Source organism: Mustela putorius, unplaced genomic scaffold, assembly GCF_011764305.1.
Source record: "Mustela putorius furo isolate JIRA1106 unplaced genomic scaffold, ASM1176430v1.1 tig00003875_pilon_pilon_pilon, whole genome shotgun sequence".
Taxonomy (NCBI): Eukaryota; Metazoa; Chordata; class Mammalia; order Carnivora; family Mustelidae; genus Mustela; species Mustela putorius.
In genome coordinates, this window is record NW_025422026.1 from 978,423 (window position 1) to 1,116,723 (window position 138,301).

Genomic DNA, 138,301 nt, shown 5'->3' on the forward strand with positions numbered 1-138,301 from the left:
GGCCTGGTGTCTGGGAGTGAGCCAGCAGCTGCGCAGGAGCCCAGGATTTATGGGGGCCGCACAAGGCAGGTGAGTGGTCAGAGCGAGGTCCGCGAGGCCAAGTGGCGGCCCCGGGAGAGCGGGATGAAGGAGACAGGGTCACGGACGGACCGAAGGAGCAGGTGTGGGTCTCTGAGGGCTGACGGGCAGAACTCAAGGGAGGGTCTGGACCACCCCAGACTGTGGCCAGCAGGTTCTGTGGGGGCCGGTGGGGCTCATTAGCAAGGGGAAATGCTGGTGGAACCGTGGATTTGCGGGGGAGAGACAGGGCCGTGGACAGGCCTGGGACAGAGAGGGTGCAGGTGCTGGAAGGCGCGGTCAGCATGAGAGTGACCGCACGGGCAGTGCTGACGGATGGGGAGGGCGGTGGACGCTGGTCGCTCGGTGCACCGGCAGGAGGGCACCCAGAGAACGGGAGCCACAGGCGGACGGGAGGCCGCGGGGCTGGTGTGGGGGTGGGCTCCGGCGAGCCGAGGAGACGAAGAGCGAACTAGGGGACGGTCCTGGTGGGAGGGGCCGCGCTGCCGCTCCCGGGGACGAGGAGGAAGGTGCCGGGCAGCCCCGCAGGCGGCGGCCGTGAAGCCGCAGCTGTCCCGGATTACCTGGCCCTCGTAGGGGTAGCTGTCTTCCCCCATGATGCCCTTGTTGTAGCGGATGTACTCGAAGGCCTGGCTGGGGAGGCCCCTGCAACACAGACACGCCCCCTGTGCTGGCCCGGGTCGTGGCGGCTGCAGGGGCTGGAGGTCTTGACCGGGGCCGCACCCCACAGACCCGGGAGAGACACTGGAGTTTCCGGATGGCCGCACGGACCCGCCCAGCAACGGGGATTCTCCACCACTGGGCCCCGCCCAGCAGGCCCTCCACAGACCTGCCTGCCGACCCTCACGTCCACCCTGCGGGGCCGATGCCGTCATTTCTTGGGGCTCAAAAAGGCTGAACGACTTGCCCAGGGCCACTCAGCAGACCCCAGGCATGTGAGGGGACCGCTCTAGGGCAGCAGGACGGGGCAGCGGTGGGGCAGGTCTGTGGCTAGACAGGACGGGGGCGATCTGTGGGCAGGAGAGGGGCTCCGGCCACCCCCCTCTCAGGGACGTACCCTTGGCAGCCATGATTGTTGAAGTCCTGGGCACAGTCCACCAGCTGCTGCTCGGCCTGCAGGGGCGCACGGAGGCCGTGAACGGGGGCTCGGGCACCGGGCGCTGAGCCGTCCCTGCCGGCACGTACCCGGCCCTGACAGCACCGCGTCAAGACGCCCAGAGGTCAGGGCCCCGAGGACGCCGCCGCGGCCGTCGTGTGGCGGGAGGGGCTTGGTGGTGGGTGAGGGCGCGGCCGGACTCTGTGTCAAGTGCTGCCAGTCACGGGGCACAGGTGGGGGCTCTCGTGCCCGGGGAGGCCGGCGGGGGCGGCAGCAGACAGGCGGAGCAAGGTCTCCTGCTCCCCCCCCCCAGCGGCCCTCGCCCACCACCTTCCCTTGCTCTGGGGTCAGCAGCTGGACACACAGGCCCCGGCCCCTCTCTCAGGGCAGCGGGGGCAGGGCACAGCTCCTAGAGGCCTGACTGCCGGGCTCTGCTCTGTCAAGGCCCCAGGGGCCCAACGCAGACCGGCTGGACCCCCCGGGAGTGAGCCCTGGGCTGCCCCCTCAACGGCCTTGTCTCTTTGCAGGAAAGCGTGCGTTCGGTTTCACAGCCACGAGGCAGGGGTGCCTGATTCTGCCGAAACAGCCTCCCTGCCTGAAGTCCTGAAGGAGCCCGAGGGCCCACCTGGCCCTGTCAGGCGGGGGCCAGAGCAGCCACCGCAGCAGGTGACCCCGGTGCCAGACTGCTTACCAGAGACAGCAGCTTCCCAGTCTGGATGGCGATGGCGGACTCCAGGGCCCCCGTGGTGGAGAAGGTCCAGCAGCTGCCGCAGCCGCCCTAGAGAGGCCAGGGTCAGGGTTGGGTTGGTCGCGGGGACACCTGGGCGCAGGCCCGGGAGAGCCCCAGGCTCCCGTCCACACGTGGGCCTGTGCGGCCAGGGCCCTCCGTGTTATGGCGGAGGTGACCTGCTTCACCAGCGCCCACCCCGTCCCGGCCCCCCGCGGACCAAGCCCAGCGCCCATCCCGGGGGCTGCCCGCTTTCCCTCTGTGTTTGAACGTGACGTCGGCTCCTCTTCTCCCCAAGGTTTCTCGGAAGGACTCACTCATCGAGTCCCGTTTCCAGAGCCGTCTCTGCCACCGCCCCTATACCAACCTCACTCCACCCGCACCTCCTCGAGCCCGACACCTGCCTCCGCCGGGCCCGCCCTCCTCCCGCCGCCGTCCAGGGCCAGGCTCTGGAGCCCACCTGCCCGGTTCCGGTCACTGCTCTGCCACGTGCCAGCTGTGCAAGCCAGGGGGTCCCCTCCGGCCTCCACCCTCTGCAACAGCATCTGGAGGGCGGGGCCGCGTGCCTGCCTCCCAGGGCCATTCGAGCCCCAGATGCGGTCCCGCCCACTCATCTGTCCCTTCTCCCGCTCGTTCTGCCTCCCGAATCCCCGTCACCACCACCCTTCCCTGCCCTCAGGAGGTCCGTGTTCTCAGCCTACTGGCCTCCTCCTGGTCTCTTCGTCAGTACGGGGACAGCCCTGTGCCACGGTCTCGAGAGGTCAAGCCGTGGGCCTGGCCCGGCCGAAGGAGGCAGAGCAGGCCGAGTGCCTGGCACTGGACCGGGAGCAGAGTCCCCGCTGGAGTCCCCTGTGTCCTGTCTGCTGGACGCTGGGCCATGCCTCACCCTCCTTTGCTCCGTGACATGAGAAGTCCCCGAGGGCCCGCCAGGCTGACAGAGGGTCCTGCTGCTCTGTGTGCCCCTGACGGTGGCCACGGCGAGATGCCCCACGGGCCTCTGTGCAGCCCCTGCCCCTGGGTGGCCCCTGGGAACATTCCTGACGGACATCCCCGCCTCCCTGCCCAGCAGTGAGCAGGTTCAGGCATCCTCACTGAAAACCCACTGCTTTAAAGTGTCGCAGGATCCCTGGGGCGCTGGGGAACTTGGTCGGTTAAATGGCTGACTCCTGACTTCAGCTCACGTCATGATCTCAGGGTCGTGAGATCGAGCCCCGGTCAGGCTCCCCACTCAGCAGGAGTCTGCTTGGGATTCTCCCTCTCTCCCAAATAAATAATATCTTAAACAACCCCCCCCCAAAAACTGTCCTGAGATTCTTAAATGGTCTAAAAACTATGGCTGGGGAACAGGGGGAGAGGGTGGCTCTGTCCCGCCCCGACGTTGGCAGGGGACATTCACGGTGGCTCCGGCGCTGGTGTAAGCGTCCAGCTCTCTCGCGGGCTCCGGGAAACCCCGAGCCTGGGTGGACAGGACACTGTGCCCCGGCTTGAAGGTCAAGGTCAAGGAGAACACGCTTCTCGGGGAGACTCTCAGTGGGAAGGAGGGTTAACCCTCACCTCGCATTTTCTGGGGGTGAGAGCATGGAGGTGTTCTGGAGAAGGCCGCTGCCCTCTGCCTTCTAGGGGAGGGACTCAGTGGGCAGGGGGCAGCTGGGGGCGCTCAGACCGAGAGCAGAGCCAGCCGCCTGGTCTGCAGTTTGTGGGTGCCGAACACGGGACACACGCTGTTCCCGGCGGCCATAGCGCATCTCAACGGCGGGCGTCTCTGCTCACTGAACACCGGCCACCCTCCGGGGGGAAGCCACCGGGAGGGGCCTGGGGCCCCATCTCTGACGGGCACAGGGAGGAAGACGTTTCGGGTGACCCTGAGACCGGGGGCCAGTGGGAACGGCGAGCACGGGGGTGCGGGTGAGCTGTAGTCCAATATGGGGGTCTCTTCCCCCAGAGCATGGGGGGGAAACCTCCCACCTTGCCGAGGCAGCGGCAGCCGGAGGGAAGGCAGTCGGGGGTCTTCCGGGCCTCGCCTCCCGCCGCTATTTTACGGGGAAGGACTAGGGTGGCCGCCCTTACCTGGTTTTTCACTGGCGACACGAACTTTCCTTTCTTTCTCCAGTCCACGGAGGACGGGTAGGGACCCCTCCCCCGAAGGTAGTTACCTCTGGTGGCAGAGCAGTTCTGGAAGGACCGAATACAATTTCAGGGGAACGAAAACTGTTTTGACAGAAAAGTGTGCAACTACAACAGAGCCATCATGAGAGCTTCGGAGAGCCCGTGGCTCTAAGAACCACTGAGCCCCCACCTGCCGGGTCAGAAGCTCTGGGAGCCCCGCTCGGGGCTGAGGGCCGGGGGCCAGACTTGACAAGTCAGAACACATTCACCCGCTCGATTTTAACGTCACACAAACAGCGGGTGACTGCAGGACTACTCCCCGCACGGTATTTACGGTGGATCTACCCGAAAAGGCTACCTGTCGTTCACCTGAAATCCACTTCTGTTTTGGAAATTGTTTTAATTGTGCATCTGTATTTTCTTGGCCACCCTAAGTTCGGGGCACCCGTGGCTGAGGCCAGGGGCATGGACTGAGGACTCTGGCCCCCCAAGAACCCGGGCCCCCCTGAAGCCGGGCGGACTCTGCACTTGTCCCAAAGGTCCGGGTGGAAAGAGCCAGATTTGCTCACAGGAAATGATACCTACCTGAGGCTCCGACCAAAGGTACTTGCTTTTTATTTCCGCAAAGCTCAGGTCCGAAAACTGGTTCAGCCCCACTGAAAAAGAGAAGGAAAAACAAAAAAACCAAAAGAGGAAAAGAGGCGCTCAGTGAGTCCGCCCTGAAGAAACAGGGAAAACCCAGAACCCCCAGGCTGACCTGTGTCCTACTCCTGGCTGCGGCCCCGGCCCCTCACAGTCTTACGCGGAATTTAACGAGTGCGCCAAGGCCAGCGCTCTCTGGGCTTCAGAAGGACACACGGCGGGGCTGGTCCGGGGTGTCCTGTGAACTCCGCCACCTCCCAGAGCCCTACCAGCTACACTGAGCCTCAGAGGAGAGCAGCGGGGCCAGAGGCGAGGTCAGCTCGGGCCGGCCTCGGGCCGGGGCTCCGACCGCCCCTCCACCCTAAGTCCCTGGCGCGCCCGCAGTCACGGCTGGTGTCCTTCCAGCTCTGAGACGCGGCCTCGAGGAGCCCGGAGGAAGGGCAAGCCCACGGTACTTTTGAACGTGTGGTTCCCAGCGTTGTGGGCCCTTATCCTCCTCCAGTTGCCGACAAAGGTCTGCAGCCTGTGCTGGTACTCCTCTGAGCTGTATTTCTTTTGGTGCTAAAACAGAACACAGCGGCGGTAAGTCGCGGAAGCAAGGTCCAGCTCACCGGGAGACAGGGTGTTCTCTAAGAGCAGGGACGGAGGTGCTCCTTCTGGGCCCGGTTCTGGAGCCCAAGCCGCGTCAGGACGTAGGACACGGTGGCGGGTCTCGGCTGCGGAAGTCAGGCGGTTACAAAGCCCACGCCCGCCTCCGGGGACCCGCGGGCAGCCGACACCACGACAGCACGACACCACGCACGCAGGTGCCCGCGGTCGCCCGGCGGTCCCACAGCCCCTGGTGGAGAGACATATGCCAAGGGCAGGCCGCGTCGGGGCGTGGCTCCCCTCTTGGGCGAAACCCCCTTTCGCGAAAGCACCCGTGTCCTCCAGCTAATTCCGCGCCAGCATGCGGTGTCCCTGAATACAAAGTATGGACGCGGATCCCAGGCCGGGAAGGCTGCCAGCTGGCTCCATCACCAGGGACAACGGTGCGGAGGGCGCCGACCCAACCAGACCCTGCCCGCTCAGGCCAATTCCCGGTCCCCAAAGCCCCAGAGCCATGTGGTGGGAAAAGCCTCCCCGCCCCCCACCCCATCTCCAATCCGGCCCAGTCGGGTCCGACGTGCGCAACGGGGCATGAAAAGCGTCAGGAGGAAGCAGAGCACTGACCTGCGCCATCCACGACTTAAAGTGGACTTTCTCTGTGGAAAAGAGAGAAAAGAAGAACGAAATGAGGCCAGGGCGCCTGGCCACGAAATGGGACCTTCCGCCAAGCAGGCACCTTGGAGCCGATTTGCATCTCAGGAAACGGGGCGACGCAGAAGGCACTGAAAACGGTGTCGTCTAGTGTAGAATGCAGGGGGGCCCGGCCGTCCCGCGGGGGCGGCGGGAGCGAAGATGACTACGGACAGCAGGCCGGGGGCCCCCAGCGCCCCGCATCTTTGTCTACCGCTGCCCTGTCTACCACGACGGCGCCAGGACAGCTCAAATTCACTGGCGTGTGTATTCAACCACCGGGTAGCTTTCTGTACGATCTATTTCAGTGCAAAGTCAGTTTAAAAACCTAAACCCCGAGGGACAGATAAGAAGTTCTTAGACTTCCCGGTGTCCGGTGTCGGGGCCCTCTGTCCCAGCAGAGAGACGGGTCGCAGCAGCGGGCTGGCCGGCCGCTTGTGGATGGGCCCCTGGTTACCTGCCCTTGTGTAGTTCTGACTTATCTAAAACTTCACGCTCAATTTCCATGGCCACAAAGAATGTACTCCAGTTTACGGGAATACTGTCATTTTAATTAAAAATTCAAAAAAATTTTTAAAGTAGGCTCCACACCCACTGTGGGGCTTGATCTCACGATCCTAAGATTAAGCGTCGCACGTTGACTGAGCCTGGCACATGCCCCCTAAACACTGTCACTTTAAAATAAGACAGCCACATCCTCCTCTTGAAGCCAGCCTGGGGGAGCCCGGGCCCCTGGTCCGACACCCACCGTCAGGAACAGGGACGTTAGGGAGCGTGCGTTCACACCTGCCGCCCTACTACCCTTTCACACAAACACAGAGGCAAAAAGTAGACACAGAAATTATTCTTACTTCCTGCGAGTCACGCATCTCTGAACATTGTATGAATTCGTCCTGAACTGAATACCCACCGTGAACCAACCCGGCTGATTAAAGTATTTCAATATATTCTACGTTATGAAAACTAATGGTCTAACATAAAAAGGAAACTTGTACTGGGAACACATCCCTGGGGCCTGGGGGCTCTGTCTGACACCTTTCCGGCTCAGGTCCCGATGTCAAGGTCACGGAGTTGAGGTCAGCCTCGTGCTCAGGGTGGAGTCTGCTTGGGAGTTTCTCTCTCCCTTTGCCTCTGGCTCTCCCCTATCCCCCCCATACTCACTTTCTAAAATAAAGAAATAAATCTTTAAAAGAAGAAAACAATGCATCTTTTAATAAGGTCAACATGCTTTATGACTAAACCTTCACAGACATACAGATTCATGGATGAATATTTCCTATTTTTTTAATGGGTCGCATTAATTCTGGTCTTTGCTTTTTTTTTTTTTTTTTTTTAAGATTTGAGAGAGAGACAGCACACACGAGCGTGCGCGCATAAGTGAGGGGGAGGGGAGGGTCAGCGGGAGAAGCAGGCTCCCCGCTGAGCAGGGAGCCCCGTCCCAGGACCTGAGCCGAGGGCAGATGCTTCACCGAGCCACTAGGCGCCTCAGTCTTTGTTTTTTGGCAGATCAAAGGACTCAGAAATCCTGCTAAATAAGCAGATCCCTAATTACTTATTGCTTCCGGGAACAGGAGGTGATTTTTAGAGCAAGGTTTCTCAATTCCTACGCCTCGAGCACATTACGCCCTGAAACCCCATCAGCTGATCCCTCGGGGAGGTCCTCTCCCTCATTCTCAGTTTCCTTGAAGAACTGATCACAGTTTCAAAGACTATCACTGTCTGTCTTTCTTGCCACCTCTGATGTGCTCAGAACCACGCTCAGATTTAGGAGGAAAGAGAGGCACAGAGCGGGTTTAGCAGAGGATGTTTGTGAAGGGGCTGGACACGAATCCCCTCTCTGTGTCCACAGTCACTTGGAGTCTCTCTGTGTTTCCCCAGGGGCTCCCCCTGCTCCCCAGGCTGGAGTTCATGCACTCAACACCCTGATTTCCCTTTGCGGGTCACACATCCATCCCGGGAACCAAGCTGCATCCGTTCACCCCGGGAAAGAAAGGCCCTACCCAGACTATGATCCTCCGGAGATCCTCGGGTCCCCAACCCGGGTTACCGGGCCCTGCCGCGGCCGGTGGCTGCAGAGGAGAACAGACCTCAACCCAGCGGGATTTCAGGCAACCGGCCAGCCTTCACCTCTGGGATATTTCAAAAGCCACAAGCAGATGACAAGTCTGGACTATTTCCCATTCCCAGGAGGTCAGTGGAAGGAAGAGCCGGAGATGCTCCTGGGGACCAGAAGGATCTGCTGGTGGCCCAGGGCCCCGGCCTCAGACAGACCCACTAAATCCACAGGAACTTCTGGAAGGAGGATATTTGTGGATGCCTGGTCTGGGGGCTGGGTCGGCAGCGCGGAGAACGGGGTCGGCAAACGTCAGGAAGCTGAAAAATGGTTTTCTTTATACTTTCCAAAGATGGAGGAAAACATGGAACAGTTGGTAAAACCGGAGAACAACCTGCATTGAAATATCAGGGTCCACAAATACAGGTTTTGCGGAAACGGCCTCGCTCCCTGGTTTGCACTCTTTGTGGCTGCTCTCAGTGTGCAGGTGGGGAGCTGCTATGCACCCCGTCGGGCCCAGAAGGTGGACAATGCTGACCATGGCCCAGCCAGAGAAGGTTCGGGAGCCCTGCTCTGGAGTCAGGATGCCTTTGGCGCCGACACACCCGGGGTGAAGCCGGGGCACTGGGCTTCCCTTAGGTTGGGGCCGGCCTGGAGTTGCCCGCCTCCTGCCCCTCAGGTCTGCAAGACTGGGCAGCTTTCTTGTACCAGTGAGTAGGGGGGAGGGGATTCTGAACATCAGTGACCTCCGTCCTGTCCACAGGCTGTTCTCTGACAAGCCTTGTCGGTGCCCAGGGTGAGTAGGGCGGTGGTCTTGTGAGCTCAGAGCCTGCGGGTGGGGGCCAAAGGTGGGTAGCAGCTGGGAAAGAGGAAGACCCACAGGAAGAGCCTCCAGGCTGGGGGGGGGGTGCCTAAAGCCCAGCAGGGGAAGGGGTGCAGGGACAGCTGGACCAGGGTGCACGTGGCCCGAGGGGACTCCTGGTGTCTGAACTCACCCAGGGGCACTTGGGAAAACGCCCTCAGAACAGATGTGGCTCCTGCAACAGTCCAGACAACCCATTTCACAGAAAAACTCTGACGGCGCCCATGGGGATCCCCAGGGACCTGCCCCAAAGCCCGGAAAGCCCCTGCTCACCCTGGCAGGGGTCATCAAAGCCCTCTATGTCCCCAGGCTGCGCGAGGACTCCGCGGGGGCTGCGGGCTTCTCTGGCATTCCAGGCCCTGCAGCCGCAGGCCGGTGGGACCCCGGACCCCTTCACCTCCCCCGCTCCCAACCCCCCCTTCCTCGGGTCATGCAAGACGCCGACGGACACCTCCCCCTCCTCCCGACCCCTCCTGTGAGGCGGCTCACCCTCCCGGGTCCCCACGTGCGGAGGCCCCTGTCGTGGGGCCGCGGAAAGGCCCTGCCCCGCTGCGCGCAGCCGGGTGACCCCCACCCCGCAGTCCTCCAAGGACCGAGCCGCCCGGCGAGGCTCTTTTCCCGCGGCGCCCCCTCCCCGTACCTAAGGAGCTCGCGTAGACGTCGGTGGCGTAGCTGACCGGGGGTCCCTGGAGCCCCTCGGCCAACCACAGCAGCAGCAACAAGAACCACATCCTGGCGGCTCCGCCCGCGGACTGGCTGCGAGCGCGGGGAGCCAGGCCAAGGCGGTGGCGGGGGCGGGCCGGGGCGCCGGGGGGCGGGGCTCCGCGGCTGCGGGGGCGGGGACGGAACTCCGGGGGCGGGGCTCCGCGGCGGGGCGGGGCGGGGCTCCGGGGCGGGGCGGGGCTCCCGGACACACCTGCGCGCGGGGCCCCACCTGCGCTCCGCCGCCTGCTCCTGCTGCGGTGCCAGAAAAGCGCGCCGCGGGCGGGCCCGGGTGCTGCGGGGGCGGTCACGGCCTGACCTCGCTCTCCCTGCCCACCCTGGCCCCCGTCCCCGGTGTCGCCCTCTCCCTTCCCGCTCCAACCCCCGGAGCCCCCCCTCTCCCTGCCTGCTTCCGCCCACGCCCCCAGCCCCCATCTCTGGTCCTCCTTAAGCACGTTCCTGTTGTCCCTTGTGCCTTGGAATGAACTTAGAGGTAGAGGAAGGAGACGGCCGGTTTTTTGGTGAAGCGCCCCCTGAGCCCCCTGAGCCGCAACAGGCATCTTCGTCTTTCTGATGAGAAAGTCCTATGATCGGCTTCGGGGCTGTTGGGCAAATCTGCAGAAAGGAGGAAGACCGTGTACGAGTTTGCGTGTGACAGAAGCAGAGAAGGAGGAACCAACCCTTCTGGCTAAGGGTTGGGGGGTGGAGGGGGTGGGCAGTTCAGATCAACACCCAGGGCCGGGATGTTCACCGACATCCTCACCCAGCAGAGCGCAGGTGGCTGACCCCTCACCCCCACTCCCATTTTGCAGATGAGGAAACTGAGGCTCCAGAGGCCATGGTAACTGATGCTGGAAACAAGCAGGGGGCTCCCTCTGGGAGCCGGCGGCCTCACATAGACACTCTGCTAAGGGCAAAAGGCAATCTTAGCTTAACATTATCACGACCCCACAGGGGCCTGTGAGTCTACTTTAAACAGAGAGATTCTATTCGAAACTTCCTCTATCTCAACCCTCCAAGATATATGTTACCAATCATCCCCTAAGCATATGGCCCTGATACACATCTGCAGGGTCCCATGACTGGGCTTTCACTAGACAGTAATAAATGACCTTTTCTGACAATAGCTGGCCTCCTGAAGGTCCTGGAAACCTTGCTTCCAAAATCCTTAGTGACATACATGGTCCCTAACCCCTCCCAAATTGAAAGTGTATAATAGGCCATTCCTCAAGACCCCACGCAGCTCTTTCTGCCCACAGGTCCTGCCCCTGCACTTTCACAAAACCTGCTTTTCGTACCAAAGACATCTCAAGAATTCTTTCTTGGCCATGGGCTCTGAACCCCAATATCTTCCAATAAGCTTAACTTCCCTAGTAAGTGTGCAGACGGGCTGAGCCAGGTGTGATCTTTCTGCTTTTCTGCAGCCAGAGGCATTTTGGTGAGGTGGTTGGAGCCCTTGGGGCCACTTGTCCTGTCTCCATTCTCCGCCCCTCCCCCCACCCTCCAACAGAGGTTTTCTTTCCCGCCCTGCCTCTGAGGCCCCTGGGGAGCAGGTTCTTCAGGCTCTCTCCTGGGATCTGACTGGAGGATAGGGCCCAGGAATGCTCACTTAAAGGGCCTCTGGGTGATCTCTCCATGCAGCCCTTGGGCACTGACCCCTCTGGAGAACCAGCAGTCCGTGCTCAGAGACTGTCTTTGCAGAGAGAGCATAGTCTCTGACCCCAGGCTTGCCCCTGTGCTGGGTCCCCCATGACCCTCTTGTGTGGGTCACTCCAGAGGGTCTAAGCTGCGGTGTGGTGGGCACTGGCTTGGTCAGCTGGAGACTCGCATTCGGCTCTCGTCCTACTGCAGATTTGCTGTGGGACCTAAGCTGTGGTTCGCACCACAACAGTGACGTACTCGAAACCTGGGCTCAGTCTTGTGCCCACGCGTGTGAGGGCTTCTCCGTAGTTCTGGGGCTCTGTGCTCCCACAGAGGTGAGGCTGAAGCCTGGCGCTGGAGACACAGCCCTGCTGGGCCGGGGTGGTGGGCGGAAGCCGGAAGGTTCTGTCCTGGGCTATCAATTCAGCACAGTCCGGGCACTGCCGGGAAGGGACTTTGCAAGGGAAATTGGGTTTTGAGTCAGCTGGCTTTAACTGGTGGTCTTGGGTGGTCGGAGGCCTCCAGTTCCGTCACGTGGGTCCTTCAAAGCCAAAGAGGAAGGCGGGAGAGTCAGCGAGATGAGCCAGAGGAGGGCCAGGAGCCTGAATCCCGAGAAGGGCTTTGCCTGCCATCGCTGGCTTCGAAGGGGTCAAGGGCCAAGGCACATGGGCGGCCCTCGGGAAATAGAACGGCCCCATCCGGCGGCCCGCGGGGAAGCCGGGACCTCAGTCCCACCTGCCGACTCCTCTGCCACCAACCTGAGTCAGCTGGGGAGCCGACTCATTCCCACAACCCCCCCGAAGCGGACAGTGTGGCTGACCCCGTGAACCTGGCTGTGTGAGGCGGGAGTGGAGGAGCCCGCCGAAGCCTCGAGGACTTCTGACCGTCCGAGCTGTGAGGTCGTGTATTCGTGTCGTGTTAAGCCCCTAAGGTTGAGGTAATTGGTGCGCAGCAGGGCGACACCAACGCCGCGGGGGACGGGCAAGGAGGCTGGGACGTGTTCGCACTTCTGGGGCCTGGGAGGCTAGGAGAAGGGGAGCAGCTTGCACCCTCCGCACTCAGGAGTCATTACTGCCTTCGTGGACGTGGCAGACCCAGTGCCAGCTGCTTGAGGTGAGCAGACTTTTCTCGGTGCTCACTATGTGTCCCCATTCTACAGATGAAATGACTGAGGCACATAGGCAACTTGCCTAAGGCCACACAACTAAGGACGGAGCTGGGGTTTGAACTGCTGGCCAGCTGAATCCAGAGTCCTGCTCCTCAGAGGTAGGCATTGGGCCCCGCGGGGGCAGGTGGGCGACAGAGAACCCCAGGCCTGCTTTCCTGACCGTCCAGGTCTGCACTCCCCGCAGGCGCCAGCAGGGCCAGGTGTCCAACCAAACCACAACTTCCCCATTCTGGGGTGACCACCTGCCGCCTCAAGCCTCCTACCTCCTGTTCCTGGGATTGCTGCCTGCGGGCCCCACCTCTGTTTATCCCTTTTCTTTAGCTCGAATCTGCTGCTCAGCCCCAGCTGTTAGCTACAGGTTTAACCGGTTTTCCAGATCACCTGTCCAAGTCAACCTCTTAGCAGATATGCGGGGCCCTCCCCAGATAAATCTCTGTGCCCCGCCTCTGGCATCTTGTAAGAGTAGAAACTGTGTTAACAATATGATCCCACAGCTGCCGCTGACACGGGTCCTGTTGTCCCACGCTCACGGCAACCCCGTGACGTTTGTCGGATGTACATGTACCCACTTCCCAGATAAAGAAGGTGAGGCGTGGAGTTCAGGAGGTGCGCTGGCAGTGCTGGAGCTCCCCCCACAGCCATGTGCTGATTTTGTGCAGTAGAAAGACAGAGGGCTGGTTGGCTGAGTGCTTGGGTGGGTGACTGTAGAGGTGCGTGTATGACAGCTGAGTGCGTAGAAGGGGCCACTGCTGGCTGGATGGAAGGATTCATGGATGCCTGGATGGAAGGAAGGAAGATGGACGGATGGACAGATGGACGGACAGATGGACGGATGCACGGCTGGCTGGCTGGATGGGCGGAAAGATGCATGGATGGATGGACATTTGGATGGACGGATGGATGGAAGGATGCATGGCTGGATGGTAAGGAAGGGGTGGGTGGTTGGATGGTTGGATGGTGGATGGTGGATGGATGGTGGTTGGATGGATGGATGGTGGATGGTGGATGGATGGTGGTTGGATGGATGGATGGTGGATGGTAGATGGATGGTGGTTGGATGGATGGATGGGCAGATCCACAGGTGAGTGACCCAAAGGCCTGCTGAGTGCGAAAGGAAAAGGATATAGGAGGAGTGTTCGTCCACATCAGGAGATTCACCAGGAGCGCAGACCTCTTGCGCCTTCCATTCTCCATCAGGAGACACTCTGCTTAGTCCTCTTGGTTATTTCCTGTGCTATGGGTCCAGGAAATGTCCTCTGACTGTAAGAGAAGTCACTGTTTCTGTGCTGAGACGTCAGCGCGCACTCTTGGCTAGGCCCCGGAGATGCCGCAGCCACAGCCAGGAGAAGTGTGCAGGCTTGCAGAAAACTCCAGAAGCCGCGTCTCATCAAGGCCAGGACAGGGGTGAAGCAGTGGGTTACGCTGTGGAAGGAAGGGTTAGATCTCATCGTTGTTTTAGTTATTAGTGATACTTCATTTTTCATAGATTTTCTGCATTCATTTTTTATTTTTAAAAATATTGCACTCAAGTATAATTTATCTTGACTACTCTGTTTTTTTGGCACTCCCTTCCATTTTGCACCCAAGGGGTATGTCTCACTTTGTTCACCCTAGTTCTGCCCTGGGAGGGAGCAGCAGTTTCTGGACTTTTCTACAATCTCCCACACTTATGTGGAGTGAGAGCTTACCTCTGCTCGGTTGGCTTTCCTCTTGCATCTGGGGGAGGCAGGAGCTCAGCAGCTGGAGCCCGGAGTGTGTCTGCCTCCAGCCGTTTCTCCTACAGAGCCTCCTTCAGTCTCTTGTCCACATACTCTCACTGTGTACACTCCTTTGCCTATCACTTAAGACCTCTTGTGATACGTCCCTATTCTGTTTGTAATGTCTCCACCACTGCACACCATAGGTGAGCTCCTTGTCAGGCACAACCCCCAGCTCCCTCTCTGTGCTTCTGTGTTGTCCTTCCTCCTGTACCGAAGTGTTCTTTTCCAGGACCCCTGAATTAATAGTCTGCACCACACACGGTTCTGCTTTCTCCCTTACTGTTCTGGGGAGCATCTTGCAGAGCTGGTTGATTTTCGGGCAGCTTGTCCCCGAGGCTGTTGGTCCGAGGGGTCAGTGCCCATGCTGTACTGGTGGTTAAAGATTTTGAAAGTCAGGTTTCCTGTATCTTGCCCTCTGTGGTAAAAATGCCAGGTCCTAGAGCCTGAGCTCAGGGCCCGGCATACAGCAAGCACAATGTAAATGCAGCCACAGCAGCTAGACCTGACATCATATCCTGAGTCTGGCGGTGACAGGCTGGGGCATTAAAGGTGACACTAAAAGGGCCGTTGGTCCCAGATGAGGGAGGCTGGAGGTGCTGGGCTCACCCCCTGGGGGCTTGCAGTCCCCACAGGAGGAATGAGAATGGGCGTATGGGTTTGTGGTTGGGCTTGAGGCTCAGTGGACAGAGGGAGAGGGAGCGGCAGGTGGGGCTGGCAGAGGCCGCAGGCCCAGGAGAGGACCCACGGGTCGGCCGGGCCCCGGCCGGGTGAGCAGAACATTCCTGCCCTCCCTTCCCGGCAGCGAGAGGCGGCCTTGCCTGCTTCTGGCATGAGTCACTGGGCCCGAGTGTGGGCCACGACTGCACAGGAAGCGCGGGCTTGCAGGTGCGCGAGGGCACACGCGAGGCTGCCGAGGGAGGGGACCCGCGGGGCGAGACGGCGGCCCTGCTTGTTGCGTCCGGGTGACCCCCGGCACCCACCCCCCCAGCACCTGCCCGGTCCCCGGGGCCCTCCAGCCATCACTCGGACCCTTCCTCCTCTGACACCACCCCCCAAGCCAGACCCCTTGAGTTCCCTCCCCTGGAAGGCCCCGTTGGAGATATTCCCGCGAGAAGCTCTCTGACTAGACCCCCTCTCTAGTGTCTTCCCTCCTCCACCCAGGGAGCCCACGACCCCCGGCTCCGTGTCCCCTCGGCGGCCCGCCGCTAACCGGCCTGAAGCGTTCCGATCGCAGCGGGGGGGGCTTCCCGACGGACTTGGGCGTTCGGTCTCGCTCTCTCTATTTGTTAATAGGCTGCACGCCCAGCGTGGGGCTTGAACTGGTGACCCCGAGAGCCGGCTGCTCTCTGGACCGAGCCGGGCAGGTGCCCTGTCTCACTCTCATTTTTTTTGAGCCGAAATTCAAAGAAAATGAAACGAAGCATTTGAGGTGTGTAGTTCAGGGGCACTTGGCCCGTTCACGGCGTTGCGCAACCCCAGCTCCGTCTGGCTTCAGAACGTCCTCGTCCCGGTGAGGGAACCACTGCTCGTTCCTCCCCCGTGGCCACTGAGCTGCTCCCCGTCTCTGGGGATTTGCCTGTTCTGGACACTTTGCATAAAGGGAATCGTATACCAGGGGACGTTTTGTGTCTTCTTAGTTTCATATTTTTGAAGTTCATCCAAATTATAGCATGTATCCCTATGTTTAATTTGATTCTTCCGAGAGAGAGCGAGCGAGCGCGTTCGCAAGTGGTGCAGGGGATGGGGTGCAGAGGGAGAAGGAGAAGCAGGCTCCCCACTGAGCCGGGAGCCCGACGTGGGCCTCGACCTCGCCACCCTGAGATCCTGCCCTGAGCTGAAACCCAGAGCCCCACACTCTGCCACCTGAGCCCGCAGGGCGCCCTAATTCCTGTTTGAGGCTGAGTAACAGTCGCAGTATGGGTGGACCCCTTCTTGTGTGCTCATTCCTCTGCTGGTGGACACTCGGGCTGTTTCTGCCTTCTGGTGGTTATGGACGCAGCTGCTGTGAACGTCGGGGGGAGACCCCTGGCTGGGGCACCCCCAGATCCCACGGGAACCCCGTGTTAACTCCCTGAGTGTCTGCTGGACTGTTTCCCAGGGAGGCTGCGTCCCCTCTCAGTGCCTGGCAGAGGGCGCGGGACCCCCTTTCTCTTGCGGGGCCCCCGGGATTTCTGGACCGTCTCCGTGGTGTGAAGCGCAGTCTCGTTGGGTCTGTGATGTTTGCATTTTCTTTGTGACTAATGTTGTCAAACGTGTTCTCACGTGCCTGTTGGCTGCTGTCCGTCTTCTTTGGAGCAGGATCCGTGTTCCCGATGCGGGAACTGTGACTGATGCCAGCCGGCTGTGCGGTCCTGGGGGGGCGCGTGTGGGATCGGGGGTGACGAGGTCGTAGCTGGGGCAGGAACGACATTTGCTTGGCGAGGCTTCGGTGTTACTCTCTGGTCCGGTGTCCTGAGATAGATCAGCTGGAGGTACACACACATCCCGGGGTGTTATTAAAATGCAGATTCTGAGCCGGGAGGCCTGGGGGAGGGCCTGGGATCCTGCGTTTGTGACCGAGTCCCTGGCAGTACCGAAGCTGCCGGCTTGGGGGCCCCATTCTGAGTGGCACACGTCTAGTTCACTCCTCCAGCTGCTCCACTGGGCCGGGTGCTGGCGGGTGGCGATGACTGTGTTCAGCCTTGTGCAGTTCGCAGGTCAGTGGGGAGGACAGGGACGTACCAACAACTGGGTGATGGGAGCAGAAACAGTCTTCGTAGTGATGCTGTAGGAAAGAACGTTAGGGTTCCAAGCCCACGGCCGAGAAAGAATTCTTGAGATGTCTTTGGTGCAAAAAGGTGGTTTTATGAAAGCACAGGGGCAAAAAATTAAAAAAAAAAAAAAAATAAAGCACAGGGGCAGGACCCGGGGGCAGAAAGCACTGGGCTGTTACGTACTTTCAAGTTGGGGTTAGAGAGAGCGTAGGTCTCTAAGGGATTTTGGAAGCAAGGTTTCCAGGGCCTTGAGGGGCTAGCTGTTGTTGGGAAAAGGTCGTATATTACTGTTCAGTAAAAACTCAGTCATGGGGCGCCTGGGGGGGCTCGGTGGGTTAAAGCCTCTGCTTTCCGCTCGGGTCATGATCTCAGGGTCCTGGAATCGAGCCCGGCATCGGGCTCTCTGCTCAGCGGGGAGCCTGCTCCCCCCCGCACCCCCTCTGCCTCCTCTCTGCCCGCTTGTGATCTCTTGTGATCAAATAAGTAAATAAAATCTTAAAAAACAAAACAAAAAAACCCCCAAAAAGTCATGAGACCTCTCAGATGCGTATCGGGGGTCATATGCTTGGGGGATGATTGCCAACATGTATCGGGGAGGGGTAGACATAAAGGAAGTTTCCAAATGAATCTTCTATGTTCACAGAGACTTATGGGATCCCAGGGGTGGAGCTAGGCTTGCCTGTGGCCCTCAGCCAAGTGTCAACATCGAGGCAGCTGAGTCCCTAGAGGAATGTCACTCTGCTCGTTTCAAGGACTTGTCGATGGGCTGTAGGTAGGCAGCAGATTTCATCATTTTCCTTCTGCCTCTGTTCCCACATCGGTAGCACTAACATCCCGTGTGCCTTTCCACTGTGACGTCTCACGCGTGCACTGCAGGGTGCCCCCGGCGTCCACATCACATGCGGCAGATTGAATGCAGAGGCAGATTCGGAAAAGCGATGTTTCTGTTTCAGCCAGACATGAAAGAGAATTGCAAACACGTAAAGGGATGCCATTTTTCCTCTCACTGAATTTTTATTTTAAATCCAGTGATTTTTTTTCATTAAAACACAGGGTTTTTACATCTGTTGAAACACAGAAGTCAACTGAGCAAATGTGAACATTTAGGGTTTCTTCGGAGACTCCTGCGTGGGGCACATGTCCCCACTCTCCAGCAGGATGGGGGCTGTGGCAGGAGGGAGGGCCAGGAAGTCAGCGGCAGGGAAGGACGTGCGGTTTAGGGCTGGCACCCGTTTCTCTGGACAAGGGACCAGCGGCGTGTTCATCCCACAGACGCCCCCTGTCCTGCTGGTCTGGAACTTTCAGCCTGTTCACGGGTGACGTTCTTGTCTAGGGACTAGATGGCGAGCCCACGGGAGAGAGTGGTGAGGAAGCCGTGTCCCCAGACCCTCACCCCACAGGTGGTCTGTTCCCCTTGAGGGAAGCCTGGTCGTCCACGTGCAGTCTGTTCCCGGTGCAGTTCGAGGACACCTTCCCCTATCCCCCGGCCAGCCTGCACGCCCTGAACACGGCACAGAGCTCTGCTGACCAGCAGGTGCCCGACGGAGGGCCTGGTCTCTGCCAAGGTTTCCATCACAGTCCGGCTGGTGTCTCTTCCCTGACCCCGAGGGGCCTCAGGCGTCAAATCCCAGGACTCAGTTGGGGTGATTTTCAGGACACAGAGTCAGGGACAGAAGGAAGCGGGGCTCACACCCCTCGGGTTGGTGCTTCGTGCCGGGCTACGTGTGTACGTGTTGCATGTGTGGGCTTGTGGAGTCGTCAGATTGAAAACCCACTGCCCACTCACAGGCGCCCATTCCGCGCTGGTTCACCCTCACCCTGGCCCTCTCGGGAACTCCAGGGTGGGGTGGGCTGTGGGTCCCAGAGCCTCCGAATCTGTCCTCCACGGGGACGCAGCCAGCCAGTGGCAAAGCGGGGGTCAGAACCGGCTCTGTCTGTCGCTTGTGGTCTGTTGAGCTGGTTGAAAATGTGAGCTTCTGTTAAACCTTCCTGAGTGTCCTGTCGTCTGACAGAAACGGTGATGGGGATGCGAAGATCAGGCTCGTGTCTCAGCGATGTCGCAGCTTCAACTCCAAGTTACACGCAGTGGAATCGTGTGATTTAGGCTATCATGACACCCCTGGGTTAGCAAAACAGACATGCTCGGTGACGCGAACCCCTGAGCACCAAGAACCATCTACTTTACACAACGTAGTTGAGACCTTTGCTCGGCCTGGAGCTCATAAAATGTGATCCCGCTGAATCGTGTCTCCATTTACTAAGAGGACTGTCCCATCAAAGCCACTTGATTGTTCCGGAAGTTAGAGACAGAAATGGAGGGGTGCGGGATGAGAGTCCCCAAAAGATATCAGGCCCTGGTCCCTAGAGCCTGTCAGTGTCACTTGCAGGGAAATTCCTTTGTGTTTGTTTTTCTTTAAGTCTTTATTTAGGATGCCTGGGGGCTCTGCGGAGCAAGTGTCCGCCTTCGGCTCAGGTCCCGATCCCGGGGATCCGGGGATCGAGCCCCGGGTTGGGCTCCCCGCTCAGCAGAGAACCTGTCTCGCCCCCTCCCCTACTCACGCTCTCTCTCTCTCAAACGACCAAATGCAAATCTTTTCAAGTAAATAAATAAATGAGGGGCGTCTGGGTGGCTCAGTGGGTTAAAGCCGCTGCCTTCGGCTCAGGTCATGATCTCAGGGTCCTGGGATCGAGTCCCACATCGGGCTCTCTGCTCAGCGGGGAGCCTGCTTCCTCCTCTCTCTCTCTCTGCCTCTCTGCCTACTTGTGATCTCTGTCAAATAAATAAATAAAATCTTTAAAAAAAAATAAATGAAGTTTGGTTTGCATCTTCCTTGGTGGACGTACCGTGCAGTACTGGTTTCTGGAGCGGAACTCAGTGGTTCGTCACCTGCCTGCAAAGCCCAGGGCCCGTGACAGCAGGTGCCCTCGTGGATGCCCATCCCCCCAGCCCATCCCCCGCCGCCTCCCTCCACCATCCCTCAGCAGTTCTCTGCAGTTCGCCGTCTCTTGGTTTGCCTCCCTCTCTCCTCTCCCCCCCTGCCCGTATTGGTGGTGTGTCTCTTGTCTTCAACTCCACGTGTGAGCGAGGGCATATGGTCTTTGTCGGGAAGAGGTTCTTTGTAGATGGGGTTCAGCTAAGGGTCTTGGTTTCGGGAGACGGTCGGGCTCGGCCCAGCAGCCGGAGCTCACTTAGCCGAACTCCTCTGAGAGGGGCGCCGAGGGAGGCACCTGGTCCGTGTGTCTGAGCCGCAGCCGTGAACACGGGGCAGCACGGGGCCCAGGGGAGAGGGTGCGGGCAGCCGCCGGGGGGCGAGAGCGGACCGTCCCCCGAGCCCCCGGGGCACGGCGACCCTGCGGACAGACACCGAGACTTTGGGTGGGACTTGATGTCCCCGTAACTGTGGGCAAACACATTTCTGTTGTTTCAGGGCAAAAACAGAAGGTGACGTTCTTGGGAAGGGATGAAACCGGCTCACGTCCGACAGATGAGTGACTGTCTTTTGGGTGCGTTGTTTCTGCTTTAACGCGTAAATCCATCACGGTTTCTTGTTATTTAGTGGAATCCTACAGATTGCGGTAAAACACACACAACACCGACCTTACCGTCCTGACCCCCGGGAGCCCAGCGGTAGGAGACACAGGCAGACCGAGTGCCACCGTCCCCGACCCCTGGACTCTCCTCACCCTGGGAAGCCGAGGCTCTGTCCCCACCACACAGCAGCCCCCCAGCCCCCAGCCCCCAGCCCCTGGCCCCCCGGCCCCACCATGGACTCTCTGTCTCTGTGAGCCTGGGACCCTGGTGCCTCATGAGAGACATCCAACAGCATCTGTCCTTCTGTGACTGGCTCATCTCACGGGCATCCCTGTTTGCAGCAGGTGTCCGGGGTCCTTCTGAGCGAGGACCTCAGCCGCCTCCATTCTGAGCTTGGTCTGTGTTTGCCGGTTATGTTCCTCTTTCTGGCTTATTTCTTAACTCAGGGAAAGGACCAGAGCATCCTGTGGTGGGAACAGAAACCGCCCCCTCGAGCAGCCAGGACGGCCCCGAGCCCGTGAGACCCCGTGACTGACCCCGGGACAGTGACAGACCTGACCTTCACCGCCTACCTGCCCACGACCTCCTCCTGTAGGCCTGGAGCTCTTTTCCACCCTTGGGGCGCTGGTCCGAGGGCTTCCCGGGCCTGGCTCCGCGCAACGAACGCCTGTCCTGTCTCACCCCCGCCGTCTCCCTGCCTTTGATGCTGCCAGCGGTGCGTGGCTGACCTGGTCCGTCGGGGAGCCCACCCCACGCTTGCTTTTTGAGGCTGTCTTGCACATAGAGCATGCGTGTGTACATCCACCGACGGGCGCGCGGCCGCAGACTCCTGCCGGCTGCTGGGAACGCGGGTGTGGTTTATCTTCGAGAACCTGCTTACTGCTCTCTGCGCTCCCGCCCGGGCGTGGGATGGCTGTGATGTTGGTATTTTTAAAGGGATTTAACAAATCATGTTGAAAGACTTCCCTGAAGTTTTAGTCTTCAATGCACTAATCAGTAACTAAAATTATAGCGACTGATAGAAACAACTTATGTGGGTTTTGGGGGGAAATTCTCAAAGGAGTTTTTAAAAATAAGGTATTTATTTATTTGCGAGAGAGCGGGGGAGAGCACAAGTGGAGGAGCAGCAGACAGAGGGGGAAGCAGGCTCCCCGCCGAGCAGAGAGCCCGATGCGGGGCTGGATCCCAGGACGCTGAGATCAGGACCTGAGCTGAAGGCAGACGCTTCACAGACTGAGCCCCTGAGGTGCCCCAGAGTTCTCAGCAGTTTTGTGGTTGGAGAGAACGTTGGCTCAGGAGGCTGGCAGGGAAGGGGACGAGCTCCCACCGCTTGGAAGGTAATTAGGAGGTTAACCAGGACGGGACTGTAACCCTGTGTAAGTGGGAGTCAGGGGTGACCTCTGGGTTTCCGGCTTGCAAAACGGGTGGGGTGCTGAGGAGGCCGGGGTGGGGCGGGAAGCTGCTGAGGTCGGTTTGGTCCAGTTGAGTTCCAGGTGGCAGTGGGTGACCCCCAGGGTGTCGGCTTCCAGGTGGTCAGCCGCAGGGTCTGAAGCAGGAGGGCGAGGCTGTCGCTGGAGACCTGCGGGTTATCGGCTGTGGGCATCCTGTCCCAGCGGGGTCAGGAGCTCCAGGAGGTCGGGGACAGGGTGGGGGGCTGCTCCCCAGGTATGCGCTTGAGGAGCTGTGATGAATGCCTGGAGGGTGCGTTGGTCTGGGCGGCACCGTGGTGTCCTGTGATGACAGCCGGTCTCTTCAGGCTGCCGCCCCCGCCGCCCTTGGGGCTGCCGCTCCCGGCCCTCGGGAGCCCGGGGCCACTGGAGGGATCCGTGACACTGACCTGGTCTGCATGGCAGATGCCCACGTGCTGTCAATCACGGATGTTCACGTTGCTTTTGACGTTTTAAAAGCATTCGAATATTACCTTTCCTGCAGAGGTTTTTGGCAGACCCTTAAATCTGACACCTGGTGGGGGAGGTGTTCCTCTGGCTGCTCTTTAGTCCTGCCCTGAAACTGCTCTGAGCGCTGCCCAGTGCCCGACTCCCCCAGCGCCTGTCTTCATGGGAGTGGTGACGAGTGGCGAGTCACCCCTTGTGTCATCCAGGTCAGGTCAGGCGTCTCGGCCTCCTCACCACCCCCTGCCTAACCGTCCTCATGGCGCTTACCACCGTGCCCTGGGCATTTCCAGGACTTGTCCACTGCCCCCGCCCAGCAGAACATGTGCCTGGTGGGGGCTGGGGACCCCGCTGCATGGCTCCTCCCCAAGCTCGCGGAGTCCGAGCGTTCTGTGACTATTTCAGGAAGGGCCGACGGCCGGGGCTGTGGGGCATGGGCTGGCCTTGTGCTCGCCATCTCGCTGAGTCTTCCCAGCAACACTGCAAGGCAGACGGTAGCATTGACCCGTTTTACAGAATGCACACCGTCACTGCGGCTGGTGAGGGGCCGGGTGTGGGGGTGATTGAACCTGGGCAGTCTACCAGTGCATGGGGTGTTCCGGGTAACTGTGGGGAGCAGAGCACCGTGCCATGAGAGCTGCTGCCCCCCTCTCGACCCACGCCCGGGACCCACAGTGACATCCCTGGGGGCAGCACTCCTGCAGCAAGCCGCCTTCCCCGCAGGGACGGACCCACTCCGAGCCCCGGTCCGGAGCAGCCGCCGTCTCAGGGTCTGCTCTCCGCGGGAGAAGGGTAAGGTCCCCGTCTGAAGCCTGGAGGCCGAGGACACCCAGTTGTGCTTTTGCCTTCCTTTGCAGGACACAGAAGGCAACAGCCTGGACCTCAGGGACGCCCCTGTGGACAAGGCCCATGGAGCCCAGTGCGGCCTCTGACGGCAGAAGGAGTAACGGCTGCCGGCTCGGATTTAAAGAAGTCCGTTTCCCACCCATCCTCCTGTGGGCCCAGGAGGTGCTTGCTCTTCCCCCAGTTAGCGATGCATCCCGTGCTGAGCGCGTTCCCCGTGTGCGCTCGTTCATCCTGTTCTAGGAGGAAGTATTCTCACCCCCTTCTTCAGAGAAAGACATCGAGGCTCAGAGAGGTTGAGGGACTTGGCTGGGCTCACCAGCAGGTGAGTGGTGCGGCGGGCAGCTACAGGAGCCGGGTCCCCGTGGAGCTGTCCTCCTGGGGTCACTGCAGAAGTGGGATAAAGAGTGCGGGCCGAGGCGGGAAGGGCAGGGGCGCCCGCGGGCTGCGGGTCCCAGGGCAGGCGGCCCTGGGAGGGTCTGCAAGTGGGTCTTGCCTGACTCCGGGCTTCGTGCCTATAACGGAGGGCAGCGTGCTGGCCCCAGCCCCCATGGGAGACAGGCGGGGGTGCTCCCAGCTGCTCTCCTGGGCTCAGACCCCTCTTCCTTGGCCCATTCCGGCTCGCCCTCCTTTGGGTGGTAGCCGGGCCATAGCCGCACCCCATGGGCTCCGCTGGCCCCAGCCAGGAGCTGTCCTCCCCTCTGAGAATTCTCATTCCCAGGGCTTCCCGGGGCCCGACGTCCGCATCTCACCTCTACCCCTGTGTTGCACGCTCACGTTTGCCGTTCTGGAGCAAGCACACTCTCTCACGCTTCTGCGCTTCTGCTGGTCTTGGCCTGGGGCGCCCTCCCACCAGCACTGCCTGGGAAGTCATCCTCGCCTTTCCCACCTCCTCGTAACCCTGTGCGGCTTTCTCCAACCCCCCACCATGTGCCCTCTCCTCCTCGGGGTCCCCAAGGCCCTCCTGGCCCCATCTGACAGACACTGAAGCCGTCTGTCTCCACGGACCAAAAGATGATGCCGACCCTTTGCTCCTCTTCCCATTAGGAGGAGAGCTCGGTCCCCTTCCCCCTGTGACCCAGCTGGCCTTGGCGACATGCCGGGTCCCTGGGATGTTGCGGGAAGTCTGAGGGCAGCTTGTAAGCAGCCTTGTAGCTTTTGCCCAAGTCTCTTGGAAGGTGGCTCTTGGGACCCAGTGACTGCCCTGGGGAGCCCAAGCCGCAGGGAGAGGCCGGATGAGGGTGCTGGGTGGACAGCCCCAGCTCAGCCCCCAGCCAGCGTCCACTCCTGGACGCCCCGCCCAGTTGAGCCTTTGGGTAACCCAAGCTGCTGTGGCTGGGACCTCAGGAGAGCCCCGTCCTCAACCCCCAGGACTCAGAAAGCTCGCAGAAACTGTCCCAAGCTGTTCACACATTGGGGTGATTTGTCCCAGGGACAGCAGATCACCGAAACGGTCTCCCTCATCAGACCGCGAGTCCCCAAGGGCAGGTCCGTGTCCTTGTCCAGATCTCCGGCCCCCACCAGGGGTCTGGTAAGGAGCAGGGGGCTCCTCAGATACCCTGTGAGTGAATGAATGAAACCCATCAAAACACACTGTTCACCCTGAGATAGAAGAGATTTATTAGCAAGAGGTAATCAGGAAACATATATTTTTACAAAAATGGAAATATCTTTTTTTTTTTTTTTCCAAACAAGCCATAAGTTGAAATATTGTAGGACTTGAAATAGAATTCTCACACCACTAGGTATTGCTTACAGCAAAACTGTCTGTCGTCGTGAGCCTGCCTGCCGCTCGGGTGAGCCCACGTTCTGGCCGCTGCGCGGTGCAGGAAGTGGGTGGTGGCGTTTACAGAGTGAGCATGATGGCACCGCACCCGCGGGAGGGCGCTCAGGACCACGGGGGGCGCGAGGAGAACACTCGGTTACCGGCCCCCTGGCTCTACGGTGTACGAGCTTCACGAAGCAGACGGACTCAGGGCATCTCAACGTAAGCTTGTAGAGACCGTTAGGCAGCTAAGAGAGGAGGAGCGACGTGTTCTGTGTCCCCGACTTGCCGCGGAGGCTGGGCCGCGTTCTGCGCCGGTGGGCGCGACCTCGTGTGGTGACTCCGTGTCCCCGGGGACGTGTCGGGGCCTTGGCCGGGGTCACGGAGACGCTACTCATGGTACCTGCTGAGAGTCCTAGAGTGAGGAGCGCGCGGTGCCGGCACGAGGTGGCGGCGCTGGTGTCGCGGGGCGTGGTTCTCGGTGCCGAGGACGCCCCTCTGTCCGGATGACTGGGACACGGGGGAGCTCGGACCCCTGGGATTTCGGCTGAAAAAGCTGCTTTGGAAATTGGCATCACCGTCAGCGGGAAGATCTGTGAACGACTGGACTTCAGGGTGCGGCCCTCCCGCCTCCCCCCACCCCCCAGTTAGAACAACGACATGAAACATGCTGGGAGGGCGCCCGGGGCGGGGGGCGGGGGGCGCGGCGGCCCGGGGGGCGGCCGGAAGCAGGGTGGCGCCCGGGCTCGCGTCCGCACGCAGTCTGTGCCCCCTTCGGAGAGACCGAGGGGCCGGGAAGACTCGGACGCCGTCGCCGGAAGGAGCCAGGCGCTGCGGGACGCGGGGAGGGCCGACGTCGGAAACGGAGCCGAGACGCCTATTCCGGTCTACGGGAATCTAAGAAGGAGAACGGACTGGTGTTCTTGGAGAAGCACATACTAAAGAGGAAAGTCCAGGAACCAGGCGACTATGTACAGCGGCACACAGCGCGTGTCCGTGGCGCGCCCGTGGCCTGCAGCGCGTGTCCGTGGCGCGGCCGTGGCCTCAGGTGGGCAGCTTCGGCTCCATGCGCAGGGACGACTCGTACAGGCTGTCCTCATCCATCACGAAGGACCGGTCCAGCAGGTACTGGGTCACCTGAGGGCAGGAGAACACAGAAGGAGAAGCGGCCGCAGGACCCCGGGAAGCAGGTCCTCCAAGGGGCGGCCGGCCGGCTCAGGGGCCTTACACCGGTGTGGTGTCTCGGTGGTGTCGGTTGACAGCGTCCTGACAGTAAGGCAAAGTCACATCGGTCAGCATGACCCTTGACTGCCGTTGCCCTGGCGGACACTTGGGGCTTTAAAAATTTTTTTTTAAGATTCCATATATTTATTTGAGAGAGGAAAACATGAACAGGGGGAGGGAGAGGTAGAGAGAGAAACAGACTCCATGCAAAGTGGGGAGCCTGACGTGGGGCTTGAACCCAGGACCCTGGGATCATGACCTGAGCTGAGGCAGACGCTTTACCAACGGAGCCACCCAGGTGCCACGGTTTTCGGCGCCCCAATTTTGAAAAAAAAATTGGCCATGTCAAGTGTAGAATCTAATAGTGGGTGTCTGGGGGTTCACACGTTGCAGACAGGTCTGAACACCGGCTGACAAAGCACCATGCCGCGTTCACCCCGAGAGAGGAAAGTGGAAACGCGCTGTGTGAGGGCCGGGCCTCCCTGTCTGGCCTCGCGCGGCTCACTCTGGGGCAAAGCCTCCTTGTGCACAGTCGGAGGCCCCACGCCTCTTCCCTCCTCGCTCCCCGCACGAGCGGCTGGGCTCCTACAGTCAGAGCTGCCGGAGCGACCAGAGCCCAGACCTCCCCGGGGCAGGGAAGCTCGGGCTCCATGTGCAAATTCGACTAGTTCCATAAGCTTGTTTCCTGGCTTCCCACAGTCCTTAGGACCAGGTTCCGGATCCTTCCAGGAGCCCGGGCTCGCATGGTTCAGGCCTGCCTGCTGCAGCCACCCCCCGGCAGGTCCCCCCCTGCCCCCTGGAGCCAGTCTTGCCCGCAGGGGCAGCGCCGACCTGCCGGGACCTGCGTGTGCTCCCTCTCAGCCTGGCGGTTCCGGCCAAGGCGGACCGACCCACGCGCCCGTCACGGCGGAGAGCTGTGTAGACAGGTCTCTCTGCCGCTGTCCGACAGAACGCTCTCAGAGATGTGCTGCTGAGGAAGGAAGGGAGGCTTGGAGCATATGCTAGGCCGTGACGTCACAGGGAAAAGTCTCGGCTCTGCTCACTTTTGCCCAGAGATGGGGATCCCGCTGCCCCCGCGGGGGACTTTTCAATGCCCATCCTTCCCAATGTGAGCTGTGTGACTAGGGGACGTATGCCTTTCCACAGAGATGTTGTAAACGCCGCCTCCCTTGCCTGCGAGGTGGGGGTGGCTATTGGACGGGATCATCAACGGGGGTGGGGAGGCCCAAATCAGCCCAGAACTGTACCAGAGGTGAGGCGTGAAGCCCAGGGGAGCCCGGGAGCGACGAGGGTGGTCCAGACGGAGCCCCTGAGTGAGCGCCGAAGGCCGGGCGGGTGCTTACCTTCACCTGGTGCTCTATTTTATACGCGGTTTGTTGAAACTGGCGAATCTCTCGGATAATATGAGATATCTGTGGGAAGGTGGGCAGTTTAAGAAGACAGTTTGCTGTCTCCGTGCCCCCCGCCCCCCCAAGCCCCTCCACTTCACAGCACAGAAGGGGCACCAACAGCCATGGTTCTAGACCCAGCCCTGCCCTTCCCCCACGGGGTGACCGTGCTGGGTCACTGACCGCCCCCCAACCCCGAGCCTCGGGCTTCTCCTCTGGCTTGTGGGATGTACCCTGCCATGGGTGCCTACCCCTCAGCCTGTCGGCCTCATCTGAGGGCCTGCCGGATGCGGCCTGCGCCTCGGGGAGAGCCCCTGGCTCTCCGGGGAGCACATGCCCAACGGAGCATGCCTGGTGGTCCGGGACTCAGGTCTGGGCTCGGAGGCCCCTGGACTGCCCTGCGAAACTCACCATTCTCATCTTGGAGAAGTTGACCAGGCCGTCCTCCGTGTAATTGGGCGTCCCCTCTTCGATGAAGGCCAGGTCGGTGAGGTACATCCCCAGGTAAGGGACACAGGGAGGGTCACAACTTCGAAGTGAACAGCATTAAACAGAAGTTTTTCATTTAGAAACACGAGGCTAAGTGGTTTCTCTTCGCCGAGAATCCTAGGAACTCTCAGGCCTATAGGGTCAGCTGGCTGCGAGGCTCAGTCCACTGGGGTGATGGGTGACATGGTCCCAGCGGGGCCTGGAGCCTCTCCACCAACAGTCCCCTCCCTCCCTGAGCCAGAACGGCCTCCCCTACCTCTCTGTCCTGTCCTGGAAGAGCCCCCTCCCCATCTCTCCAGTGAAACTCTCCAACCGATCCTGCTCTGGGATCACCTCCCCAAGAGCTCTGCAGCTGTCACCCCATTCCGCCAGCCATGGACCCAGCCCCCAGCATCCTTCTGCTCCTTGAGACTTCTCTGCCTCCACATCAGGCCCTGCAGGATGTCCTGCTGCCCAAGCCCTGGGGCACCCGAGCAAGAAACCCTGGTCCTCTGAGGTCACCCTCCTGCAGGTGGCTTCTGGGCAGGGGATTGGGGGACAGTGTCCATGAGAGGTGATTCTGGGGGGACATTTTTGGATGATGGACCACACCACTCTGATCCGTGGCTTTGGGTGCGGCCCTATGGTGGTGCCCCTGGGTGGGGCTGATTTTGGGGTGGGTCCTGGGGCCCCCATCTTCTGGCAGAGCCCCAGGGAATGCCCTCAGGGGACCCTCACTGTGTCCTGCAGCGCCTCTCAGCTCAGCACACAGATGCCGGGGCTCTCTGCATGTACCTGCAGGGACAACTGACCCCCTCTCTAGACCCTCTGACCTCGGTCTCCTTGAGGCCACGTGACACCCATCACTCTAGTTCCTCTAGAACCAGGGGTGGCAGGCAGAACGGTGGAGGTGGGGCAAGAACAGAAACCCAGCCTCCCCTGAGCCTACTGGTTGTGGAAGCCCAGCCAGCCGGGTGTCTGAGTCCCGGGGCTCCCCTCACACCATGGAGCGGGTCAGGAAAGCAGTTTTAGGAGCTCAGAAGTTGAGTTTAGGGGATGCCTGGACACTATCAAATCACATTGATTCCTGTGGTAAGAAACACCCGATTTTCATCTGGGGTAGTACGCTTCCGTACATGGTCCATTTCCTCCCCCACTTCTTTCTTTTTTAAACAAGTAGCAGCTGGTCTCAGGGTGAGTGTGGGCAAACACCACAATCCCGCCAGAGCTCAGCAACATTGTATCTATTTCTGGCGGTAACTTTGTATCACCACCAGTAGGGTGATTTTCCATTTACTGCCTTGCTACCTCTTTTCTTCTTCTTCACATTTATTTTGGGGAAAATGGAATTACTTAGAGGGAGCTCAGTGAATGTGGGTGCAGCTGGCACGTGGGTGGGAGGCGTGCCCTTGGAGATGCGGAGAGCGGGCACAGGACAAATGGTTTTTGAGATGTAGGTCTTGACTCTTTCTTGGGCATTGAAAATAATTTAGCAAGTGTTGATCAGATTTTTTTTTTAAATGAAAAAAAAATCAGAAGTAGAATAAAAAAAAATCTGAGTTCATTGCCTGGACCAAAAGTATACGTTGTTTTGTGAAGTTTTGTTCCTGTTATGTGCACACACATTTCTAAACATATATGTATGTATTATTTTTACTGTGGGTTGCGGAGGAAAAAAAAAAAAAAACCCAGACCTGAGCAGGTCACCGGCAGGCATCTCTGGGTCCCATCGGACACACGGTCTGGGACTGTTGGAGGCCAGGCTTTCCACACCCCACCTGTCACGCTGTGAGCCTGAGGCCCAGGCTCGGGGGCGGACAGGGACAGAGTTCAAAGATAGAGAAGGAAATCTGGGGCCACCGGGGGCTGGCAGCTTGCGGGCCGGCAGTCTCTGATGGGGCTTCCCAGCTCGTCCTGCTGGGTCCACACTTGACCCAGGAACTCGGTAACCGGAGGCCGGGAAGCACCTCTTGTCTGGGTTGGGGGTAGGGAGGGGAAGCAAGTGGCCACAGTGTTCCTGGAGGCCTCAGACCAGTGGAAAAGATCGGGGGTTCCTCTGATCCCAGGGTACCAGCAACTGAAGGTCAGATGTGTCAGCCTGGTGGGCTTGCCACTGTGGGGTCACCTGTCCCTTCTCCCTCCTCTGCCCTGCCCCGCAGGGGGGCGGGCCTCTCTCCCACACGCTCTTTTGCCTCCAGCTGAGGATCTCCGCTCCTCCCCAGGGAAGGTGTGAGGGCCATTCGGGCTGGGCTGTTTGTTCCCGAGCCCCTGGGGCCAGGGTCCAAGCCTCCCGCATGCAGATCAAGTGAATTAGGTACTCAGATTTGGGGGAAAATACTGCCGTGGGGCAGGGGTGGGGGTGGGGCTCAGAGTCCAGTCCTGTTTTTTGCCACCTGGACACAAACTGCTCTGTCTCATTAGCAGGAGACCAGGGTTTGCTGGGTGGTCACGGGCAGAACATCAAAGTGGGAAGAGGTATTTGGTATGTTGGAACCCTTGGACGCTGCATAGGCCCGCAGACAGATGGATTTCCACCCCCGTGAAGGGGGTCTGGGGAGGGGCTGGGCCAGCTAGCCGCCTGGTGCCCCCATGGCTGTTCCTGTCCGCGCACGGGCAGCCGCCCACAGGGGAAGCCCAGCCCCCGCTCCTCTAACGGACGGCTGCCTGTTCAAATTACAGCCGACGTGCCGAAAGACAAATGCAGGCTGGGTTAAGACTGGGTCAACCAGAAGTGACCCCCAAAAGGGCTGGGGACAAAGTTTTCCTGACAAATTTAGATCTCAGCCAAACGCTGCGGCCTGGAGCTTTGGGAGGCCCTGAGGGCTGACAGGAGGGGACAGCCTCACGGGACCCGCTAGGGTGTGGGTTTGGGGAATGAACAGGGCGGCTGCGGCTGTGCTCAGGGTGTCTGGGCGGGGACAGACAGGTGCCCAGGGCAAGTGCTGCGGGTGCACTCGGGGGGTTATGAAAAGGTGGGTGAGGCGAAGAGGTGTCGGAGGCAGGGGTGAAGCCTTGGCTGGTACGGGTAATAAGGCCACCCGTTAAATAGTGCCGCAGTCTGGGACGGACTCGGTAAGGCTCCGCACGGCTCCTCGTGCCGCCACTGCCCCCTGCCTGGTGAGACGGACCCCAGGGTTTCACACGGCACAGCTCTATGGGGAAACCACAGTGCCTCCAGAGAAGGGATGCAGGGCACCTCTGCCCCGGGTCTCCCCAACCTCTTTCCCTTGCAGTGCTTGGCCCCCACACCCATGAAACAAGAACCTGGTTTGCACGAAGGCGTCAGTCCCCAGGATGCCCGGGGATCCCATGTCCCCGCTGCCCTGCATGATGGGAGCAGAGGCACCTGGGCCAGGCACTGACACAGGCCCATGTGGACGAGGGAAGACAGCACAGGGTCACTGAGACAGGATAGGAGCTGTGGAGCCATGGAGGTGGCGGACGGACGAGGAAGCCATGGGAGGGAGGTGGATGCAGGGGTGCCCGGGTGGGCAGACAGGCTAGGGAATGCACAGTGGGGTGACCCCCACAAGCACAGCCCGGGGGTACCAGAGAGACGGCACATGTGGGTGGGACACGGAGCTGGTGGAGGGCGGGCCAGGGCCGGGGGGGACTGGTGGGGAGGGGGCTGGGGCTGGCAGCTTGGTGTGCGGACCTGCCGGGGAGGGGGGTTTGCTCCGTCCCCAGGCTGGGGGGCAGTGACCATGCGATCTGGCATGACGGCAGGACAGCGCTCGTGGGCTCTGTAAGCAGCCAGGACCCTAGGGGTGGCCCGGGGTCTCTCCACGGTGTTCAGGGAAGAAGGGATGAGGCCAGCCCGGTGGCCCAAAGCGCACAGCTATGGGGGTGACGGTAACCCTGTCTCACGGGAGTGTGTGGCCAAGTGGGCACCAGGGGCTGGGGCTCTCCTGTGCTGGGAGAGTTCGCCTGGAAGCGGCCATGGGCAAACCATGGGTCTCGCAGGCCACTCCGTGCCATGGCCCCAGGGCCTCCATGTCCGCATCCAGAGGAGCAGGACCGGAGACTCTCCATACCGCGGTGATCTCCGGGGGGTGGTACCACCCCGCGGGGACAGTGGCAATAAGTGCGGGAGTTCTGGGGGTCAGAACGTGGGGAGGGGCCCTGGCATCTCGTGGACGGAGGCCGGGGCTGCGGTTGACACCCTGCGGGCATGAGACAGCCATCTACGCAGGACGATCCTGTCTAAGGGCCGAGGTGGGGAGGCTCTGCAAACGGTAGGCGGCTGGGGGGAGCTCTGCCAACAGTGAGCAGCAGGTGTTGGGAAAACGGCCTTTCTTTGATTCCAAGGTGCCATTTTTTGTACAACGCTCTCTGGTTTTGAGGACTAATTCTCAGTTAAAAAAAGGAGGCACAATCCCATGAAACAAACACATTGACTTCAGGGCACATCCTGATGTCAGAAATACTGAACTGTGGGGCCAGGGGGCGTGTCGGCCTGGAGGCGTCTGGGGTCACGGCTGGTGGCTCCTGGGGACAGCAACCCCTTCCAGGGCCCCCTCCTCTCTCTTTCTCCCAGGAAATGCCACCACGACTCCGGGATTTCTCCGCAGACTATGGAGGCCAGAGCTGACCCAGCCTGGCAGTCTGGGCTGCCTGGGGGTCTTATGGGTAGATGGACGGACAGACAGACAGATCTGCTCCAGCCACTGTGGCCGGTGAATGTGTTTGCCATGCGGTTCTGCGATTTAGACGGTAACGGCGACAAAATGACACACACTTACTTTTTCAGAGCTTCTCTCAGATTCTTAAATCTGCCCTCTGATGACACAAGCTTTTGGAGCTTATCAATCAAAGCTTTCGTCTAGAAAGAATTAGAAGCATTTACTAACACACAACATGCCCCGAGGCCCACGTGCCAGCCCAAGCTCCACAGGCTGCCCTCGGGGCTCCAGGACCCCAGCCACTCTGCCCGTCATGGGACGGGGCATTTCCGGGGACCCCTGGAGTCTGGAAGCTCACCGCCCACCTCCTGAAGACTCAGACACAGACCCACATCCTACGCATCTGTCAGCGTCCACGTACCCTTCAGAAACACAGAAGTGGGGCGTGGGGGACCTGGCGGGAACCCTGGGCACCCCGAGCCTGGGGGGTGGGGGTGGGATGCGGCCACTACAAAGATACCCCCTCCAGAGCACAGCCTCTCTCGTGCACGGAGGCCCAGGGCTGCGGACAAGGGGTTCCCCTTCACCTGTAGCTCTCAGGACCTCACGCCAGTGTAAGAATCAAGAAAGTCAATGACAGATGGGCTGATCCTCTAGAAAAACAGGACTTCCAGGGGGAAGACCCCCTTCCCCTCTGCCGGCCAAGGGTCCTGTCCGCTGCTCATCCAGCCGGACACCGGCATTGGTTGAAGCATGTCCGGCCTGGGTCTGGCTTGGCACTCCCTTCCCTGTGGGGCTGGGGAGCCCGTGCCTTGGCAGCCTCCAGCTCCCTCATTTACACCGCAGGCGGTGGACTAGTGAGCCCTCTTTCCAGCTCCCGTCCCCCCAGTCCAGACCGTGGCCGAGGGCACACTGGCCGCACCCATAAGCTTTGGGCCAGAATTTTCTGAGCAATCTGCCCACAGAAAACGACAGCATGTTCCTTCTGATGGGTGAAGAGACCCATATGTGCTCCCCTAGAGGCGCAGCGGGCAGGGCACCCCGTTCAGACTGACGGGAAGAGTCAATCATCGGTTTACACCAACCCCGCTCAAAGCAGAAGTGTGTTCTGGATCTGGTGAAAGCGACACATGGAGCCAAGGGCACAGGTCTCCGCTTTCTCCCGGGATGGCTGCCCTCACCTATCTGTCCTGGAGCCCGGATGCCCAGGCCACCTCTGTTCTGGCCTCTCAGTGTCCTCCCTGTGCTTTTCCAGAATTTTCTACTGCCCCACTCGCCTCTGGAGGAAGGACCTGAGGTGTGGGGCCAGATGTGGGGCTGAGAGTCCTGGACGGGAGCCTGGCTGGGCGCTGTGACCCCCTCAGCGAGCCCACGGGCCAGACAGCACCCGCAGAGCGCTGGGTGTCCACACTCACATCTGGAGAATGGGAGAAGAGGCCCGGGTATTCCCTAAGGGCAACAACAGTAAGATATCCTGGGACTGTGGGCCCCACAGAATCGAGCTCCGGAGGCCCTGGGGGCCACAGAGCTCCAGGGGAAGGATCCCCCGCCAGTGGTCATGAGAACCCAGGGAGGATATTCTGGGGGTTTGGGGTATACACTTGGGGCCAATCTGTGGCTCTGACATGGGCACTTTGATTCCTCCCACATCCGTGTTTTTCCGGGGCGTTGTTCTGTCCAGGAAGGATTTTGCAGCCTGAGACCCACTACATTTCCCAAGTCACTGCTTAAAAGAGTGAGTTCTGACTTGAAGCAGCTCCTGCACCTCCTGGCGGGGCCAGGAGCTCAAGGGGACACAGGGCCCTGGGATCTGGGGCATCTCTGCCTGTGAGCAGAAAAGAGGGGCCCCTGGAGTAGGTCACTAAAGCCAGAGGCCAAGCGAGGGGCCTGCCTTGGACATGGTGTTGAGGACAAAGATGAACATCCCTTCCTGTCCGCCATCCGAACGCTTCAGGACGGCCAAGGCTGCTCCCTCCCAAGGAGGCCCAAGGTATCTATCGTTGGCCAAAGAGACGTCCATCCCTGCGAGAGTGTGACCATCCTCCGGAGGGGACACACACATCCGATGCTCAACTGCACTTGGTGGGGGGGCTTTCATGAGGATGGGAGAAGATGGTGAACCGAGCCAGAGGTCCCCACCTCAGCCTGGCTGCTTGGCTCTGTCGTGGGCTGGCCTGGGCTTGGGCAGAATGCTGTCTGGCTTTGGGACAGCACCTTCAAGCCGCCGACAGAAGCCTGCTGCTGGGCCTGCGTTTCAGGCCCTTCTGGTCTCAAGCATCGAGGGAACACCGGCAGAGGGACAGCGACCGTCCCTGGCTGGGGCTGGCCAGGTGCTGTGTAGATGCACGGGGCCCACAGAAGGGCTGGGAGAAGCCAGCAGGGCCTGCTGGCCACAGAGTGTGCAGGCCTGCATGCGCTTTCCGATGCACCTGTGACGTTCGGACCCAGGTCCTGAATGGCATCCAAGAATGCAGGACAGGCCATGCACCTTGACCTCTAACTGCCTTCCATTTGCATTCCCCTAAGAGAACAGAAGGCTCTGGGATGGTCAAAGTGGCTCCCTCCCAACTCCAGACCAAGGGTGATGCTCGAAAACGAGGCAAGAGAGGCTCAGAGCCCCCCGTGTGGAGGGAAAGCGGGGCTGGTCTGAGGGCAGGAGAAGAGAGCCACAGAACCAGACTGGGCCATCCGACTCCACCGACAGCCCTGCCTGAACCCTGACAGGCCAAGCCAGCTTGGATGACTCCGGGGTCCGACAGCCGCCTGCTTGGTCCCCTGCTACAGGAGGTCACAGCGCCGCGGGGCCACACATGGCCAGATGGGCCTACACGCCTGAGCTCCTGAGCTCCAGCCTCTGCTCTCCAGGAGCCCCTGTTCTTGTCCTGGCCCTGGCGTGTCTGTGTTTGGGGAGACAAGAGCCCCAGGCTTGTGGGTTGGGCTGCTTAGATAAGGAGGAGGAACGGAGGGACCTGATGGCTTCCTGGGGGGCACAGGATCGTGCCCTGCTGTGGCATGAGGATACGGGGGCAGGTAATGAAGAGAACATGAGAGGCACTCGGTGTGCAAATCTAGAGCCGCCCAGATGAGACAGGCCCCTTGGAGACCCCGTGGCCTCCAGAGCCCAGCCAGTGGCAGGGCAACAGACACCACTGCCAAGGTATCCATGCCTGAAGAGGCTTGTTCCGTGCGTCAGCAGAGCCTGTCCGCCTCCTGCACATGTGTGGGCTGGGGCCCGGAGCCCACCATGTGCACCAAGGAGGTGGCCTCCGTGTGATCCTCTTAGGAGAGCTGCCCCCTCCAGACCTCAGTGTAGGGAACTTTATTCCCGAGGAAGAAGCCATATTTCAGAATTGTGCTCTGAACGGATCAAGATCAAGCCCACATTTAAGATCACCGACTCCCTGGTGGCCAGAAGGGCTGGTGAGTCTCAAGTCCCGGGAAGGAACCTACAGGACCACCTGGCCACCATCTCGGCAGCCCTGTAGATCTGGACTAGCATCCACATGAAGCCACCACTCTTGTCCCAGCTCAAGGAGAAGAGCATGGGGACCAGTCGTCACTGTCTTACATGTCCCGCTTTGCAGTGTTAATTGTTTAAGTGGCAATAAAGTCCTGTGGGTCCCAGGGCCACATTTGTGGGCCAGATACCTGGTCCTGGTGATACAGGAGAAGAGGTTCTGCTGGGAGTGTTGGCCCTCACCCTGTCCTGAGGTCAGCACTCCAGTGCCCCAGCCCAGCCCAGCCCCAGGCCGGCCACGGTGCCCGCCTCCCGCCCGCACCTGCTTGGAGACTTTGAGCCACGTCTTTTTCAGCCGGAATATGGCGCTGCGGTTCATGGATGAGGTGATCTCCAGCACGGCATTGTAGTTGTGCAAGCAGCGACAGATGTCGGCCACGGCCACCCACTTCTCGATGGTGCTCACTCTTGCGTTGATGTCCTCATTGCGGATGATTTCTGAAGCAATCAAGTTACTGATCTTTAAGCCCATGCAATAAGACAAGAAAAAACAAGAGGCATAAGTATTGCAAGGCTGACAAATCCTGAGAGTTCGCTGAAACGTTATTACCAGAACAACTAGCAGGAACTCGCTAGGGCGGCTGCTTCAAGACTCAACACACCAAAATGGGAGGTTTTTCTATGTATTGGCTGTGCCAACTAGAAAACACCATGACCAAGACCTTCACAATCCCAATGGGAGCGTGTGAATTACCTCGGAACCTAAACTGATGCGAACCTTGGAAGATCCTACACGAAAAAACTATCGAAGGTTTTAAAGGTTTGAAGTATGAAGGAAAAGATCCAGTTCCCAAATGGGAATATAAATACTCCATACTAACACGTGACTTTAATGCACTCCAGTAAATGAGCAAGAGTATTTCCTGAGAACCCTACAAAGCAAGTTCACGGTTCCCCTGGAAAAAGACAGGAGAGCCCAGCTCTGCGAGAGTCTCCATCATACAACTGGGGCTCGGCGAGGACCCGCACTCTATGGCATCCTGGTCTCACATATAAATTCCCCAGCACACGGGCACAAATCCAATGCGGGTGGGGCTGGGGGCGGTCAGGGAGCCGGGGCGTGGGACCGAAGCATTGGTCCAAAGCATTCTTTGCAATTTCCTATGAATCTCTAATTACTTAAAAAAGGTAAGAAAAAGACTACTGTTTATTAAAAGAATTAAGGCAATAAAAGGACGTTTACAGATGAATAAAAACTGTAGGGCCTTACTGCCAAGAACTCTTCTCAAAAATAATTTCTGGGCACCTGGGTGGCTCAGTTGGAGAAGTGTCTGTCTTCGGCTCAGGTCATGATCCCAGGGTCCTGGGATCGAGTCCTGCATCGGGCTCTCTGCTCAGCGAGGAGTCTGCTTCTCCCTCTGAGCTTCTCCATCTCATGCTCTCTTTCCCTCTCTCAAATAATAAATAAAATCTCAAGAAAAGTAATTTCTGAAGGATGTACATCAGAAGGATGGATTGTAAAACTATTTAAGAACGGAAACCGCTGAAGAGAATCAGGAAGGAATGATAACGCAAAATAGTACATATGTTAGAACGCTTCTTCTTCTTCTTCTTTTTAAAGATTTTGTTTATTTGACAGAGAGAGACAGAGAGAGAGAGGGAACACAAGCAGGGGGGAGTGGGAGAGGGGGAAGCAGGCTTCCTGCTAAGCAGGGAGCCCAATGCGGGGCTCAATCCCAGGACGCTGGGATCATGACCTGAGCTGAAGGCAGAGGCTTAATGACTGAGCCAGCCAGGTGCCCCTGTATATTATAACTCTTAAGTATGTTGAAGAGATAAAGGTTTTTTTCTCTCCAATCACAGACACTGAACCCAAAACCAGTTTTACGTATACGTTATACAATTTTTTTTGAAGGAGTAGCTCAGTGAAATCTTCCAGAACATAGAGAAAAAAGATCTTCTAACTTATGCCATGAGCCCAGTATAGTCTCGACACCAAAACCAGAGATGCACAACACGAGAAGGAGAATCACACACTGTTCGTTTAACACACCACGGCCGTGTTACTTTGTCCCTGGAATGCGGGGGTGGTCGACTGTTAGTGACTGCCGGAGAGAAACCTGCCTTCCTGCCTCCGCAGACTGAAGGGCGTAGACTGTTCGCCCAACTCAATAGATGCGGAAAGAATCGCTGATAAAATTCATCGTTTATCTGCGGTAAACACCATTAGCAAACCAGGAAAATCATTTCTTTCAGCCGACAAACCACCGTCACCGAAGCAGGGAAGCCAGAGAGGCGATCTGGAAGCACCACCCAGACCAGTACAACATCCGCACCCCAGCCCGTCCCAAGAGGCCGCGGGGGTGCACGCGGGCTGCAGGGGCGACGCAGGCATGGGGGCGGGTGCACCCGGGCACCTCCGTCCCTTGCCCTCATTCTAGCCCTGATGCTGGAGAGCCCAGTCGGTACACTCAACCAGGCAAAGAGATCACAGGCCAAAGGTCAGAGAAAGGTCTAGAAACAGCGGCAGGTGGTGATGGTCTCCTCAGGGAGGCACACAGTCCGTGTCGGCAGAAAGGACGGATTTTAAGAGACATGGCCAGATGCCAGGTGGCGACGCGGGCAGCCCTCAGAGGTGGACCTCGTGGTTTCAGAGCAGGCTATCCGGCCGCGTAATGTCGGGGATGGAACTTAACCCCCTCAGGCCTCGGTCACTCCATCATAAAGCGAGCGAGACAGGTTTAAACAAGCTGGTGATGATGGGGCCTGTGGCACCGAGGCCGGCATGAGCCAGAAAGGCAGCCAGCGCGGACGTCGTGTCCCGGCCCTTGGCTCCCCTGGGTCCCGGGCACAGCTGTGGCGGACCCGCCCACCTGCTCCACTTGGACACGGGCCCCCTGCTCCGCGGCTGGGTTCCCTACAGGGCTCCCCTCCCGAGCTGTGGTGTGTGGGGGGGGTCGCCCACCTTTCCTCCTGGGGCCACGGAGCCTCCCTGGTGCGGGCATTGGCCAGGGAGCCCCGGCCAAGCTGTCAGGACAAGCAGAGTGCACGCTCCAGCCTCCAGCCATCAGGGGCCTTCACTGGTGCCGCGACACTGCTCAGAGTGCCCTCAGGGCTGGTACGGGGCAGCAGGGACGGGGCCCTGTGTGGGTGGGGCTGGAGCCGGGGCGGCCGTGGAGGAGTCGCCGGGACACGTCTGCCTCCAGTCAGAAGCTCGGCAGGAGACCGCAGGCATCCATCCTCAGAGCCTAGGTCTGCTTGTGTCCACCACACGGGCTAAGGGTTGGTGTGAGATGATGACGCCTACAAACCCTGGGTGTCCCATGCCTCGTGGGGAGTCCGCTGTGCACCCAGCTCCCCGAGGGTCCTGGTGAAGAAGAACCGGGAGACACAGGCACTGCCCCTGACCCCGTACTCACGTCATTGAAATGCTTGGTGGTCTTCATGATATAGGGGGTCCTTTCGTTCTTCTCCAGTTTCATCCAGCCCTGTCCGAAGAACTCCCTGTGGGAAGCGAGGACACCCGCGCCATGAGCTCTGTCCCACTCAGCCCTTTGCTGTGAGGGCTCTGACCCTTGGGGTGGAACCTCCCGCAGAGCCCCAGACAGGAAGGGAAGCTGCGCTGGCGTCTAGCTTGGTTTGGACTGGCTCAAGGCCTCAGTAGCCTCATCTGTGAAATGGGAACGCAGCCACTTTCCCCCCGGGGCTGCTGGCAGGACAAGGCCAGAGCCCCGTGTGGGAAGGCTCAGCATCTACCATGGAGGCAGAGTCCAGGGGGCCCTGTCTGGGAGCTCGGGCCCAACGGGGAGCACTCCTGCCTCAGACTCACTGTGCAGAGAGGCCGGTCTGCAGCCTAGGGGTGGCGGGGCAAGGAGCCTGCAGGCCAGTGTGAGTCCTGGGAGGACCCTGTGGGAAGGCCACAGACAGTCCGGGCCTCTTGGGGTAGCTCTGCATTTGGTAGGGACGGTGAGGGGCCCCAGTCGCATGCCGTGGACAGGACGGGAGCAATTCTCTGCTTCTGCACTCAGAGGAGCCCCCCAGAGCCACTGGGCTTCACCGGTGGACCCCGCCACTGCCCGAGATGCAGCCACCCTCTCCCCACTGACTGCCGGTGGAAGTTTCCGGAAGCAGAGACCAAATACCCTAGAGTGTGTCAGAGCCTCAGATCCCGAGGTTCCAATGTGGGGAGACTATTCCCGGACACTTGTCAGAAAATCCGAGAAATGCTTCCTTACAAGGCGGTTTACGTCAGCTTTAGATGAAAACGTGAAAACTGTAGCGACTTCACGCCTCGCGGAGGGAGGCTGGCATGAGTTCACTAAGTGGTGCAGTTACCAGCGGCACTTGGGGCGAGGAGCTACAGTCCCGGCGGGGACGCCAGGCCTCTGGGCTCCTGCGACATCCAGAGCTGGCCCCGCCCCCTGCTCTGGGGGCACATGTGTGTGCACACTCACATGCAACCAAGCACAGGTGTGCACACTCATGTATGCACATTCACACACCAACACACACGTGTGTACCCTTGCACGCCCGCACATGTACATAGCGCACAACTCACGTGTTTGTGCTCACACACCCACATAGTCACACCCATACACACGTGTGCACAATCACAAGCAGGTGTGCACACACTCACCCACGCACATGCGTACACAGTGCACAACCGCACTGGTGTCTTGCACACCCACGCAGTCACACACATGCGCACACTCACACACTCTCACGCGTGCACGCACTCACACGTTCACGCACACCCACACACATGCGTGCGTGTGCACACTAACAGGCGCACATGCTCCTCTTTTAGAGCTCTGGAAGAGGGGAGCTTCTGGGAAAGCTTGAGTGTGCATGCGCACGTGTGTGCAGAGCGTGGGGCCAGGGAAGAGAGCACAGTCCTGTCCCACATCCCTGTGGACACACACGCTTCTGATTCCCCGTGGTGGGTGCACGTGGCTCCGGATGTCCAGGCGTGGGTCCCAGGGAGGCCATGCAGCCAGCTGCTGGGAGGGGGGGCCCGCACCCACGGCCACTCACTCATAGGGGATCTTCTTGAAGACGAGGTGATCCAGCAGGGTGAGCTGCTCCGCGATCTCCAGGGCAGAGTGGTTTTCAAAGGGCTCTGCCTTGACGCCTTCCGCCTGAGGGGAACAAGTCCTGAGTCAGGACCTCCTGCTTCCCCGCGGCCTCTCTGGTGCGATCTCAGCCTTGTCCTGGGTGGGGGCGGGAAGGGCACGGCGGGGGCGTGTGCGGGCCCGTGCTCCGTGAGTCAGCACTCCTGCCACAAGGAGGCTACCTTGTCCCGCATGGGACTGAGACCACAGAGGCGTCCGGAGGACTGTGACTGGCCCACGTCAGTCGGCAGGACACGGGCTGCCTGGGCCTGGAGCCCGGCTGTGAATTCAGGCTCCCCATGACCTGTCCCTCCCCTCATGTTCTGTCTGGACCCATAGCTGGCTCCAGAATGTCTCATTTGGAGCCCCATTAGCAGTGTGGGCTCACCGGGGTGATGACCTCCCGGGGCACCCAGAAGGTGGCTGGCTGGCCCTCGTCGTGGGGTTCCCGTGTTTCTGGCCCCCAGGACCACCGTGGGCACAACCTTTATGGCTATCCACCGCCTGGCATCCCCGGCCAGGGGAAAGCCTTGGGAAACACTTGTCAGGGGACCAAGGTCCTGGTGGCAGGGATTTGATCAAAGGTGGACGTGGAAATGCCGGTGTCCTTGACACAGAGGCCCCCTGTAGTGTCTGGGAGGGGCGAGACAGGGCTGGAGGAGAGAGCCGAAGGAGCCTCAGGGCTGGCCCTGGGGTGGGGGGGCTGTATCCAGGAGCGAGGGGTCAGGAACACGAATCACCCCGACCTCTAGCTAAGCCACACGGGACAGAGGGCAAGCCACCCTGCCCAAGGTCTCAGGGGCTGGGCTGAACACCCCCAAGCCTGCACTGCTCACAAGGGAACAGGTCCACCTCCTATCAAGGGGGCAAGCCCTCTCCTAGACCGTCTGCCTCCCTCCATCCCTCCCCCGCTCCCTCAGCAAACAGCCACTGAGGGTCCCTGCTAGACACTGGACGCAGAAGGACCAGAAAACAGTCCTGGCTACCAGAGAGCTCCAGCCGCAGGATGGGGCAGGGACAGCACGCAGGGAAGCAGAAGAAGAGCTCCCACACAGTCCTGGGCGTAGTGTCCCCAGACCAGAGGTCTGGATGTGATGGCAGGGGGCATGATACCATCAGGGAGTGACAAGTGGTGACTTGGGGACAAGAACAGCAGGTGCCACCAAGGGGGGCCCAGGACAGCTGCCAGGCCTGAGGGCCCGTGGGGGTGAGCCACAAGAAGGCTAAGGCAGAGAAGGCAAGGAGCTTGCCCTGCTCCCTCTGGGTCACCTGGGAGACAAGGTGACCCCGGAGGAGAGGTGGAAGCAGAGCCGGCCCGCCTGCCTTGGGGCCCGTCTGAGTGTCCCTGTGAGCAGCCCTCAGGCTCTCTGGCGAGGCCGCTGGGGCCTGTGCACACAAGGTGTGCCCCCCACGCACTCTCGGGGCTCCGGGAACAAGTCCGGGCTGGAGGGCGGCTATGCTCAGCGATGCTTTGTTCTGCAAGAGCCTCAGGATGTTTGCCCGGAAACAAGGGGCTCTCATGCTCTCAAGGGCTCAGCACTGTGGTTGGTCCCTGCCGGGAACCGCTCAGGGAAGGAGCCCGGACTCTCAGGGCTCAGCCAACCTCCTGCCCCAAGGGTCCATGTGGCGTCTTTGCACCAACACCTTTCCTGCCCCGGGACCCAGCCTCCATCCCAGCGGCGCGGGGGGGGGGCAGGGTGTCGGCCGCTGCAGGCTGGAGGTGCCCCCGGTGCTCCCCATGGGGTCCCAGGCCTCGGATAGCTAGGAGGAGAGGGGAGGGGAGCGGTGTGCCCAGAACCCGAAGTCCTCTGTCCTCACTCTGGGTACGGCAGCGCCCAGAGCTCGGGCCGCCAGTGCGGGAAGTGAGCCAGCATGGGGCTGTGGGGCGGGCAGAGGCCGTCGGCCTCCAGCTTCCTTGCCACCACGGTGGCAGGGGCCCTGGTCTCTGGGGTGGCTTGTGGCGGCATGCCGGGGCCACCTGGCTGACCTGGAGGAGGACGCGGGCCCGCTGGGCCCCGGGAGCACATCGCCGCCCTCTCCACTGCGCGCCCCGCTGCCGTGAGCTCAAACGGCTCGCAGCAAGCTAGCGCTCCCCGGGGGCGCCCGCATAGGTGGACGGCGGCTCCGACTCCAGGGGATGAGGCACCATGAGTGCGGGACGAGCTCTTGCTCTTGAGTTGGAACCGAGCCAGGTGAGGACTCAGGCTTGGACCCTGAGGCCCTGGGTGGGGCCCGTCACCGCCCCTGCCCCTGCTGCTTCATCCCCCGCGGGACTGCAGGTGTAGACGGGCTGCCCTTGAAGAGAGCCTGGCCGGGGGTCAGCGCTCAGGAGCCCCCCCCCCACGCTGGAACCCCCTAGCCTCCTCCAGGGACCTCGGAGCAGAGACCAGCCGGCGGGGCTGGGGAGGGGGGCCGGGGAGGGGGGCCGGGGAGGGGGCCGGGGAGGGGGGCCGGGGAGGGGGGGCCGGGGGGGGGGGCCGGGGAGGGGGGGCCGGGGAGGGGGGAGGGGGGGGGGCCGGGGAGGGGGGCCGGGGAGGGGGGGGGGGGGCCGGGGAGGGGGGCCGGGGAGGGGGGCCGGGGAGGGGGCCGGGGAGGGGGGCCGGGGAGGGGGGCCTGGGAGGGGGGCCGTGAGCAGAGGATGGGGGGGGAGGGGCGGAGGTGAGTTCCCTCCCTCCAAAAAGTGGTGCTGATTCCTGCTCCCTGGTGTCTGGGAACGTCACCTGATCTGGAAATAGGGTCTTTGCACGTGTGCCCTGGTTAAGAGGAGGTCACTGGGGGGGGTCCCAGTCCAACAGACCCGGTGTCTCCCCGGGATGGGGGAGCTTGGACGCAGGGAGAGACATGCTTAGGGAGGGTGACGCAGGGGTGAGGATAGCCCAGAACAAGGAGGCAGAGAGCAGAGGTTCAGGGGCACACGCCGAGGGCCACCCAGGGCTCCAGGAAGCTGGAAGAGGCAGGAAGCCCCCCCCCACCCCGGGAGCGTCTTCTGCTGACACCTGACTTCAACCCCCGGCCTGCAGAATGGGCAGAGGACACGTTTCTGCTGCTCTGTGTCAGCGGCACTGTCTTCTGGCCGCACCCGGGGACCCGTGCTGGAGGGGCTGTGAGGTGCGTGGGGCGCGGCTCACCAGCTGCGTGATCTCCTCCAGCGTGATCTGGTTGTCACCCGGGTCCTCCTGGGTCAGAGTCCTAAAGCACGAGACAGCACGGGGAGCCCCGTGAGCAGGTTCCCCTGCCTCCCCTCGGTGTCACCCCTCCCCACGCAGGTCCCTGCGGGCTGCTCTGCACTTTCCCGAGCCGGAGCCCACTGCCCATTGGTCACGGATGTCTCCCTGATGGCCTGACCTTCAGGATTCAGCTCCCTGCCCCTCCGGCCTGGGTGAGGCCTCTCCTGGGGCCCCCTCAGCCCCAGTGTCCTGGTGTCAGGAAGGCTGTGTGCACGCTTGGCCCCTGTCACCCCAGGGCCAGGAGCCCAAGAGCGGGCTGATGTCTGATCTGTCAGCCCCCGTGGCTTGGGCCTGTGGCCAGTGCCCGTGGGACGACAGGAGGAACAAGGGGAATTGGTGCCAGGCCTGGGGGCGGTGTGGGCAGGAGAGCCTCCCAGACAGAGGAACAGAGCCAGTGGGAGGCCCAGAGGTGGCCCGTGTGCGGGGGCAGGAGGTGGCGGGTGAGTGCAGAGTGGGCAGTGGGCCATGGTGGGGCGTGAGGATGGACCCGGAGTCAGACCACAGTGCGTGGCCCACACTGTGACAGCACGGTGACCTCTGGGGGATGAGGCGGCCGTGGGCGCTTGGACAAACAGGAGTCCGCCCCGCAGAAGGCATTATCAGAGAACCTGACAGCCAGGTGACGGTGTACAGAGCGTCTGGCCCGGGGTGCCACTGCCGGCCGTGGCGAGGGTGCCATTCCACGCGGGCCCCCCCGACGCCAGCCTGCTCTCTTCGTGGCAGCGGAGGCAGTGTCCGGGACAAGCTCCTGAGCTGACGAGCCTCCGTCCGTGGGCTCAGGGGCTCTGCGCCCTCCTGAGGGAGAGACACTTGGCCCCGGGGCAGGCAAAGTGGACGGTGTAGCTGTTTAAGTCCCGCACTCGCCCCCGACGCCTGTAGACAGAGCCAGCCGGTATCGGCCGCTCGGCTCTGGGCAGGGGCGCCCACGCTCCTCTCTGGGCATCACATGCAGCCGGGGGTGCCACGTGGCCTCTGTGACTGAGGAGCTGGACTCTCAATCCATTAAGATTTAACGGCCCTGGGTGGCTGGCGGCTGCACCAAGGGCGCCGGGACCAGACAGGAGCTGGGGGCTGTGCGGTGGGGGCAGGCACAGCTCCTGCCTCAGGGAGGTCCAGGTCCGAGCGGAGGAAGGACATACAGATGCCTGCCAGGGACCCGTCCGCAGAAACGGGGCGCACAGCCCTCCGGTGGCTCAAATCCCCCCCAACACCCGAACACCTGCTTGAGGCCAGCCCACCTGGAGGGAAGCCCCTGGCTCCCTGCCCCTGGCCAGTAGTGTGGGGACAGGGCTGGGCCCCACGCAGTAGCCGTGCCCAGGGGGCTGGGGCTGCCCAGACCTGATGATGTTGGCTGCGGCCTTCCTCTCCTGGGTCAGCAGCTCGGGGTCGTGCATGACCTCCTCCAGGAAGCTGACCACCTTGCATCTGAGCTCGTCGTTGGTCTCGAAGTCCTGTGGGGGGAGACGTGGCGGCGGCTCTGGCCATTGCTCAGGCTGCCTGGAGCTGGCGCCCCGGTCCCACCACACGCGGGGGGCCGCCTGCCTTGTCTTCCTTTGCCCTGGCTGCGTGGGCAGGCACCAGGGGAGCCTAGAGACCCTCAGGTGTAAAACTCTGGGCAAGACCAGGGGTCAGCTCCTGGCTGGTTGTGCCCCAAGGCCAGGACCCTGGGGTGCAGATGTACTGGTTCCCTCTGCAGAGAGGTGGACGGACCCAGGCCTCAGGGCCCTGGAATGTCCTTGGTGCCCTCCCAGGGGAGGCACTGGAGCAGCCCCTAGGCCCCCTCCCGCTGCCCCGAGGCCATCCTGCTCGCGGTCCTGGCAGGGGCTCCCGGGGGCCAGCACGGGGGGTGCCCACCCACCTGAGAGTGTTTGGAGACCCAGTGGCGGAGCACGTTCAGGACGCGGTTGGTGGCCGCTCGCCGGATCACGAACTCCTTGTCCCCGTTCCTCTGGTCAGGGGGAAACCCTGCGGCACAGGGGACACAGGGTACAGGAGAACAAGAAATGGGGCTCGGTGCTCGTCGGGATCCAAGCCCTGGGCCGGGGTCAGCCAGGCCACTGCGGTGCCAGCACCTGCGGCCTTCGGGTTGGGGGTTCAGTGCTGGCCAAGGCCGGGGGCAGCAAGCCCTGAACGCCCGGAGGGGGGGCGGTGTCCGGGGCTGCGGCCGGGCTGTGCCCGCAGAGGGAGCAGACCCCTCCCACGTACCTGCGCTGGCCAGGGACATCCTGCGGTACTTTTCCTTGTTCGGGGCTCCCTCGTTGGCTCCTGCCGTGGCGATGGCAAAGGCAGAAGCCGCCGACAGGGCGCTGCGCGTACTGTCCAGTTCCCGACACGAGGTCACGACGACCCCGTTGTTGTAGGAGAAGAGGGGGAACTCTGTGGAGGGGACGGAACCGACCCTCAGCCTTCCCTCGGCTGCCAGAGAACCGGGGGTCCCCATACCGGAGCAGCCCCAAGACAGCCAACCCGTCCTCACAGGTCCCAGGGCTTAGCAGGCGGGGGGGGGGGCCCATTCCCCTGCTCACATCCCGCGGGAGACAAGCGACCCCCCCAGGGCGGTCTTGGGGTAGGGAAAGCCCCCACCTCCCCCTGCCTTCTCCACGGAGCCGTGCCAGTCTGTGGAAGCCCCAGCTCATGCCCTGTCCACGGCTCTGCTTTACCCCCTGGGGCCCGGCTGGCCCGTGCTGCTTGGGGACAGCATCATGAGCTTCCTTACGCTCTTGGGCTATTTGGGATGAACACATAACCTTTCCAGTGGCTGACAGGCTCACGGGCACGATGGGGCGGAGTGAGGCCTGGCTCGCTGTGTGGCCTCGCATGTGTCAGATACCCTGAGTCCCTCGTCTGTGCGCAGTAGGGACAGAAACACCCACTCTGAGCAGTGGATGTCCCATTAGAGGAGAGGGTGTGGCCGCAAGTCCACAGCCTCACACCGTGAAACGCTCGGGCCAAATAACGCTTAGTATTTAGCGGTAGCAGTCACAGCCCCTGATTCTGGAAACCCAGCCCGTCCTCTTCGGGTCTCTGGACAGCAAGCCACAGTCAGGACGAGCTCATGGTATTGGTGCTGCAGGGAGCGAGTGGCTTCCTTCAAACACTCCAGACTCCGTTCTGATGTCTGCAGTGTGGTCACTCTGAGAAGCCATGGCTGTGGGCCCAGGGCCGGGTGGCCGTGGGACCTGTGGGGTCTCCCTGGGCAACCTGGACGGCGGGGGGTCCGTGGGCCGGGGCGGGAGGGGCCGTCCTGAGATGTGAGGCGAGCAAGGGCTCACGTGGGGACCTCGGTCGGTAACTGGGACCCCCTGGCCCCTGAACCTGAACCCCGTGGATGAGCCCATCCACCCCGCTGGCCCTTCCGGTGTCGGCCACGCCGTCTGCTGTAGAGTCTGGGTGACCGTGCTGGGCGGAGTGGCCCGAGCCCCGCCGTCGCCCTGTGGGCTGTGACGCTCGGCAGCGGTCCTGCACGCGGGGTCCCTTGTCCCTCATCTGCACTAGCGAGACCGCCCCCTCCCCCTGGCCGCCCACCCCCCCCACCTCCTCCCGGAATCTGTCTGTAACGTCCCGGGGCTGAGCTGTACCTGAGGAATTTTTGCTTTTGACCGACTTTGGCGTCGTGGGCGATTTGGTCGGTGACACCTCGGGGTCCCCATCGTCACTCTGGTTTTGGTCGTTGTCGGACTCTTCCCTCACCGAGACTTCCGAGGCTGGAGAGAGAAGGAATGATGTCACGTGTGGCCAGTCCCTCGTCTGGAAGTCCAGGCCTCTAACGGGCGGAAGCGGAACAGAGCGGTTCGGGATCTGCACCCCGGAGGAGGCGGGATGGCTCTGGGGGAGGGGGCTGTGGGGTCCCTCCTGCGCCCGCAGGGGTGGGGAGTCTCCAAGATGGCGCTTTTCTCCCCGGGCTGGTCGGCCTCTCACGGGCTCTGATGGGGACTCGTTGGGATGCGAGTGCGGACTCGGGGGTCTGGAGGGGCTGCACAGCGCTGACACGCCCCCGGGGGAAGCCCATGAGGCCGGTCACAGACCACACTCTGAGCAGCAAGGGGCCATGCCCTATGCCCCCACATGTGTGCATGAGTGTGGCGGTGTGCCCGCATGTGTCTGAGTGTGTACCTGTGTGCACACGCGTGTGTGTATTGCGTGTCTGCTCAGTGCGTGTGCCTGTGAGCGCGTGTCTGGGGATGAGCGCGTGTGCACGTGTCTGTATGTGCACCTGTGCGTGTGTGCATGGGTGTGAAGCGTCTCAGGTGACCATCGGCCCTGCGGCCCAGGGAGTCCTGCTCCGCGCCCGCGCTCCCGCACTTCTTGTCATGATCACGTGTTCTGGTTTCGGCAACAACTTACAGTCTCCCCAAGCTTAGCACACTCGTGGTTTACATGTTTTGGAGAAAAGTGATGAACTGTGCTAAAAGTGAGATCTTGGTCAAAGACTCTTAACCTATCTGGTCCTCAGCTTCCCCAGCTGGAAAGTGAGTGAAATTACACACGACCGTTTGGAGACCCAGGCAGGTCTTCTCTTTAGAAACGAGCGTCTGCACGCACATGCACACGCACGATCTGTGCACAATCAGTCGGGTTCAGGGGCTCCTCTATTGCTGGCTGAGAAGCCCCTTGTGAGATCACTTCGCAGGGGCAGGGCCATGGGGGTAGGGCGAGGGCTGGGAGGCGGGGCCGGGGACGAGGGGGCAGGGCGGGGGCCTGGGGGCCGCTCCCCCGGCATCCACTCACTCTGCTTGCTGAGAGCTACGGGCTCTTCCGGCTTCTCAGCGGCTGTGTCGCCCTCGTCCGGGATCTTGTTGGCAAGGCTGCTGGACACGTAGAGCTTGCTGGTGTCCAGCGTGGCCTTGCTGAAGGGCGACACGGCCGAGTACAGGCTGGTGTAGCCGTTGGAGCTGCAGCTGAGGGCGGCCAGGTCCAGGGCCTTGCCGCCCGTGATGATGGGGATGTTCAGGGACAGCTTCCGCCGGCGGCTCGGCGACGACGTCTTGGTGATGGACAGGGGCGGTGGCGACGAGAACTTGCGTGTGGCGCGCGGGGACTTGGGGGGGTCGCCGTACAGCAGCTTGTTGCTCTGGCCACTGGCGAACAGGAGCTCCAGTGACCTGCGGGGCGGACGGGGGACGGCGACCAAGGGTCAGCGTGGGTCTGGTGGCCTTCTCAGGCCTGGGGTCCCCCTGTCTCCGGGGGTGGCTCCAGGGGGAGCAGGACACAGGGGCCCCTGCCACGTCGGGCGTCTGCACCCACCCGGCACCGCTCGCCTGAGCACGTCCTTGTAGAGCCGCCGGGGAGATGCTGAAATTGCAGGACAGACCCGAGGGCGGAGGGATCTCGAGGGAACTGAAGGTGCGGACAGCCCGGTTATTTCGGGGGCAATACGCCAGCGCCCCTTCAGAAGTGCAGACTGACCCGACACATTCCTGAGTGAAGCCCGCTGAGCACCCACACCCAGGATCAAGGGAGGCGTGGGCACCGGACGCCGGCCCGCCAGCCTCGCGACCTTGCTCAGCTGGGACCTGCGTTCTGCCCGCTCAGGGCGGCTTTGCCCCAATTCCGTGCTGAATTCTGGATCGCACGAGCCCCTCCCTCTACATGCAAGTGGCCTTAACCTAAAACTCCCCAAGATTGTTTCTGGGGGGATGCAGCTCTGGGAAACGTCCCCGGTGTTCTTGCTACTTGTTGCAAGGGAAAGCCTTCTCCTTCCCATGCTGGCTGCTTCTGTCCTTTGGCTCCAAGCCCCAAAAAGCGAAGACAGTTTAAGTGACGCTCTTGGGACGCTGGCAGCTGGGCCGGTCCTCTGACCAGGTACATTTGAGGGGCATGGGGCAGGGGACAGTGTGATGACACGGCCCGTGGCCAGAGGTCTGCACCTGCCAGTGTCCCCTCTTGGGTCTGGGCAGGGACGCCGGCTCTCCGTCCACAGGGGCCTGATGGATGTCCCCGTGCTCTGACCTCACCCTTACCCAGGTCCTGACCGTGTTTACGGATGGGGAGGCCGAGGCTCAGAGATGGGAGTGGGGGCAGGCCTGGGGCAGGGAGTGGAAAGTGGGTGTCCAGGCCGTCCTGGTCAGGCCCCTCCCTGTGCACGCCGGGGCCCACCACTGAGGGCCAGGCTGGAAGCAGATACGTCACACATGTCGTTACACATGCAATCACTCACATGTGTGCAACGTGTCTGTGCTGTGTTCTGCGTGGGACAGACCCCTGCGCCCCCAGGAAGGGTTTCCTTAGTTTGCGCGTGGGAACCCAGCCTGCACGGGGGGAGGGTGGGTCTGTCCAGCTTTCTCGGGTTGGGAAGGTTCCAGAAGTTCAGAGCAGAGAAATGAGATCGGCCCCGCCTGGATACAGTCAGAGCAGGTGGACGGGGAGCCAGTGTGGGCAGGTGGGGGCTGGGGCATCGGGGCATGGGTGGCTGACTGCTTGGCTGCAGAGATGAGGGTAAGGAAGAAGGGTGGTTAGAGCCTCCAGGCCTCCCGACCCCTCCTCACGTCCTGGGCTCTCATTTGAGACCAGCTTGGCTTCCCAGTGACCTGGGAAGCTGGTGGGGCGCAGCAGCTCTGTCCCCAGTTTCACCCCGGGGGTGGAGGGCATTCAATGGGGCTCTGAGGCTCGGGATGGGCTGGCCTGGCCACCGCGCAGGCCTGGGCAGAAAAGGAAGTCACCTGCTGGTCCCTCCCACTCCCAGAGCAGCGACCTCCCTCGGGGGATGGATCGGGTCTCTGAACTCGGACGACCACAGAGCAACCCTCTCGACGCGGCCTCGCCGTCCCCAGGCTAACGCCCTTCCCCATGCGTCTCTGTGGGCTGCAGGCCCACGTGTGGTCGCTCCCTGCCCGGCCTCGCTCCGTGCTGCTCTCGCCCGCGTGACTCGGTGGTGGGGCGGGGCTGGAGGCCCCTGCTGGGCTCAGAGGCTGGGTGCCCGGCAGCTGGACGGACCCTGCGGCTCCCAGGCCGGCTCTCTGGGCTGCCCCAGGCCTCTGCCAGGCTAGCCCGGCCCCCGTGACGTGGGCTGCGCCTGTCCGAGTTCTCACCTGGCAGGGACCCAGGGCTCGCGGTGACCCGCCGGGCCCCTCGAGGCGTGGCCAGAGCTGGGGGCGGGCGGATGAACAGCGGACGGAGCAGGGCAGCAGGAGGACAGGAGGAAAAGGAGAGTGAGGGCCACCGCCGCTGCCCGCTCCACCAACTCATGGACGGGCCCCCACGCAGCCCCGGACGCCTGGGGGCCTGGGGACGAGTCTCCGGGCCTCTCCGGGTCCCGGCTGGCCCGATGGCAGGGCCGCGCTGTGGCGCTGGGGCTGGACGGGGGGTCTTGACGCGAGGTCAAGGCGGACTGCCTCCCAGAGGCCGCACCGGCCCACGTGCACCCGAGGGGGTTCCCCCTCTCTCCACAGCAGGGTGGGGTCCCAGCAGGGAAGGGCTGAGGGTCTCGGCCTCTCGTTGTGACCTTCCACCCATCCCCCATCCCCTTCTTTCTGAAATGAGAAGGCGGGGAAGCCCTGTGCTGTGGGGAGAGCCTCGTGCACCCTTGAGACGCCCCCCCCCAAGAGCTCCCGGGCAGAGGGGAAGACAGTGGGGCCTGGGCCGCTCAGCCCTCCCTGCCCCTGCACAGAGGGTGGGCTGGTTCCGGGGAGCCCGCACCCCACCCCCTCCAACTCAGGTCGCAGCCTCAGCCTGAGCCCCGCGCTCGGCTCCCCCCCCAGCCCGGACGGCCCGGGGCCCAGCGGCGGGAGGGGCCTGCCCACCTGGCGGGGATAGCGCTGATGGGCTTTCGGTAGATGGTGATGAGCTTGTCCAGCACCACGACGGCCGTGGTGAAGACGCGGTAGGAGTGCAGGAAGGTGTTGAGGAAGTCGATGCTCAGGAAGCGCAGGTCGGTCAGCCTCTCCAGCAGCCGCCCCACGCTGGCGTAGCGGATCTGCAGCACTTTGCAGGAGTTCATGGTCTTGCTGAAGCGGATGTCCACGTCGTCGCAGTAGAGGGAGGCGTCCGACCTGCGGGGGAGGCAGGGCCCCGGGGAGACGGCGGTCCGCGCCCGCGAGCCCACGCTCCGGCCGCCGCTGCCTCCCCGACGCATGGCCGCCGCGGGCGGGCGGACAGACGGACGCACGGACACCTGCTAGAGGCCAGCCGGCCTGCTCGGGCACCTGGGGAAGGTGGGAGGGTGGCCCTAGGCAGGAACGGGATGCCGGGACGCCGGGTCTGGCTCCCAGCAACAGCCCCGTATCCGCCTAGAAATTCTGGACAAAACCTATCAGACTCACAGACGGCGTGTTGCTGGGCTAAGAGGAGGGCGACCCGTCCTCAAGCGTTCACAGCACCGCTATTCCTAACGCCGCACGGGAGAGGCAACCCCGGGGTCCGCGTGCGGCTCACGGAGCAGCCTGGCGGGGTGCGTCCATGTGTGGAGGACGGCTCAGCCGGGAGCGGGTGCTGTGTGCAGGGAAGGGCCCCACATCGCGGGTTTGCAGGACACGCCGAGCGAGGGAATCCAGGAGCCAAGTCCGCACATCCTAGGACTTCATTTCTATGACGCGTCCCCAACAGCCCTGTCCACCGACACCGAGAGCAGGCGGCCGGCCGCCGGAGGGTTGGGGGAGGGCAGAGGGGGGTTTGGGGGGTGACGGAGACATTCTGCAATCAGGCGGCGGTGAGGTTCGCACAACACAGTGATGCGCTAAAATCCCAAACCGCACACTTAAAAACACCGAGTTTTATGCTACATGAGTTCCATCTCAGGAAAAACTAAGTGGGAACAGAAAGGTCTAAGGAGATTCCTGGAGGAATCTGGAAACCAGAGGATGCTTCATGCGTTCTTGGGACAGCGGCCGCTTAGGCATACGGAGTCCTAGGGTTTCCACTGGGAAGGGCCAGGCCTGGGTCTTGTTGGGGTGAGAACCTTACAGACGGCTGAGGCCCTGGGCGGGGGCCCTGAAAACTCGACCCACTGGGGGAGGGAAGGGGGAGTGTCCTGGGTTAGCCCGGGCTCCAGGGAAGGAAGGACGGGGCACAGACGCTCCTGAGAACATGCCCTTTGCCTCTCCACCGCTTGGGCACACGACCACGTACCACGTCGTTATCAGGGACCCCCAACCGGTATGAAGAGTGGTCCCAGGCTGTGGGCCCGCCAGAGCACCGCCCCGCCGGGCTCTGCAAGACCTTCACGGATAAATCCCTCCGAAAAATGAGCTCACGAATCAAAACAAAGCACCATACAAGGAACCAGGCCTGCATGAGCGAGCGCGACACAGGGACGTCGCCGCGTCAGGTCCCCAGGGCTCTCCCGTTTCCTGACAACCGTACTGCCTTCTTTCCCTGTGATTCCTCCGCCCGCAGCCGCCCACCGCTGTCCTCCCTTCCGCTCCGGACAAAGCCGACGGCCACGGCCGTTGGTGAGGGGCCCCCAGGCTGGGCAGGGGGCAGGAGGGGACTGTCCAGCAGCTCTGTCCCTTTACCCTGCCGGCCTCCGCAGAGGTCATGCCCACCTTGACGCCCCCCAGCTGCCTATTAAAGTACGGAGGTCAGTCTTCAGCCAGCAGAATATCGCCGGACCTCAGGTACGGGACTACAGTAAGACGCTCAGGGCTGGGCAGGGGTCCTGGACCTTCCTGAGTCCTGCATCCTGGGCCAGAGTGATTTCCCGATGGCGTGGGATCCCAGCAGAGCAGCCTGGCTCTTCTGGGACCTTCCGTGTTGGAGCTGGTGGCGGGACGCTTCCGTCCTCTGGGACAGGTGCTGGGGCGGCTGCCCCTGCCTCACAGGTCTGATGACCCCATGGCGGGGCTCGCACGGCCACACGCCTCTCAGCAGGGAGCCTGAGGTCAGGGGCCTCTCCCGGCGTGGCGATGGCCGGCAGTTCCGACCGCTGTTCCGATCGCAGCGCCCCCCCCCCCCCCCGCCAGTGGGGAGACCCCGGGAGGGGCGTTCTGTCGGTCTCACAGGGCGGTCCCGTCCTGTCTTGGTAGCTGTGGGCTCTCGCTTCTGGACGTCGTGAATCTCGGAATCGTGGTCTCCGTGTTGGTGCAGCGGCCGCGAGCAGCCCGGCGTCGGACACAGTGCCCACTCCCAGCGGGCGCCCGGCGAGGGCTCTGCACCCCTGGGGCCTCAGGTCTCCTTCCTCGAGCCGCCTTTGCCCTTCTTCTGTGCACACGGGCCACCGTGCTTCCCTACGCAGGCAGCGGCTGCCTGACGTCTCCGCTGTGTGCCACTGGGACGCGACTCGGACACAGAAGGAGCAAATAAAGGACAAGCCTGGAAACCTTATCAAAATGAGCTTCCGGGGAAAAGGCCCCGAAAACATAGGAATTCAGCTCCTACAGGCTGTCACGGCAAGAACGGGTGTCATACCCGTGGTCTGCTGAAGGACACGAGGCTTGGAGTCAGAATATATGGTTTGGAAGGACACCTGTCCCCCGTGTCCTGTGTGTCGTCGGATACCAGACTTACCTCCCTTCCCTGGTCTGTGACGTGGAAACAGGAAGGAAGGTCTACCTCCCAAGGCTTTAGCCAACACCGCACGAAGTGAGTGGCCTCCGGACCAGGCATGGGTGGTAAATGGGGTCATGCGTTCTCCTGGGGGGTCTCCCTTCCAGGAGCGCCGGCGCTGTCTCCCCAGGGCTCTCTCTGGACACATCCCTGGGATTCAAAACATTCCTGGGCAAGGAAACCATCAGCGAGCAGAGACGCCTTCTCAGGAGGAGGAAAGGGCCACGGAGCCTGGGCAGACACTGCTGTCCAGACGGCCCTTCCTGAAGAAACAGGCGGGACGACCCCTTCCAGGGAAACTGCCGTAAGACACAGACGCTTTACAAGACCTTGGCTTCTGGGTCCGCCGCGACTCAGGAAAGCACGGGACCATCTGAGATCACGGAGGTTTCCTGGACGCCGGAGACGAGATCGTGGTGTCAAAGGAGCCAGAGAGGCCTGGGCGCTCGGACGCCAGCGGAGGGACGCCCCACACACGCCTGAGAAAGTGTCCCGGCTCCAACAGGCAGCGGCAACGGGGTGAGGCCGGCGAGGGAAAGCGTAAGCCCCACGGGGGACGCAGAGAGGGACCGGCTCCGTGCCGGGAGTCTCCAGAGGAAGAGACGAGAGAGAAAACCAGGCAGGAGACGTGTCTGCAGGAGGGGGCCCTCCCGGTCGGCGGCGTCCAGCCCGCGGCCCAGGGGCTGCCACGTGGCGGTCCGATCTGTCCCCGGAGGGGGACACCTTCTGCACCTGGGCCCCAGCGTGTCCAGCCCGGGCCCGGCATGCTCACGGGGACCGTGCCGGACGGCGTGGCTCACGTCGGACCCCTCTGGTGCTGTTTGTTCCCAGCACCTTCTCTCCGGGCCCTTCTGCGTCTGGACAGAGAAGGCTGGAAACATCTCCCGTTACCTGTCGCCTCTGTTCTGAACCGGCCGCCACTGTTGGTCGCAGGGCCTCTGTCCTCTGTGGGAACCCATGCTGGACTGCGGCTCTCGTCAGGAAGACGGGGGCTCGTGCTGCAGGGGCGTCTGTTGCGAGATGCCTCTGAGCGTGGCTGAGCTGCCGTGATTCCAGGGGGGCGCTCCCCCACCGACCCCGGGACCACCGTCCCCAAGGCCACATGCTGGGGCCACTGTAGTGCCCTGGGGCCCAAGGCGGGCGCAGCGAGGGTCCTCAGCTCTCTGCGTGGCTGGACGCTCCTCTTGCCTGTGTCCACCCATGTCCACATGCCAGAGCGCTGGACGCGCTGTGCCTGGAGGCAGCGTGGGGCTTCGCACCCCACATCGGGCCACTCCCGAGTCCGTCTGATGTGGGGGCTGTGCCGGGGACGCAGAGGCTTGTGGGCACAGATGCAGGCACGGTCCCCGCCCACTGGCCGTCCAGCCAAGCCCTCGGTGCCCATGTGCTCCGTCATGGTGGCACCGGGCAGAGACCCTAACCCTTCGCCGTCGCGTTCCCCTCGTCTGACTCCCGGCCCCGCCGCCCCATCGTTCACGATGCGGATCCTGTAAGAAATCCCAAGCGCGCTGTGAAAAGTGAGAGGAAGCTCTGAGCAGGACAGACGAGGGGGCAGCGTGTGGGACACGCAGACACACGAACTCAGCGGGCGTACGAGTGCCGAACCCACTGATGGGAGGACCCAGCGGGCACCACTCAGGACGCAACGTGCCCGAGGCATGGGGACACTCCGTGCTCAGGCCTGTGACACCCATCCCGGGACCACACACCTGCCAGGACAGCTCAGTGGGGACAGCAGGGGTGCGGCTGGCCCAGGGGCTTTCCTCCCCGTCAGGTCTCTCGCTGGTCCCTGCAGGCCACGCACGGGTGGGGAAGGCTGCCGGGGCCAGGGATGCCGAGTGACCAAGCGTGACGCCCGCTCCAGCCCCGGCTCCTCACACGTGTTCAGAACAGACACGCTGGGCTGTGGCTCAGCTCCTTCCCAGGGTCCCTGAGCCTTCCTGTTCCGGGACCTTCGTCTGGGCAGGCCGGTCTGGCGGTGGACATGGAGACCGGTCACCTCCCCCTGCGACAGTCCGCTCTGCCCGTCCTGCTGCCCCACGGGGCTAATTATCATTCCCAACACTTGGGCTTTCCTGCCTCTGCAGCTCCGTTCACGCTGTTCCCTCCTCCCAGAGCGCCCTTCCCCGCCATTATCCTCACGGTCGGCTCTGGCGTCCTCTCTGCGGCGTCTGTCCCACCGTGCCAGGGGCCGTCACCTCTCACCTCCGGACCCACTCAGACCCACAGCGTTTCTCTCACTAAAGGGTCAGGGAGGGCGGAGACCACGCCTGACGGCTTCTGCTCCCTCGGCGCTCCTGGGACCAGGACGCTGCGCTCCGCCGCTGCTGCCTGAGCCCGCGGCTGGCGGGTCCTCGCGCAGTCCCTGTGCTGTGTCACTCCCTTCCCTCTGCCGCTGTCATAGCTTAAAACGCGGTTTTTCCTTTGCAGGGGATGCCTGGCTCCCTTTCGCCGCGTGGATGACGCGTCCTGAGAGACTACGTGATCCCACACGTGGTTGTCATTTTCCTGCTCGAACAAATCGGTCCTGGGCCTCGCTGCATCCAAGAGACACGGGCGCCCGCGGTGGCACTGGGGCCGCTGAGAGAATTCAGCCGGGTTCCCGCTCCCGCCGCCCGGGCTCAGCCCGGCATGGTCGCCTCGGGGACGCAGGTCTGGACGCGCCGGGTGACGCCGGACATTGCCCCGTGCGCCTTCCCGAGGGGGTCGTGGGAGACATCGCCCCGGACGGCACAGAACGCTGGCTCTTTGTGCGGGAAACAAAAACCACACACGCAACCTCCTGCATGTCCTCCTGGTGGGGAGGCGTCCCCCTCTTCCGCTCACAGCGCGGGGTCCAAGCTCGGAAACACCAAGGGACCTGTCCGCCATCACATGCGGAGCGCGCGGGGGCAGGAAGGAGGGTGAGGCGGGGAGAGCGCACCGCGGGCCAGCAGCGGGCCTGGGGGGTCCCGGGGAGCTCCGATCACGGGCTCAGCGCGCCATGCCTCGCCCCTGCAGCCGCTCGGACAGATGCGGCCGTCCTTGAGCCTGTGTTTCTGAAATGCGCTCATTTTGTGATGAGGAAAAACCAGTCATTAAAATAAATGCATCACGTTTCACTCCTATCCCCACTTAAACAGCTGACAGCCGACCCCCCAAATCCACATTTGGAAACGACAAAAATGAAGCCGGAGCCCTCGTCTGAATGCGCGTTAGTAAAACAAACAGACGCCTCCAAGGCCTGAAGGTGCAGCCGTTATGTCTGCGAGACCCGTGACTGGAGGCTCCCGTGCCCTGCTGTAGCCGTCCCGACGCAAGCCTGCTGCGCTGTGGCCGTGGCCGTCCCCAGGTCACACGCGCACCGGACTGTGGCCATGGCTGTCCCCAGGTCACACGCGCACCGGGCTGTGGCCGTCCCCAGGTCACACACGCACCGGGCTGTGGCCGTGGCCGTCCCCAGGTCACACGCGCACCGGGCTGTGGCCGTGGCCGTCCCCAGGTCACACGCGCACCGGGCTGTGGCCATCCCCAGGTCACACGCGCACCAGGCTATGGCCGTGGCCGTCTCCAGGTTGCGAGCCCACAGGGCTGTGGCCGTGGCCACGGTCTCCCCTGGGTCGGGAGCCCGCCGGCTGTCGGCCACCACTTACTTGATCATCTGCGGCACGGTGACCTTGGAGTTCTCCTCGAACGCATTCATCATCAGCCCGTTGCACCGGATATTGTCCACACACTGGAAGTGGGGGTGCGGCGGGGTCAGAGCCGAGGCCACGGCCCTAGGCCCCACAGCAGCTGCGCCCAGGGAGCGGCTCATGGGCCCAGTGGGATGCGGGGTTCTCGCACCGGAGCATCGTCCGGCAAGGGCTGGTCAGCCACAGCTCCCTTCACTCCCATGGGAGCCCAACTCCGACCCCGGCGACCTTTTGGGACTCGCCTCCCTGGGTCTTCCCACCCCTGACCCGAAGCAGGGATGAAGCCGACCTTGCTGAGTTGTCGGCAAACGGGGGCGCCCGACCTGGCCGCTCGGTAGCTGACCTCTGGGGTCCGGGCTGCTGGGACTAGGGGAGCGGGAACCCACGTTTCCCTCAGCCTCGGAGAAACTCAAAATCCACATTCCGCTTTGAGTAAGAAGTACTCCCAAACGGAAAGTCCATCTCTACGGGGTCCCTTTCCCTCTCACCGCCCTGCCCCCATCGCTGCCGCGGGCACATCTCAGCATCTCCTGGTTGCCAGGGCGCGTGTGTCGGGGCAGCTGGCCGGGCGGGGGAGGCCCACCTGGGCTGCCGGGACCAGCGTTCCGACAGGGCTAGGCCCCCCCGTTCTCTGGGAGGGGGTCTGCCAGAGGGAGGTTCCTGCTCCTTGCGCTTCCCAGCCCAGCGTCTCCAGCCCACGGCTCAGAGGCTCCCTTCAGCCCTGGTTCTACTGCAGCAGCGGAAGGCAGGGTGTCTGGCTGTGGACAGGGCTCCCTGGAGACATCGGGGCCCCAGGGGAGGACCGGGGGCCCCCACTGGCCTCGGCACTCTTTCCTAGTTTCTGGGTTTGGGGTTTTCTCCAGGGCACACTGGGAGCTCTGAGAACAGGTGTTTGCACACAGAAGGGGCAGATACCCGCTGCATGCTCCCCTGAGCTGCCTTGCTCTCCTGGAGTTTCCAGACGGGCAGGCAGGCCAGAGGCGGGGGGAGTGGGCCGTCTGGGCAGCCTGGAAATGGGGCATAAGAACCAGTGGTGGGGGGCCCACCACTAGATAGAGCAGAGCCTCTGCCCCAGGCCTCCTGCCTCAAATGACGGGAATCCCCAGCTTGGCCATCCCCCTCCTCCCGCTGTCCGCTGCTCCCCAGGAGGCTCACCCAGTCTGCAGGGGCAGCTGCACGGACGGCCCGGGGGCTCCTCCGCTACGGGGACGGGGCTGCGCTAACCCAGGGAGAGGCCGGTCCTGTCCGGGGCCACGGACAGCCTCTACGGACTCCCGTCTGTCCCAGTCCCGCATGAGCCCACAGCCCTCCGGAGCTGCTCACTGGTCCCCGTGCTTCCTGGTCTCTGACGGGCGTGCAGTCAAGGAGAGAGGCCAAGCCTTCTCTCGGCGTAGCTGACACTAGGCCTTGGAGGGCCCTGCCTGTGTCCCGAAGCTCTGTGATGTCCAGCATCCCACAGGGGTGGTGCTCAGACTTTTCTGTGTGTGCCAATGTCCTGGGGCATACGTGCTAAAAGGTGGATTCCCCGGCTTTGTCCCTGAAACTTGGTTCCTGAAACTTCCCCATTGGGCTGTGGGGAAGAAACCCAGGGGAGCCCAAGAATCTGGAGTTTTAAAAATCACAGTAAGGCATGATTCCAGTACAAGGGGTTCCCAGACTGCCCAGACTTTGCCCAGTTTTCCAGACTCTGTCAATGGGAGGGGACAGCTGGCCTCAGGCCTGGCCAGGGCTGGACTTGTGTCCTTTACATTAGAACCTTGCCCCCAGAGCTCTGAAAGCTCAGACTCGAAGGGACCACATGCTTCCAGGGACAGGTGACCTGGTTTACCTGGCTGATGTCGCTGGTCCACGCCGCCTTCTCTTGCCTGGACGAGGCCACGAGGATGACGGTGAAAGACGGGGAATCCTTGGGCTCCACCCCAATCTTAAAATCCAAGTGATCTATGTCTTGGTTGGCTCCTTTGGCTTCCAGTTGCAAAACACAGAGTCAGCAGAATGAGCAGGGCCGTTCCTGAGCTGGGAAACATCTTCACCACGCCCCCTCCCCGTCTTACCCACAGTGAAGGCACTGGGCCCCTTGCTACCGGGAGAACGTCCCCTGCCTCCTCCAGACACAAGCAAAGACTGAGAAGTAGCTCAAAACCCACGAGGCCGTCCCAGCGGCAGAGCCGGGGAGCCTGGGTGGAGGGTTGGCCTCTGCCGTCATCCCGCCAATGGGCCGCTGAGGTTCCGAGCAAGGATGTCCAGGAGACCCGGAGACCACGGGGAAGCCAGGACTAGAACCGGCCTCCCCACCGGGCCCTCCCGCTGCCCTCGGGTGATCCCAGGGCCTGAAGGGGAATTTCCGATCGTCAACGTTTACAGGCTGGACTGGACATTCAGCGCGGGGCAGAGCCCCCCAGAGCGACGTCCTGGGTAATTTTGATGCTGTTCCCAACCCGAGAACTTCACAGACTCTCGGAGGCTGAGCGAGAGCAGTTCACGGTGCCTTCCAGGGCACTCTCGTTAGCTCAGGTACCGCGCGGGGCCGAAGGGGGTAGGGCCCTTCTCTGCCGTCGCTGGCTACGTGACCCCAAGGGTGCCCTTCCCACCCCTGCTGCGAACGTCCTCCTGTACAGAGGGGACGGGACGTCTCTGGGGCCCCAGGCTTCCAGTTCTGACCCTCTAGAGTCTTAGGGTTCCGTGCTGGGCTGGGTGGTGGCTCAGGGATGGGACGGGGCTGGCTGCTCTGGGACGTGGGGTGCTTGCGAGTGGGCGTGTGGACTGGGGGTCCCGTGGGGCCAGGTCTCTATCTCCCTTGGCCCTGGAGGGAAGAGGGCTGTGGGGTCCGACCGTTCCGCTTGAGTCGGGGCTTTCCCGTGGCCCCGCCGTGGCTGGGATTAGAGCAGGTCAGGCACCAGGAGCGCTCTGGGTGACCGCACGATGTGTTTGTCCTTCCCTTGGGGGCCGTGCGACCCGGCTCCCCGAGCGGGGGCGGGAAAGGCCGACCGGGCACATGTGACTGAGTGTGGATGGACAGGGCCCACACCCTCTGCAAAACCCCCGATCTGAGAGGGCTCATACACAGCCCTGCTCTGAGGATCCCCGGTCTGGGGAAGGGCGAAGACGCAGAGTCCCGCTGGGGTCCCCCCACAGAGGGCGGGGGGACAGAGCAGAACGGTCAGAGGACCAACGTCCGCCCAAACAATCGACAGTAGTGGCCCCACCCCCAACCTAAAACAATGAGCCCATCCCCCGGTGACGCCTGGGCAGGGAAACCCCACAGAAGCCCTGCACACCAGCGCGCCCGTCCCCCGGCTTTCGCCACGAGTCGCCCTCCCTGCCCAGGCGCCCACCCTGTGTGTCCCCATGCCCCCCCTGGAGGACAGAGCGGCGCCTTCCTGACCCCTTCCACGGGACCCAGGGGAGCCACTGTGGGCGGGACCCATGGACATGTGAATGGGGGTGCCCACGGAGGAGCTGGGACCCCAAACTGAATGGGGCACCCATGTCCAGGAGCCCGAGCAGCGTGGAGGGAAACAGGACAGTGGACGGTGGTTCCCACCTGCCGGCCACCCCTCAGCACCCTCCCGTCCCCCCAGCCAGATGGGGCGGGTGAGCGGGTGTCCTACCGTCTTCCTCCGTGTTCTCCGGGTCCTCTAGCAGGGTGCAGTCGATCAGGGAGATGACCCCGTTCTGAAAGACAGCAGGGGCTGGCCTGAGTCAGTGGGACGCGCGGGGGGCAGAGCCCCATGGACCGTGGCGGGACACAGCCTTACAGGTGTGCACGTGCGTGCGCACACGTGTGTGCCCGTGTCGTGTTCCCCGTGGCTGTGGTGGTTTGCGTGTTGAGGGACGTTGTCCTCGTGTAAGAAGTCCCGTGGAGTGGGTCAGGTGGCACCGTCTCATCGGGGTCCCCCAAGTGAGAGTCAGGGAGGGCTGCCGTGGGGGGCCCTGAGCCTGCACAGTGCGGACCCCCGAGTCTGGGCCACACCGTCTCACTGCCGGAAGGGACACGGGGCCGTTGTCCGTACGCGTCACGGTCCCGTTCTGATTTTACAGGGGCGATGAGATCTGGGGGAGAGGTCTTGCCCACAAGGTGCCCCAGTCACCTGGCGGCTAGTGCTGGGGTCAGGGAGAAACTCAAGGCCTGAGCTCGCCCGGTCGCTTGCTGGCTGCCTGTTCTGAGGGACGCCTGGGAAAGTGGCCCTCTTCCTCGAGTGTGGAAGCCTCTCCTGGGCGTGAGACGCCCGGTGCTGTGACAACAGTGGCCATGAACGTGGGCTGTGGTGGGAGATGTCCGTACCCACCCCGGAAAGGTGTTGGCTTTCCTCTCTCGAGTGTGGGCCAGGCTGGCGGCCAGCTTCTCGGGTGCACCTCCTGCCTGCTCTCCGGGTGTCCCTTGGACCAGGTGGGGAGGCCACCCCGGGAACGCTGGTGCAGGCCCCAGGCCTGGACGTGACCCCATGAGACCCCCGTCCCTGCCAGCAGCCGAGGTGAGACCACGAACGCCGTGAGCCCTCTGTCAGGGCAGCTTGTCACCGGGCATGGACACCTCAACAAGGACCGGTGGCCGCAGAGAGCCGGCTGTGCCGTTTGCAGCAGGCCGTCCCCGGGATGCAGAGCCCCAAACCCTGCATTCTGGCTCTGCACCTCAACCCCTCGGGCCAGCCCCAAGGCGTGACAAGCTGCCACGCCCCACGGTGCTCGACAGTCTCTTCCTGCCGTAGACCTTGCCGTGGTCTTCACTCTCGCGGATGTGTCTCCAGGCGTCGGAAAGCCGTCTCTCCGCCTGTGTTTCAGACCATCGGCCCCGGAGCCAGACGGCCGGCGTGGGTTCAAATCCCTGCTTTGCCACGGGGGGCTTCGAGACGCCCCGATTCCCCTGCCCGTCAGATGGGGGGCGTCCCAGGATCCGCTTCAACGGGTGGTTCCAGGAGGGGGAGGCCCACAGAACAGGCCGGAGAGCACCCTGCCCGCCGTGGTTCTCTTGCAAGCGCTTGTGGCCGTCGCTGCTGTAAGTCTGTCACCACAGCAAGAACGACCATGCTCTGTGCCTGCCGAGCTCCTGCCGCATCCCGGGCTGCGCGCCTGCTCTGCACCTGCTCCCCTGACCCTCGCAGCGCCCCGGAAGCAGGTGTGTCCAGTCCTGTTGTGCCGCTGGGTACTCCGAGGCGTGGGGGTGGCCGAGCAGCAGCCCCGTGTCTGTCGTGCCGAGGGATGTGAGAGGCTCACACGGCCTCCCGTCCCCACCCAAACAGGAGAAAACCCACGAACAGGAAACCACGCGCTTTCAGGCTCCGTCTGCGCTGCCTGCCCGCGGCTGGCCGCCTGCTGAGGGACGCCCACCCGCCCGGCCAGAGCCTCACGTGGAAGCCCTGGCGCTCAGAAGTAAGGAAAGGCCTGGTCTGAATTCGGTGGACACTGCTGTGTTCACTGTGGACGATTTTCGCCAGTGTGGCCCACCCCTGGCCGGGCCGCACGTCCCCAGGAGCAGGACCGTCCCAGATGCCAGCGCTGGAAGCTGTAGCAGCTCGCAGGAGGTTACGGTCCCTTCTAGGCTGCGGTGTGTTCGGACGGAGGACCTGCCGGAGCAAGCCTGCAGCGGAGACTGTGCCCACAGGCACATGTGCTTGGCCTCAACTCGGCGCCGGCTGCCCGCCGCCCGTGTGCCCGCAGAGCCCCTGCCGAGGATGGGTGCCCTTCTCTGCAGACGGAGCACGGGGCTTGGAGCCGTGAGGTAAGCAGCGTGCTGGGCTGGGGAGCCGGACACGCTGCCCGGGGGCACCTCACGGCCAGTGGCATGTGAGCAGGCACCGGGAGAGGAAGGCAGTCCTCCAGGAAAGAAAGACCTGGACAGCACAAGCCAAGGCCCTGCGGTCTGTGAAGGAGCAGGAAGGGTTTGAGGTGCTGATCCCTCTTTGTTTTTTTCCTTTTGACCATCTCACTGTCGGGGGGAGGTGGGATGTGTTCCCTCCCACCACAAATGACCCAGCGGAGCTTCCTGCGTTTGGGGAAATCGCAGGGCTCCACTCACCCGGAGGGCCACGGAGAGGCCTTGCCCCGGGAAAGCCAGCTTCAGCCTCACAGCGTCTCCCCTGCTGGGTAAGTGTTTCCCTTCCCTTTCCAGATGGGCCAGTCAGCTGAGTGTGTGGGGCTCGTGTGGGGCCGGCCCCGTGTGTGAGCCCTGGCCTGGCCCAGTGCTCCTGTGCCCACACCGCCATGCCGGCGCAGGCCTGGGAGCAGCTGTGTCAGCGCCTCCCGAGGGAGGGAAGAGGTCGGGGGCCGCTCTGTCTGTCGGCCCCTCCCCCGCAGCCGTGCCCACACGCACACACACAGGGGCACCCCTCAGGGCTTCCACTGGACCTCCTGGCTTCTCTGCGCTGGTACCGTGTGGGGGCTCCCGCGGGGGTCCCGACACGACTCACCCTCCCACTCCCCACCATCTCCCTAGAAAACCCGTCTGCGGCCAGCTCACTCCAGCCCGCCGTGGAGCCGGTGCACGCACGCGCACGCCCGTGTCTCCGACGCCCCGGCCCACCGGCCGGCCCCGCGTCAGCCCCTGCGAGCCCGGGCCCAGCGGCCCTTACCTTGGTCAGGTGCAGCTTGCCCCCCGAGCCTCTGGTGCAGATGATGAGGTGCTTGGAGAACAGGAAGCACTGCCGCTCCCCCTCCTTCTTCAGGGACAGGGAGCCCAGGCGGCCCCGGGTGATCTTGCCCTTTTCGGACATGGGCACCTGGATGAGGGAGCCTGTGGGCGGAGGACGCACCCTGAGCCCTGCTTCCAGGGCCTCGCTCGCCTCTGGCCGGCTCGGTAGCTGCGGCGGGTCCCAACGCCAGGCCCGGGCAGTCCCGGCTCCTGGCAGCAGGGGTGCACCCCGGGCAGTGTCCCCTCTGCCCTGTCAGCCAGATGGTGGAGGCACGCGGAGCAGGGCTTCCGGCAGGACCCGCTCGTGCCCCGGCCAGAGCCCTGGCAGGTGGAGGAGCCCTTCGGGGCAGGGGCCGTGCGGCAGGCACGTGGGGCTGGGCTGGGGCGTGGGGGGCAGCCCACGTGGGGAGCTGGGGCTGGCCCAGACGAATCAGCACCATGCACAGCCCGTGCCACGCAGACATCACCAATCAGACGTGGCTCACGGGCCGCAGAGCCAGACGTGCCCATCCCGAACACCCTGTGCTGGGAGCAGACCCCAGGGAGGAAGACCCCCACCTGACCCCCACACCACACGCCTCCGTTCCCACCTGCTCAAGGCCTTCCGGGTCAGGCACGCGCACACCTCCCCTGCGCCGTGTCCTGCCTCGGCCACCCTAGCTCTAGCTCACGACCGTGGCTCCGAGAGCTGCTCCCCGATGGGCAAGCCCTTCCTCTCTGGCCCGTGAACTCCCACTAGTCCTTCCCCTCCGGGAAGCCCTCCCCGACTCCCTCACCTGCTCTGTCCCCCGCCCGCACCCATCGGGGCCTGGACCACCGCCCTGCGTCTGTCTCCTCACGGCCCCTTCTCCCTGCAGTCTGCTTCCGGAAGGTGGGGCAGGTCTCAACCCGGGGTGTCCCTGCGGCCTGGCGCTGGCCCGGCATGAACGAGCACGTGTCGAACAAGCGAGAAAGCGCTTCTGGATCCCCCTGCCTGGTTCCAGGTCCGGCACAGCCCCGAGGGAGGGAAGGAAACACTCTGCTTGGGGAACAGAGTGGCTTCCTAGCCTGCGGGGACGCTGCCTGCGCCAGGAGGGGTCATCCTTTGGGCGTGTCCAGCGCAGACCCAGTGCGGCTCAGGGTGGGGGGCAGGCTGAGCCTGGGGAAGGGCACAGGGGCCACACGGTGGCTCAGAGCAAAACTCCAAGCTGAGGATGCATGCAAACCCGCCGGCCAGGCTGGGGTGGGGCCTCTTTTCTGCTCGGAGAGTCCCAGGGCTGGATAGAGGACCCCCGGGAATGCAAGCAGAAGCTGCAGCCCACAGAATGTGGGCTCTGGATGGTGGAACCCTCGGGGACATCGAAGCTCCAATGGGCAGCCAGCGTCTCCCTGGCCCTCCTTGGGACTGAGCCTTCCGGATGCGGCTCCGCAAGGGACCACGGACGATGAGCAGAGGACAGAGGGACTGAGCCACACTGCCTCTGCTGGAAAGGCTTGTGACCCAATAGTCTGTATCTGGCCTCGTCCCCTGTGAAAAGCACGGGTCAGTGTTTGCTGGGACACACGACAGACCACCAGACACCTAGGGAGAAGCGTGTCTACCTCTGGAGGGAAGGACGCGGTGAGGCCCACAGTATCCATGTGTGGATGCAACGCCCACGGCCCTCCAGTGGCCTCGGGACCCCCTGCAGGCACACCCTCTGGAGGGGTCCCAGGGACACCCCACCCTGCTGCACGGCCACCTGTGCCCGGGTGGGGGGCGTACCTTGTCTCACAAAAGTCTGGCTGGTGTCCAGCAGGATCTCACAGCCTTCGATGATCATACGCTCGATGGCGAGGTTTTTCCGGATGTTCTCTGTCTCGCTCACTTCGTCGTGCATTATCCTGCGGGGACGGGAAATCCATTGGGGCGGGAGGAGGGGACGCCAAGTCTCTGGCCAGCCCCAGCGAGAACGCCTGGCCCCAGGACTCTTGGAGCCTGCGGTCGTGAATCGAGGGTCCCCTGCGTGCCGCACACTCTATGGGCAGGCATGGTCTCACTGTGTTCTGGAAACCCAAGGAAGCAGGTCTGTCTGACCCGAGTCCGAGCCACGTGCAACAGAACAGGGAGGAAGAGGGGAGCTCGGCCAACGCCCTCTGTCCATTACTCTTCCCCTCAGTCCACCACGGCCTTGTTTCCAACCATAGACCAGACCCTGGTCGGCCCTGCCTCAGGGTCTTTGCACTTGCCGTTTGTTTCCCTAGAATGCTCTTTAGAGGGTTGTTTCCTTATGGAACAGCTACATTTAGGGGCGCTGGCAATGCAGCTGGCTCAGGGAGAGACCGACTTCTGTTTATGTGGAGGGAAGCAGGACACAGCAGGTCACTGATCTGAGACAAGACCACTCTGTCCTGTCCGGACCGCCGCAACGCCCCTCACCTCCAGCAGGTGGCGCCATCTACCTGCTTTTAAGGAAGCATCAGGCCGGCGTCAGGGAAAGGCCCGCGGATGTCCAGGGGCGAGGAGCGACTGGAAGAAGTGCCCCACCTGCTGCAGGAGAGGCTGCTTCTGCGACTTATGGGCTGGCGGTTCCCGCAGGGACGTTACCCCGTCAAAGCCCAGGACACCACTCAGGCTGGGCGTGCGTGGTGGAGTCAGCACGCGGAGCCCTTGCACATAATGGGCTTCAGGCACTGGCCTGTGTCTGGCGCGTGGCAATTCGGTGAAAGACAGCGATCGGCGGGTCGTAACTTAGAGAGTATTTTTATCAGTTGTTTCTTCCGGCTGTGGCACCCCCCGCGGCGCCGTCTGTCCTCAGAGCCTAGCCCCAGACTGTCTCTCGGAGGGACGTGGGACCGGGGAAGCAGCCACGGGGGACGGGACCCATCCCCCCTGCCGAGGGCGAGGCTCCCCCCAGGAGGGTAGTCGTTCGTGAAGCAGTGAGCCTGGATTTGCTGGGACACATGCGTGGCCCCGCGGCTGCTCAGACCGTGCGAGTCCCGGGCTGGGGTCTGCCTCGGGGTCCCAGGCTGTGCGCAGATGCGGGCTCACGCACATGCCGGAGCTGGGGGCCCGGTGGGTAGGGTGAGGAGGACGGGGGCAGGCCCAGAGGCCGGTGGACGACGGTCCCCGGGAGGTGGGGTGTTTGTGAACACAGCCAGGGGCCTGAAACTCTCCTGGGGCCTCTGGGCAGGGAGAGGGGGAAGGGCTGCTGTGCACCAGGGCCTTGAGCTGGGGCAGGTCCAGGTGATGGGGTAGGTGGACCCTGGGGGATGGCAATCGGGGTCTCAGGCCAAGCCCCTGGACCCACGTGTGCACCAGAACAGGGCACCCCATGGTGAAAGAGAGCGTCACTGCCTCACAGGGGCGCCTGGACTTCTCCCTGGGGAGGGGGGCAGGATTCAGCCGCCGGCGACTCAGAAGGACAGAGGTTCTGTGAATCTGCACTCACGCCCCTGCTAACCCCTTCTGCCCGCCCCGGGTCCCAGATCCCGCCTCTGCCCTGGGGGAGCCGTGGCCTGACCCGCGGCCTCTCACAGGCCCCAGGAAGCCTCTTAGGGCCCCGGGCAGGGCTGTGCCGGGCTCCACACCCCGCGGGCCAACCCTCCTTCGAAGCTTCCGGCAGCCAGTCTCTGGGCACAAGGCCTCTCCTCACGTCTGCCGCTGCAGTGGGGAGCCCCCGGGTGGTCTCCCCGGGCTTGTGATGACCCCTGACATCTCGCTCCCCTGACCTCCGGACTCTCACGCCCTGCTCCCCTCCTGTTGTCTCTGCCACCGCGGCCCGTCTCTGGTCCACGAAACAGGAAGGACATCTCTGCACGCCGCACCTCCCGCACCTTCCTCCAGCCTCCTGGCAGCTCAGCCCAGGACCTGCCACACTCCCTCCAGCCACGTCCCTCCAGCTAAGAGGCCGGAGACTCCTGCCGGTTCCACCTTCAAAATGCCCGGGAATCTGAGCTCCCCCCTCACCCCACAGCTATTGTCTGTCACCGGCCACCATCATCTCCTGTTCGGGGTGTTGCCAGGGGTGCTGGGCGGCCCCTAGGTGCCCAGCCGTTTGGCCCGAGACCTGATCCCTGTCCCACAGGGTCCTGGAAGCACAGCCCGCTCTTCCCCTGGGGCCCCTCGGCTGCTGCGCCTGCAGAGAAAAGGCTCCCCTGTCCCCTCCAGGCTCCGGAGACTGGGAGGGGCAGGTGTGGGGCCCTGACTGGAGGCCCCCAGTTCGTGTCCTCACTGACACCACGGGCTGCTGACCACAGCCTTGGGCGTGCAGAGCCGTGGGGAGGACACGACTGCACTGGAGGACCAAGGAAATGGAACCTCCGTGAGTGTACTTCTCTGAAGGCTCCGTGCCAGGGACACACCAGCCACAGGAACCTGCCCCGGGCCATGAACTCCTGCCTGCGGGGTCTCCCCTTCCTGCTGCCGTAGGCTGAGCCCTGCCACCAGTTCCTACCCTGGACACACCAGCTTTCATGACCTGAGGCTGAAACTCCCAGTGGGGCATCCTTGGCCGTGGCCTGGCTATGAGGGGAGGGGCAGTGTCCAGAGGTCAGGCTCTCCAGGGGTCAGGCTCCCCCGTTGGCTGGGGGTCGGGCTTGCGAGGGGAGGGGCTCACCTGGACAGCTCCTCCAGTTTGGACTTGGCGTAGTCCAGGCTGTTGCGCTCCACGTGTTCGTGAGGCGTGTGGGCCAGGAGCTCATGCAGCGTCAGGATGTATCTGGGAATCTGGGGCGGGGCAGGGGGGCGGGGGACAGGGATGGGGACAGACAGAGGGGTGGGGCATGGGGAGGGACAGAGGCAGGGATAGAGACGGACAGAAGGGCAGAGGCAGGGTTAGAGAGGACAGAGGGACAGAGGCAGGGGGGGTGGGGGGGTGGGCAGGGAGGAACAGACGGACAGGAAGACAGAGGAGGAGGCCGAGAGCGATCGTCAGCTGCGAGGACCCCAGGAGTTGGGCGCAGGAGGGAAACGGGCCGCCCTCTGAGCCTGGCGGGGGCCCGACGGGGACCGGAGCCCGGAGGATCGGGAGGCTGGGTGCCGCAGGGGCAGGGCGGGCGTGGGGGGGGGGGCTCAGGACCAGGGGCACCGCGCCGCGCAGGGCACCGGCCCTCCCTGCTCCTGCTCTCCCGGCCGCCCCCCACCTGGAACATCGGGTAGGTGAGGAAGGTCTCCAGGGTGCGCTCCTCGCAGTCGGGCTTGGCCTCGTAGTGCTTGAGCAGCTTGTCGAAGTCGCGGTTCTGCTTGCAGTGCGCCAGGATCTGCAGGCTGTACTGGTGGTTGCGCACGAACTCCTGGTAGATGTTCAGCATGGGCAGCAGGATGTCGAACAGGTCCGCTGCAAGGGGGCGGGGCTCAGCGGGGTCGGACTCCGCCCCCCCGGCCCGGCCCCGCCCCGAGGGAGCCCCGCCCCCCGCGGGAGTCCCTGTCCTGGGGAGCCCCGGTCCTGCGGTCCTGCGGTCCTGCGGTCCTGTGGTGCGCGATGCGGTGGGGAGGGCTCCGGCACCCCTGCCTCCCCCCAGGGCCAGAGAGCGGGTCCCAGCAGAATCACACTTGTAGAGACACCCGACCAGTCTGGACCCGTGTCTCAGAGGGCCCCGGAGAGCCGGTGCAGAGGGCACTGCGGCAGCCCCCGCCCCTCCAAGATGCAGACACTTGGAGGGGTCCCCATCTGGGTCCTTCCTGCCGGGAACCCCTCTCGGCGGAGGGAGGCTGCCTCCAGGCCAGGTCACACCCCACCGCGTGACTGGCCCAGGCGGCCGTGTAAAGGCGGCCCCCAGCCTCAAAGCACAGCACCTGGGAGGGGCCATCCCAGCTCCAGAGTTCCTGACGGGTCCATGACACCCCCGCTGTAACTGTGTGGTGACCCCAATGCCCATTCTGGCTCCCTCACCGGGTCATATGGTGGGCCCCCAAGAGGCCTCCTTCCCAGAGTGTCCCCCCTGTGACAGAGGTGATGACTGAGGTCACAAGGTGGGTCCACAGCGGGCCTGGAACCAGGTCTCCGGACTCCCGGTCCCAGGCTTCCCACCACACCTCACACCCTCCTGAGTCTGGCCCTTCACCCATCTGTCCCTCCGTCCTTCCAGACCTCCCCAGCATTGCGGCCCCAGGGTCCTCCTGCCCTTTCAGTCCCCCAGAGCCCAACGAATCTCCCCAGACTCTCCCTTCAACTCGGACCCCACGGCTTACACACCCCACTAAGAAACAAAAGCAGACTGGGAAGGAGAGCTCCTGGGCGGGGCTGTCCACCGCCCCATGGGGCAGCCCTGTCTCCCAGGGGTGCTTGTATTCTGACTTTGGGGAAAGTGGGGTTCTCTGATGTGAGAAAAACAAACAAAAGTGCCCCCCACCCCGAGGCCTCCAGAACCCAAGGGCCAAGAAGCTCTTCGTTCCAGAAATTCTACTTCTGGAAACCATTCCCAAGGAAATGCTCTGTAAACAGGAGGAAATGTCACACACAGAGACAATTATTTCCAGCCCCAAGAACTGGGACCGACTCCAAAGAGCCAGGGACGGGCTGTGGAGAACTACGCAGTCATCAAAAAGCATGCGCCCAGGATGACAAAAACAGTTGTGCTGTCAAGTAAGTTAAAAAAAAAAAAAAAAAAAAAGGAAATAAACAAAAAAAACAACACCCCACACCAAGATTCAAAATCTAAATTCAGTATGTTTGGAATTATGTAAAATGGGGAAAAAAATCCAAGATCTATGCATAGAAAAAAATTGGACGAAAACACACTGAGATGTTTATGGCAGTTTTCTTTGGAGGAAGAATGATGATTGATATTTTTAAACCTTTTCTACTTTTCTGGATTCTCAAATTTTCTCAAACGATATTATTTTTAAGAGGGAAAAGTAGATAAGTAAAAATATATTGCTTCCTCCTAGAAATACGTTTTTTGCCAACGTGTGTTTCCCCTTCTCCCCCTGAGGGATTGGGGGGGCTGGTAAGGGGCCACCGCTGCGCTCCAGGAGGATGGGAGGGCCGCTGGCTTGGAGGGCGGCCCTGGAGAGGGACGCCGGGGGGCGGGCTACTCACCCAGGACCAGGGTGGGCCAGCTCGAGATGCGGGCCTTCAGGCCTTGGTAGAAGATCTGGTGCAGGAACATGATGGTCTCGCTGCAGGGAAACATGGGGTGAGCTGTGTCCCGGGGATTTCCTGCCCCTGAAGGAGGCCCCCACCCGAGCCGGCAGCCAGGGACTGGCCGGACGCCAGTAGCAAGCCGCTTCCTCCACGGAGCCCTCAGGGAAAGCCCATCAGCATGGCCTGTGTTGCTCAGGGGGCCCAGGGCTGGACGAGTACACAGGTCCTTCTGTTACAAGGAGAGTTCCAAGATGGCCCCTAGTCAGGGGTCACCAGCCTCCCTGGGCTCCCCAAGTTCTTGGATCTGGGACTGACCCCGGGGGACCCCAGAGGAGCCCAGGGCTCTGGAGAGCACAGAGTAAAGGCCACTGACGGGTGCACAGAGGGCCGCGGCCTCAGACCCACACGATGTAGGGCCGTGCTCTGCCTATGTCCTGACCCTGGCAGTGTGGCCTCGAGCGAGCTGCTGTGCCTCTCTGAGCCGCAGATCTTTCTGTACAAAATAGGAAGGGGAAGCGAGGTAACCCCTGCAAGCAACGGGACGCTGTCCGTGCCCAGGGCATAGCGGGCGCTCCGTAAACACTAGCTCCCCACCACCCTGTGCAACAATTAGGGAAGTGGCAATCCTAGCGTTCCCCCAGCACCGGCTCTGTCACCACCTAGAGTGCCCGGGGAATGCGCGCTCCCCCGGGCAGCTGGCCCCAGAACAGCCCCAGTCTGGTCCCACAGCTCACCCTCTGAGGACAAGGGAGGTTCCTGTCTCCTCCGGCAACCCCCGTCCCTGTCAGCTGGTCCTTCTCTGCTGCCACTCACCACCCCAGCCCCTGCCACCTGGAGACCTGGCGGGGGGGGGGGGTCCCCCGTGTGTCTGGGGCTTGCCTTGAATCAGACCAGGGAGTCTGGTCGTGCATCTTATTCTTAGATGGGTAAAGTGAAGCCCCAAAAGGAAGGGGTGGGGCAGCCTGAGCCTCTAAGCCTCTGTTCTCACACCCCCCACCAACCCCCGCGCTGTCCCCCCTCCCAGTGCCATATGTCCCCTGGAGCCTCACTCCCTCGAAACCACAAGACTGGACAGGGGTGGAAGGTGCCAGGGGTCACGGGCCTGTGGGCAGCCGAACGTGGGGTCTCCTTTGTGCACGGAGGGGCCCTGAGACCCCAGGGGGGGAAGAGGGGAAAGCTCAGGGGAGAGTCGGGGAGAGAGACACACACAGACGACACCTCCAGGCTGAACAGCACAGCCTGTAGCTCGGTCAGGTCAGCCAGACATGTAGGATGGAGGGAAACAGCACCAGGGAGAACACGAACAGGATTCCGAGGGGGTGAGCCGTTCTGGGCTCCGTTCTGAGCCTGGGTCCTCTCGGTATGGAGACTCCACGGTCTTCTCCCTGAAGTCCCGTAAGAATGGTCCCCCAGCCTGGAGACACCTGATTCCCTGACCAGGGCCACCCCACATGGCTGGAGGCCTTTTCAATTTTAGGTCCCCTATAGAGGGACTTCTGACAGGGCTAGGTTCTGTCTCTCTGTGGCCGACTAGTCTGTCGAGTTGACAAACGCACACCAATCCCTAGAGCGTTGTTGGCGGCCACGTGTGAAGACCACTTGGACAGTTTAAAGGCAAGAGACTGACCCAGGTGTGTGTGGGAATGCACCAGGGGAAGAGGATCCGATCTGGGATGGCAGACTGGGCATCGGGGGCTTCAGGGGCTCTCGAGGGAGCCAGGCAGCTCTGGGCTACCCTGAGCACGGCCCCAGCAACGCTCAGGGAGTCGTTCCCAGGCACCTCCAGGCGAGACCTTCTCAGGAGGCATCGGGGAGGAAATGAACTTTCTTAAATTCCAACACTGCATGGAGGACTGCAGTAGCATGATAGGAACATCGTAAGCTGGGACTATAAAAATACAGTTGACGAAGCCTCCCTTTTTAAGGTACAAACGGAGAGAATTTCACTGGTAACCTTGTGACTCTCTAGAAGCTACTATCATTACCGAACTTCTAAGAAAATCAAATGATCTCATTTTGATTTGATTTGCTTTTTAAAAAAAATCACGGTTATGTTCACCAAACATTTTCTCTACGTAGCGTCCATCCAAATTCCTTCTTTTAGGAATTCTGTAGCCATGTCCAGTCATTATTTTGTCTCTTCTCAATTTTAGCTAGTCCTGCACAGTAAGTGCACAACCTAACGTACACGTTGTAGACACGTTTGCTCAGCGATCGGACCACTGGTCGTGGGTTGGCTGTTCTAACTTTTTATTTTTTGGAATTTTCTTATTTTGCCCTGCGAGGCATATCCTTTCTTTCTGTCCTCTGCTTCTGCACACACACTCATCTGTTTTACTTTGTTGCTTAATTTTTACATAAAGTGCTCAACGGCAGTCAGCGGGAGCGAGACGCGCGGTCCTCCCCAGAGAGGTCAGCCGACCGTATCCATCACACATGCCTGCCGTTTCTGCTGCTTTTCTCCGCTGCTTCTCACCCTTATGACTTCTTACACGGTCTTAGGTCTGCTTCTAGACTTTCCATCTTACTTTCTCACACAACCCTCGGGCTGTTTTCATTCCTTTTAATATATTTATAAACTTTTATAACAATTTAATTAAAGTGCGGCATGTTTCTTTCATTGTTCTTGCTTGGAAACACTGTAACCCACTTCTACGTATTTGTTCCTTCAGCTCAGCTTCAAGATCATCGAGCTGAGCAGCACTTTGGCTGGAGCTATATTACGTTCATAGACTATTTTGGGTGAAGCTAGCAACTCTTAACACTGAACTCTTCCCTCCAAGGTGGCGGCCGTGCCCTGCTCTTGTACAGTCTGCAAGCTCAGAGATGTTTTTACATCTTGAGACACTTTGGAAAAAGACAAAAGAACATTTCATCGTACGTGAACATACACGACATTCATGTTTTAGCATCCATAGTGAAGTTTCATCAGAGCACGGTCACTCGCATTCGTTCATGGTTTGCCTGTAACTGCATTGTTTCAGCACAGACCACATGCCCCACAACATCTGAAGTACCTCCCATCTGGCACTCTATAGAAAAACCATGCTGATCCCTGGCCCATGCGAAGAGCATCCCTGAATTGTGCAGTGTGGAGCTGGGGCAGCTGTCCATGACGACCCTGACCCCACCCACAGCAAGAAGGACCCAGACACAGGGTAAGTCATTATTTAAGTGTGACGGGTCCCACAAAGGCAGCAGGGGGCCCTGGGAACACACAAGCAGGGACTTAAGCCTATGGTGGGGCATGCGGTGACCAGGGATGTGACAGCCAAGAGAAGATGTGAAGACAGAATAGGAGACACCTGTCAAGGATGGCAGGGTGGGAAAAACGTTGGAGGGAGAGGCGGGGACCTGTCTGCAGAGCACACCTGGGACGTGCTCATTCTGCCGGGTGCTCCCTGAGCCCAGAAAGGAGTGTGACCCCCAAAGGCCAGTCCAGGGTAGGTGGACAGAGCATGGTCCCCGCACTCCTGCCCCACACTTGGTCCATCTCTGGCCTGTTACCCACCTTCCCACTGGTGCAGACATGACTAACTCATGGGGGCATGCTGCCCCACCCCCCAGTCTCACCATCCCGCTCAACCCAGGACGGCAAGCCGCACCTGCTCATCGGTCAGAGAAGCATCGATGTACAAGCCACCTGCCCCCCGGAGGGATGCCTCTGGTCCCCGGCAACGCCTGTGGTGCCAGCGGGGTGGGCGCTGGGCGTGGTTCCCACCACAGGAACCAGCCCCAGTCTGCGAGCTTACTGTCGGCGTGAACCAAAACCTCCCGCACGTGTTTACTCAGAAGATCTTTCTTCCCCTGCTGGGGGGGTGGGCACACCGTGAACCCCTCCCTGCCCCGCAGCAACTTCCAGGAATCCACCAGTCTGGAAAGGGTCCTTCTGCAGCTCCAGCAACTAACTACCAAGTTAGCACCAGGTTTCCAAGGGTGCCGGACCACTCAGCCTGGAAGCAAATCCAGGGAAAGCTTTGTGTGGGAATATCTTCTGCTAAGTGGCACAGTGGCCTCTCTGGTCGGAGGCAGGAGTGCCAGGCAGTCCATGTCCCAGGGGCTGCTTCGCAGCGGGGCTCATGGTCAAGGGAAGGTTCTCCAGCCGTGCAGGGGCGAGGCAGAGTGCACATCCAGACCCTTGCGGCCATGAGCAGAGGGAGAAGGCTGGGGGTCAGGGGATGGGGTCCCAGCCTGCTACTGAGCAGGGTGGTGGGGAAGCACAGAGCTTAAAAGGAAACAGCTGGGCTAAAACTGCAGCCCACACAATGGCTGTGTGCCCGTGAGTACACCCTGCAACCTCTCTGAGCTCCAGCCTTGTGGGGCGTCTCTGGAGACTGGAAAGCACGCAGGTGCAAAGCTGGTTCCGTGAGGCGCCACCGTGACGAGGTGAGTGCCGTCCAGAATGTTCCCTCCAGCTATGTGCTGGCTGGGGTTGTCACGACGGCAGGGGAAGCATCCGCCCTCCGTTCCTTGTGCACCCCAGGGCACAGAGGAGGGACAGTGAAGGTCCTGCTGATGACCGCAGGGCAACCACTCCCAGCCCGTTCCTCCTGCAGCCTGGGCGCGGGGAGGGGAAGCCCTCCGCCTGCTCCTGCTGGAGATCAGAGCCCGGGGAGGGAGCCAGCCGCGCACAGGATGTGCTTCCCCAGATAGGCTCGTGGTGTTCTCTAACTTGAATCAGAGAGAAAACGGGAAGGCGTGGACGGCTTCTCCTTGTCAAACCATCCCTGCATTCTGGGGGTAAGTCCCATTGGGTCGCGATGTATTCCTGGATCCAACCTGGTGATGTTCCGGGTCTCTGAGATCTGACAGGAGACAGACTTTGCTTCGGGTGCTAGAGTGATGCTGGCCTCACAGAGGAGGAGGGAAGCGTGGCCTCCACGTTTGGTATGGGTTCTGTTCTCCCGGGGCATCTCCGGGGCTCGACTCTTCCGTTGGTGTCGCGCTCCCACGGAGGACTGCACGCACAGCTCCGGCAAGAGGCTGCGTGTGAACCCCTTTTGGATCCTCCAACACCTGTAAGAGGCAGTGTCATTCCTGGAGGCCGGGAGAACCGCTCGGGCTGCCACGGCCTGGACCGGGGTCAGTGAGACCGCGACGGCGAGCACCCGTCCGCCGTGGGCCCCCTGCCCCTTGTAGGCGGTTGGTGCCAGGAGAGGAGGGGGCTTCCTCCCTCCTGTTTATTCTTAGGTAAAGGCCTCCGACCAGATCGTGCACTCGCTGAAAGATAAAAGCCATGGGTTGTTTTTTCAAACAACTTTTGAACAAAGGCTGGGAGCTGGCCTGAAAACTCGTAACCGCAGACGCCAGGCAGAAAGAGCTCCGTTAGAGATGGACGAAGAGGCTAACAAAATCATAGAAAGAGTCAAGAGACACAAAGCCCAGCTTTCTTAGAGGCCGTAAGAAGGGTCAGCAAAGGCTTGCAATCGTAGCCTAAAATGCAAGCACGGAAGGCTACTAAGGCCTCCCACAGCACAGGGGGCCCCGCACGGCCTGGGTTCCAATTCCACAGCTGCTACCCGCAGATTTCCTTGATAAACACAGAATGGCACCGAAAATGTATTTTCCTTGTGATGTTCTGAAGCGTTTTCTCCTCTCCAGCTTGCTCTAGTGTAGGATATGGTCTATAAACCATTTAACGAGCAGATAGCGTGTTGACTATGTTACCAGGAAGGCTGTCCGAGCTGAGGTTTGGGAGTCGAAAGTTACAAGTGGATTTTCAAGTGTGTGCCCCTCTCCCTGGAGCTGTCCAGGGCAGGGCGCTGCCTGCAGGTGTGGTCCGGGACCTGTGGCCCTGGCACTTGTGGGAGATGCGGTTCCCTGGTTCTCCCCCAGGCTTCCCAACAGAGAAGCACACGGTGGGTTCCCATGTCCACGCTCACGTGTGCACGTCCGCGGACCCCAGCGCACTGCCCAGGGTGCTCAGGAAGGGACGCGTCCTGTCGCTGTGTCGGAAAGACCCCACTGTCGTGTCTGGAGTAAGCGTTACCTGATTTCACAAAAATGTAAAGGATTTTCTTTCTTTAGGAAATAAAGGTATTTACATAATGCTTAAAAATTGTCTTCAACATATTAAGAAGCAAACCTTGTATGTATGCACGTGGTTCTGTTTGCAGAAAGTCTCATGAGGTCACATGCTGTTCCCCTCCCCGTCAGCCTGTCTCTTTCCTGGCCCACCGTGGAGCGGCGTCCACACCACGGCCTCAGGCCTGCCCACCCCAGCGACTCTGGGCCTCTCCAGCCGGAACCCTGACTGGCGTCTGCACCTCTCCCCTACCTCCGGGCAGCCCCACAGGCCTCCTGCCCCGGGAACCCCTGGGTCCTGTCTCAGGGCGGGCCTGGGTGAGGGCCGGTCAGAGTGAAGCAGCCGAGAGAGGCGTACCTTGGCGAGATCACAGCTGAAGGGCCATCTCGGGGCACACGGTGGCCCACCCTAATTCCTGGGGGGGGGGTGTCGCTCGAACATTGTGCTCTGGTTCTGTGTTTCAAGTCTGCTGCTTTTCATCCAGTCCACCCAAGGTGAGCCCACCGAGAAGCTCATTATTTAAACCATTTCTTAAACTCCTTTTAGAAAGATGCTGACCGAGGAAGAGCAGCCGCCCACTCAGCGTCCTGGGGCCCCGCGAGCCACAGGGACCCTGCAGTCGCTGTTTGGGAAAAGTAGGTGCGTTTGCAGGGCAGGTGGACCCCGCGGCCCAGAGCCCGGCCTCCAGGACATTATGGCCACGTCAAGATGAGGAATGGAGCACTGCTAGCCTTTGGAGCCCGACTCAAAACTCGAAACCAATCCGATCTGCTTCTCAGTGTCAGCACCGAGGCCGTGGGAGCCACGGTCCTCTGCTGGGGGGGCCGGTCTGGTGCCCCGCAGGAGGTTTCCAGCAGCCCCGGCCTCCGGCCCCTCGCAGCCCACGGCACCCCTAAGCCCAGCTGGTTCTGACCATCAGACGCATCTCCAAACACGCGGGGCATGGAATGCCTCCCCCCCCCCCCCCCGCTGCATGGCCTGTGTGTGCCCCACACCCACACTTGTGAGGGGGTGGCTCGGAGCCGCGTGGCTCGTGGGCTTCCACGCCGTGGGTGCCATTGGTTCCGCTGCGCTGGGCGCGACTGGCGGAGGCTCTGCTGTGCGCGGTCTCATGCCCCGCGGCCCCGCCCCTCGGGGAGCGCACCTGTTCAGGAAGATGCTGCTGACGTCATCGTGCGTGATGGGGGGCTTCTTGGAGCTGGCGGCCATCCGCAGCGGGCGCAGGAAGTTGTTGACCAGGATGTGCAGCTGCTGCACGTACTCGGCCTCGGCCTCCAGCATGCTGAACACCACCTGGTTCCTCCGGCGCATGCTGTCGGCGTGCGGCGAGCGGATGTAGTCCTGGATGATGGTCTTCCACTTGCGCCGGCACAGCCAGCCCCGCAGGAAGCTCTGCACCTGTGGGAGGACGGGGGCGCGCTCTGTCACGGGGGTGGGGGGGCAGAGACCGAGGCTTGGTCACCCCGGCCCCCTCTGCCGGCTGGGCGTGCGGGGAGGGAAGCCTGGCCAGCCACCGCCACCTGCGAAGTCCTGGGCGAGCTGACCGGCCCCTCCGAGCGGGTTTCCCCATCGGTAGGCGGGGCTAACGAGGGGGTCCCGGACCCCAGGGCGGTTGGGGGTGGTGGTGGCAGCATCTGCCGGGAGCTTTTGCCGGAAGTGGAGGTGCCAGGCCCCCGCCCAGCCCTCTGCCTCTTAACAAGCCCCCCGGATGGCTGCAGAAGCCCCCTCTGAAGGAGAAAAAGGGTGGCCCGAGTCTGCCTCATGGGAGGGGCCGGAGGACGAGGCCTGCCGGCTGTGCCTGGAGTCTCCCCCCCGCCTCTCGGCTAAGGACTGGCCAGAAAGCCCACAAGTTTCAGTGAACACTCCTCCGGAGAGAGGGCGATTAGCCAGTGAACAGAACATGACGAATGAGTTAATCTCGGTCTTGGGGCCTCATTAGCGCTTCGGAGAGGTTCCAGCGCCTGCCCAGATTTCTCCTCCTCCTCCGGGGGGAATGAACGCGGACACTTGAGCTGGGAGTCAGGCTGCTCAGCTCCGCCGGTGTGTCGGCAAGAACTGGGTGGGGGGGGACCTTGACTCCCAGCCCCACAGAGCTCAGGCGGCTCCTGCTGCTGGGGGGAGCGCCTGGGGGTGCTGGGATCACCCGCTGAGGACCAGGCACAGAGGCCGTTAGTCTCAGCAGAAACGGGGACACGAACAGCAAGTTCAGGGGTCAGGCTGCAGGTCTGAGGCCGGGGCCGTGTGCCCCGGGGAGGAGGCCAGCCCCGAGCCCAGACCCCTCTCTTCCGAGACAGGGAGGCTCTCTCTACGCGGGAGCACTTGCCGAGGCCCCAGGACGGTGAGAATCGAGGGACGGGGGCGGACTTCAGCTGGTACTTACAATGTTCCCGCGAGAAGGGCTTCAGTCGTGCTGGGAAGCCCAGTGGTGCCAGAGGGCAGAGGGAGAGCCCGGGTGCCCCTGCCAGGGTGGGGCCTGGCTGGGACCTGGCGGCAAACTCCAAGGGCCATGGGGACCTGGCGGGTCCTCCAGATGCAGGAGGCCGGCCGGTGGGACTAATGGGGCTTGTGTGGGAGGCGGGCCCTGGGCTGTGCCTCCTCGTGTTTTCCAGGAGGTCCTGTGTCTGGGGACCCGAGGACGTGCCTCTGGAGCTGGGGGGCTGGGGCTTAGCGTCACGTGCAACGCCGACCTGTGTGACCTGGGCACGTCCCTTTGCCTTCCTGCCTCTCAGTCTCCCCGTACGTGAAACGCAGATAATAACGAAACCCCAGAGGGTTCTCAGTTAGGAATGAATTAATCTGCGTACAGCTCCTAGAATAGCGTCTGACACATAGAAAGTGCTTAATGAATGTTAGCTATTTCTATTTTTGAGAAACAAAATCCAGATTTTCATGGGAAATGTTTAGCTTTTAAAGCACTGGCAACAAATTAAAAAGAACAAAAAAACACACTGTGTGGGCTCAAAACCCCAAACATGCCGGGAGGCTGAACTCGGCCTGGGGGATGCCCGTGTGCGGTTTCTGGTCTGGGGGGCACCGGAGGCGTTCTGCCCCCCTCCACGTGCAGGGTTGTTAGGTTTCACCGGTCTGTCTTACGGTGACTCAGGCTCCCCGGCTTCAAGCCTGGCAGCCTGTACACGCACACGTGTCCCTTCCCTGTGCTGCCCTTGGCTGGTCCAAGGTGCTGGTTGGTACCCCAGCCACCGGGCGGGTCCCCAGGGCCTCCTACGACCTCTGGACTCTCAAACCAGCAGGGACAGCTCGGGGGACCAGAGGCTCCTCTGCCGAGGTGGGTGTGGGACTAGAGGGGGCAGCTGTGAGAGGAAGGGTCTGCATGAGGAGGGGGGAGGGGCAGGGGGGCGTGTCAGTGGAGTGGGGGCAGGGGGTCCTCAGGGCCTGTCCTGTGATGTGAGAAATCCCGCAGCTGCAGCCTGCAATCTGGGTTCCTTCTGCTTTGGAGCCCGTCCCACCCCCAAAACAGGGTGGAGCCATGACCCCAGGGCAGCTCGGAGAACCTGCCCTACTGTGCTGCTCAGGGGACCTGTTCAGGCTGAGGTGGGGGGTGGCCTGCCAAGGGGGCAGGGGGACAGGGGTGACAGTGCCAGGAGGCTCTCTAGGAAGGCTGGTACAGACCTTCTTGATCTTCTTGATGTCACTGTCCTCGTCGTTGGGGGTGGTGGTCTGGGTGGACTGGATGCGTTCATTGTCCTTGAGCAGGGATGCGATCTGTAATGGAGACATGCGTCGTGGGGTGAGTGAGCGCCCTGCCACCTGCCCCAGGGGCCCCGTGGCGTGTGTCCCCTGCTCTGTGCAAGGCTGCAGAGCTAGGCAGTGAGGGAGCCCTGGACTCGGAGCCCCGGCGCCAGGGCTGTGGGCGGCTGGCACCCCAGGAAGCCTCAGTCTGTGGTTCTCCTCCCTTTGCCCTAAACCATCAGCCCCTTTGTTTTTAACTTTGGCAAGCTAACCTCAAACTTAACCATTTTCACCCATTTGGTGCACGGCTGAGTGGCATTACAATACGTGCCCACCGTCGCTGCCATCCATCTCCAGAACTTCCCATCTCTTCCCAAGAAACAATGTTTCTCAGTCCCCATGAAACAACGTTTCCCTGCCCCCCTCACCTCCCCGGCCCCAGCCCCCATCCACTTTCTGACTATGAACTTGACTCCTCTCCGACCTCCTCCAGGACTGGAATCCCACTCGGTGCAGGTGTGGCCCTCCAGCTCTGCCCACGCTGCCGCGGGGGTCACCAGGCCTTCCTTGTTAGGCCCGGGGAATTTTTCATGGTATTTACATACCGTTTTGCAATCCCTTCATCTGTAAATAGATACTTGGCAGTCCCTTATTTTTTTCAGACGAAACTGCTGGAATCAGAGAAATGCGGTGTTTCTCTGCTAGCCTGGCCTCCCCTCCCCCCTGGGCTGCCCGGAAACCCTTTTCTGCCCCAGAGCCCCCTGTGGACACTGCTGGCCTAGAAACACGGGCCAGCCGTGGGGAGGAACACTTGCGCCGCCCTAGAAAGCCTCCCGTCGTCTGACGTGGGCATCAGAGTGCAGCACAGCCTCAGGGAAAGAACAGAGGGGCGGTGCCCAGGAGAAGGGGTGCCCCGGCGACACAGCGGCGGGTCCCCTGGGCCTCCCTGAGTGGACGGCCAGGTCGTGCTCTCCCTGCCACTCCGAGCAGGTGCCGCCTGCTCGCTGCTCCGTCCCAGCTGCGGCTCGTGTCCACCTGCTCCCGGAGCCTCGCCGGGGCCTGGTGCTCGGCACAGACGCGGATTCCAGGAGAACCCGGGCGACGGCAGCACCACAGAGCTGGCCCCCAGGAGCGCTCTGCCCCCGCCGGGCCTCGTGGCTAAAGATAGCAGCTCGGGAGCCTCCAGACGCCGCCGCCTAGCCGGCTGGCACTGCAGAACACGGCTCCGGCCCCTCAAGGCCACTCGCCGAACCGCAGGATGAATGGGCTCTCACAATCAAGCACTTTGAAAGCAAAATGGAACCGTTCCCCGCTCTCCACTCCCCTGGTTGCTAAAATTACCCCCGCGATGCTCGCAGAGTGGCGGAAAACATCTGAGCAGCGCTGGGCCGCGGAGCTTTCTCCTTTCTCATGTCGCCCCCCTTCCCCCACCCTGGGTTTTTTCAATTCTGGGAACATCCGCAGGTTGACATAAAGGTTGACTCTTTGTGCTCCAGAGGGACGAGGGGCACACGTGCACACACACACGCACATACTCAGGCAGACTCTTCGCTGAGGAATGCGGAGGTGCACAGTCAGCATTCCCCCAGCTTTGCACACCGAAACCCTCTTCTCTTTGCAATGGTGGTGTGTGTGCGCGTGACTGTGTGTGTGTGCAGCCGGAGTTTAGATCTGACGGCGACCTTCTCAGAGAGAGGCGTTCCAGCACAAGTCCTCAGCAGGGACTGGGGCGAAAAATAGATGCAACTAGGTCAGGCGCGCGGCGCCGTGCTCGGGCAGCGCCGCAAGCCCTGGAGGCCACACTTAAGGAGCTTACTGGGTGGGCAGACTCCAGGGTGCTGGGGTCTTGGGCCATGGCTCCCTCCTGCCAGGAGTGGGCGTCGGGAGGTGGCTGGAGTCCCAGCCCCACGGAGCTCCCACCAGCCACCTTTCTCGAAACCTGGCAGGTGTCCTCTGTGGGTGGGGGGGGGACTGGCTTTGCACCGGGTTTGCCCGGCTGGCACCCAGGGCTGGCTCAAGTAGACCCTTGTCAATGATGGAGCAGGCACTCTGGCTCCTGCCGGACCCCCGGCTGGCATCCAACACTGGCTGCCCATCCTGGCTCCGCGCCTGGTGTTTCGGCGGGCCCCTGCCCACCTGCCACCCACGGTCAGTCTTTCTCGGCTCGTCACAGGCAAACCTTCGCTGCCACCCTGCTTTGGGGCAGAGCCCCGGCTGCTGCCCACCATCCCCGAGACGCCGTCTTTAATCCTGAACCCAGTCCACGCAGCGGCTGGTGGGGGATTTATTCGGGTGTTCCTTCTTGTGAACAGCCCAGGTTTGGCTGAAGACCTTTGTATTCCTTGCATCCAAGCAGCCGGCACACGGCCCAGCCTCCTCTCCTCCCCGTTTGATCCCCTCTGGCCTCTTCCAAGCCATCCACGTGCCCATCTCCATCCTCCTGGGCCCACCTGGTCCGCATATCCTGGTGACGTCTCTGTGCCGGGCTCCGGCGAGACGCAGCTGGAGGTGGAGGCGCCAGACCCCTCCCTGGATGCACTCCTGGACTAACAGGGGGTTCAGACAGCCCAACAGGACAAGGCAGAGCAGACGTGCAGCCAAGCGTTGGGAGGGCCTCGCCAGGGAAGCAGCAAGGGCCGTCCGCAAGAGGTTGCGAAGGGTGAACGGGAGTCCGACAGGAGGGCTACGGGATGGAGGGCTTCCAGCGGAGGCGATGCTGTGGACAGAGCTACGGGGCACACAGGACACGGTGTGCCAGGGAAGCAGGGGCAGGACACGGCCCCAGGGGACACAGGAGGCGAGCCTCCGGCATGCCGGTGCATCCCGGTGCGGACAGCAGGCCCGCTGCACTCTCCCGCGCCCTCCGGAGCGGTTTCCTCGCGGCTCTACCTTCCATGCCGGGATCGCGGCAAGCTTGGTTTGCAGGACTGATCTAAACCCTGCACTGAGGTTCTCGCTGCTCCTTTCCAGAGCCAGGCCTAGGACTCCGCGCGCTCCAAGCCAACGACGTATCAGCGCTGCGTCTATGCTCCCACTCTCCCCTGCCTGGCCTGCCTCACCCCTGCACGCTCACCTCCGAGCCCCAACCAGAGCAGGGTCGCTGCTGAAACCGTAAGATGCTGCCGAGCGGCACACCCAGAGCGGACGCGTCTTCTCAGAGGTGGACGCCCCTTTGCTGTAGGTCTCCAGCGGTGTGGTGACGAGACACGGGGCCCGAAGGGGTGCTGTCGGGCAAGCCAGAGAGCGGGGGGCGCACCGTACGGGGACGACCTCCTTCGGGAGTGATCTCGTGTGTTCACAGGGAGAGGCAGCCGCGAGGCACACAGGCGGCAGCCTCGGGGCTGGTGACTGGGAGCGTGACCCGCGCGGGCCCAGGTGTGGCCGAGGGCTCGGCCGCAGCCACTCGGATGTTCTGAGGGCCCCGGGCTCTTCCTCGTGCCCCGCCTGGCCGATTATGCAGTGGGGCCTGAAGAGAAGGAGACCGTGAAATGCTAATGGCCGGCTCTCTGAAGGAAAGACCCTGCCGAGAGCACCTGCCAAGTTCACGGTGAGCTGTCGCACCGGGCCCACGGCCGGCTGACCCAAGTCCAGCGCGCAGCCCACGGAACTCCTGAAGGTCAGCCGGTGGTTGCCGCAGGCCGCGAGGAGCCAGCGCCTGTGCACCCCGCCGCGTGGGGTCCCGGGGAAATAATCCTGCGGTAGGAAGGCCTGGGGACGTGGGGACGGGGGTGTGTCCTGTGTGTAAGCTGGTTTCCGACTCAGCTCTGGAAGCCCCCTGCTGCGTCCACACCTTTCGGGACGTCTGTTCCACGTTGTGCACGAGAGCCCGTGTCGGGGGATGGAAGCGGGAGGTCAAGTCAGGCAGCTGTTACGTTTCTGTGGACTCTGGTTCTCCTGCTCAGACAGACGAGGCAGGACTGTGCTTCTCAGCCCCTGGAGCGTGGGCCTGGTTCTGGGATGCGCTGAGTCCACGGTCACGTGAGCCACGGTGGGCCTCGCTCGCAGTTCCCTTCCCTGCGTGTGAGCCTGGGGGGCCCGCCGGCTGTGTCCCCGACTCCGAGCGAGCGTTCGGGAGCAGGCCCCCAGTGGACACCCCGCTGGCCAGAAGCTTGAAGCCCCTGTGGCGAGGACCCCGTCACCCTGACGGACGCATGAGGTGGCCTCCCGTGGGCACCAAGCAGTGCAGGGGGAGGGCAGAAGGTGAGCCCTTGCGTGTCCTCGGGGACGTGCGGGACAGGCTCGAGCAGCTGCGTCTGGCTAGCGGAGGGCAGGGGGACTGTAGGGGCTCGGGGCATCCAGGCGACACCGTGGATGGCAAACCACACCCCTTTCCTCAGACCTGGCTCCCAGGGGTAGGCGCGGGGCCGAGGGTCTGGAGCCAGGAGACCCAAGTCCATGAGGGACTCCATCCCTCAGGTGACCTTGGAGCAACCTTGCATAAGTCCCTCCCTTTGCGGTGGCCCTCAGTGTCTTCAGATCCCTCCAGCGGTCACGTTCCAAGGCCTGCTGACACCCACGCGGCCTACTTCCTGGAGCAGGCTGTGTCCACCCGCCCCGCAGGGGTGTGTGTGTGTGTGTGCGACACAGAGACTATAGCCCGAGAGCTCCACGGAGACGGTCTTCTTTCTCGGTCTTCTTTAAAGGCTCTCTTGCCCTGATGTAACCCATTCAGGCCAACGCCTGCTCCAAATTCCCACTTACTCGGCCTCTCCTGCCCCCGACACACTCACACACAACGGACCCGCCTTCTGCTCCCCAGCGACACAGGGCACCCCGCAGCCCCCATCTTCTCTCGCACACTCGTCCCTGAAACCTCCCGGGCCGGACGCCACGTGACCCCACGGCCTCCCCCGCAGTAGAAGAGCTCGTTCCTGCCCGGGTTGGCGCCTCGAGCCCCAGCACGATGCTGATGGCCTCGCACCCAGACCCCGGCGGTAGGCACGGCTGTCCCTCTGGGCCAGCTCGGAGCCTGAGGCCACACATTCACTGACCAAGTACCTCGTGCCAGGCGTAAGGAGGGAGCGTGAGGGCGGTCTGGCCCCCCAGGGGCCCCCACCAGGCCGGGAGGGTGGCGGACGGCGCGGAGCGGCTCCGATGAGGCAGGCGGGGGTGGGGACGTGGTGGGAGCCGGGGCAGTGAGCACCCCCAGCTGGGGCGGGGGCCTGGGAGGGGGCGCGGGACCTGCTAGGATTCCACGAGGCAGGAAGGCGGGACGACCGGGCGTGGGGTGTGGGGCGCAGGGCTCCCAGCTCTGGCTGGAGCGCGGGGGACAGGAGGAGGCCCGGGGAGGAGGATGAGGCTGTGGGCCCTGCTCAGGGGGCTGCAGGCGGAGTGACGGCGTCAGAGGCTCCCGGGGCAGCCTGGCTCATAAAGCCAATAACGTGGGGTCAGGGCCGGGGCCCCGGTTCCTCACGGGTGCAGCCCGGACTCCAGGATGTGTGCTGGGCTGGGTGAGACACCGAAGGAAGCAGGTGCTGACAGGCGGGACAAGCTCCCGTCCCGCAGCTGCGCGCGGAGGGGAAAGACTGACGAGCAGACAGACAGCCCCGGCCCCCATCCCAGCGCGCCCCGGCCCCCGCCCAGCTGTGGGAGCTCTGGCGGGCGGCCTGCTGAGCCTGGATCTTCTCGGGGTGGTTGAGGGTGGACTGGGGAGGCCCGTCTGAGGTGCCGAGCGCAGGACCGGAGGAGGCATGCGGAGTTCTGGCGTCTGCTTCAACCGGAGCTCCCGAGAGGACGTTGCAGCTTTGCGACGGAGCAACACGGTGACTTCCGGCCTGACCCTTCCGGGCAGAGCTGGCTTCCGAGCGCCAGACGGGACCCACGTTTGGGGCTCCCCCCTCCGAGGGTTCCACCCTGAAATTCTTAGTGCTTTTCTCTTAGAATTTTCTGTTCTGTAAGTGACGTCTGGTGGGACACTGCAGGGTCCCGGGGCCCTAGCTTGTGTGTTCTCCCTCTCCAGCCCCAGGATGGGCTCCCGCTGCCCGCTCCCCACCCCCACAGCTGCCCTCTGTCCGGCTACAGGCTGGCATAGGCGGGGGCACTGGACTTCACCTGCGGGAGCCCCAGTGTGAGTATGAGGGGGGTCCAGGGCGCATCCGTGGGGTCTCAGGGAAGGGCGCGAGACAGCAGGGTGCACTCGGTGGGTGACCCCCATCCCAGTGCACAGGTTGTGGGGGTTGAAGTTGCGGGTCACCTGCCCGCCACGGGTTGGGGTGATGGGCTGTGAGGACGGGGGTGACTTCCCCAGCCTGGGCCGCAGCCTTGCGTTTTCCCTTGCGGTGGGCCCTGGAAATTACTCGGCTGAGTCTGCCAGCCGAGCCCATGCTTCCCCTTCCCCTCCTCAGCGCCGAGCCCATGGCTCTGGGGCGACATGGCCAGATGGTGCCACGTGCGCCGTGGGGCGAGGGGTCAGGTCCTTCTGTGCTGGGCACACAGCTGGCAGGGGTGCCTATGGGGTGGAGAGCACTGCCCGATTTCCCGCCGAGGGAACTGCTCGGGAGGCCGGGACAGCGCGGTTCCAACTCTGGAGGTCGGCGCCGAGGTCCGGGAGATGCGGCTTCACGGACACGCTCGGTATCATGGTCCTAGTGGGCTCAGCCTGACGACAGCGCGGCCCCTAGACAGCTGCCTGGAGCCCCTGCCTGGACCCCGACCCTCCGGGGCCCCGCACCCCTGCTGTGTCAGCGTGGCCCCAGGCAGGCGCTCCGCAGCTCGCCCATCAGCCCGCACCAGCCTCACAGCCTTGCCGCGTGAGGATAAAAAACCCATCTCACCGACAGACGAACTGAGGCACAGGGTTTGGGGGCAGAGGTGGGATTTGAATGCCCATCGGACCGTGCACCATCCCTCTCTGCCCATCACGTGTCCCCACGCCCCGCCCCTCCAGGAGCCCGTGGTGGGGGCCGGGGCCCAGCTGGTGGTCACCTCCGCCTTCAGCCGCTCGATCTCGGTCTCGCCGTCCTCGATCTGCCGCCGCAGCTGCTTGGCCACTGTCTTCTCTGTCTCTACGATCTGCAGCAGGTGCAGGTACTTCTGCATCAGCGCCTCGTGCTCCGTGGCCAGGGTCCGGTAGCTGCGGGCAGGTGGACACGCAGGTTACCACGCCACGGGCCTGAGATCCGCAGGTCCAGCCCCAGGTGGGACCCCCAGCAGCGGGACTCTGGAGAAGGTCCCACTGCCCCACACAGCGCCTGAGGCCTCCCTGCCAGATCTCGTCTTGCACTCGGACCTGTGGGTCCCATGGGGGGCCCTTCTCACCCACTGAGGCCCCTGGGCCTTTGCATAGGTGGCTCTTCTGTCGGAAGCCCATTCCCCCTGCCTCTTTCCTGGCCTGGCTCTGGCTCCAGCTGCCATGCTGTCTTCTCCGACCCAGACCATGGGGATGTCCCACAGCCCAGGTCTCTGACGCCACACCCAGGTCTCTGGGCACACACCCACCCAAGGGTGGCCTTGGTCAGGAGGCTTGTGTTGGGGGAGACTGGCAACAAGACTGGAGGATTAGGGGAGTCAGGTCAGAGGGCCCCCAGAGGATAAGCAAAGGGCAGAAGAGATAGCCCAGCATTGTGTACGTTCACAGGCCTCAGACTTGCAGGGCATCACGGCTGGGGGCAACCTGGAAGACCAGCCAGGTTCCAGGCCTCTGAGGGGGGAGCCGGGTCAGCTGTGTCCTGGGCCAGGGTTCTCCCCGACACCCCACAGCACAGGCAGGGCCACTGGCGGCGCCAGAGCTGGGGAAACACCGTTCCGTAAAGGAGGGCCCACGGGCTTCGCAAGGGAAGCTCTCAGCGGGGCCCACCGGGGAAGCCAGGCAGGGACTCCGAGGGAAAGCCCACCCTGCCCCCCACTCACCCGTCCGTTCACCCACCCGGTCCTCCCCTCCCCTCCCCGGTGCCCTCGGAAGCCTCCCCTCCCCCGCCCGCGTCCCCAACCTCCTCCCACCCGGAGCTTCACGGTTTCTGGCCGCCAACCTCAGCGGCCGGAGCCCCCGCCCCCTTCCATCTCCACGTCCCCCACCCCGCTGGCGGCCGTGTTCTGCCTCGCAGCCTGCCACGTCACCGTCTCGCTCCCCGGCTGCGTCCCGCCGGCACCCCCCACCCCTGGCGGCTGCCGCTGCCCTGCGGGTGTGGGTTCTGGTGGAAGCCCGGTCCTCAGACCCAGTCCGCTCGCTGGGTCCGGCCACGCTCGCTCCCTCGCATACCCAGGAGCCCGGGGACCTCAGGGTCATGCCGCAGCTTGCTTATCTGTGACCTGGGTCTGTGCCAGTGAGGGACAGTTCAGCACACGTGACGCATTCGCGCTGGGACGACCATGGTCCCCTCCCGTCAGACCGCGGAGGCCCTGCTCGCTCCATCCTGAACCCCTGAATGCCTGTCCCTTCAGCGTCAGCGGCGGTCCCTGTCCCACGGGCTGTCTCTCTTCGGCACATAGGGAGGCCTGAGTCCCTCCACGTGAGGGACACACCCAGCTCCCTCCCACCCGTGCAGCAAGGCTGTTCAGAGAGTAGCCTGTCCTCACTCGTCCCCACATCTGTCCCCCCACTTGCTCCTAGGCTGGGGCAGCCAGGGGCGGCAGCACACCCATAGCACTGGGGTCACTGTCGGGGGTCATCCATGGGCTCCCCATGTGCTCAGTCAAGGGGCACTTTCCCGTCTGGCATCTTCTTACATGGCTTTCTGGTGGCCCTGGACGCGGCTGGTCAGTGGGCGCCAGGCTAGCAATGCTGGCTTTCATCACCAGCTCGGGAGCCACACACACGTGCTCTCAGCCTCAATGATGAGAGCCCAGGCGGTCGTGCGTGGGAACAGCCTCGCACGGAGGCAGGGGTGGGGGCCCTTCGGAGGCTGAGAAAGCCCGGTCCCCTGACGGGGTCGGAGGAGGCTGGCTCCTGCTGGCCTGACGGTTGCAGGACCTGGAGCTTATCCCTGGGGGGGGGGGTCCTGACCCCGATATCAACGCTCCGTCCCAGCCTTCCCCCGTCTAAAAGTCAGTGAGGCTGCGAGAGTGGACTCTGCTTGGCAGGACCGTTCACCAAAGACGAGGACTCGGCTCCCCTACCAGAATGAGTGTGAACGGAGAATATTAGGTTTCGAAGTTTCTCCCACTTCCCAAGAGGCTCCGTTCTCTTAGCTTGCAAAGGGAGCTCAGTGGAGAGACAGTGGGGTCTGTCTTCACACTGCCGCATTTCTCCACACTCCAGGGCTGTGGGAATCCGGGACTCGGGTGGTTTGTCACGGATGCTGGCGCCCGGCGTGGAGCAGGATCTCCTGGGCAGCCGATCTGGGCTGCCCCGCCTCCCCCGCCCTCTCCTCCAGTAACGAGGTACTGAGCACCTCTCTGGGCAGCACTGCCTTTGGAGACTCAGACTCAGAGCTGGATAGGAACTTGGGAGCCACGGAAGACCCACAGCCTAATTTTATACGTGAAGAAACCGAGGCCCGAGAGGGGACGTGCCTTCCCCTAAATGACAGTCTGGGAGCACGGCAGCTGGAGCTAGAACAGGGCTCCAGTCCCCGACAGCGGGAGCTGCTCGGCTCACACCCCGCGCCCTCCCTGAAGTGTGGACGGTGCACGCACGGGCAGGGAGAGCACGCTGTGGACCCCACGGCGCCTACCTCGGTACGTACAATGTATCTAGTACGTAAATGCATACAGAAACCAAATAAGGTTCGGGCAACACTGCTCACTGCTCAGCAGAGCTGTGGAACAGAGCCAGGCTCCCTCCTGACCCACACACACACCTCACACTCACGCACACTCACGATGGACTGGGCTTGAGGCTACATAGGGTTCACAGTCTGCGCTTTCCCCCTAGCGACACAATGCGTGTAAGTCAGCCCCAGGACGGCCTCTCCCGCGTGGGGGTGTACGCGCTCCGAATCCCTGGGACCACAGATCTGATGTGCTTCTGCCCCTGCTCCTCCGTGGTGCTACAGGACACAGCGGGCCTGAAGATGGGGAGACGGTCTTGGTGGGCCTGACCTAATCGCTCGAAGCACCTGAGATGCTGTTTTCTCTGCCGGTCAGAAGGGGGAGGTCCGAGGTTTGGGGCTGCAGAACCCCGCGTTAAAATTCGAGGTTTAATGTGCGTAGACTGGAAGGTGCAGGTGAGAAAAGCATATGGTTGATGGTGGCGGGCTTTGATCTGCGCGTACCGCACCTGGGAGAAAGAACCTTCTGTCCCCCCGGCAAGCCCCCTCACACCCCCAGCCAGCCCGACCCCACAGGCGACTCCAGCTCAGAGTCCTTCGCCACAAGCGAGCTGTGCCTGTGACAAAACTTCGCGCCACTGGACTCAGATGGCATGCCCTAGCTTGCATGTGGCTTTTCCTCCTCGGCACGCTGACTTTGCTGTTCAGCATTTTGTGACACATGTTTCGGGCGGGCGCCTTTCCGGTGCTGGGCGGTATTGTCGCCTGGACGTACCGGGGCTTGTCTGCACGTCTGTCTGTCTGCGGACAGACACCTCGGCTCTTTCTAGTCTGGGGACTACTATACACAGAGCTATGTGCACAGGACCGGTCGTGGATGTTATTGCTTATATCTCTTATAAACACCGAAAGGTTGACATTGCTGGTCATGGAGCCAGCCTAGCAATCTTTAAATGGCTGTTTTTTAAGCAACTGTCTAACAATTTTCTGTAGTGGTTGAGCCACTTTCTGCGCCTGCCTGCGTGTGTGCCTTACGGGGTCCCACCCCAGCCCGGCCTCCGCTGGGTCTCCGTCACCTCTGCCAGGCGAGGCTCCAGGGTCTCACACGGTCTCTGAAACATTTTAGTATCAATATATGTTCTAAACCAGCGCAGTCCTGGTCCTCAGAAGGTACAACCGATGAGAACTCTGCATTCTGCATCGCTTCAACACGTAGAAAGCCCCTCCCCGTCAGCAGACTCATGTGGTTCTCAGAACAGCCCAGCTCTTGGCTCCTGGTGGGGGGACGGAGGCCCACCGGCTCTTCTTGAGGCTGGGTCCTTCCGCCGTGAACCCATCCTGCACAACGCTGACAATTTCCACGCCAAACTGTAGCTCTGACGGCATTACTCCCCTGGTATAAAAGCTTTGATGGCTCCCGCTGTTCACAGAGTAAAGGTCCAACTCCCCAGCTGGGTGTTCGAGACCCGTTATGACCCGATTACACTTCACCTTCCGAAACCCACACTGTGTCTGTTCATTAATCCTGCAGGTCTCTCTCGTACATCGGCGCCTTGGGGGTGGGACTGGGGCTGGGGGCCAAAGCGCTCATAGTTAAGCCCATTACGCCCTTGGTCCTCTGGCTCAGGTCAGACGTCACCCTATATCCAGCTTCCCTCATCTCCCTGCAGATGGAAGTAGTGTCTCTCCCCCATGTTGCCCTGTATCCACCACGGCCTTTGTGTGCAAGAGCTAGCTGCGACCATGTCTAATGTCTTCCTAAGTGGACACGATGTCCCTGGGGGACACCTGCATCCACCCCTCTCTGCCCAGAACCACAGTCAGAGCCTGACTCTATAAGTGCACTTGTGAGTACCGGCTGGACTGGATACTCCCTGAGAACAGGGAAGGACATGGCCTGACCTCGAGGTCATAGTTAGTGCTATGGCCATTGTAAAGGGCTTGTGGTCGGCTGGTTTGTTCCAGGGCTCAAAGAAGGGCCCTGGTATCCATCCACCCACCCATCCGTCCATCTGTCCATCCGTCCATCCATCCATCCATCCATCCGTCCGTCCATCCATCCATCCGTCCATCCATCCATCCATCCATCCGTCCGTCCATCCATCCGTCCATTCGTCCATCCATCCATCCATCTGTCCATCCTTCCATCCATCTGTCCATCCGTCCATCCACCCATCCATCCGTCCGTCCATCCATCCATCCATCCGTCCATCCATCCATCCATCCACTCACACACACACCATCCACGCATCATCACTGTCCATCCACCATCACACGTACTCGAGACCCGTCCACTTATCGTCCATCTACCCTCCACACATTCATCTTTCACCTTCCGCTCGGCGTCCAACCTTGCCTCCACCCTCGTCCGGTCGTTCACCCTTGATTTCTCCCGATCCACCTGCTCATGCCCCTGTAAGCCCCGGGGACCCGAAGAATCAGACTTGGTCTCTGCCCTCAGGACCTTACACTTAACAAGCAGAGAGACGCAGAGACACAGCAGTCTGCACTAAGCCGGAGAGATCACCCGCTGAGAGGGGGTGCCTCTGGGGGTCCCTGCCCTTGGATGAGACTTGATTCTGTCAGGGGTTGTCAGCTGGGGAGCCACACCCCAGCCCATAAGCCTGTCACTTCCCCACGACCCGGAAGACTCTATCCACGGTGGGGCCCTGTTTTCTCCGCAGCATACGTGGAGAGGCCTGAGCTTTTCTCTCTGTCTGGCCCCTCCAGGGAGGGGCATGCCCTGCGGGGGATGAGGAGGAGCTCTGGAACCCCCGAGCTCAGAGAGGTTGAGAGATTTCCCTCTGTAGAACAGGAAACAGGCTCCGAGGAGAGGCAGGAGCTGTTCATGGTCACGCAGCAGATCCGTGGCTGCAGCTGGCTTGGAGCCCGGGCTTAGGCTTTGGTAGCCATAAGATCCTTGACCCCAACCAAAGAGGGCTCAGCTCCCCTACTGGAGAGGAAGGAGCCGGTGCACTGAAGCTGGCGGGAGGCTGCTCCTCCGGTCTCCCTGCTCCCGGGGGCACCGAGGGTGGCACAGACCCAGAGCTCTGGGATCCGAGGGGACCCCTGCCAAGAGCCCTCCTTACAACTCGCCTTCTCTCTCCCTCCCTCCCGTCCCCGCCCTCCCCCTCGGGGCCGCGGTTTGCTCCGGGCAGGGCCCTTGTGTTCCGCCTCTTTGGCGGCGACGGCGGGGTGGGCAGGACGTACCTGGCGTGAGCGATGGCCGCCACCCACTCGTCACAATCCTTGGCATCCTCCGTCCTCAGCTCCAGGGCTTTCTGGTTCTCGTGGCTGAAGTTAACGGTGAAGTAATGCTGCACCGGGAAGAAGACAGCTCTGGTCACCAGGGTGTCCACGCGGCCCTCCGTCCGGCTCTCGGGCCGGACGCTCGCGGCCACGCCAGCCAGGTGCAGACTCGTTCTGGGGCCCGGGAAGGCCATTCCAGTAAACATTTTCAAACTCGTCTAAGGCAGGCTTTGTACATGGAACAGAGCCTATACTTAGGATAGGAAGGAAGCAAAACCTGATTTGTCAACAAATTGCAAAAAAGCCAGTTTTAAACCATCAGGTGTGCTGGGAGGAAGGCAAAAGCACCACGGGGGACCGCCTCTGGGACGTGGGTTCCCGCTGAGGGCCGTGTGCCTGTGTTCCGCTCCCAGAAAGGTATCAAGCCCTCCTCCGGTCCTGGGGTGAAAGCATGAACAGACAGGGCCCCGAGGAGCACCCCCGGAAGCCCCGCCGTGGGGTGCAGGTGACTTGGACCCGCCTTAAGCCCAGGGCCAGGGGCCAGCACCCCCGCCACCCCCGCTGGCTCCCGGGAAGCAGAGCAGCCGACAGCACACACGCATCTGTTATAGTCTCCCTGTTAAGGCAGCTCAGCTCCCCGCACGGTGCCCGCAGCCCAGCGAGCACACCTGTTTGCTGCGGTCATCGCTGGGAGGGAGGAGAGAGCAGAGGGCAGTGGGGGCGGAGAAAGCCCGTCGGGTCAGCCCGGGAGTGCAGGATGGCTGCCCCGCCGACGGAGAGCGGGTCCATCCAGGTTTGAGGTGCGCTGGACAGGGAAAGTGGGGGCAGCACAGGTGTCCGGAGTGCCCCGTGTGTTCGGGCTGTGAGGGGCTGGACGGCAGGAACACAAGTGCCAGACACGAGGTGGGCAGGGTCCCAGTGGTGGTGTCCAGGGGGGACGGGCTGGGAGGACTGCGTCCGTGCACATCTCTGGTCTCATCCTGCTGGAGGTGGGAGAGAGGCAGGCGGTGGGGTGCAGACACGGACCCACAGGCCCGCCGCTCAGAGGTGTGTCCGGGCCGCGGTGTGGCGGTGTGTCGTGGAGGGGTGCTGTCCCTGTCCCTGCCCCCGCGGCGCCGGGCGGCAGGGAGCAGCCCCCGAGGTGCGGCGCGTAGACTATTTTTAGTGTCTGCTGACATTTACTGTATTTCTGTTAATTGTTAGTCTTGGTGGCGGCCACGGGGTGTGCGTGTGTGTGTGTGTGTGTGTGTGTGCGCGCGGTTGGAGAGTCAGCGTCTCTCACTTGTTTCCTAGGAAACAGATAACTGGGGCTGTGGAACGAAATGTCAGCTACAGCCTCAAATAACTGAATTCAGAAGGCTCAGGTGGGCGCCCGCCGCCCCGCCCTGGAAGCAGCAGGTACCCAGTACGTTCCACCTCTCGAGAGATGAAGGACACTCCTGCACTCATCTCCCGCGAGCTCACTGGTTCCCGCCTTCCACAGGTGGAGCAGGTGTGATCTGTTTTGCACAGAGGTTGTGCCACTTGCCCAGGGTCACACAGCTGCAAAGCAGACCTTCCCCAGGCACCTGCCGTCCACTCCAGCCAGGGCTTGGCACTGGGCTGGGAAGAAAGCCCACGGAGCCTACAGACGGGTGGGACTCTGGGTTCTAACTCCGAAGCGGGGACACTCAGCTGTACCGTGGGTTGCCTGGGGTCCCCAGGGAGGATGTCCTGGTGCTGGATGGGCCCGCCGAGGGATCTCCTTCCCTGCCAAGCTGCCAGGGGCGGGGCAGGGGGCAGAGCGGCCCATGCCCGGAGGGGCAGGGTGGGCACGGGTCCCTGAGCCTGGCCCTTCTGAGCTGTGGGGAGTGAGGGGCTTCGCAGTCGGCCAGGCCAGCATAGTGGAGAAGCCCGAGGCTGCTGGCCCCCAGGCCCCCTGAAACCCCACTGCAATCCCACCTCAGCAGGAAACGGAACAACAGGCAGCCGGCTTAGAAGCCTCCAGGTTTGAACCTCGCCCGCAGGGACCTCCGCCAGCAGAGACCTCGGCTTTCAAGCGTCAGCTCTCCTCACCTCAGGGCAGGATCGGCTCCCAGAGGCTCCCTCCCTGCTCCCGCCCAGCCACCTCCCCAGGGCGAGGCTGGCCCACCTGTCCCTCTACCCAGCCTGTGTCCTATTCCGACACCCCTGCTCCAGGCTGAGCCTGTGGCCGTGGCCGTGGTCAGGCTCCTCACGAGTGTCCTGCATCTCTTGTTCTTGAAGACAGCACCCAGCCGGTGATGGGTGGCTGGAAGTCCAGGAGCACAGGCTAGTGGTTGGGTGGGTGTGGGGGTCTGAGGGCGGGCATGACCTGGAAATGTCACTGCGGCTCCTGGCAAGCAGACTGGTGGTGCTGGAGGGAGCTCTGAGGAAAGCCGGGGCATCCTCGGGGCAGAGGACAAGGGGTGTGCTGGGAAGGCCACTTGGGAGCTTCTACTAGAGGGGACACTGGGGGGTGTGTCCCAGGCTCGGGCCTGGGCTCTTCGCACACCTGGCCTTGCTGGGAGCATGCCCCCCTCCCCTCCCTGCCCAGGAGTCACACGGATTCCCTCCTTTCCACAGGGACGCAGAGGCCAGATGCTCAGCAGTGCACAAGGTCCCCTCCAGGAAACAGTGGGTGGCTCGTGGCCCAGCAGGGCTTCTGTGGCCAACCATGGCCCGGGCTGCCCTGTGGGGGCCTCAGAGGGCGTGGGGACAGCGGGCTTCCTCTGTGTGTGCGCTTCCCCCAACACCTGGTCTCCCTAAGCCCGGGGCCAAGTGACTAGTGCCCCCGAAGGGAGAGTAAACTTCCTCCCAGCCCTCCTGAGTCACGGGAATCCTGACCACGGTGGCCACATGCACAAGGCTTTGCTCTGTGTGGGGCTGGGGGTGAGGGAAGGGAGACACGGAGATAGAGACAGAGACGGGGACAGAGAGACACAGAGGCAGAGACAGAGATGCAGAGACAGAGATGGAGACAGAGACATAGAGACAGAGACAGAGATGTAGAGACAGAGATGGAGACAGAGACATAGAGACAGAGACAGAGATGTAGAGATGGAGACAGAGATGGTGACAGACACTGGTGACAGAGATGCAGAGACAGAGATGGAGACTGAGACGGAGACAGAGACACAGACAGAGGAGAGCAGCAGAGACACAGAAACAGAGAGAGGAAGTAAAATCCGCTGGGAAAGAACGAAGTCCCCACATGCAGAGAAAAGGAGTGAATTCCAGGCTCCTGGAAGACGCTAAGGAAAAGGCAGTTTGACCTGAGGAAAATGGAAGGAAAACGTTGGGTCCTCAGGCCCACGCGCAGAAAGACCCAGTCAGCCACCGGCAGGGCAGGCCCAGGAAGGTGGCCAGTCCCCTGTGGGTGTGGCCCAGTGTTCCGTGCAGGTGCAGGCACCTGTACAGTGGGTGACTGCCCTCTCACGGAGGGCCTGTGGTTGGAGAGGTGAGGTGGGCCCCGCACGGCCTGTGCCTGGGCTCCCCAGTCACCCAGGGTTCTTTTCACAGCAACGCGCCAGGGGACCCAGAGTTAAGAGGGGCAAGTGGCCTCCTAGTCAGAGAAAGGGCACTGGACGTGGAGTCTGAGCACAGTGCGGCCCGGGGTGGTTGGGGCCCTTCCTCTGGGATACTTGGCCCCTCCTCCGTGAAGTGGGTAGTGGGCAGACACACCGGGCTCTTGGTCTTTCTGAGTTCCACGCTCTCTCTCTCTGCACCTGCACAATCAGTGTGTCCATCCACAGCTCCATCCCCCTGCCTGTCCATCCATGGCTCCACCCATCTACCCACCTCTACACCTGCCCACTGGGAGGGAGAGACCCCGTCAGGAAGAGAATGTGTGCTCTGTGTCTTTCCCCGGGGCTCTGGATAGGCTCGGGATGGTTCCTCGTCTCTCCCGACAGCCTTCAGGAGGCTCTGGGTATCCTCTGGCCCAGCCCCTGTCAGCTGTGCACAGTCCACACAAGGGACATCCCTTGGACATCTGGCTCTGGTGGTCAGGGGCTTGTGGTTCTGGGTCCCACAGGTACTGAAGCAGTCGGAGAGACAGTTCATGGCAGACAACCTCCCCGGGGCGCTGCCCAGACAGCATACTGAAAGCCACCCCCAGGCTTCCTGTGGCCACTGGGTTAGGATGAGGGGAGAGAGCTGTTTCACCTGATACATGGAAGCCAATACAGCCAAGCAAAATAAGGAAACAGAGGATTATGCTCCCAATGAAAGAACAAGATAAAACTCTAGAAAAATACCTTCATGAAACCGAGACAGGTAATTTACCTGATGTAGAGTTCAAACTCAAGGTCACAGAGCAGCTCAATGATCTCAGGAGAAGAACAGATGGACAGAGAGAAAACACGAGAAGGTACCAAACAGAAGTCACAGAGTGAAAAATACAAAACTGAACTGGAAAAAAAAAAAGTGCATAAAGGGCTTCCATAGCAGAGCTGACGAAGTGGAAGAAAGGGTCGGTCAGCTGAAGACAGGGCAGGGGAACACACTCTAAAACAGAGCAGTGAAAAGAATAAAGAATTTAAAAAACCAAAGACCGCTCAAGAGACCTATGGAAAAACATTAAGGGAAACAACATTTGCATAATAAAGGTGCCAGAAAGAGAAGAAAACTTCTGTCCCCCAGAAAGCCACAGAAAATGTATTTAAAGAAATAATGGCTGAGAATGACCCTGACCTGGGGAAGGAAACACACACCCAGGCCTGGGAAGTCTAGAGAGTCCCAAATAACACAAACTCAGGGAGACCCACACCGTGACACATCATAATAGAAACATCAAAAGTTAAAAATAAGGGGGACCTTCAAGGCATCCAGAGAAAACAACTGCTTAGGTACAAGGGATCCTCATAAAACTATCCGAAGAGTTTTCAGCAGAAACTATGTGGGCCAGAGGGAGCAGCAGGATATATTCAAGTGTTGAAGGGAAAAAAACTTCCAACCAAGACTACTCCACCTGGGAGGGTCATTGTTCAGAACGGAGGGGGAGAGAAAGTTTTCCAGACAAGCAGGAGCTAAGGGAGTTCATCACCATGGAGCAGGACTATGAGAACCACTAAAGGGACTTCCTGAAGCTGAAAAGAAAGGGCATTAACTGGGAACAAGAGCACAGATGAGGGGCACCTGGGTGGCTCAGTGGGTTAAAGCCTCTGCCTTCGGCTCAGGTCATGATCTCAGGGTCCTGGGATCGAGCCCCGCATCGGGCTCTCTACTCAGCCGGGAGCCTGCTTCCCCCTCTCTCTCTGCTTGCCTCTCTGCCTACTTGTGATCTCTGTCAAATAAATAAATAAAATCTTAAAAAAAAAAGAAAGAGTACAAATGACAACACGAATCTCACTGATGCAGGTAAACATGTTGTAAAGGCAAGGGGTTCATTCCTCGTGAAGCCAGATGGAAAGTTAAAGGTAGAAGCAATAAAAATGACTATGACGGGACACCTGGGTGGCTCGGTTGGACGATGGCCTTTGGCTCAGGTCATGGTCCTGGAGTCCCGGGATCGAGTCCCGCATCGGGCTCCCAGCTCCACGGGGAGTCTGCTTCTCCCTCTGACCTTCTCCTCGCTCATGTTCTCTCTCACTGTCTCTCTCTCAAATAAATAAATAGAATCTTAAAAAAAATGACTATGACTACAACAATTAGTTAAGGGATACACAAAATAAGAAGATGTAAAATGTGATATCAAAGCGTAAGATCTGGGGAAAGCGAGAAGAAATGCAAAGTTTCAGAATGTGTTCCAACTTAACTTGCTATTGACTTCAAACAGATTAGGGCACACACACAGACACACACACACAGACACAGACACACAGACACACGCAGACACACACACACACCTCATTTTATTGTGCATTGCTTTGCTGCACACAGCTATTGCATTTTTCCAAAGTAAAGGTTTGTGACAACCCCACATCAACCATTTTTCCAATAGCATTTGCTCACCCATGTCTCTGTGTCACCTTTTGGTAATTCCTGCAATATTTCAAGCTTTTCACTATTGTTATACTTGTTATGGTGATCTGTGATCAGTAATTCTGACTTGCTGCAGGTTCAGATGGTGCTTAGCATTTTTTAGCAATAAAGTATTTTTAGTATCTGGAAGGTACACTGCTTTTGTATACATCATACTATCACACACTGAATAGACAACACCATAGGGCAAATATGACTTTAATATGCGTGGGAAACCAAAACATTTATTTGACTTGCTTTATTGTGATATTCGCTCTATCGTAGGGATCTAGGACCAACCCCCCAACAGCCGTGAGGTGCGCCTGTAGGCTGATGCGTGTGAGCCATAAGGTAACCACAAATCAAAACCTGTAGCTGATACACAAGTGTGAGATAGAAATCTAAACATAACACTGAAGAAAGGCATCGAACCACAAGGGAAGAGAGCAAGAAAAGCAGCAGAGGAAATACAAAACACCTGGAAAACACTGAAGAAAATGGCAATAAATACTCAGCTATCTATAAGTCCTTTAAGTGTAAACGGACTAGATTCTCCATCCAGAAGACACAGAGTGGCTGAATGGATTCACGCAGAAAACAAGACCCATCTGTATGCTGCCTGCAAGAGGTCAGGACACACAGGCATAAGAACACGCGGACTGAAAGTGAAGGGATGGGAAGAGAGACTTCGTGCAGGTGGAAACCCAGAGAAAGCTGGAGTAGCTGCACTTACATCAGACCGAAGTCTTCAAAATAAAGTCCACAATAGCAGACACAGGTGGGTGTTACTGATGACAAAGGGGTTCATCCAGCAGGGAGGTTTGTAAATATTTATGTCCCCAACAGAAGTGCACCAAGACATAGAAAGTAAATACTAAAGACCTAGAAAGAGAAACCTGTAGCAACACAAGAGCTCAGGGGACACTAGCACCCCACCTGCACCGGCAGCCAGCGCCTCCGGACAGAAAACCGACAAGGCAACAGTGATCTTAAAGGACACGTTAGACCAAATGCACTTGACAGCTCTGCACAGAACATTCTGCCCCAAACCAGCGGAAAACACATTCTTGTCAAGTGCGCACGGAACATTCTCCAGGGGAGAACATCTGTGAGGCCATGAAACAAGTCTCAATGAATTTAAGAAGACTGAACGCACACGGAGCATCTTTCCAGACACCACAATGGTGTGAAGCTGGGAATCAACTGCAAAAGAAAACTGGAGAAAAAAACCACAAATATGTCGAGATGAAACACTACTGAACAAGTGGATCCACGAGAAAACCCAAGAGGACAAAAACCCCTGAGATGAATGAAAGTGAAGATACAACATGTCAAAATCTGTAGGGTGCGGCAAAAGCAGTCGCAGGAGGGAAATTCGTAATGAGACAAGAAACAAGACAAACTCAAGTAAACAATGAAACTTTGCACCTAAAGAGCTAGAAAAAGAGCAATGAGCACAGCCCGACATCCGCGGAAGGAAGAAGACAGTAAAGGTCACGGCAGAAATAAGTGGAAATTCAGACTAAAAAGGCAACAGAAAAAAATCCATGAAAATGGTTGTTTGAAAAGATAAATAAAATTGATAAACCGTTAACTAGACTCAGTAAGAAAAAAGAGAGAAGGCTCAAATCAAGAAAACTAGGAATGAGAGAGCAGAAGTCACAACTGGTACCGAAGAAGTACAAGCGATCACGAGAGACCACGGCGTGCAATTATACGCCAGCGAATAGGATGACTTAGAAACGCCGGATAAATGCCGAGAAACACGCAGTCTTCCAAGACCGAGTCATGAAGAGATAGAAAATCTGCACGGGCCAGTCACAGTAAGGATATTGATTCAGTAATCAAACCTCCCGACACAAAATGTCCAGGGCCAGCCCGCTTCCCTGGTGGGTGCTCCGGGACACAGAGAGATTTCACACCGGTCCATCTCAAACTCTGAGCAAAACACTGAAGAGGGGTGAATCCAAACTCAGTTTCCCAGGCCAGCATTACCCTGATACCAAAACCAAACAAGGACACCACACACGAAAAGAGAAAATTTCAGGCCAATGTTCCCATGAACCTACATACAAAAATCCTCGACAAAATATTAGCAAACTAAGTCAGGAACGCGTTGAAAGGATCATATACCGTGACCGAGTGGGATCTGTTCCAGGGATGCGAGGATGGTTCGACATCCACAGACCCATCAATGTCATAGGTCACGTCAACAGAATGAGGATAAAGATCAGATGACCATCTCCACCGACGCAGAAAAGCCCTCGACAAAGTTCAACATCCGTTTATGATAAAACTCTTAAGAAAGGAGGGCTCCACGGACCGTACCTCCAGCTAATAAAGGCCATATACGAAAAACCCACAGCCAGCATCAGACGGAACAGTGACTCTGGGTCCCACCAGAGCTCAAGATGGTCCCAAAGCCTCAGACAGTGTCAGACAGACCCCAGGTCACCTCGGAAGCTGAGCCACCCCTGGGCCTCCCCAGAATGACCAGGTTGTGCAGGGGCAAGTGACGGCCCTGGCACGGCTGCAGACGGGACAGTGGACGTCCTGGGGTCACATGATGACATTCGGACCACATCTCGGGTGCGCCCGGAAAGATGCCCAACCATGGAGGATGCCCTCGAGGCTTCTCAGAGTCCGCAGGACCAGAACAACACGGGGCCTCAGCAGGACCGCGGGACAGGGCCTGAGTCATACTTGCCACGACTACATGACCACGTGGTCGTGCAGGATGGCTCCCCGGGCGGAAGAGCAGCTCGATTCCGGAATTCACCATGGGGACCCCTGGGAACTCTCTGGGACAACATAGAGCCACACCCGTGGCCCCCCAGCGTCCTGGGCGGGATCAGGACTCACATCCTACAGGATACGTCAGGGATGCAGGATGAACTCAGAAACAGATCTGGGGCTGCCTCTGGGAGTCCGTTTCTGTCTGAATCCCAAGAGGCCCCCTGAGCTGCTGGAATGACCCTGGATGGCAGCAGCAGCTGCAGAATCCACTGGTGGACCACACCTGACTTTGGTACGGGAGCAAGGCTCGTGCATCGACCCCGAGGTGCGACGGACACCCGGCACAGAGCAGTGCCTACCCCCGCGTGAGGTCGGGCTGTGTGCCTTGACTTGAGGGCCCCTCAGGAGTCCCGGGATGGGTCCGGGAGCACACACAGGGCGGCCAGGCCAGACCGCTCCCACAGAGCACTGGTCACTGTGTCCCTGTCCCCGTGGGTCTCCCCCACGGCTGGACCCTGCGTTCTCATGGGATTGGTCTGGGTGCACCCATGCATCTCCTGGGGACTCGGAGGGGCAGCCAAGCCCAAGAACGGCTCATGTCGACCTTCACCTGCCCCCAGCAGGTTACGGGGGACGGACCCAGAAAGGAGACCTGTGAGCACTGGCCTCACAAGCAGGACCACGCCCTGCCCCTGGGGTGGTGCCAGGACCAGGAGCACACAGCTGGTATCGGTCATGGAAAGTGATGTTCTTCCCGCTTCACTCTCTGCCCGAGTGACTTTTGCATGACTCCGGCCTGTGTCCCCACGGAGCTGGACACTGGCCCCCTCACGGCTCAGGGACAAACACAGGGCCTCCAGGAAGGCTGGGTGCCCCTCCTAGCCAGAGCTTAGCTCACCTCCTGCGTGCTCCCCCTGCGCTCCTAGGCACGAGGCCACGTATTCCCACGGCCCCGCCCCTTCCCGGGCAAAGCCATGACGGGCTTGCTCTCTGGTGACCTTCTGCGCTCTTTCCCAGGAGCTCGGCAGGCTCAGTCCCGGCTGCGGTGCTCGTGTCCCTCCTCAGACCCCTGAGAGCAGAACGCGGGGGCTGAGGAATGGGGCGAGGCATGGATTTCGGGCACCGGGATTTTTAAGAGCCCCTAGCGGGTTCTGATGCTCCAGCGGTGCCCGCGGCAGAAGTACTTCTCCCAGAGAGCGGCCCCAGCAGCGGTGGGCATGTGCCCCGGGTCACGCCCCAGGTCCCCAGGTGTTTGGAGCGGTGACACGGACAGGCGCGAGCCATGGGCTGGGTGTGGTGGAGGCCAAGACCAAGAAAGAAGACCGAGAAGGACGCAGACCTGGCTCCGAGAGAGGCGGGGCCGGGGGACCGTCGGACTAGGAGGGCGGACAGAGAGCGGGTTCCTGGTCCTGGCCGCGGAGGCCGGGCACATGGGTTCAGCACGTGTTCCCTTCATTCCTGCTGCAGGTGTCCCGAGGCGGTCCTCCCCGTGGCTAAGCTGCTCTGAGCGAGCTCCTTCCTTTCGACCCAGGGATCTCCAACTGAGAAATGCCCCCGGAGCTTGGCACTGTGCCTTGGCCCGGGCACAGGGCAGCCTCCGCTTGCTGGACGGGTGACTGGAAACATCTGTCGCCGCGGCACAGGGCCTGGCTTATTCACTGGCGGTAGCAAAACCACGAACAGGTGACACTTTGCTTCTCGGGCTCAGGCCGTGGAGCTGGGGGCTCGGGGTGGGGGGCGGAGCCTGGCTTCCCGCCATCCTGTCCAGGACTCTTCAGGGAGACCTGGAGGCTCTGAGCCTTCCTGCGATGCAGGAACCTTCCTGGGGCTTTTTCTGCCACGGAGTCCTTCTGTTTTCAGCTTCTGGAAGATCGACCCACATTCCACAAAACCTGTGTTCTGGGGAGTTCACCTGGAGCCCCTCGGTCTGGAGACCGCTGACCTCGGTTCACATGGGTCACTTATTACCTGGCCTCGGGGTCTTCGAGACATCTCCCCTGAGCGTCTGCTCTCTCCTTCACAAAGTGGGAGGGTAGCGTCCGCCGCACAGATTGAAACAGACAACATGACGGCTCATGGCTCATGGCTCTGTCTCGGGTAAGTTACTCCAGCCTGTGGGTCCACGGCCACAGAGGTCCCGCGTGGCTGCTCCTGAGGGAACCTCTTCTGACCCGGCCTCACTGCTCGAGAGGCTCGCTGAATGCGGAGCGAGCTCCAGGCCGGCCCCGGGGTGCCCTTTGGCTTCCGTCACACACCCGCCTAGATGCTGCTCCGGGGGAAGGCCGGGCCCTGCAGCGGGGCCACAGGCTTCAGGGGCCCCTGCAACTCCCATACCCCGTCCCGCGTGTCCCCCTGGTGGAGCTTCCGTGATGCCCCCGGAGCCGGCGGGGCTGTGCTTGCTGGACTCCCTTGAACCCTGGACTTTCCTTGGCAGTGGCGCGGGCCGCCTGGGGCAGTCACTGTCTGTTCCCAGCCAGGCTGTCTCCTCGATGGACTTGTCCTCACTGCTCTGGGGGAAACCGGGTGGCCGACGGCTGGTCCTGACACCGGCCAGGGATGACAGAGTCACTGAGTGCGAGGAAACGGGAGGCCTGGCTTGGACCTGCCCCTTCCCGTGTGGGCACACGTGGCTCCCCACGGCCCCCGTGCAGGAGCCCTGCTGTGTCCCCGTTGCTCTGTGCGTGTTCGAGCTGGGCGGGCAGGCGGGCTTCTAACACAGGTCTCACGGCACACAGCCGTGCGGCTGCAGGACACAGAGGATGCAGGGAGATGGCGGGGCCCCCGGGCTCTGCCATCGGGCATCAGAGGGTCAGTGCTCGCCCGTGGCATCTGCACGCCAGACACGTGACGTGCCTTGTCCACTGGACTGTGGCCAGAGTGGGCCACTTCTGGGGGAGCCTCAGGGTCACCGGGGAGCTGTGCTCACCCCTCCCCTCAGCTGGGGTGACCGTGGAGGCCAGTGTCAGGACGAATCTGCATCAGCCCGGCTCTCCAGCGATCCCCACGCCCCCCGCACAGCTCGTCGAACACGAACAAGAAACACGCTCGCTGTGTTAATGCTGGTCCTGGTTGTCGCTGCTGCTTAATCCAGCCTATCCTGACAAACGCATGGCGGGGGACCACCCCCTAAGTCCCGCTGAGGGGTGACGGCCACCTGCGCTGTAGCCACAGGGAGAGAGGACACCGGCGAGTGGGCCTGAGAGATTTGGGGGCTGGTGTGGCCGCCAGTGACTAGAGAGGCACGCTGGGGTCAAGACGTTTCCAAAGCCCGCCGAAACAGAAGTAGGAGTCACCACCCCATCCCAGTGTCCAGGGCCAGGGCCTGGTGTCGGCTAGCTCTGAACCCGCCAAGGGCCCCCGGGACCCGTGCCACAGCTCCGCCGAGCAGTAGTCCAGGCACAGACGGGAAAGCTGGGGTCAGAAGGGCCTCCCTTTGGGACGAGCCCCACCGTGTGGGGCAAGGGGTCTGCAGCCTGCAGAACAGGATGCGGGGGAGGCTCTGTTACATTCTCACAGACGTGCCAGCTGAGGCTTGGGGAGCCTGACAACCTTCCCCACCTAAGAAGGGCCGGGGTCCAAAGCCTGTCCGCGTGGCCAGAAACCCTTGCTGCTAGAGGTGGGCAACTCACCCCTCGGCGAGTGGGCTTCGCATTGGAAGGGCTGTGAGCTCCTCCGTGGGAGGGGGTGGGCAGTGGAGGTGTCCAAGGGCACGACAGGTGCCCTCACGGAGGTCGCTGGGCACAGGCAGCGGTCCAGCCCCCTTGGGTGCAGACGTCACCAGTGCTCCTGCACACACGCAGGGGGCTGAGTCCCATTCCTGGCCACGTGCACACAGGCGCTCGCCCCTGGATGTTGGGGAAACCGGACTGTACAGATACAGTATGCTAAAATACAGAAGACTGTATTTTAGGTCTTCCCTTTATGCTCATGGGATCGGACTTGCCAGGCTCCGACCCAAGCAGAAACCAGAGCTCCTTCACACAAGTCGCTGGAGCGGTAGTGACAGACTTTGAGGTGCTGTGATGCTCTGTTTTCTTGGCGGGGGACGGCACACGCAAACTGCCCAGCGGTCGGTGGAGGACGGCTCAGGTTCTGCAGTCACCTGCCCGCCGGTCCCCACATGCTCCGGAGCTTCGAGCAAGTTACCTGACAGTGCTGAGCCTCAGTGTTGCGGTCTCGAAAATGGGTGAGCAGGGACAAGCTCCCAGGGCTGCTGGGGGGACTGAGGAGAGAGCTCACGCAGAGCAGGCACTCTGGTGCCCGGCCCATAGCAGGTGCTTGGCACACAGTAGGTGCTCGGTAAACCGCATTTTTTGTTCCTCCGTATTTATGGGTCTAGGGACGTGGAAGTCCCTCCTGCCCAGCCAGAGGGCGGGTCCTGTGGTGATACCTAAGTCTGTGCCGTAAAGACCCGGTTCCTTCACCCCGTCGGGGCTCCGACCCCTCTCATCGACGGTCAGCTACAACTGCCGCATATCTCCACCTCAGCTGGTGCCCCTCACTGCTCTCCTGCACCTGGAAATTTATGGTCATCGCAGACTGTGACCACAGTGTGGAGGAAAAAAAGCCTGGGGTCCATGGGCGGGAGGCCAAGGCTGGGACCTCGGGGGTGGGGAGGACGAGGTCACTGACATGCATGGGGTGGGAGGTCCTTCCAGGGAGAGGAGCAGGTGCTAAGGCCCTGGGGTAGGAAAAAGAGGCCTGTGTAGGGTGAGGAAGAGCAGGGTGGGAAAGTGGGTCAGGGCTCACGGAAGGGCAGAACATGGCTCCTGGGGGTCCCCCAGGACAGATCCCCTCTTTCCTTGAAGGCAGTGGGAGCCATGGTCACTCTGAGACGCTTGCTGTGGTGATTGGATGTGTGCCCGCCCGAGGAAGGTCCTTTGAGTGGGGGCTGTACAGGGGGGCACGGGAGTGCAGGAGGTGGGACCCCGTGAAAGTGTTGGGCAAGCCCTGTGGGGAGCCCAGGCAGGGGCGGGGAGGGAGACTCCCCAGTGACTGGCCATAGCTGCAGGGGCACCCCTGGGGAGGGCTCCCCACCCAGCCCCTGGCAGCTCCCTGAGGACATTGCTCTGTTTCCCCCCGCAGCCACAGGACCTAGCAGAGCCCGGGTCCCCAGAGCCCGATGTTCACCGCACAGAAAAAGGCAGTGAGATCTCAGCGTGGCCTCGCGCCTGCGCGGTCCGGAGCCGCCTTCCCAGCACCAGCCGAGCAGACCGGCGGTGACCTGGTATTTCCTTGTCCCAATTAAGGTATAATTACTGCGTCTCTTCAGCTTCCTTTCAGCTCTAGAAATGTTTGGGGGAGGGAACGGTTAATCCTGGGGGCCTCGCTGCTGCGGGGGCCACGTCGGGCAGGCAGAGCCTCTCCGGGAGGTACCAGTGCAGCAGTCCGGGTCCCCAGCTCCGGTCGGAGGGGTGCTGTTTTAGCAAAACCTTATCCCCCTCCGTTCAGGTTTGCCTTTCTCTGATTGGCTGAGGGGTGGAATGTGCTGGAGCAACGGGAGGGCATGCTTTGTGATGAAGGCAGGGCGGCTGTGGACTGAGAGAGCCCAGGAAGGAGTCTCACGCCAGCCACTGCCCGAGGCGGCCCCGAGAAGGTTTCAGCCACTGGGCACGGGAGCAGGCTGGGTCAGTCTGCCTGCGTGAGACGTGGGATCCCAGCTCGGGGCTCCAGGAAGGGGGCTGTGCCAGGTGCCATCAGACTCACACAGAGACAGGCCCACAGAGAGAGGGCATCAGGATGCCATGTGAACACGTGCCTGGGGCTCAGGGTCCTGGGCTGGCGCCCTGTCAAACCTCAGCACGCCAAGGGAGGAATGGACATCTTACAAGCACACTCTGCGCACCTACTGTGTGCTCGGTCCCTGACATGCTCCTGCTGCTGGACGGGGTTTCCTGGCCCTGGCCTTTCCACCGGGAAGCTGCCTGCTTAGATCTGGACAAAACGACGTCCGGCTCCAAGCAGGTCTTCACCAGATCCGGGCCTGTGCTGCTGACCTGCCGGCACCTTCGAGGCCTCCTAGCGAGGGCACATGGCCAGCACGTCTCCAGTTTAGGCTTCCTGTGGGCCCAGACGCAGGGCAGACCCAGGGACAGGATGGCTCTAACATCTGGGCTGCCTGGCTGCCAGGGGGCACCCAACCCCATGAGACATATTGAGCAGCTGCGGGACGACAAGTTTTCCTCTAAGATACAGAAGGGAAATGTTACAGATTCTTATAGATGTGCACGGGCCGAGGAAGCAGGACATACTTCACGTTAGCCAGACCCTGGCTCTGGACTCAAATGGAAGGAAGGTCTATGTCAGGGCACGAGACAGAGCAGATGTCTCTCATGAAATCGGCACGTGAGCCAGGCAGCATCCGGCCGTCCGCTGCTCCTCTCTGCCCTGTCCTGCTCTCCTCTGGGGCTCCCCGGAGTTCTGGGGAGACGGCAGGGAGAACGTGTGCATACCACCGGTGGGCTCTGCAGTCCTGTCCCTTCCAAAATCTGCTGCTGGTGCGGTTTGATACTCGGGCCAGGACTGATTTGAGATGAGCGTAGGATCCCCTTTTCAGGAATTCTTAGACTCCGGGTGAATTCCTGGTCTGAGGCTGCTCCTGACGTACTTTGCTCACAGGCAGCAAACTTCCCCTCTCTGGCCTTCTGTCTGTCTGTCTGCGCACTGGGGAGGATGGGCTGTAGGGTCTCCCCGAGCTTCCCTTCAGCTGAAACGCTCTCTGTGTGGCCTCTGTTCCCGGCTCTTCAGATCAGCTACAGCTTCCCGAGACCCAGCTCGAGTGCGTCCTGGGCACACTTGCACGTACGTTATCTAACTGTGATCTGGAAATCTCGGGAGCGTTTTTATCCCCATTCTGTAGATGACAACACAGAGGCTCAGAAAAGTTGAGGGCGTTTACTAAGGTCCCAGAGAGAGCCCAATGGTCGCGGGGCTGAGATGGAGTCTCAGGCCCGGCTCTGGCTTCTGAAGGGCTGAGAACAGGTGCTCTGAGCCCGCGGCGACCTGGCTTCCTGCCTCCCTCTCTCCCTGCCTTCCCTGGGCACTCAGCTCTGGGCTCGAGCTGGGGACTGAGGGTAGAGGGGCTCCAAGAGGGCTGGGGCTGGGGCCACCAGGAGGTGCAGGTGGACTTGGGTTGGCAAAGGTCGGCGAGGTTCTGGAAGGCTGGCGAGGGTGGTTTGGCAGAGGCTGAAAGCAGAACTCTGGCCTGGTCGGGGTCTGGCTCTCTCGGGTCAGTCCTCCTCCCCATTGAGCCGAAGGACCTGCCTGCTCTTTGCTCCGCTTTGCCGGCAAGGAGCCTCTCCCTGCCCTGTGTCCTGGCATCCCCAGAGATCCACCCCCAAATATGCCAGTCCCCAGAAATCATCCCTCAGCACCCACCAGACAAGAGCAGGAAAGGCAAAGGTGGACTGCAGAGGCTGGGCTCAGGCCGGTCTTGACAACAAGGTGGCCAACTTCAAGCGGGGCTTCCAGTCTGGCCAGTTCCAACCCCGCCAGTCTGCATGCAGCAGGGGCTTTGAGATCTCAGCTGTCTTTTGGAAATCCAAAGGGGCCGCCTGGTATGACACTGGACAGTACCATCTCTGTGGGTCTCAGCGCCCTTCTTCAGACAATAACCAGCTAGTTGCAGCTCGCCCCCCCCCCATCACCACCATGGATCTCAGGTCCCTTCCAGCCATGACATTTTAGGACCTACTATCTTTGACTTTCCTTTCCTGGAGGCATGGGGACTGACCAGATGCCTTTGGGGAGCGCATCGAGCTTAAACATCGCTCTCCCTCTCAGTCGCTCCTCCTTCCCTCTACGCCAGAGGCACCCCCCCCAACCCCGCCTGCGCCCCCGGGGCAGATCCAGGCCCGTCCCTGAGCCCTGCAGCTCCAGAAACGCGAGGGCAGCGCGTTGGCCTCGACTGCGGCGGCGCAGGGGGAGGGGGAGGAGAGCAGCGCCCGTCTGTCCCGCGGCCTCCGCAGCAGCCCCGGGCCCTGGCCTCCGCGCGCCAGAGGGGTCCTTGGAACGCTTCGGTCTGGTGCTGGGGATGGGGGCCCGCCGGGGGCCCGCCGCTGCTCCACCGCACCCCGCCGGCCCCTGCGGCCCTAGCGCAGCCTCTCCTCGCTCCCGGCGGCCGCGGGGCAGGGGGCCCGGCGCTCCGACGCCTCCGTCTCGCCCTGCCCCGGCCGGGCGCAGACGATCAGGGCTGTCTGAGGCCGAGAGGGTCGCGGGGTGGGAGGCACCATGCTTGGCCGGATGTGGGTCCACATTCCCAGCCCATGACTGGTCTCCCAGAGCCCCTTTTCTTCCCGCACCCGGTCGCTCTCGGCACCTCCGCGTCTCGGCCCCTGCGTCCCTGCCTCCCACGGAGCTCGCCCGGTGAAGGGCAGCCGCAGCCGGCGCCTACTTCCTGCCCGCAGTCCCTACCCCCTCTGCCCATGGCGGGGTCACCCGCCCGCTTGAGCCCAGCCTCCTCTCGCGCCGAGGGAGCCCAGAGTGGAGGGACCAAAGTTCGGGCAGCATCTGCCGGCGGAGGGCTCGGGGTGCCTGGGGCCGCGGCCGGGGAGCTGGGAGGTCAGACGCGGCGCTGGCCTCACCTGTTTCTCCAGCGGCTCCTTGCCGGAGAGCGCAGGCTTGGGGGAGGGCGCGCGGTCGCAGACGCAGCCCTCCAGCAGGTAGAGCCCAGAGGGCCGCGAGCTCGAGTCGCTCTCGAAGTAGAAGAGCAGGTTCTGCAGCAGCGCGAACCACTTGGTTTGCCATTTTGTGTTGTCCGAACTCCGCTTGCTCAGGTAGCCTTTGCGCGTGCCGTCCTGGCGCGCCAGCAGTCCCAGGGACGCGACGTGGCCATCGTTCAGCCGGATCCCCTTCTGCATGGTGCTCGGAGGCCAGCTAGACCCCACGCGCTTACATCTTCTCCGCGCGGCACCCGGCAGCCCCCCTTCCGTGCGCGCGGCGCGCTGCCTCTCTCTGGCGCTCGCTCGCTCGCTCGCTCCTGGTCGCTCTCCCCTCCCCCCAAATATCTACACTCCGGGATCTGGCGCGGAGCCGGGGCTTCTGGAAGCGAGATGTACCATTCCCCGCCGGAACCTCTTCTCCGCTCCTCAGCGCCTCGGGGCCCAGGAGATGCCGGCCGACCCTCCCCCGGCGCGGGGCAAACTGAGGGACTGGCGAGCTGCGCGCGGGCGAGGGGCAGGCGGAGTCATGTGACGCCGATCCCTCGAAGAGCCGGTTTCAGCAGCGCGGACAGAGACACGCACGCAGCCCGCCGCCGCGCAGAGCCGCGCGCAGGCTGCACCTTGGCGCCCCCTCCCCCGCCCCGGACGCACACACGCGCACACGCACACACACGAGTCCTGCCCCTCTACCCCGGTGTCCAATGTTCCCCTTCGGGTGTTAAAAACTAAATCAGATCAATGTTCGTTTAACCCCGGGGCACCCCGGAGGCTTGCCACCCTGGGACTCTGCGTCTTTGCGCCCCACCGCGGCGCCCTGTAGACCGGGGGTGAAGTCCCGGTTGGCGTTTTGCTCTCCCAAAGGCGGCCTCCCGGTACTTTATTTTTCTAATCCGAGCAGGGCGGTTGGCGAAATGGATCCGGAACAGCTTTCGGTCCTATTCTTTGCGTAATCGCCGGGTCACATTCATTTCAGCGTCCAGCCGCACTCCCCGCGGCTTCCCCAGCGACCCGAGGACGCCCCGGGGGTGAGATGGGGGAGGGGTTAGGTGAGCGCTTATTTTATTTCATTCTATTTTATTTCGAGTGTTGCCATAATTACGCGCGCCGCCCCCTGCACCCTGCGGTCTGGCTGGCGAGCCGCTGCCGGGAGTTTTCTGCAAATACCCCCGAAGCCTAAAGGCGGGCTTCAAACGCAGGCGCCAGGGACCGCGGGAGCCTTCAAATAGCTGCTCTGGCGCAATGATACCTTAATGATAGATTTTCCGTTCTTATTTTTAGCTCCCATTCGCCTACACAGTTGCGCGGCATTTATCCGAGAACGTCACAGCGCCCGCATGCTGCACCGGGAGGGCGCGCGGGCCTCCGCGCGAGCCTGGGCGCCGGAGCGGGGAGCGCGCACCGCCGGCTGCCGCAGAGGGCAGCGGCCTCGCTGGGACCCCGCGTGGCGCCCGGCCTGGCCCAGCCTGTGCGCAGCGGCGAAGGGCGGCCGCGCGGCCCGGGAGAGGAAGGAAGCAACGACACCATGTTTCAGCGGCGAAGCCGCAGGCTCCCTCCCCCGGCGCGCGCGCGCGCACACACTCTCTCTCTCTCTCACACACACACACACACACACGCTCACACGCGCGCGCGCGCACACACACTCACACACACACCCTGGTGTGGCGCAAGGGAAGGGACCCGCGGAATCCACGAGGAGAAGACACCCCGCGGTGGGGGAGGGCTCGGAGCGGCCCGTGTCCGGGCGCAGTGGCGTGGGCCTGTGTCCCTCCCCGGGGAGCGCGCTGGGGAGAAACGGTGTTAACCTTAGCCTGTCCTCTCGGTGCCCAGGCTCCGGGCGGGGTGGGGGGGGGACACCTCAGTGCAAAGAACCAGCGAGGCTGATTGTTCTTCGGGTATAATGAAAACAAAGTGGCGAGATGGCTAAGCCTCTACATTCGGCCGGGGTTGTCCCCAGGGGGACCCTACACTGCGACCACCTTTCCTTCTCTTTGGCCCTCCTTACGGAAGCAGTTTCCAGGAGTGAGGTTCTTCGTGGGACGGATACAGAGGCAGAGAACGCTCTGGGGCAGGGGCTCTCTTGTCTAGACCCCTGCCTGAGGCTAGCTAGCCCCACCCCCGCAGCGCCACTGTGCAGGTGGCGGAAGAGGAGGCGTGCAGGGGTTGGGGCTTCCCCAGACGTGGCAGAGGTGGGTTTTGAGCTGGGCGGTGTGTCCCCAGGGTATGTGTACAGCTGAGTGGGTGGTCCTTGGGTTTTTGGGGGGTGGAGCGGTGGCAGGACCTCTCCAATGTGCAGGAGCCCAGGCTGGGCGGGTGGCAGCTGCTATGACAGAGAAACCTATGATGGTACCTGCCTTTTGAACCTGGACTGCATCTCGGAATCATCCAGGGACGTTTGACAAGCACCCACAGCAGTGCTGGAGTGGGTTGTCCATTTTCACGTGCAGCAACGTTGGGGAACGCGGAGCGTGCCACAGAACCCGTGACTCTGTCCATACCCGCGTATCACCCGGGGTCTTGTTGGTTGGGAGCAGATTCTCCTTGCCAGCGGGGTCTGAGGGCACTTTGGCATAAACGCCTGTGATGTGGCCTTGCACCTGTGCGGACCGGCTTTGCGGGATTTAGAGCGCTGGGGAGGTGGGAAGAGATGGGATGTGTTCATTCCTTCATTCATTCACACGCAGCTGTCCCCCTGGGGTTCATTGGGCCTCTCGTCTGTGCCGGGCCTTGGGCTGGGCCCCCGGGGCCCCCGTGAGGAACAGAACACAGTCTCTGCTGTGTGGAACGCAGGCCAGCACAAGGTGCCTTTCCTGCCGGAGGAAGACCGTCTTCCCCTGAGTTTGGGGAGCAGGTGTCTGTAAATAAGGAGACAAGGAGGAGAATTAAGGAGTATTTTGGTGGGTTTGATCACCTTAGAAGTAGCAAGTCCTGCTGAGTCCTGGTGGGGACACGGCATGTTTGCGGGGGCTGCTCAGCCGTGCACTGTGGATACGGGAAGCCTGTGTGTGCTGTGGGGCGGCAGGTGTTACAGGGAATTTGCTCTTTGGACACTATACTAAAAATATATATAACCTTCTCACCACCTAAAAAAATGAAGAATTAAGAGTGTGGAGTCAGAAGCGTTTTTGGAAACGGAGGTTTCTGGGCCAGCTCCGTCAGCCGCCGCCCACCCTGCCTCCTCGGGCAGACGCTAGGGCTTTGCACCGTGACCTCCCAGCCAGTGGAAACAGCCCTATTATTCTGAGGGTGAGTGTAATGAGGCTCTTTGTAAAAAGTAACATAATCTAGACAATAAAAGCGTAGCTCCTCTCTCTCCCCCCCTCTATTTTTGCTGTCTAATCTAGTTCAATGCTAACCCTAGTTCAACGCTCATCTGTTTACCCAACGGGCTTCTTGCAGCGCAGGCTATTTGAAATCTCCCCCAGCTCCCTTCACTTAGCGGTGTGTGGGGCCGTGTCTTTGTATGACCGCGAATTTGAGGAGTCACTCTCTCATGGTTGGGCATTTAGGCTGTTTCCCCAGTCACGGTTTTCGGGAATAACACTGTGCTTAACGTCTTCATGTACGCACTTCGGTCCTTCGGGCCGAATTCCTGAAAGGGGCGTATCTAGGTTAAGGAGTGTGCGCGGGAAACATGGGTACGGGGGATACTGGATTTCCAGAGAGGTGTTTTACTCTGTGCGTGGCTGTCGCGGGGACACGAGCTGCCCCACTTCAGCCACCTGTCCCTCCTGGAGCTCCACAGTCTCTGCCTCTTGAGAATTCCCCGTTTGGAAAGGGCAAAATGACATCCCCTTCTTGTATTAAGTTGTACTTCTTTGATTGCTTGAGAGGTTAGACACTTTTTAAATGTTTATGATCATTTGCATTCCTTCTCTCGTGAGTTTCTTGTTAACGCCTCTCTTCAGACGTGTTAGTATTTTTCTTGTAGAATTGTCACCGTGCTCCATACACGAGGGATACTTGCGATCGCCACCATGCACGTGGCAGATAATCTCCACAGTCTGTTGCTTGCTTTCAATCATGGTTCAGATTGTAGACAAATCTTTTTCCTTATGGCTTCTGACTTTAAACTCTCCCACCAACCAACCATGTCCCAGCTCCTTCAAGAAAATTTCTTGGTTTGTGGGTGCCTGGGTGGTTCAGTGGGTTGAGCCTCTGCCTTCGGCTCAGGTCATGATCCCAGGGTCCTGGGATCGAGCCCCGCGTCGGGATCTCTGCTCCGCGGGGAGCCTGCTTCCTCCTCTCTCTCTGCCTGCCTCTCTGCCTACTTGTGATCTCTCTCTGTCAAATAAATAAATAAAATCTTAAAAAAAAAAGATAAAATTTCTTGGTTTTTATATTTCACTTTTCCACACATAATTTTACTTTAGAGTTTATTTATTTATTTATTTTAAACGATTTTATTCATGACCCGAGCGAAGGCAGAGGCTTTAACCCACGGAGCCACCCAGGCGCCCTGGAGTTTATTTTTGAGAGTGAGGCTGGGATCTGGTTCCTTATTAATTTTTCCTAATTTCCCAAATGTCTGATAAGTTGTCCCCAAAGCACTCGTTTGCATAATCCAAATTCCACCACTGATGTGAAGTTGTACGCTCACTGTGTACTTAACTATATTTGGGAATTTCAGAGGCTATTTTTTTGTCCTGTTGTTTTGTCTGTCTGTCTTATACCAGTGACACCTGGTTTTATTTCCTACTGCTTTACTAACCACTTTGAGTCCTGGTAGAACAGGACCATTCCCGTGGCTTTACATTTGTAAATGTTCCTAAATAACGCTTGCATTCATTTTTCAAGATTAATTCATTACATGTCAATTATATCTGACTGAAAGAGGCTAATTCATTACTAATTTTATCTAGTTCCTGAAAAGTCTCATTGAGATTTTTACTGGAATGACATTGAAAATATTTATTAATTTAGGAATAATTAATACCTTATGACATTTTGTCTTCTTATTCAAGAAAAGAGTGCATCACTCCAAATTTTGTCCTTTAAATTTTTCTGACAGAATTATATACATTTCTTTACATTTCTCTTATACATTTCCTGTTTAGTTTATTTCTGGGTATTACATTTTGTTGTTTCCAATAAAAATATGATCATTTTCTATTTTTAAAAGGCTGGACATGATTAGTATATAAGAAAACTATTACCACTCCTATACGTATTTTGTAAGCCACTACTATCCGTAATTCTTCCTGCTTTTAAAATTTTAATTTATGTGCTGGGCTTGCCAGTTGGACAGTTGGAATACATTTCCCCGTAGATAACTCCCCTCCCATCTAACCCTGTTTTTTTTTTTTACATTATCGTTGTTTTATTTTGTTTGTTTATCTCTTCTTGAGTCAATCCTGGTGACTTATAATTTCCAAGATCATTTGTTTACATTTTCCAATTTGTTATATAGACTGAACACTGACTTACCAAGTTTTCTGATTTATCTCCATCTGTGTTTTTCCTTTCTTAGGTACTGATTTTCTGTTTTAAATGATCTGTCTTTCTTTGCAAGGGTTTTAATTTCATTATTCTTGTCGTGAAAGCTTTAAATTTATTTGTTAACTCTATTTTTGTAGTTGGTTAACGCACACACCTGTGTCTTTACTAAACTCTTTCTCCCGCTTTTTTTCGATCTGTTTGTTGTTTCCTTCAACTTCTTGAATGCTTAATTTATTCATTTTTACTACTTCTGGTTAGTATTTAAGACTATGCCCTTTCCTTTAAGTGCAGATGTTTTCCAGATTCAATGGCATTGCTATATAGTTACATATATAGAATATATTTTTTCTACATATTATACATAATATATATACTGTATAAAATACATAACAGTTTTAAATATGTTAAATATAACGTATAATTATACATGGTTTGTACTCTTCCTACATTTGAGATGCATTGCTGTTTTTCTCGTGTCCTGTATGTGGTCAGTCTTGTAACTAGCACGGGTCCCAGGAAAGAGGGCGCACGCTCAGTCTGATGACTGTGTAGCAGGTCGGCTCACTCGATCGTATTCCGCAGGGACGAATCCCTAATTCCGGTCGTCTGTGTTCGGGGGAGCTGGCCGCCGTGCATGGAAGCTGCGACCTGCAGTCATGAGTACCAGGGCTGAGGAAGCCAGTATTTGCAGTGTTTCCGTGCGGTCTAGTCCGCTGGGCTAAACTAGCAGCAGCGAACATGAAGGGCCTCTGAGTGGCCAGAAGGGCCGCCGGTGGCCGGTGCTGTACCTCCCATCCCCATCCCAACACCGGCGTGTGCGTGAGCACCGCCCTGCACCTTCTCGTGCACTTGGGTATTGGGCTTCCTGGCCCATCGAGAATTGAGAGGGGAAAGGTTCACGGGTGAGTGAGCTAAGTATAGGGTTGACAGCGAGTGACCAGAAGCAGAGCACAGAGGACCACAGCCCAGCCACCTGTGTAGGAGTCTGAGCCGGCCATGTCCCGGACCCTCTCTGCCAGCTCCATGCCCTGGGGTGGGGGCTAGGGGCAGACGTCACTGTCCCTGCTCCCAGCTCCATCAAGGGCTTCTGCCTGCGTTTGGCCCTAGAGACACCTTTCCCTGGAGGGAGAGCGAGTGAGGGGGCTGTTGCCTCTCCCCTGCCCGGCTGGGTCTCTAGGTCCCAGGGGCCGGACGCCCTCCCTTGTGCCTCAGGACTGCTGACTTCCGTACTCCCAGCCCAGGCACTTGGAAATCGTCCCTTTATGATACGTCTCTCTCAAAGGATCCAATTTGAATGTTCTCTCTGCTTCCTGGGCCCTAACAGATGCAGAGCGGGTCGGAAACGGGAAGAAGTCAGTCCAACCTCCTCATCTTGCCGTCGGGAAGTGCCACGCTCAGAGTCACCCAGGAGGGTCATGGCCAGCCAGAGGCAGAATTCAGGTCTCTGGGGTCTTGGCTCGCCTTTCTCGCCACTCCATTCTCTCTGGATCCAATTTTGTTACATTTGTACAGCTAGAATTGACTTATAAGCAGGCAAGAGTATGAAAAATCAGTCAAAGATTTACCACCCCTTCCCTGGAATCAGGCCCAGCTAATCTGATCTTTTGAGTCATTTTAGGGGAGTAGGAGGGAGTAGGCATATGTGCTCTGCATCTCATTTTAACTCAATATTTTTCTTTTTCCCCCATATCCTTATATATTTTTTTACTTTTCGTAACAAAAAGTTACTACAGTGAACAGATCGGACAGGGGCGCGCGCAGACTTCTGAGACGCTCACAGTCAAAGTCTCTGGTGTTTACAGGAGAAGGCAGACCTTCGGCTGTTACCAGAGCCCCCCCCCCACCCCCCGCCCGTGGCACGGTTACAGAGAGTTCCAGAACGTTCTGGGGGAGAGGGCTTCCTGAGTCGCTAGGTGAGGAATCGTTCCCAGGCCCAGTATCGATTCTCCGGGGGCGGGCTTCTCGTGGAGGCTGAAATGAGAGAGGCTTTGAAGAAAGTGGATTCAGAGGGATTTTAAGATGAATCTATTCTCATCAGGCTGATTTGCTCTTTTCAGTCAGAAAGGAAAATCAATGAAGGAGTTTTTTCTCATGATTGAGGTGCCTGCAGCGGGCAGCGGCTTAGTGAACAACTTCTCAGCGTGTGCGCGCCCTCCGGAGCTTACGCTGGGCCCGGCTCCTCGAGCACATTGGGAAGGAGCCCAGATGCGCTGCGCAAACCCCCAGGTCAGCTGAGGGTCTTGGCTGGTGTAGACCGACTCCGGAACAAGCGAACCCTGAAGACGGCGGCTCTGGTTCGGGAAGTGGCTTGGTTTGCGCTTGTCCAACAGCCCAGGGCGGCTCTCTGGCTTCAGGCTGTTCTTCTAACAACTGGGTGCTGGTCACCAACAGCAAACACTCACTCCTCGTGGTTCTGGAGGCTGGAAGTCCAAGGTCATGGAGCCAGCATGCGGGTTATGGTGAAGGCCGGACGTTGAGCTGCTTCCCATTCAGCCAAACGCTGGCCCTGAGTGGTTCCCTGCTCGACTTCCCACGTGGCCCTGACCGTGCCTGCCTCCCCCCGTCCCGGGGCCATGGGCTGCTCCCGCTCCTCCAGGGACATCCAGGGCCATGATTCTCTCTGAGGCTCAGGGTGCCGCCTGGGCTTCATTCGCCTCCGGGCCCTCGGACAGGATGCTGGGGGGAAGCAGATGGCGCGTTCAGGGTAGCAGGAGAGGTCAGTGAGATACCATTTACACAGCGGGGTCGGGGTGCGGGGAAGCCACAAGGGGTGGGGCAAGGTCCTGGGCCCAGTAGCAGTGAGTGGGATGCTGTTTCCACACTGGCGGGAAGGGGCCAGGGCTGGAGCCAGAGACAGGGCCGGGTGGCAGGGGCTACAGCCTTCCGTACAGGGACACAGACAGCCTCCGAGATGGGGCAGAGTGAGAACGGGGCAATCAACACCCCATTTCTCCCTCCCTCGGGATCTGCGGCTTTACTTCCTATTGGGTAAACCCAGCCAGGAGGCCGAGGGCTGGGAGCCTGCCAGTGAGGTCCCTAAAGTCAGCTTTGGGGACGCAGAGGCAGGTGGGGAAAGGCGGCGGGAGAGGGTGTGGGGGAGCAGGGGCAGGTGGTCCAGCAGCCGCCGCACGTGCCGGCCCTCCAGTGAGAGCACACCTGCACGGGGAGCTCAGACTCCGAGGTCGGGGGGATCAGGGAGCCCAGGGAAAGCCACCCTTTTGGAGTCCCACAGTGGTGATGCGTCCCTGGCCAGAGCTGAAGGGGCCAGGGCTCAGGGTTGAAGCCTCTGAGGGGCTCAAACGGGTGCTGGGCACCCTTTCCCTCCAACGCTGCCCTTGGTCCAGCCCGCGGGTCCTCAGCCTCTCTGGCCTTGCTCTGGTGCTGATGTGGTGGGGAGGCAGGCAGTCGGGTCTTCACTGGCCGCTCACGGGGGGTGGGGGCGGCCACCGGCAGCTCTTGCTCTGTTTGCTCGTGGGGACACAGGGCTCAGCATCCTGGACACTGTGCCTGGGACACATCCAGAGCAGGTACATTCACTGCCGGGCTTCAGCAGACTAAGAGGGCAGGGCTCCAGGTCTGGGCTTCATCCTCCTGCTGAGCAAAGGCCAGCGGAGTGGACGAAGGGACGTCTCTTTGCCCCCTACCGCACATCTCCTCCTCTGGTAACAGCAGCAGCAACACTTCCCCACGTCTGGGTCCACCTGGTTCGGAGGAAGAGTGACTTCACCCCCAGCTCCAGGCCTGACCAATCCGAAGGCTTCATCCCTCTGGCCTTTGTGAGTGGACGAGGGATAGTCATGTGACCTGAGCCAGGTACCCGGAAGGCTGAGACCATGTGATGTGAGCCCCGGCGCAGCGGCAGCTGTCTTGCCACCATGAGTGAGACTGAAGCCCACGTGAGAAAAGCAGAGATGGTGGATGGAAGGGAAGAGACTGGGTTTGCATGGTGTTGTTTAACCACATGCATCCAGCTGGAGCTGAATCTGTTCTTCAGTTAAATTAGCCAGCAAACTCCCCCCTCCCTTTTTTTTCCCTCTAGACCAGTTGGATTTTCTGGCACTCGCCTCCAGAAGAACCATCGTTAGCAGAGCTGAAAGCAAGTGCACAGAACGGCTCTGCCTTCTGGGTTTGCCGTGTGCGGCTTGATGTGGAGACAGCAAGTGCCGAAGTCTAGTCCCATCTAGGAGCCCCTTCTCCCTGCTGAGTCCAGAGGAGTCTGGGAAGGGGGACAAACTCAGAATGGCTCACGTGTCCATGCACAGCCACTTCGGTATGTGCTCAGGGTCTGGTGCTGGGTGCCGGTGGCTGCCCGGCTGCGTCCCTGCCCCCAACCTGGTTGGTGTGGCATATGGTGGGAAAAATGCCCTCAGCTCCTGGGGAAGGATTTCAGAGCCCGGCAGTGGGATGCTCTGTCTAGCATCTGATGACAGACACGAGGCCCTGAGTGAGGGAACTGGGTGTGCAGGGAGCTGAGGGCAGAACCCAGAGCCGGGAGGAAACAGACGGAGCTTGGGTCGCCAGCTGCCAGCTGCTCTCTGTTGAGGAAGAAGGTCGAATCTGCCAGGGGGTTCTAATTTTCTGGGGTGAGGGGACATTCGCTGGCGCCTGGGGCCTGAAGGTTCTTAACCACATACTCAGTCTGTCACAGGTCCAGACAGGAGGCAAGAAGCATTGGTTTCTGCTTCTTCCAACCCTCTGAATCCTCGTGACGTTTGTGGATAAGAGTTCTGGAGCACGGCCTTTTAACCGTAAGTGTGGACTTTCTGATTTAAGGGAAGGACTGGACCCCACATTTCTGGGTGCTGATGTGTGAGAGCAGGAGGAGGGAAGCCTCCTGCTCCTCGCGCGGCCAACACTGTCGTCCCAGGTCTGTGGGCCCCTGGGGTCCGCTCCTGAACGCCGCTGGGTTCTTGTGAAGCCCGGAATGTGTCTTCCCATCGCCGCAGCTTTCCTTCAGCCCGAGGGTTTGTCCTGCCCTCCTCCTCCTCCCCCCTCCGTTCCCAGGGTCCCCTAAGTGGATCGGAGGAATCTGACATCTCAAAATCCAGCTTTCTAGGTTTCCTTCTTGGTCACCCTCCACCAGGCTGCCAAGAGGTGACGGCTAACCGGCATTCCCGTGGGCACAGCTGTCCGGCGCTCAGGCCGCCCGCGCTCACCGACAAGCAGGTGTTTTCCGGGAACTAAACTTCGTGACTAGTTTGAGCCTGATTCTGATGGGAGGCAGACAGGATGCCCAGGGGGTTTGGCCTTTTCAGTTCGTGGAGTCCCAGTTCCCTTTTCTTCAGGGCCGTGCGTGAGTGCTGGGTGGTGGGGGACCCCGAGGGTGGGAGGTCATCGGCGGTGAGATGCTGTTGGCCGGGTTTGCACCACGATCCCCGGTACCTGGGGTTTTCAGATCTTTCTCCCAGCAGCTCTGTACCACCGCGGCAGGAGACGCTGGTCTGGCTTACCCCTCCCTGCTTTGCTTTGGCGGAGTGGGGAGCCCTGAGCTTCCTTGGATGGTTGCCCAGAGACCCTACGGAGTCAGTCCCGTGCTGCTGCCCTGGCCTCACGCTGGGCGGGGTGCAACTCCGGGAGGCAGGCCTCTTCCCAAAGCCCACCTGGAAGAGAGGCCTAGTGCTCCTGGGGTGGCAGCCTTTCCCTCAGACAGACCCAGGATTCCCGTTGTGTCATCTTTGAGGGCTCACGGGCCAGGAGTGGGGTGGGGGGGACGCATGTCCACTGTCTCGGGGACCCACTCCCTTTTTTGACTCTCTTGTGTGCCTCTGGATTCTCCCGGTGGTCCAGCCCAGGGATTACATACCGGGAAAAAATATTCCCAAATGTACATGAGCTTCAATAACAGCTGCTCTCGCCATGTTCTTGAACTCGGGGGAAGCAGTCAGGCTTTCGCCGTCGGAGTCTAGTGTTAGCCGTGGGTTTGTTGTTTACACGGATGTTCTTTATTCGGTTGAGGAAGCTCCTCTTGGTTCCTGGGTTAAGAGGGATTAGGTCATGCTGTGCCGAAGTGCCGAGAATGTCTTCAAATAGTTTTCCATATGGGTTGACAATAAAATGTGATTTTTCTCCGAGTCTGTCACTAGGGTGCATTATTAACACGGTAGGTTGCTAATACCGATGATGGGCTTTCATGTATTGATCCGACCAGTGTCCCTGGGGGCACCCCATTTCGTCCTGGTGTGTCATTCTCTTTATACACTTCTGGTCCCTAGCTGTTCATATTGTATTAAGGATTTTCGCGTCTACATTCGCGAAGGAGACTGACCTGTCGTTTTCCTGTTCTGACTTGTAATTGTCTGATTTTGTTATCGGGATAATATTGGTCTCGTATAGCGTCCTCTCTTATTTTCTGGAACAGATTGTGTAGCACTGATGTTAATTCTTAGCAAATCAACATAGTGCTGGAAGTTCTGGAGAGCCCAGGAAGGCCAGAAAAGGAGGTGAAAGTCACACAGATCGGAAAGGGAGGCAGAAAACCACACCCGTTTGCAGACAACGTGGGGGTCTGCCTAGAAATTCCCAAGGAACCTATAAAGAAAAAATAATCCTAGAAGCAAGAAGTAAGTTCGTGAAGATTCCAGGATCCAAGACGAACCTGTAAGAAGTAATTATAGTTCTATAAAATAGCATTAAATACGTGAAGAACAAAATTGAAAATATGGTACCATTTACACTGGCCAGAGGAGGGGGAGGGCAGAGCATATTCGTTTGGAGAACCAGGCAGGGGGTGGTGTAAGTCCCGGTCTGTGTCCGAAGGCCCGAGGACCAGGAAGGAGCATCGGTGTCCGGGGCAGGAGGAGGTAGAGGACCAGGCCTGGGCAGAGAACAAAGTCACCCTTCCTCCACCTTCCTGTCCCACTTAGACCCTCCGTGGGCCGGAGGGGCCCCACCCCCGCTGGTCAGCGTGATCACCTTCACTTGGTCCACTGACTCAAGTGCTCTTCTTTTCCAGAAACACCAGTGCAGATACACCCAGAAATAATGCTTTACCTGCTGTCTGGGTGTCCCCCAAAACGAACTCTAAGCCTATAAGCCTAGAAAGTTAGCTTTGGGTAACCGTTTGTTCATTACAAGTCTCGCAAGATCCACAAAGGATTGTACACTTAGCACAGCAGAGGCCGCAGATGGGGATCTAGACTCTCCGAGCAGCGGCCGTGGGGTGGGGTGCGCGGCCTGGCATGGGCCGGTGTCGTGCTGTGCCTATCAGCATTCCAGCAAGACTTTCTGCAGCGCAGACAAGGTCACCGTAAAATTCACACAGAAACGTGAGGGGCCCAGAATCCCCGAAACGATTTTACAAAGAAGAAGAAAGTGGGGAAGCCAGTCCCCCCCCCCCCATTTTAAGACATTGTATGGGTGTGTGATGTTGGCGGAGGGAGAGCCACATAGACGAGCGGAACAGAAGAATCCAGACATGGACCCAAACGAGTTCAGTCGACTGACTTCTGAGAAAAGTGCAGAAGCAACACAGCAGAAGCAGGTGACACTTTTGGCCGAGGTGCTGGGCCGTCGGTAGCCGTAGGCAAAAAATGCTGATTTTGAGTTAAACCTCATGTCGTGTGCAAAAAGATGAACTCAAAAGAATGGATCCTAGGTAGAAAAAAATCACCCTAGAAGGGTTAAACTTTCAGGAGAAAACAGGACACAGGTTTGACGCACAGTTCTCAGGTTTGGCAACCAAAAGACCATCTATTACAGAAAAATCAATACTTTGGACGGCATCAAAGTCACAGATGACTCTGTCGAGAGGAGAAAAGGACAAATCCCGAACGGGGAGAAATAACTGCAGGTCACGTGTCTGAGAAGGGACTCACGTCTACGGGGTGGGGAAGAACCGCAGGTCACGCGTCTGAGAAGGGACTCACGTCTACGACAGGAGACAAGGAACAGCACAAGTGGGAAGTGGACAAGGACCATGAGGGGACACTGAGCTGAAGAGGCATGTGGAGGGCTCGTGGGGGAGGGCTCGTGGGGGTGCGGATTCCCGCGGAGTTCCCCTCCTGCAGCATTAGCACGGCTCCCACAACAAACAGTGACAAGACCAAATGGAGTCTGGGACGGGGAAAGCCAGGCTCGCTCCTGCCTTGTGGGTGGGAACAGGGAGTGGTGCGGGTCCTGGGGAGGAGAGGGTGGCGGCTTCTTACAAGATTCTGCGTGTGCTCGCCACGCGACCCAGACGCACACTTCTGCGCATTCATCCCGGAGAAATGAAAACCTTAGTCCACATAAACCTCTGCCCAGAAACGCTGACAGCCGCTTTCTTGCCATAGTCCAAACAGGAAACGACCGGAGCGTCCCTCGGCAACTGCGACCCCGCCAGCGGTGCTCTGGTTCCGCCGTGGCGGTCTGTCCCGGTGAGAGCAACAGGCCGTTCATTCACCTGACGACCCGGACGGACGTCGCGGGATGAGAGCAGTTTGGGGCTGAGTCGTGTCCCAGAAGGTCCCCATAGAGAGCGAGCAGAGCATCCTCACGGTGACAGAGCGACGCGGGTGGGAGACCGAGGGTGTGGCCGTGTTTGTGCGCGGGAGGGATGCCGTTTGGGGTGGAACGTCTACTTTCTGGATCCTGCGTTTTTCTTTCTTGTTTTACATTCGATACCCAAAGAAACGGTGTGAAGGAAATAAGAAATTTGAGGTTCGGCATGTCTGAAAGTGCCTTTGATCTGCCATTCCTCTGTTGATAATTTGGCTGGGAAAAGACTTCTTGGTTGCAAATGATTTTCTTTTTTAAAAAATTATTTATTTGAGAGAGCAAGCACAAGCGGGGTTGGAGAGAGGAAGGGCCCAGAGAGAGGGACAAGCAGATCTGCCCTGAGCAGGGAGCCTGACGTGGGACTTGATCCCAGGACCCCGGGATCATGACCTGAGCTGAAGGCAGACGCTCAATGACTGAGCCGCCCAGGCGTCCCGGAAATTATTTTTGAAGAGTTCTTGGCAGTAAAGCCAAGAACACGGAGCGTGGCAGACAGAAGAGCCGCAGGAGAATGCACGGAAGGACCATATGGCCTTGGGCCTCTCTGACCCTCCGCATCCAAATCTGTGAAATGGGACAGCGGCCACCCTGGCGAGGTCCCGAGGACAGGGACAGCTCTCCTGCCTGAGAACTCTTTGCAGATCTGATGCCACGGAAACGTGTGCTGTGCTCGCTCTCCTTCCCGTGGTCCGCGTCATGCTCCGTGGGGCGCATGTGAATGCTCGTGTCATTGTCTCTCGTGGACTGAGAAACCTGCAGGTAGGACCCCCCCCCGCCCCTCCCCCCTGGAAATCAGAAGGCTCGCCCATTCTTTGCAGCGCTGTGAATTCACATCCCAGCAGGCTTGTGTAAGAACAACCAGGATTTTATTTTTGTAAACCAAATTAAAAATGGGTATGAGCTCCCAGTCACTGTGGCTGAGTCACTGCCTGGAGCAGCCCTGGTTAGGGTGAGAAGGACGGTTTGCACCGGCCAGAAACGTCAGCAGAAATTGTCTTCTTCTGTCCCATATGGTCACTCCCGCAGCCTTATGCCGCAGCCCAAGTGGTTGATGCCTGGCGTGGGGGGCGGCTTCTCTGCCTCCACGCCAAGCCAGGCTCGGAGACCGTTTGCGGCAGGCTGGGTTTCGGTCCTGGTGCCCAGTGGAAGGTCCCGCTCCTCTCCGCCCCACGTGCTGCACGGAGGGGATGCACGCTTCTGTGTCCCTGCTGTGCTGTGTTGTACCGGCTTGTGAGAGCCGGCTGTCGGCACCCCGTTCCCAACTTCTACTTGGTGCCTGAAACCGTGCACGGTGCATCTTCCCAGCACAGAAACCGGTCCATTCAGCAAGTCAGGACCCGCCCCGCGGCTGAGAGCAGGCGGCTAGCTGTTCCCAGAGCCCCTCCTGCCGCCCCTGCTCCCTGTCTCTGGGGTGGGGTGGGGCGCTGAGCCTCTGCCCGGCCTCCCAGGCCCCCTTTCCATGCACAACAAGCGCTTTGGGTCCTGAGCCCAGACTTGAGAAAACCCGTGCCTGTCCTCATTGCCCTGGGGCAGCTCTGCCACGGCTGGCTGGCTCTCCGGAGAGGGGAGGGAGGTCCCTGCCTTCTGGGTTCTGCAACTTTCCCTTCCAGCCGTGTCTGCAGCTCCTGGGGATGTGCTGCCACAAGGGAGGTGCCCAGTGGAGTGAGCGGAAGTTGGCATGCCCACTCCGGTCCCCCGGGCACCCCCATGCCTGCCCCCACGCACACCCCCACGGGACCTCGCTCCCCTGGCTGCCGCGCCGCCCCGACCTCCCACCTCGGGGAGCTCTTTATGTAACCAGGCACTAAGTGTTCCGTCTGGTAGGCTGACTCCAAGGAATCACTCATTTTCAGATATTTATGCCTTAAACCGAAGACCAGATACTGCCGGTTCCTGCCTCCTGTCTCTTCATGGCATCATTAGGAGCTTTCAGGAGCAGCTTTCTGTAAGTGGATCTGCCAGCTTGTCACCAGTGAGGTCTGCGTTACCCGCGACACCTGAGGAAAAGCCCAGAATAACTCCAGCCAGCCAGCGGGGCGTGCGGGAGAGAGGAGCGCAGACGCGGATTTACGGGGACTGTGGGGATCTCGTCCACAAAGCCCAGCCAAAGCTCGTACCTTTCTCCAGGGAGGTAAGAGCACGCGGCTGCTTCAGTGGCCCTGTGAGGAGGATAGTGCGTAGAAGTCAGTGCTGTCAGGTCACAGATGGGGACAACTGAGGCACAGCAGTCGTTACAGCTTCAAGAAAATTAAGCAGTATCCAGGTAGGGCCACTGAAGCAAATAGATGTCAGGAAAGTAGTGAAGTGGGAAGAAAGAATTGCTCATTCACGCATTGATGCGTTCACTAATTCAATAGGCTTCTGTGAGCCCCTTTGTTGCCAGGCTTTTTGCCAGGACTGGGAGAGGTACAAAGATTAATAAAGCAGGACTCCCGCTCTCAAGGAGCCCTAAGTCTGGTTGAAGAAGCAGAGACTTAAGCAAATAATTTCAGAGTTCTATGTGCGGGGCTGCCATGTACAGTTGCTCAGGTGCTTCACTGCACAAAAGTGCTTAGCTGAAGAGGCAAGTGGGACCTGAAATCTAGCCTTTAGTATGCTGGCCAAGCCTTTGCCCTGGTGAAGAGTGGGGTCTGTCCAAGGAAGGGATACCTTTTCTAGTGGTGAAAAATACAGGTGAGCTCTGCTATAGCCACAGGACCGTAGCCCCGCATTTTTATCGCATCATCTCCCATAAACCATCTCAGGTACTAATCACCAATGGCTGGCAGACCTGTGCTCCCTCCATCTCTGGGCCTCAGACTCCCCTCTGCAGCGTGGGGGTGACCCTTCTTGAACCTGTCTAGGTGACCGTGATTTCTTGCCAAGCACCCTCGCGGTGATGAGTCCTGCCTTTACTCCTGCAGGCTGGATATTTGGGAAAGGGGTGATATTCTAAAGGGGGCATTCTGATTCTAATCAGGAGAGAAGGGTGGTCTAAGCCCCTGCGTTCCAAGGGCGGGGCAGGTCGTGCCCAATGCGGGAGACCGTTCTGGGAGCAGGGAGGCGGAAGGACAGGACACTGGAGGTGTGGTGATGGGAACACAGAGGTCTGCCCGAGGCCCCAGGAAGACTCCAGCTTGAGGGTTCCAGACAGCTGATGTCTCACCAGGGAAAAGGCCAGACCAAGAAGGAGGCATCACAGAAGGGACCGGGTTGGCATGGATGCAGAAGACAGAGTGCAGGGGCCCTGGGGACACTTGGCACAGCCTTTCCTGGGTCTCAAAGGGGTCAGGCACCCGCTGGGCCTGCTAGGACCCAAGGAGGCCTAGAAGCGGGGCGGGGACGGGAAGTGCCTGTGACCAAAGCAGAGACAACGTGGTGCTGCCTGCAGAGCTGGGGCAGGGCAGCTGGACACCTGGGCTCGCCCCAGCCCTAGGACCGGGAGCTCGGGTGCCTCGGATCCGGCCCAGCCTCTGTTCCCTCTCCTAGAGCAGACACAGTGATCTCTGCTCTGCACAGTGGCTGCGAGCACGGGGCCCGCTCAGTAAACGTCTGTAAGGGACAGTGTCTGTGAGTCTGAGGTGATACACCTGAGTGCGGCACCGGCGGGGCGGCAACTGCTTTCTGCCTGGACCCAGGGGACGCCTCGCCTGTCGTCCGGGTGTCGAAACGCCTCTGTCTGCCGCTCACCTGGAGGCAGGCAGGGGCTGGCTGTCCGGCCCCTGTGACTGCTGCTGTTACTAGAAGCGATGCTCAGTGAGCCCATCTCCGAGGCTGCGTTCTGGAGGCCGGGCCGAGCTGTACCCAGGGAGCAGGAGACGGACTTCCATTCTGGTGCTGACGTCAAGGGGACGCTTGGAGCGTGCTGTCAAATCCGAGTCCCCTGAGAGGGCGGGGACGGGGCTGGGGCAGGAGTCTCAGACCTCTGTGCGCAGCAGCATGTCCACGGCGACCTCAGCCGCCGGTTCTGGGACTTCCAGAGGGAGAGCCAGGGGCTCCCCAGGGTTGCTGCCGGGGTGCACAGGGGAGAGAGGGTTCCGGGGAGAGGCCTCAGGAGCCGGGAGGAGCCCAGGCCCGCCTGGGCCGACAATCAGACTACGGTGACTACAGAGGACGGACAGAGTTTGACCGGCCGGCAGAAGGCTCTCAGGGATAGGACGCTCCGAGCTAGAACCTTCAGGTCAGCAGAGCCCCATCAAATATCACCACGGTCCGTCCATGTGTCTGCCAGAGCCTCTTCTGAGCGCGCGGCCCCCGGGACGGCGGGATGGTGGTGGCGTCCCAGGGTCCCCCCAGCCCACCAGCCCGGTGGCAGTGAGCCCTGTTCTTCCCACTGCCCCCTTCCCAGACCCCGGGATCCCACAGAGGGCGGGCGGGCTCCTCCCAGCCGCTGGCCAGACTCCAGAAGCCCCCCAATGGCTCTGACTGCACCCAGCATCCAGAGCAGGGCAGGTCGCCCTCTCCACAGCCCTTGGGGACAGAGGGATGGTGGCCAGGCTTCCAGCCCTTGGGGCGGGGTCTGTGTGCCGGGGGATGAAGGCGCCCTCCGGAGCCAGCGAGGCCCCTGAGCCGAACCCCACGCAGTGGCTTCCCCTGCGGCCGGTGGTGGTGCTGGATGTGGCACGGCGGGGGCAGGAGGGAGGTCAGCTGAGTGGAGGCGGGTGACTCAGCAGCCTGGGCCGGCGTGGCTGAGGCCTGCTCTGTGGGTGGGAGGCCAGGGGGGCACGGAGCCTGCACAGCCTGTTCCAAGCCCTCGGCCCCCACGCCGCACACGCGTACCATTGACGCGGCACCTCCTCGGACAGCAGCACACAGCTCTTGGCCCAGGGGCTGGAGGAGGGCCTGGTTCTTATCCGGAGAGACTCAGGGAGCTGTCTGGATGTCACTGCCCTCTGAGCATCTGCGCCTGGACGTCTCCAGGGCCCCCGGGGCTGGCAGGACCTCGGGGACAGGCTGGGTCTCCCCAGCCAGACTGGTTTCCAAGAAGTAGAAGAGGGGAAGCTACGAGCTCTCTCAGGGCTGGACTTGAGTCAGAACAGGACGTTTCTTCCGGCCTAAGCCAGCCCTGGGGTCAGCGTGGCGTCAAGGACAGGAGGGAGCAGCTTCATCTCCCAGGACAGGAATGGCACGCTGGCCCCCGAGAACAGGGACGGCTGGTGGCCACCCCAGGAGACAGGGCTTGCACCCAGGATCAGGGCACCATGGGTCAGGTCCTGGGAGGGACACTTGCCATCCTCTGTGGGCCCCGACCCCACTGCATCTAACCTGGTTTTCCTCGGAAGCAGACCTGGAGGTCCTGTTTGGGTGTCCGAGGCTCTCCGGGAGGGAGGCTGGACCGAGGGGGGTGGGAACCACGACGTGAGCAGCCAGCCTTGCTGGAGGCTTCGGACGTGGCACGAACCCCCCACTCAAGGGGCTGGGGAGCTCGGGGCCATCCCCCCTTGGGAGCTCATGGGAGGGTTTTGGGGGGCTTGTCCGGGACACCCTAATACACTCCCACTTCTGGCAGCCTCTCGTCACCACGGTCTCTCGGCTGCAGCGGCCACACTGCCGGTGGTCCCGGGCCCCCTGGAGCCGATCCAGCCACGGACTTTCTCAGGGCCACCCTGGCTCCCCCTGCCTGGGTCCCTGGGCTGCCCACAACCTCCCCCCCACAACCCAGTGGCGTCCTCTGGTGGTGAGAGCCGTGACTGCGTCTCATGCTAGCCTGTCCCTTTGGTGGCTGCCAAGGAACTGTGCCTCCCAGGATGGACGTCCCCCTGCTGTCACTGCCACAGCGACTCTGAGCTCGGCCCTGTGATTCGCTTTGGCCAAGGGGACCTGAGCCAGTGAGCTGAGAGCAGAGGTTTGTGAAGTGCCTTGGTTTCTCTCTCAGGACATGGTCACCGGACTGTAAAGAACCCCACGGCGACCTGCTGGAGGGACACATGCGGGAGAGGCCGACCACACTGGGGGGGCACCGAGCCAGTGGATGGGTGACCGTGGCCTACCCAGACCTCCCCGGGAGCCCCGTCCCCAGCGGGAGGCAGGGGCAGCGCCCGGACACAGGGACGACCCCACCTGCCACCTGTCTGCGCTCTTGACCCTCGGCGATGGCAGCCAAGGAAAATGGTTCTTGCCTGAAGCCGCTGTTTGGGGTGTGACGCAGCCCTGGATGGCCCGGCCAGTGCCCCGGGCCTTGCCTCCTCAAGCATCTGTCCCAGACCCCCACACCCAGCTGGAGGAAGTGGGGAGTCGGGGCAAGGCATGCCGCCTCTGTTTCGGGGCTTGACGGGGAATGGCGGAGAGGTCCGTGCCCCACCAGAGCCGCCGGACGCCTCAGCAACGAGTGTGGCCGGCTCCCCGCTGGGCCGTGGACTTCTGATTCCTCCCCCAAGGGCAAGAAGGGTGAGCCCAACTCCGTGGACGGGCCCGGGAGGCCGCAGGGAACGCCGAGTAATCCGTGGGCCGCTCAGGGTCGCTCCCCAGCCGCTCGGAGCTGGGAGGCCTCGTCGGAGGCTAACGGGTGCTGCCAACCTTCTCCGAAGAAGCGGCTCAGAAAACACGGCTGCGTGCAAGTCCCCGCGCCTCGTACCAGCAGAAGCAGCGTGCGCTGCCGGAGACTGGCCGTCCCGCGGGGTTTCTCTGTGGGTCCCATGGCCGTCTGCTGGCGAAAGTCATCGCCGGTGGAAATGTCAGGTCTGGGCGACAGGCTTTTCTGTCCAGTGGTGAATGCGCAGCCCAGCTGCAGGGCACAAGACGAATACCCATAAAAATAAGCAAAGTCACTAATTAAAATTTCTCCCCCTCCAAGTTAAGATCGCCAGGTATGGAATCTCCCAAGCGGACGAGTAGACCCTGTTCAAATTCGATTAATAAAACCTAATTTGTTCTCCCAGTTTCCTGGGCTGAATTCCCTAGTTATGGACTTGTTCCCACCAACTTTTCTTCTTGAATCACAAAATAAATGTCAATTTCAGAAGTTAGATGGTGAATATTCATCTCTCTCCAGAGTACTGTGGGTGTAAGGCTTTCTTCCTGATTTAGAAGAGGAAAAAAACCACAATTTAAATACGAAGTCCTCATAAAAGAAAAACGGGAAACGTGTTTTAAAATAGTCTTTTATTCTTCTATTTCCTTTTGATCTGGGTTCCCCGAGCTTGTTACCATTCTCCCCATGGGAGAGCGTCCCCGTGTGTTTCCTGAGCGTTGTCCTCTGTGTCTGCTGGTCCACGTACGCGGCTATCTTGTGGATGTGTATTTTGTCATCGGTGTTATTGGTGTTGGCGTAAGTCCTACCGTTCCTTGCTGGTTCTCCACGTGGCCCTCTGTTTCAAGATCGATCTTTATAGCTCGAAGACCATTATTTAACCTATTGATGGTAACTGCTGTAGAACATTCTGGATGGGCTTCTCCCACTGCTGTCAGCTCTGCCAGGGACGGACCCCTGGTTGGCCTCCAACCCCGGGCCGATGTCCCCAATGCCATACTGCACGTCCTTGCTCCTGACTCCTTGCAGACTCGACGAGAAAAAGGTCTGTTCATTTTGTTCACAAACCACGGTATATGTCCACACAGGCCTTTCAGTTTCATGCAAAAAAAAAAAAAAAAAAAAAGTCCAGTGAATAAGATTTATGAAGCTGAATTTAGATTCTTAAATTCTTTGTTCTAATGATGAAAACGCTCTAAGAGCTCAAACAGTCAACCCAGAACCTTTGAAAACATGGGATAATTTCAGAAACAAATTCTTTTCTTTTCTTTCTTTTTTTTTTTTTTTAAAGATTTTTTCTTTATTTATCTGACAGAGATCACAGTAGGCAGAGAGGCAGGCAGAGAGAGAGGAGGAAGCAGGCTCCCTGCAGTGCAGAGAGCCCGATGCGGGGCTCGATCCCAGGACCCTGGGATCATGACCTGAGCTGAAGGCAGAGGCTCAACCCACTGAGCCACCCAGGCGCCCCAGAAACAAATTATTTGCTGATCAGAACATACCCCATAAATGAAAAAGCACATTAAAAAAAATCGAATCTGGGGGTTCCTGGGTGGCTCAGTGGGTTAAGCCTCTGTCTTCAGCTCAGATCATGATCTCAGGGTCCTGGGATTGAGCCCCGCATCGGGGGGAGCCTGCTTCTCCCTCGGCTGCTCCCCCTGCTTGTTCTCTCTCTTTCTCTGTCAAATAAATAAAATCTTAAAAAAAAAAAAGTGAAGTGAATCTGTTGGACCCACTTAAACACACACATCTGGGAAACGCCCCCGAGGTTTGTACGGTGTGCTTCTGCAGCCGATCAGGGTTACGATTTGTGGAAGGGGGGCCCCTGAGTCGTGGGGCCCAGAGATCCATGGGTCGTTGTCTGCGGCTGCCCGGCCCTGTTCACACCCGCCGATCGGCAGTCACTGCTGCTCTACTCAGCTGTAACTCCTGCTTGAGAGGGAGGAGGTTGGATGTGTCTATGGACACTGGCTCTCTCCTGCTTGCCGTCCCCGTGGGAAGCTGTACCTCGGACAGCCCGAATTCCCTTCCCTGTCCACATGGGCGAAAGCTCTGGAGGACGGGCTTTCCAGGGTTGTCTTGCCTTCTTTTTCCAGACCCTGATGTTCATGGTCCACGAGCCTGTTCGGATCTGGCAGCTCCACACCGGGAGCCTGGCCTGCACGGGAGCCTGTGGACGTTCCCTGGTCACCTTAGTGAGCCGGCCGTACAGACGTAGGCAGACCCCGCTGTCCAGAGCCTCCCGAGCCCTCCGTGTTGCTGGCAGACTGAGGAACCTCAGGCGTGGTTTTGTCGGTGCTTCTCAGTGTGCACGCGGAGACCCTCCCTCTGGGTCAGAGTCTGTTTGCCTGATGGCTGGCAGACCACCCCCGCCCCCGCAGCAACGAGATCATCTCCGGTCCTAGACCAAGACAAGCCGTGTGTGCTTGGACCACAGTCCCCTCGGGTCTTAACCCTCAGATTCTTCCCGCTGGTCCTGGAACCTGGAAGCCTGTCCTCTGTCCTCTGTCCTCTGTGATGCTGCAAGACAGCTCCCTCTGACTCCCAAGGAAGCCTCCCGTCGAAGGATGTAGGAAAACAGGAACATTTTAGGGATGGTTAGCAAAGAAGGGAGCGTTCCCAAGCAGGTACTAACGTGCGTTACGCTATGACAACTGAAATAGTTTAGTTCCGGCGCCGGGGTTGATGGAGGACTGGGACGGAAGAGAAAATGTCAACACAGACCAGGAGCCCAGAGAGCCGAGTGCTAGAGGCAGCGGCGTCTCAAACCAGCGACGCAGGATCGGGAAGGCAGCACCCCAGGCCAGCAGGACAGCTCCCTCATTGCCGGGGGAGCCAGATCCCTCCCTCACACCAAATACACGAACGACCTGAAAGTTTTACAGAGCGAGAGAGTCATCAGCAGACTGGAGACCACTGGGGAAGCTTGCATTTAACCTCAGATGGAGAAACGTTTTAGAAGCACAGGGGCAAAGACCGTAAAGGAAAGTATGGATGGATTTCACCGAAACCAGAAGTGAGTACTTCCGTATCTACAAACCCATCAAAAATGAGCTTAAAAGTGAAGTGAAGCTGGGGAACATATTTAGGACACAGGTGGTGACTCGTGAGTGTCGTCAGTGCTTCGAGAGTTGCCACAGATCAGTGAGGATAGAGGCAGGGCTGAGGGAGCCCCCGGTAAGGCACCCCTGCGTGAGGGCAGCTGCCCGCCAGGCGGTCACAGCTGATTAAGGGATACCCCCTTCCCTCCTAATGAGGCAGCAGTCTGTTCTGTCGCATTCCTGGCTCCTGCAGAGGCTCCTTGCCTTGGCTGCCCGCGCTCCGTCTGCACTGCTCCTATCACTACCGCGGCCTTGAGGCGAGGGACCCCGTGCGTGGAAGAAGATGGCTGACGGCGGCACACGGCGGGGGGCTTCCTGCGTACCCATCAGCCGGAAGGAGCCGGCCTCAGGAAACAGCGCAACGACCTGGGAAGTCTCAGCTAAGGTGCGGGTTCTGGGACCCGCCCCCAAAACTGGGGGCCAGGCTGCAGGATGCTATCTGTACCCCGAGCCCACGAGCCGTCGGTGGACAGTGCTGCTGGGACCTACAAGACAAGGGTCTGGGAAGCCGGCTCAGTCCCTGTCACCGTGGCTCCCAGGGACGCCCTTGTGAAAGCTGGGCTTCCTTGGTTGTAAGCTCCCACCCCATGGGAGGCTGCTTCCCAGGTGCAGAACGCCTCCATCGGGGACACAGAATGGCACTTGGGCTGCCACCCTCCTCACGCCCACGGACCAGGAGGCAGAGAAACGTGTCCTACCGGTGTCTTCGAGGGGCTTGTCCTAGGAGCTGGCCCTGGCCTGGGATTCGGGTGCAGATGGCTTGTCTGGGAGATGACTCCGGGATGTACTGTGGGGGATGGGGAAGTGAGGCAGACGGAGGGAGGAAGCCGACACAGGGTGTTATAGAAAGGGGGCGGCTCCTGGGGACCTCTGGGGGCAGGTGGGCCACCCTGGAGCTGCCTGTGGAGGGGGGCAAGGGCCCAGGGGCTTCTGCTCCATCTGTGCCTAGAGAGGGAGCTGAGCAGGCTCGTGGGGCCGGAGGGAGCCCCCGGGAAGGGAGTGCTGGGGTTGGAAGTAGGAGCCGCAGGGTCCCCAACGGGCAGCACGCTCGGCTCTGTGCTGGTGCGTGATACTCAGTACACCGGGCGCTCTTGCTTTTGGAGCTACGGCCTTTCTAGTATCTCAGGGACGCCTCTGGCTTTAACCCCATGCCCTGGGCTGATTCCAGGCTGGTCAGAAGCTGTTGCTTTGCTCACGGCTTCTGCGGACGCTACCAGCAGTATCATTTCTGCGCCCCAGAGCCAGCGCTGAAGCGTGCACCCCGTTTCCTCTGTGTCATCCCCGAGACGCTGCGGCAGGGACTCCCACCACGGCACCTACCACGGCCCTCGGATCCCTGAGGCCCCCGGCCAGCGAGCGACCCGATCCCAGAACGCCGGCCGGCGCGGCTGCCTCCCAGGGCCCCTCTGTGATGAAATGTCCTCGTTGGGGTCCCTGCAAAGCTGGGAGATCAGACTTTGAGGGTGAATAGTGAACTCGGCGGGATTCCGGGAAGAAAGCTGGACAGATCAGGGGGCCCGCCCAGGGCGTGTGTTCGTGACCACAGGCCGCCCAGCGCGGGCAGTGGGAGACAGGGCAGCACGCCTCCAGATCCCGGTCTCACCAGACGTGAGGGCCGGACACTCAGAAGGTCCCCCCAGAGAAAAGTTGTTGAGTGGTTGTTGAATGAATTCTTGCAACGTGAGGCTGAGCGGGGACGCTGTGGGCGGTGCAGCACACGGACGTGGGGTCTCAGGGACAGCCCTGTTCCAGGGCCTGGAGGAAGAGTGGAAGTGAAACGGACTCGGTCCTCACCCTGCTGCCCCCGGTGCCGCCAGCCTTCCCCCCGCTTGGGATCTCACCAGATAAGGTGGACCCAAACTTACCAGTAACACTTCTTCCAGTCCCTCCTCTCGCTGGACACCCACCACCCGCTCCTCCAGGGAAGCCAGTGTGTTTGGATCTGACAGCGTCTCCCACGGGGGAGCTGAGAGCCTAGATCCTGCTCTGGCATGACCTCGGATGTCCTCCTCTGCCCCCACAACCTCCATGCTCTCCCACAAAATGGCGCCCCGGCGCAGGGAAGGCTTGGGGCAGGTGGTGTGGGCGCAGTCACCGAAACTGCGCAGTGCACGGTGACCACTCCTCTCTGTGCCAGCCTGGGCTGACCCCAGCCCGGCCCTCTGTAAGGACTCGTGAGCGAGGAAATGCCCAAGCCCCCCTATTTTTCAATGTTTCTCTGTTTTCCGGCTCTCGGCTGGTCAGAGCTCCACCAGAGCTGGGTTGCGTCCACCTGACTTTCACACCCCGATTCCACACGGTCGGCTCGGCCGAGCTCTGCCCGCACATGGCCTGGCAGCGAGCCGCTCCCACAGAGACGCGCTTCCCGCACCCGAGCTCCCGACCGTCCGTCACCCACCGTATCAGGCAACACCAATTCGGCTTCCATGGCAACTGCCGGTGGTGACGCAGTCGCTGACTTTTGAAGCTACTTGAACATCGGCGAACCGTCGGCATGAAACGCCGGACATCACCAGCAGTGGGGGCTTCCACGCCCCTCGGCTGCCGCTTTAAGGACTTATCCCTGCCCTCCCCACCTAGCAGCACCTCAGAATCTACTTATTTAAAAAGAAAGTTTTGCCTGTCGTTTCCTCGTGCCCATGGAGGGGACCGTC

General features: G+C 60.7%; 2 protein-coding genes, 1 long non-coding RNA gene and 1 pseudogene across 6 annotated transcripts in view; all 4 read right to left on the bottom strand.

The window, feature by feature from the left end:
* Nucleotides 1–9,618, bottom strand: part of CTSH (cathepsin H) — a 12,919-nt gene extending 3,301 nt beyond the window's left edge. Inside the window, exons 1-8 of the mRNA XM_004763619.3 lie at nt 9,483–9,618; nt 5,862–5,893; nt 5,105–5,210; nt 4,593–4,663; nt 3,969–4,073; nt 1,866–1,952; nt 1,136–1,191; nt 642–723 (exon numbers count right to left, since the gene is read on the bottom strand). Of these exons, the coding sequence (XP_004763676.1) occupies nt 642–723; nt 1,136–1,191; nt 1,866–1,952; nt 3,969–4,073; nt 4,593–4,663; nt 5,105–5,210; nt 5,862–5,893; nt 9,483–9,573 (630 nt within the window). The 5' untranslated portion in view covers nt 9,574–9,618. The remainder of the gene's footprint in view (nt 1–641; nt 724–1,135; nt 1,192–1,865; nt 1,953–3,968; nt 4,074–4,592; nt 4,664–5,104; nt 5,211–5,861; nt 5,894–9,482) is intronic.
* Nucleotides 9,619–9,721: 103 nt separating this feature from the next.
* Nucleotides 9,722–15,662, bottom strand: LOC101674844. Of its 2 annotated transcripts, XR_200281.3 has the most exons (5): nt 15,324–15,658; nt 14,042–14,482; nt 13,525–13,775; nt 11,154–11,726; nt 9,722–10,159 (listed from the first exon to the last, which is right to left on the bottom strand). It is a non-coding gene; the product is annotated as an uncharacterized LOC101674844 (long non-coding RNA). The 2 variants fall into 2 exon arrangements; XR_006602670.1 differs by having other exon boundaries at nt 9,722–11,726; nt 15,324–15,662.
* A 9,067-nt stretch (nt 15,663–24,729) lies between these two features.
* Nucleotides 24,730–112,817, bottom strand: RASGRF1 (Ras protein specific guanine nucleotide releasing factor 1). Of its 3 annotated transcripts, XM_013062022.2 has the most exons (28): nt 112,113–112,817; nt 94,795–94,901; nt 88,862–89,009; nt 81,878–81,970; nt 79,392–79,645; nt 72,178–72,257; nt 70,280–70,473; nt 69,754–69,863; nt 66,921–67,039; nt 65,118–65,278; nt 62,160–62,223; nt 60,377–60,513; nt 58,507–58,589; nt 52,135–52,383; nt 51,424–51,480; nt 49,124–49,497; nt 47,974–48,099; nt 46,601–46,771; nt 46,254–46,360; nt 45,734–45,846; nt 44,297–44,357; nt 41,092–41,195; nt 39,477–39,561; nt 36,380–36,577; nt 32,721–32,800; nt 27,922–28,039; nt 27,466–27,534; nt 24,730–26,035 (listed from the first exon to the last, which is right to left on the bottom strand). In XM_013062022.2, exons 1-28 carry the CDS (start codon nt 112,386–112,388, stop codon nt 25,943–25,945), a joined length of 3,831 nt encoding a protein of 1,276 aa, XP_012917476.1. In that variant the 5' UTR covers nt 112,389–112,817; the 3' UTR covers nt 24,730–25,942. The 3 variants fall into 3 exon arrangements, with proteins under 3 accessions (XP_012917476.1, XP_004763677.1, XP_044923117.1); XM_004763620.3 differs by lacking the exon at nt 51,424–51,480; XM_045067182.1 differs by lacking the exons at nt 88,862–89,009; nt 94,795–94,901; nt 112,113–112,817 and adding an exon at nt 82,543–82,763.
* Nucleotides 64,488–64,640, bottom strand: LOC123388143 (annotated as a pseudogene).
* Nucleotides 112,818–138,301: the final 25,484 nt, after the last annotated feature.

Bases quoted from the DNA above. Each gene is read 5' to 3' on its own strand.
- RASGRF1 (XM_013062022.2), bottom strand. From the start codon at position 112,388: ATGCAGAAGGGGATCCGGCTGAACGATGGCCACGTCGCGTCCCTGGGA. The intron at 51,481-52,134 runs GTGGGCAGGCCC...GCCCGCCCCCAG, and splicing joins ATCAGCGCTATCCCCGCCAG to CTCTGGCCACGCCTCGAGGG. The intron at 32,801-36,379 runs GTGCGGGCGGGA...AATTCTTTCTAG, and splicing joins GGCTCAAAGTCTCCAAGCAG to ACGAAAGCTTTGATTGATAA.